Genomic DNA, 144,179 nt, shown 5'->3' with positions numbered 1-144,179 from the left:
GAACTTAAAACCTCCATATCCAACTTGATGAAGGGGGATGATTCTGATTCCTCTTCCTCCAGATGGATACAAGTTTCAGCTGTCAGAAACAGACGTGCTCCAAGAAGGCCATTCCAGAATAGGTCAAACCAAAACAGACAGCAGAGGCAATCACGTGGCAGTATCTGGATAACTCTGCGTGATCAGTTTGGTGAGAACATGAACGGATGGGATGGTCAACCAACTTCTGATCTTTTCAAGAGGTTACGGGAGCTGCAGAGGGGCAGATCCCGAGGTAGCAATACCAGGAGGGTAGCTGTCGCTTCCTCAGTTTCCCAGAACAACTCTGATAGCTCCAACAGTGATCCTAATTCTGATGCTGGACGTTGTGCCAGCTGTACATGTGGATGTAATCCCCACCATTAGGGGTGCCCTGCCTTCCGCCAGGGGGAGGTAAGGGATAATGGAGATAACAGAATCTATTGGGATGTGTACATCCAGTGGCCTGGCACTTCAAAATTTCAGAAGTACAGGGCCTTGGTTGACACAGGAGCTCAGTGCACCATAATACCATCAAATTATCAAGGGGGAGAATCTATAACTATTCAGGGAGTCACTGGTGGATCTCAAGAGTTGTTTAAGATAGAGGCTGATATAAGTTTAACTGGGAAGCAGTGGAAGAAACATACTATTGTAACAGGACCTAATGCACCTTGTATTTTGGGAATTGACTTTCTGAGAGAAGGGCGTTTTAAAGACCCTAAGGGTTACAAATGGGCTTTTGGAATAGCAACTGTAGAAATTGATGGAGGAAAATTGAAGTTGTCCATTAGACCTGAGCTTTCAGATGAATCTGCAGTTGTGGGACAACATGAGATAGAGGATGTAAAGCTGCCGGTTGCTTCTCAAACTGTGCATCACAGACAATACAGAACCAACCGTGACTCTTTGGTGCCCATTCAAAACTTGATTCGTCAGTTGGAGAGTCAGAAGGTCATCAGCAAAACTCATTCACCTTTCAACAGTCCAATCTGGCCTGTGCGAAAGCAGAATGGAGAGTGGCGTCTGACAGTTGATTTCCGTGCCTTGAATGAAGTAACTCCACCCATGAGTGCAGCTGTACCAGACATGATGGAACTCCAATATGAGCTGGAATCCAAGCAGGCCAAATGGTATGCTACCATAGACATTGCTAATGCTTTCTTCTCTTCCCATAGCAGAGGAATGCAGGCCTCAGTTTGCTTTCACCTGGAAAGGCATTCAGTACACATTCAATCGTTTGCCCCAGGGGTGGATTCACAGTTCAACCATCTGCCATGCAGTGATCCATGATGCTTTGGAGAAAGGTGGAGCTCCAGAACACATTCAGTTCATTGATGACATCATCGTCTGGGGTGAGACTGCTGAAGAAGTCTTCGAGAAAGGTAACAAAATCATTGACATTCTCTTGCAAGCTGGTTTCGCTATGAAGCGAGACAAGGTGAAAGGACCTGCCAGAGAAATCCAGTTTCTGGGAGTGCGGTGGCAAGATGGTCGCCGTCACATCCCAATGGATGTGATAAACAGAGTCTCCACCATGGCAAATCCCATCAACAAGAAAGAAACTCTGCGCTTCCTAGGCATAGTGGGATTTTGGAGACTGCACATTCCTGGATACAGTCAGATTGTGAAACCTCTATATGATGTGACTCGAAAGAGAAACAGTTTCCAATGGGGTCCTGAGCAACAAGCAGCCTTTGACCAGATCAAGCGAGAGGTAGTCCAAGCGATGGGTCTGGGACCTGTTCGAACTGGTCCAGACATTAAGAACATTCTGTACATGGCCGCGAGTGACAATGGTCCAACCTGGTGCTTATGGCAAAGAGCTCCAGGGGAGACACGAGGACGTCCTCTTGGTTTCTGGGGTCGTGGCTACAGAGGCTCAGAGGCAAACTACACTCCAACAGAGAAAGAGATTTTAGCTGCTTATGAAGGAGTGAAAGCTGCTTCTGAAGTGATCGGAACTGAGTCACAACTTCTTCTAGCTCCTAGATTGCCAGTTCTGAATTGGATGTTCAAAGGCAAAGGTTCTTCACCACATCATGCAACAGATGCTACCTGGTCTAAGTGGATGGCTCTGATAACACAGCGAGCTCGAATGGGAAATCTCGAAAGGCCTGGTTTGGTGGAGGTGATCACAAACTGGCCAGAAGGCACAAGCTGTGCTAAACCTCCAGAGGAGAGAGTAGCTCGTGCTGAGGAAGCTCCGCCTTACAGTGATCTGTCTGATGATGAAAAGAGATATGCTTTGTTCACAGACGATTCCTGTCGTCTTGTTGGGAACAAGCGGAGATGGAAATCTGCAGTGTGGAGTCCAACGCGCAGAGTTGCAGAAGCAAGAGATGGAGAAGGAGAATCCAGTCAATTTGCAGAGGTAAAAGCTGTCCAGCTAGCTCTTAACATAGCTGAACGTGAGAGATGGCCAAAGCTTTATCTCTACACCGACTCATGGATGGTAGCCAATGCCTTGTGGGGCTGGCTGAAAGACTGGAAGAAGAATGGCTGGCAGAGGAAAGGAAAGCCTATCTGGGCTGCAGATCTGTGGCAAGACATTGCTGCTCGCATTGAGAGAATCCCAGTGAAAGTGAGACACATCGATGCTCACATTCCTAAGAGCAAAGCTACTGAGGAACAACAACACAACCATCAGGCAGATCTAGCTGCAAGAGTTTCCCAGGTGGACACAAACTCTGATCCTGATCTTGCCTGGAAACACTGAGGTGAGCTGTTCTTAGCTCGGTGGGCCCATGACTCATCAGGACATCAAGGCAGAGATGCAACCTACCAATGGGCTCGTGACAGATCCATTGACATTTCCATGGATGCTATCACACAAGTCATCCATGACTGTGACATTTGTGCTGCTATTAAGCAGGCAAAGCGGATCAAGCCCTTGTGGTACGGTGACCGATGGTCCAAGTACAAGTATGGTGAAGCCTGGCAGATTGACTACATCACTCTACCTCGTTCTCCATCTGGTAAGCAGTATGTGCTGACTATGGTAGAGGCAAGTACTGGATGGCTGGAAACTTATCCAGTTCCTCATGCAACTGCACGTAACACCATTCTTGGTCTGGAGAGAGAAATCCTGTGGAGACACGGAACTCCAGAGAGGATTGAGTCGGACAATGGAACTCATTTCAAGAACAATCTTGTAAAAAACTGGGCCAAAGAGCACGGCATCAAGTGGATATTCCACATTCCCTACTATGCACCAGCTGCAGGGAAGATCGAACGCTACAACGGTTTGCTGAAAACCACTCTCAAAGCCATGGGGGGTGGATCTTTGAAAAACTGGGAGAAACATTTAGCACAAGCAACCTGGTTGGTGAATAGTAGAGGTTCAGTGAATCGAGCTGGACCTGCCCAATCAGATTTGTTGCGAAAGGAGGAAGGTGATAGAGTTCCTGTTATCAGAGAAAAGAATCTGTTAGGCAAAACTGTTTGGGTATTTTCTCCTTCAGGAGAGGCCAAACCTGTCCGAGGGGTGGTTTCTGCTGAAGGTCCTGGTCACACCTATTGGGTGATGCAAGAAAATGGTGAAATTCAGTGTATTCCACAAAGAAATCTAACTTTGGCTGAGAGAGGTTAAATTCAGAGTGTTGCGCAGATACAGCATCGCGCCCAAGAGGAGAGTCCATGAGATCTACGGTGCACGAACCCTGAGAGCCCTGAGTCACCTGAGAGTCCCTGTTCCTTCCTTCGCTCCATCTGCGAGGAAACAAGCTGTTTGCTGTTTTTCCTGTGATTTGACTCTTTTGAATCATCTACATCTGAAATAGCCGGAATGGACTATGGTCTTTATTCACCTATTGTTGTAGATATTATTTTGGATTAGATAGATGATAGTAGCAGCCAATGGAATTGTTTAGAAGGGGTGGACTGTGATGGTTTGAAACTGTCTTTTTAATTTTTCCTTGCAAAGTTCAGAACAGAGAAAGTGAAAGAATGTAAATAAGTCACTATTGGGTGTAAGAAAGCAAAATAATGATTGTTCTAAACACTTCCATTGGATAGATAGAAATGTTTAGGAACTATTACCCAAAACAAAGTAGGCATTCGGCACATTCTGCGTTCAGCAGTGGGGGCAGTTGCTGGGCTGTCTGGCTGCTTTTTTCTTCTTCTCTTCTGGCTGAAGATAACACACTGACCTTGGCAGCTAAGTTAACAACTTTCTGCTTAACTAACTCTGCTTCTCTGTCCAGGGGGGTGTGGGGGGAAGCTCCTGGGAGAGAGAGGCCCCTTTGGGAGGGTCCCCTTGGGGGGAAGCAAAGGGAGATCGATTGTGCTTTTTCTGTTGATTGTATATATTTGTGAATGTTGTGAATTTTGTATATTTGTACATATTCATTGCATTTCATTGTAGATTTTAGACTCTGCTTGTAAATACAGCTTTTCATTTGCTTCCAGACTGAGCTAGCCTGGTTATTGTTGGTGGGGGGGGAATTTCAGCTCACACCGACACAGAATCAAATCCAGAATCAAATTAATTACTGTATTCCAAACTTCATTTGTGTTATCAAATCAAAAAATAATGAGCCAGGTCAATTAAGGAATTGTATCTCCCCAGGGATTTTTGTCTTCATTTTCACATGTCATATTTTATTGTTATGCAACACCAATGCAACATATTTCTCTGAGAGAAGACAAGACTGCTCTAATCCTCTCATTGTATGCTGAAAAGGACTGAAATCCACATGTATCTGCATTTCAGGTGGATTCAAACCCTATAAAACGTTCACATGCTAGTCTAATACACACCAAATCAAATCTAGGCAAGTCAGTGGTAAGAGAAGTCATTTAGCATTTTATTGTTTTATCTTCTACAGCCAAGCATTCAGAGAGCTTTCAGCACTACATGGCACAGTCTCACAGAGAATTGGGACCAGCAACAGTATTAACCTTTAGATCATCATAAATGTGATTCTGATGATTTCACCCTACCTAGAGGCACTATTTATACCTTGACTCTCAGGAAATCAGCAGCTTTGAATTTCTAGAGTCCTGCATGTATACAAGATATGCAAATCATCTGATACATAGCTGGCAATCAGAACTGAAATATCCAGTGTAAAAAAACGGCAGAGTTATTTTCTATTTACTCTTTCACAGTAGTAGTATATTAAACTTCAGCCTTTGAAATGCGTGAAGGCAAGCATAGTCTATGGGATACTCAAAATGGGCTGTGCTTAAACATCAGGAATGAAAAAAACCCAAAGACACTAACCTCTATATCCGTTTGAAAGTTAAAGAGGTCTATTCTTTGCCAGTTGCTTCCATCCAGAGCTAAAACATTCCATGCCTGCAGAAAACAGTGTGTTTATTACCTCCAGTTCCTGTTCCCTTCATTTTCCTCTCAGTAAGTCAAATATAATACATTTAAATATAACAAAATATAAGATTTCAGATAGCATTTGTTTAAGAGAAATAGAATTGTAGGTATTAGCAGTTAGAAAATATCAACTAGTTCAAAACATAAAACTTGTGGAAATACATCTCAAACCTGCTAAATGGATCACACTTCAAAAGCAAATTTATGCTAGTAAAACATGCAGGAAAGCAAGAAATTAAATGTAAAGTACATACATGAGTACAGCAGGATTTCATCCTCCATTTATAAAAACACTTTTGCAAATTTGTCTAATAAGATACTTTGGCTGGTTCTATATGGGGAAAAGTCTCTGCAGACAAGATTTCTTCCAATAAAACCACTAATTACTAGTCTGAAAGAAACAGAAACCTTTCAGAAAACTAACTTTCCACTGTTAGGATCAGTCCTTTCCTTTACCCATGTGTTTGAGAATTTGTCCTTCACTGTTGAAGCAATATTTCTTCAAAGTATAAAAAAAGAAAGCAAGAGAAACACAAATGTATTTGGAAGAATGAAAAAAAGTAATACCACATCCAACTGACAAGTAGTTCTGAGAGAAAAACACAACTTATTTAATCACTTTAGTTTTCCTCCACTGTTTATTAGGCTTTAACAGAAGGTTTGACAAAACCTGATGTTGGCCAGCTTAGCAAAACCTAGTGAAGTTACAGGCCAGATCATATGGGTGTAGGAAGGGAATAGTTAGTTACATCATGATGCAATAAAACAGCCAAACAAGAAAACCCCAATTAACAAAAAACACACCAGAAAAAAAAAACAAACAAACAACAAAAAAACCCAACAAACCAGGAGAAAAGGTATGAACAAGGAGGAAAGGTATGGACAAGGAGGAATGGTATGAAATAAAAAAAGTTCATTCATGCTGTATAAGAATACACTTCATTATACACACTTGATGTAGGAATAGAACATTATTCGTTTTAATTCAAGAAAAAAATAACCAAGGTGAGCTAAACAAGAAAGCTTACTTAGCATGCTTTCTCTGCCTTCTGTATGGCTCTTTCCTCTACTAGTAGTCCATCTACTTACCACCTTTGATACTTGGCACACAACCAACATGGATGTACTTCTTAGACACATGGTGTACATTAACTGAACTACATGGAATTTTAAGCATCTCAAAAACAGTATTATACAGCTGTGTGCTTTATAAGAAGCAAATGCCATCATGCCAAACTGGGCTTAATCCTTTCTCCAGATACTCTGCATATTCAACTGGCTATCTTTTCTGCAGCCGTTAAAAAGAAGTCCAGTAGATAGCAACTAAGTCCACATCTGAATGCAAAACTGGATCCACTATTTATTTGTTTAATAAACAAAGAAACTGAGAGAAAGTTGGGGTTTTTTTTGACAGGGAGAAAATTGCCCTAAATCCTATCATTTGCACATAATTAAGTGAAGAACCTCCCATAGAACAACACAAGACTCCAACAGAAACATACACGTACCTTGGAAACTTGTGCACAGCGACACAAAGTAACTATGTCCAAGAAAGAAAATATTCTAGGAAGAAAGGAAAAAAACAACAATTAAAAGGTTTTGTTATGAAGTCAAACTAATACATGGATTCAGAGTTCTGTGGAAGGACATCAGTTATACAAGAAGCAAATTAAGTGCAACATGAGTGTTTTACCTAATCATTTTGGTTATTGAGATTTAAGGAATATCGTAGCTACCATGAAAAGCAGTACCAACATATTAGAACCAGCAGGTGCTGCTTCTGAAAAACCTCTTTACTGTTTCCCTCTCCTTACTACCTGAACATGTATGAATGATAATATTTTTTTTTTCTCTCCTTTAAATTCAGAGAGACTGGCTTATACACCTTTAATTATGCTACAGTCACAGGGAAGATTTTAGAAGCTGATGAAGAGAAAGAAATGGAAAACACCACATAAGTAAATCCAAGTTCAAAAATATTTAAGTACCAACACAAAGAAAGATGAACCAATCTTCTAAAGGGGTTACACAATGACTACCAAGCCAAATACAGTCAGCATCTTTTTTTTAGTTTACCAGAAACTGTAAATGTAGTGTTGCCATTATAACCACAGAACCAATTCCCCAAGGTTGACAACTTCTCATAATTTTCTGAAAGAAAATTTTCAGTGTCACAATTAATTTTGCTAAATACCAATTCCAAACAACAATGAAATTTGTTCAAAGGACGTTCTCAGCTAAAGCATAAAATATACATCCTACTCCAAAATATTTTTCTATTACAGAGGATGAAAGATATAAAATATACGAAAAGCTGTTACTGTAATTCACTTATAATTAACTTTTTCAGTCACCAAAACAATGAACAGTAATAATAAAGTTTAATCTTCTAGTGAGATGTTAACACAGAGGAGCAAACAACTGGTAGGAGATGCAGAATTTAATAATGTAAAACTCTGCTTACGATTTTCCAAGTGGAAATCTAAAGCTAGAGCTTGAAATGGATGCCTACATCTTAAGTGTTGTGATTTCAAAAGTCAAAAATTGTAATGGAAGTACTTCCTGAACATAATAGCCTTCTGAACGCTTATTATGATCACTTCAGATACTCATTTTCCAGCATTTCATTGACACATGAAAAGACTGTTTCTTCTCAGAAAACCTATTAGTCATGCAAAGAGCAGGACAGATATTCCCAGAAGCTATGAAACAATATATAAAACCCCATTGATAACATTTTTTTAAGTCACCTTGCCCCCCTGCTGTGAGGCAAAGGACAGATGATGAAGGTGTGATTATGCTAGAGAGCTGCAAAAGCTCCTTGGTTTGTAGAGATTTCTTCATAGTACCACTGGATGGGCGGAATCAGAGGATTATTGCAGATTTACCGAAGCTGCGACACAAAATAAGGATTTCTATGTAATTTGCAAATAAAAGGAAGGGTTGTGACAAATCGTTTCATGTCACAATACCCTTGCCTAAATGAAGAATGTGACATGCTTCAGAAGTGATGTATCAAGTTCTACTGAAATGAGAAACAAAAGAAGAAACTGTAAGATGCATTTTACACACCCCCACTACTCTGAGTTGGCTAGCAGTCTGTCTGTCTTCATGCTTGACTGTTTATTGCTGTTAAGAGATTAATGTTGAAATGTGGTTTCTGCTAAAAAAGTAAATTAAAAACAAAAGCAGAACAGATGTATTTATGTATGCTCCATTCTGTATGAAGTGACATTTTAAAAAGTCAGAGGCTAAAAGAGGTCACGCAATGCTAAAAGCAGAAATATTTTTGCAAGTGCAATGCTGCTGGCTTTTTAATTTTTGTTCTAAAGACCAAACATTTTGCAAGGTGGCCCAAGCTGCTCCCATCAAGATCAGTAAAAACATTAGGACACATTATAACACAGCAAAATCATATTATTGAGTAATACTGCAATAGGTTAAGACATACTAGAAAATTCTTTTGTAATTCCAAGAAGTCATTTTGTCAACTTGCTTGCAAACATTGTTTCCCCCATACTTTTCTATTTATTTACCCTCTGTAGTATAATCATACATATGAGCCACTAGCTTCTCTACTTGCAATCCCACAGAACTACTGTCAGATACTTACCTGTTAGGGAAACTAGCCAACATGACACAAGACAGAATGATTGCAAGCCTTTGAAAGTCTTTAAAAGACTTTAAAGTCTTTAAATGCAACAAAGAAACTGAGATGGAGTGCGCAACCCTGACGTTGTCAATCATCTGTGTCAGAAAGACATTGCCTTAGAGTGAAGGGTTGTGTCAGCAGGCATTTGCAATTTTAAAAAGTGGAAAAAACTAGCAACTAGGGCAGCTGATGGCTGTATAGCAATTCTGTCCTCCATAACCATAGCTGCAGAGATGGAAACTAACACAGGCAGCAGTAGGATTAATTTCCACTTAAGTATTTGGCACAGATTATTAGTAGAGGGAAACTGGAAGTTAATAGATCCACAGAAAAGTTTAGAATCATCTATTCCGGTATCACAGCCTATTAAATTCTTCATAGGTACCCTGTATCAAGCTCAAGAAAGAGAATCCACTCACCAACAACTGGAGCTTCTCAAAATCTTTCATCCCTAAGCAGATACCAACTATGGGCATGTCCCATGAAATGGGCCCTGGAGATCCTGCAGTGTTCACAGGAGCTGCAGCACACATGAGCTTCGTGCCAAAGGCACAAAAGGTTGTACAAGCTCACAGTTCCTCAACTCCTTTACGGTAAACTTGTATTTGGCAAAAGCATAACTTCCAGAAAAGGATCCATTCTTCATTTGAAAGCCTTCAAGAGACGGAAAATTATCACCTTCTTTGGTAGGTTGTTAAAATGTGTGCCTTATTTGCATGGTCCAATGTCTGACTTACAGCTTTATGCTTTTTTCCTACTTTTCTTCACCAAATTAGAGAGTGATCTAGCAGTCAGCTTTTTCTTCATTGAGTTTTAAAGGCACTTATCATGTCATATTTAATTCTTCTTAATAATCTTTTTACTTCAAGTCTTTAAATCTCGTTTTCTCTGCACATTATTTTTCCAGTATGTTTCTTCAAATGTAGACATCAGAAGCATGTGCAGAACTAAAGAATTTATTGACGATGTGGCACACAGACATGAAGTATGATTTCACTACCCCCCATTCTCAGCGCCATTTCAGGCCACTGTAACAGCCTTTTAGACAGCACCAGACAGGAGTCTTTCAGTGCTTTACCCCCTGCAAACATGCTCTTATGAAAGTCCTCCTTATGGGCTTTTAGAATGTAAATGTAACATGGAAGAGTAAAGCAAATACACATGAAAAAGTGAAGTCTACACACATGAAAAAGTATCACAGAGATACAAAGTACAACATTCAAAGATTTGATATTCCTCTTTTAGAATGTTTTCCCCAAAAATTTTCTGGAAGAATGCCCCAGCATGCTCTGTTAACAAGAAACAGGGCAAAAGAGCACCTAGTTGTGAACTACACATCACAACTCATCACGTTTCAACGCAGATGGTCACAAAGTCTCAGATCTCCCACAGAAGCTGTGCTGTTATTTCTCCTAAAAGGTTATATTCAGTAAATTAAAACTGTAATGATGTTTTGTATGTGGAAGGTTTCCCCCTTCATCCCCCACTTTACTAAACACCTTACTGAGGGTATGAGACATCTTACCCATAGCTGCAGTCCAGCACTAACCTACAAACACTACAGTAAAAATATGGAGGCTAGAAAATAGATAAGCTAAATAATTTATAGTCATAATCCATAAAAGTAGAATTTTGCATGCATAGATTTATAACTACATGATCAAATTACCAATGCTAGGTTTTGGCATACTTTCAAATTTCAGTAACTTGCTGGTAGGAACCTGCTCCATTGGTAAATTCCAGTAATCCCTTATTTAGTAAAACCACATAATACTTGCCTTGGCAATGTGACACATATTAAAATCTTAACGAGTCTGACTATTTTTAATAATAAAAAAGTGCCTTTCAGTTCATTTCTGTCAGGCCAGTTTTCAGCAGCATGTCACAAAAGGCTGACAAATACCTATTTCTCTATGCGAGACACATCCACTGACCTCCCAGGTCAATTATGAAAAGAAACTCCTTTTTACTAGGAATGTGCTGCTTTCAGTAAAGCACTTAAATTAGAAACTTTGAGACATTCCAAAACTTTCCAGTAACTTTTACTTCTGAAATTCCACTTGTAAAGCTCTCAAGCTAAGATGCCCTTCTCAGCAGATCTACATAGCAAGTCTTTCAATAACGAATGTGGTACCAAACCCCCACTTCTTTACAAGCCAAACCTGCTTTTACCAAGATGCTTATTGTTACACAATCCTGACACATGAAATGCACTAACAATTGCAAAAAGAACAGCCTGTCAACAGCATGCCTAGCATCTGTTTGCAGTTGAAACGTTAAGTCAGCTTTGTCAACAACTAATCAGCTCTGCTGAGACATTTTGTAATTACAGGACAGCATCTAACTTCTTATGGCCTATACATTACCCACAAGAAAAGTGGATCATATTACTTGCTCTCTAAAACAAAATAAAAAATTTACTTATTTGGAAACTATGGACATATGTAACACAACATTTTCAGTACCTAATTCTCTTAGTATCTGAAACTCCGATAATCAATGACAAACTAAGAAACCAATGATAAATTCAAGAAGGGCCAGTTCAGTTTAATTTACCATCAAACATACAGGACACAGCAACTACATTACACAGTAATTTCTTCTGCAAGGTCAGGTATGTAGCTCATAGATACAAGTACATCATGCAAACCACAGAGTACCTTTAGTCTGACACTGAAGTCCAGGAGATAGCACGTGAATGCATCCCTGTGGCACCTTTCATTTATATTTACTCAGGCATAATACAACTTAAAAGGTCACATTTTTGCAACCTTTTAGAGGTCACATTAAAGACCCAAATGCAACATTTATATATTCCAAGTGTCCAAGCAAAGTCCAACCCATGAAACAGATTTTATCTAATGCTTCACAAAGGGTCAGATGCATGCTAGAATCAGTTTCAACATCCTTGTTTAGATATGTTTCAAAGTAGCTGGTGACCTAACAATTTTATCAGTTGCTTCACTGCATTAGTTATCCTGAATCATATATGGCAAGACACAAGAATCTCAAGTAGAAAAATTGTAGCAACTGTTACTGGAAAAGAATCTTAATCTTTACCATCATTGTGCACAGGGGGGTAATGGGGAGGCAAGGAAGGGAGAAGCTGTTGCAGCTCCCCTGGTCTTTGACCAGAGGGGTCCTTGTGCTGTTCATTAATTGTAAATACTGTATATTTTGTACATATTCATTGCATTTCATTGCAGATTATAGTTTTGCCTGTAAATACAGGTTTGCTTGTAAATACTGCTTTGCTTCCAACTGAGCTGGTCTGGCAAACTTAATGGTGGGGGGGAATTCCCAACCCACTAAAAGGATGAGGCAAGTCACCTGCTTTACCTACAAATTAAGTGGTATCAAGCTGAGTTAAACACTTCCACGCTCATCCTTCATGTCTTCCCAAAATTGCAGTATTTGTGAAGGGGGATGATCTAGGTTTCAAACTTTAAAAGTCCCATGGATTGTCAGATTTAGTCACTTATAAGTGCTGCGTGAGCTGCAATGTTCTGTGATGTATAGAAGCCTGTTCATTGTAGCTCACATGAGCTTCATCAAAAGGCTTTTTACCAAAGTTTCAGCTAGAGCTGCTTTGATCTAGAGCACAGGCTTGCTTGCCTTTTTCTTTTCCCTTGGGGAGGGTAGGAGGAAGCAAACAGCAGACAGGGTCTGTAATGAAAAATGGGGCTCAGCTGATGATTTCTAATGTACAGAAAGGGACATGATAAACCAGAAATGTACTACTACTTATGGGCAGGCAGGGATCCATCAAAGGAGGCAGATCCTAGGGAGGACATCTCATGCATCCATACAGGCTGAGGATCACCTGACTCAAAAGTAGGTTTGCAGATAAGGACTTGGAGGTTCTGGTGAGTACCTCAAAAGACAAGGTTTAAGAGGAGATCTTACTGGTGTGTATAAATATCCGACAGGAGGGAGTAAAGATGACCCACTTCTCTCAGCAGTGTCCAGTGACAGAAAAGCAGCAATGGACATAAGCTAAAACACAAGAAATGCCACTTAAATGAAAGGAAACTTTACTTATTTTTTCTGGGCATGTTGCCAAACATCAGACCAGGCTGACTACAGGGTTTATGAAGTCTCTGTGCTTTGACATATTCAAAACCCAACTGGACAATGCCAGGAACAATCCTGTTCCAGCTGATGCTGTTTTCAGCAGAAAAGATGGACTAGATGATCTCCACAGTTCATTTCCAGCCTTAGCTATAATTTTTTAATATAAATGATAAGTGATTTTATGAAGTACAAATTTGGCAACTATAATACATCTTACTAAATAAAAGCATTTAGCTTAATGGCTAGCTCAGAGTGGTTCAACTTGCAGCTCCCAATCCCAATTCAACCTACCTGCCAATCCAACTACCCTATGGTCTGTTTTCCCTAGGAGCAAGGGGATTACATAGGATGGGCACCAAACAGCCCAAAATCACTATACCCACCCTGCACACTAGTGGCTAGATAAAGGTGTAGAAAAATAACATGAAACACTTGTGGTACAGCCTAGAGACGCTCCATAAACAGCCATAATGATTATAGAAAATGTGGTTAGCTGCTGGTCTAAGATTCAGTGGACTTATCCAACCTATATCTCTGCTACAGGTCCAGAGGATGACCTTCAACAAGAAACTTCACTTCCTGCTGCCCATCTGCAACAGGAAGACAGATAAGAAGGCTCACCATTTCTGTAAATATTTCAAGAGTTACAGAGCAAGAGAAGCACTGGAGTGTGTACAGAGAAGGGCCATGAGGATGATCAGAGGACTGGAGCACCTCTCCTATGAGGACCGGCTGGGAGAGTTGGGCTTGTTCAGTCTGGAGAAGAGAAAGCTCCAAGCCTTCCAGTATCTGAAGCTGGTGAGGGACTTTTTATGATGTTGGGTAGTGATAGGACTGGGGGGAATGGATCCAAGCTAGAGAAGGAGAGATTTAGAATAACCTTAGGAAGAAGTTCTTCACCATAAGGGTTGCCCAAGGATGTGGTAGAAGCCTCATCCCTGGATGTTTTTAAGGCCAGGCTGGATGTGGCTCTGGGCAACCTGACCCAGTGGAAAGTGTCCCTGCCCATGGCAGCGGGGGGTTGGAACTAGATGCTCCTTGTGGTCCCTTCCAACCCTGACAGTTCTAAGATTCTATGAAGTGTAAGGAGTCAGTACTGCTATTTCAACTGTCTATCAGCAACATTTAACAAAATGAAAAAAAATATTTTGGGGGGAAGTAAACACATATTTTTTAATTGGTTTTATGTTTTGATGGCACTAACATGGAAATGAGGAACAACATTTCCACCAGAGTTCTACATAAAAAGCATGACTTCTTTAGATCACTGATACTTCTGATCATTTGACTTTGATAATTTATTCATCAAGAGACTGAGATTAAATAAGGCTCTGGTTTCAAAGTAAATAAAGCTCTAAATGGAATTAAGTCTTCATCATTTAAAGAACAGATTCCAAGGATGCTTAATAGCAAATAAAACAAAATTAAAAAGAATAAATGGTAATGTATGAATCCAAGAGTTGTATAAGGCATTGCTATTTTCCCTTTAGCTGTTACTCCTGCTTCAAATGCTTGCATTTACTTTTAATTTTTCCAGTGTGACTAATCGTTTGTCACAGACATCTTCTTACTGTGAAGTAGTATCTGTACTTCAACCAGGTAACACTGTATACGTCCACTTATAAGTCCCAACTATTCAAGCAGAAACATTAAAGAAAGCATTTCCTTTTCAAAATTCACAAATCCTACTCTGCATCTTGACAAAAAAATTCTCTTCCATTTCCAAATCTCACAGTTTACAAGAGCATTGGCACGCAACTTTCTGCATGTTCTCGGAGCCTCTCACATTTTAAAAGGAATTCCATCTGAAATATCTCTGCCCAAAACATTTAGTTTTAAGCTTATTCATGTATTTATTTGTGAACAAACCCAAATCACTTAAACATGGCAAATAGAGAATGGCAGCCACCTACTCCAGTTTCAAAAGGTGAAACTTAATTGATCATATAGTCATTTGCAAGCGTTGAGTCTCATAGAAAGAAGCCAGAAAATGTGTACAAAGAGCCAACTGGTATGGCAAAGAACTGAAAAACAAATTTTCATCTGGAACAGATCTTGGTAAGAATTTTGTAAGCAAACGAACACTATGTATAGCAGTGTGAAAAAACGTCAGCATAAGACCTTTTTATTCAGCACAGCAGGGTATGCTGCCCACCAAGGTATCAAGTCATTAGCTGTCTCAGGAGCATAAGTTCTGTCCTGAATTTGAGGTAAATCACTGTAAAGTTTTAAAACCCATTTCCACTTCAGAATCATTGGAAAAATTTTCTAACCAATTTTCTAACTAATTTTCTGATTAAACAGAAAATTGCAAGTCACCGGCTCCTCTGTGTATATTTGAGGTTAGATGCACCACTTTGAAGGCCAAAGGTAGAAAGAAACTATCCATTTTGACATTGAGCAAATCATATGAAAACAAATACAAATAGTACTGGTAGTGTGATATTATTTATCAACTGCTGCCAACACAGGTAAGAATTCTGAAAACACAGAGCAAGTCTTAAATAGTCCTAAAAAATTACGATTTTGTCATTCCCTTGGCTAAGGATCAAAATACTCTTTCAAGAAGCTTTATCTTGTCTATGACTTATGCCTGTGGTTCATTCTGATCATTTGTTTGATTGGGTTTCTGATGCCTTTTTTTGGAGATAAAGACCATTGGAAATTACTTTATGACTTCATAGCAGCAAGTCTGGATTTGATTTGCTGTTCCTGTTTGCTTCCTGTCAACATTGGTCTCCACATTTCTATTAAATAACAATTCTCTACATTGTACAGTTAGTGAGATTGGAGTAATTCCTTGGACAGATGTTATTTCAGGCATGCTGTATCAAAAGACATACTTAAAAAGTTACTTCTACAAGGCATTATTTGATTTCCTTTTACAGAAATCATGATTTGTGCAAATAAACCAAAAGGAAGTATGTTTTACTTTCAGAAGGAACTCCTAAACAATCAGTTTGGTTCTTAATCTGTATGAATGCCTGTCATGTATCAATTTGGTAGCTCCCCATTCTAAATAGCTATATTGTAATTGCTTGGAAGACTACCACAGAAACCTTTCAGAGAGATGCAAAGCATGATCTAAAATGAAAATAAAATACTGCATATGCTTCATGGAAACTGGAATGTTTTCTTCAAGATTGTCAAACACTGAGCAGCAGCCTTTGCTAACTCAGGGTGAAATACTGCCCTGTGTAATTACACAAAACCTCAAAGTGGGGAAATGGATCATGTTTGAGATGACAGATTTTTTCCCCCCCTTCAAAATACACTCACCATTTGTCTGCTTGCAGAATTCTTGCCAACTAAGCACAGTTGCAAATACGAGTTTGTATTTTTCAGTTCTTTGACTCAACAGCCAGCACTCTGTACACTAAGATACAGCAGCCAAGCCTTACGATTGTTGGCCATTTAAGTACCTGCAGTACCTAGCTAAGAAATACCAATGACATGACCACACTTTCTTGTTGTAACCTTTGCAATATTTATTTTCTATTTCCTATTTCCTCCACAGTTCAACGCACTGCTTCAAAAATACCAAATACTATGTTTGCTTTCACTCATATTAAAGTTTTGGTATTTTTTTCCTTCTCTACAATAATGAATACAATAAAATACGAGCAAAAAGAAGCATGCAATAATAAAAACAAAGAATAGAACATGAAAATATACGTATCACAGTATATCAGAGGTTGGAAGGGACCTCGAGATCATCCGGTCCAACCCCCCTGCCAGAGCAGGATCTCTTAGGGTAGTCCACACAGGAATGCATCCAGGTGGATTTTGAAAGTCTCCAGAGAAGGAGACTCCACAACCCCCCTGGAGGGCCTGTTACAGTGCTCTGTCACCCTCACTGGAAAGAAGTTTTTCCTCATGTTGAGGTGAAATCTTCTATGTTCAAGTTTGAACCCACTGTTCCTTGTCTTATCACTGTGAACCACCGAAAATTTCCTGGCCCCCTCCACTTGACACCCACCCCTCAGATGTAATACTTCATTAGCCAACTCACATGCTGCATATTTTTGCATAAAAGAGAAGGTTCGGCTGGAACAACTCCTGGGTTTCTCTCCTAATTTGAGTCCAAAGCTTTGCCTATCCTCTTTTAAATCTAATTGAGCCCTCAAATTTTGGGTCTGATGACTAAGACCTATTATTCAACCACATGGACCCAGTGAGCACGGTTTACAGCAGCACTCACTCACAACAGCTTCTACATTAGTGGTACAATTTATGAAGCCGTTACTTTGTAGGCAGAAAGGAACTGAAAATGGTTCAAGTGGCCAGAAGAAATAAACAGCTGTTGGTATGCCTGAGCACACTGAGCAATGTGCTGATTCCAGACCTGCCGGTCTCAACACGGAGAGCTGAAATACAAACTGACAGCCCGGTTGTAAGGAGGTGACCACGGCTGACGGTGGGCCAAAGTGGCCCAGACCTGCAGAGCCAGTAGCTATTTATTGAGACGTATGCAAATGTTACAATTCTACTTTCCCACAGCTTGCCTTGTTAAGCACATAGATTTATCTTTATTTTAACAGGTGCCCTTCTGCCCAACTGCCTTTCCCATCCACTCCAAGAATGCAGCACTTGTTATTTTTTACTTCCATCCTTTCTCACATGATTCAGGGGTACAACATCTCGTATCACACTCCAGGGCCTCACAGACACGAAGGCCATCTAAACATTTCATTATCACTCCCTTTGTGGGTTCCCACAAACAGCTGTTTCTGAAGCTTGCCATTTTAATGCAAAATCTTAAATGGCTAAAATACAAACGAACAAAAGTTGTCTGTCCTACTCCATGCCCAAAGTACTGGCTATACCTCCATTTTCAAACATGTGTAATTACTTTTTAATCAAACAAAAATATTTTTGGAAGCTGATGCAAAGTCAGAACTTTCTAATATTACATTCAGTTATGGCTTTTTGTTCCCAATGCTTTTCAAACTATTTCCTGTAGCTTTAAAAATACATTTGTTTTTTGTCCAGCAATTTACAAGAGCAAAAGAAAAAGATGATCTTCAAGGCTGTGACATCTTACTGGAAGCTGACTTGATTTCTGATTCTTATGATGATAGATATGGGTTTATTAACTTTAGGCACTGAAGTAAATCCACACTAATTCCACAATCCGCTGATGCTTTTCCATAAACTTGCAGGCTGAGAACAAAAAAACCCTACAATAGTCTGAAAGGATTAAGTTACATGATTTAGAATATCTCCATAGGATTCTTACTCAAACATCACATAATTGAGCATTTATTCAGTCTTTCACTTTTAATATGTAAGAGCAGAGAGAAAAGAGTGTTCCTTGCCAAACAGCAAACTAATAGCACTGCAACATCTAACAGGCATGATCATTTTCCTTTTATTTTGAACAGTACTGCAAACCAGAGTTTTTAAAAGCAGTTTATTTCTTCCACAAGAAAAACAAACAAGCAAACCAGCCAACTAAAAAAAACACACAGAACACCAAACCAAACCACCCCCAGTATTACAAACAAAACTAAATGCAAGTAAATTAGGAAAAGTTACAAACTAAATGCCTCCCTCTCTCTGTGCATGCTATTTTGGTCCCTCCAAACCAAAGTCTTTTTCAAAACCATCACTGTTAATATTAACTTAGATATCTCTTCCTCCTCTGTCCAGTTACCTAGTTTCGTAGCCTTTTGAGTGGATCCTTTAGAGTGGCAGTACTTCGGTCTACCATCACAAAGAGTTTTCTGAACGTTGGAGTGAAAAACCTGGACAGCTTGCTGTAGTCAGATTACAGAAATGTAAATACTTGATGCAGATGAGAACAATTCTTGCAACAGAAGAAACTGGGTTTATATTTACTTTCCAGATCTTGTAACAAGATATTAACTACTTTTTCCACATGTCAAATTTTATGGGGTTTTGTTTGTTTAAAAGAGCTGTAGAGCTTTCTAATAGTTTTCATACGTATCTGATACAAGCCAGCATCAAAACAAGTGCATTCAATGACAATTTCAACAGTGTTGACTATTCAGTTCTGACACTGTGAGCAAAATGCAACTAGCTTACTCTCCTTTTAATTAAAAGGCAGAATGCATAGTTAATGTAGTAAAGAAAATAAGGATGCTAATTACACACAGTGCAGCAATATTTTAATCTCTCCTGTCATAACCATACGACAATATAGGAGCACTGGAACCGGCTGCTCAGAATGGCTGTAGAGTCTCCTTCTCTGGAGACTTTCAAAACCCACCTGGATGCATTCCTGTGTGGACTACCCTAAGTGATCCTGCATTGGCAGGGGGGATGGACCTGATGATCTCTGGATATCCGTTCCAACCTCTAATGTACTGCGATAAACAGTGAACATGTCGTAACACAAGCATAATTTATTTTAGGTGTTGAAAGACATTCAGGCTCAGTTTCACAAAAGCATTTATGTGCAGGAGCACAAGACATTCCTCCCCAATAATCCTTTAGATAACCAAGTTTGTGCCCCTAAACTTCCCTAGGTACCCACACTCTGCAGGGATGAGAAATCAGATTCATGTCCCATCATAACACACTCTGCCTCTGGCCTTAGGAACTTATCTCTGCAGCAGTACAATTTCAAGAAGGGGTTTGCAGAGCATCTCTCCCACCCAACCCTTTTCTCTCCATTTCAAAGCCCTGATGATCAGGACAATATTGTGGGTGCTATGAAATGTGGACTTCTTTATGGCTATGGGCCATCACCCAAGTCCCAGCATTCAGCATGAGATCACCATGAGATCATTACCAAAAAAGCTGACTGGCCCAATTCAATTTCTCAGACCATCAACTCTTCCAGCTACAGCTGCAATGCTACCTTGGTAGATAACTGTGCAATTGCAGAGAGGATGCACATGCACAAGAATGAGATGTTTGGAGAGTCCTATTGATAGAAAAGAAGTGCTTGCAGATTACGATTCTTTGCTAAGGAGGCAGCATATTACATTGACTTGTATCTTGTGCTTCATGTGTGGTATTGAGTGCAAAAAAGGAAAGCTATTAGAATTTCTGTTCAGGGCATCATTCAATAGAATTCAAAAGAATTCTAAAAGTCTCATTTACAACATTGGAGTATTTCACAACAAAAATTAAAATCTGTATAATTCCTTTAACAACAGAATGCTTCTTTAGTACCACCAAGAGTGCACTGTGATAGTATAGACACTAAAAGAAAGCATAATGTTTTAAGAGATATGATTATTTGAGGTGTCCTTCCACTTCAAATCAAATGAGTTAGTTTGTACAGAGATCATTGCTTCCTAAAAAGAAATCATCAGCTCAATATTAAAAACACCATTACTAAAAACTGTAATTGCACCATTACAAACAAACATGTTTGCTTGGTTTGTTTGGCTTTGGTTTTTTCAGATAGATAAAACATGGTGGAGTGTGGAAAAGCTAACTACTGTGTACACCAAAGCTTTACTGACATTTTATTTCACTTATTTTTTTTGTATGCAAGGAAAAGATACCATGGGAGATATTTAATAGTGATAATATAAGTTGAACACATGAAAGCAAATCAAGTCTAACTAAAAGACAAGCTCAAGAATTCAAAGAATTAAATCTGATATGTTGCTGTTTATTTCAAGACAGATTTAAGAAGGACTGAATAGCATTTGATAGCTTAAAAGCAACATGAGCAATGTATGATCCTCAGATGTTCACTTCTTTTGTAGAATTACCTTAACAGAAGTTCTTTAGGTAGTTTTTTGTTAATAAGGGCTTCATCGTTATTTGAGAAAACCTAGAAACAGAAAGAAAAAAAAAATCATTTAAGAAGACCAACAAGAAAACCAGTTTTTAGAAAGTCTTTCACCTTCTACTTAGGTGTTTAATTCTTTTCAATAACTGCTAATGTGAAGTTTTCAACATTATACTCAACAGTACAAAGTTATTTCAATATATGCAACAAAGCCACACCTATGCCTACACCTGCTCTTCCCTAGTGCTAACACTTAATTGCACAAAAATGATGGAGCAACTTAATAATCAAACAAGGAATCAGAAGACACACTTAACTCCATAAAGAACTGGTTTAGGTCGTACCAAACCTTGTAGCAACAGCAAGACAGATTCAAACTCACACTAGTTGTCCCATTACAGAAAACACAAACCAGACAGAAAATGCCCCAGGGAAAAAGCAGGCAATAGTAAGACTATATAGCAAAATGCTTCCACAAAAGGAGCAAAGGAGCAATCAACAGTTAAATGGCAAAACAAAAAAAAAGGGGATACTGGCCACAGTTACAGCTTATTGTAAATGCTAAAGTTTGAGAAATTTTGCCAGAGGAACACAGCAATAAACCAAACAGAAGGTTAATCATAATTTAAGGAACCATGGCATAGACTAGAGGAAGTAGGGGTCACAAGTGATCATTTCCCCTGTAAAAAAGCCTTTATGGCATCCATTTGCTGTCCACATCATTAGAAGCAAAATCCAGAAAGGGATCCAAAATATCTGAGACTTTTCTAAATGATGAAAGGTAAATACGGAAACACAAAACAGAAGCATTAAAAATGAAAGAAATATTTTAAGAATATGCTGCTCCTGACTCAAGCATCAGAGTATTACCTACCATGAACACACACCACATTCTTGGTAACTATTTGTTTTGCTTCTTGGTTAAAAAAAATAATAAAAAATTAAAAATAATTAAAAAAAAAATCAACTAGAGGTTGCTCTGGCAAAACAGCTCTGCTTACTAGTGTGCTAAAGCAAGTAACTATTGGTAAATGTACATTTAAGAAAGAGGGAAGATGAAATCTGGGAGATACGTAAAAACATCCATGAATAGAGAAGACAAATCTAGACTGAAAACAATGCTGAATTGTTTATCAAGTCAGGAATAAAACTCAGTATTGGGTCACTGTCACCAAAGGAAACAGTAGTTTGGAATTAAATCCATACATTTCCCTTCTCCTATGGCTGACAGTGCAAATGTCCTAGTTAAACTGTAAATACTGACATATCTAAACAGCATCAAGTCTTTCAGGTTTTCACTAGCAAGAATATTTTAGTGCTGTTTATGCAGTAATAGGCATCATAAAACCAAGATGTTTTAAAGGAAAAGCCTGACAAAATAGAAGTTTTATCCAGTTTTTGTTACTAAATACAAAACTGGCCAGCTTGCTGCACACCTCAGAGACATCTAATTGTTGCCTGTGCAATCTCCCCTTCATTGCACTACTGAAATTACCTCATGCTACAGTGGCAGTGAAGTCAGATCAGCTTTGCTACCCAGCGCAGTTCATGAACACACTAAAGTAATGAATGGCATCCTGAAAACCTAAGTACAGCAGTAAAATGAGGAAAAAGAAGAAACAAGAAAACAATCTTCCTTTACTATAAACCTTGGATTACCTCATATGTTACAACACAGAGTGCTCTCTAATGGTCAGAGAACTGCTGTGGGCTGGCACTTTCTCCAGAAATATATAATTAATGCATTAGACAGGCAGAATCATTTAACACCATGCAAGCAGCAAAATGTAACTGTATCCAGACAACAAAAGGAGTGTTAGACAGGCAAGGGATATGCATTGACAACTGAAGTAAGCCATGTCAAAGACACAACAGCTGAGGGTGTTAAATTAGAACCCATGGTAAAGCTTTCTGTATCACTGACAAAATGACAACACACCAAAGTCAACCTCAGAAGGAGGTACCACCACAAACTAAGCCCATCTGCAGCAGAGACAGACAGCAAAGTCTTTTATTCCAACACACTTACACAATGTGCCCTCCAGGCTCTGATTGCTATGCTCCAGCTGTTCACTGCACTCTGTCTCAAGGCTTTGCCTTTGTGCACTTTAAAATCCCAGTCATTCTGGTCTGTGGTGGTCCTTGGACTCCCTCTACCAAAGCCCAGGGCATTGTCTTCAGTAGGCTTAAAGCTTCCTCCTTATTAGATCTTTTGCACTGGTTATTCTTTGGGATCTTTTCCCTTTCAGCATGACAACAAACTGACTGATCAAAAGCAACTAACATCTCATAGGAAAGCCTTCTGTTCTTACTGTGTTGGTCCTCCTAAACAGTTAGAGTTCACCTTCACAGAACAAGATCAAATACACCTGGAAACATTTCTCTTTCCGTAATGCCTTCCACTGACCTAGAGCTGCCTATAACTGGTTATACTGCTTTTGAAGTTTCCCCACAGCAGGTGCTATCCAGCATAATAAACCCCATCAGCCAGAAGCAGTTGGCTGCATCACCCACTTGGCTGGTGTTCCTCCAGAAAAGTCATCATTCTTGTATCGTCAGCACTGGTATTCATTCCACATTATTTGCATTTTACTGGAGGGCATCAGTCTGACTCTGCAAGACCCTGTTCCTACTGGATGACAGACCAAGGTCATTTGTGAACTTCAGAGTTGACGTCCATAGCCACACATCTCCACCTCACAGCCATTGGTTGTTTCAACTCAATTGTCTCTTAGTACGGAGCAAGACGTGCTTGGAGGTTCCTTGCCTGATGTCTCAATCACACCAGCTCGTTAAGTAAATAGCTCACCTTACCCTTTCCTGCCTGCTGTCCAGAAAGCAGTCACCTACTACTAACAACATATTTGGAAGTGAAGTCACCAATCAAGCTTTTTCAAGAGCATGGCATAATTGCTCCAAGCAGGGAAGGCATTAAGACCTAACAGGTTAGCCTGACCTGTTAGCTGAGCTGCCCATTCTTTAATGCAAGACTTATCTCTTCTCCTTCAAAGCCACCAGAGACACAGCAGGCCCCACATATTAAGCATACTTTCACATACTGCTGTCTTACCAACACTGTTATTTAAGGTGCTGTGACACAGATTTATTAAAATATTTACTTCACCATAAATTTCAATACAAATCAAGCAGGCACAGAACAAACTCAAAAGTGACATAGAATTTTTAGTACCTTGTCAACACAACACAGACTGACTTGAGAGTGATGGTTCTTACTTTAAGCTGTTAAAAATTATGAAGGGGATATCAGGAAATCCAATGGTTTGCAGAATTAATAACTGACCCAATCACTCGTAGGCCTAAAATCCAACTGAAAGATAGCATTTTATCAATACTTGCTATCATGTAACTGATGTGTGGTAGCTTGCATGACAGAGAACATCAAGTTCAATACCTAACCCGAACAAACAGGCATCATACTATTATTTGCAAAAGAGATTCACAAGTTCTGCTTCCCCCCAGGTTATTCTGATATAGGAAATTCTTTGAAGAATAAATCTCTGCTCAGGTTATGATCACTTTGTCTTTTAAAGCATCTTGTTCTAACCACTACCAGAGATGGCAATACAAAACTGACCATATGGAAAATTAAACTACTCTTTACCTAACCTTTCACAACTAAGAGAACAAGAAACCACAAACAAACAAAGAAAAAACCCACCACAAAAAAAACCAAACCACCCAAAACAAACACTAAACCAAACAAGAACCAACTATTATTGTTTAAACACTAGGAAATTTGGAAAAAGCTGTTAATTGTATCCCTCTATATGGTGTAAATACACATAAAGAAACAGCTAAAAAAACAGGCTTGACAAAGTTTTATCCTCATCATGGTAGTTATAATTGGTAAACCTTTTTGTCATCCTAAAATATTTTCTTCAATTTGTTTTCTTCTAAAAAAAAAAAAATAAAAATTATTACTATTTCATTCCACAGGTATTTATCCATTATTCCTGTGGGGACAATCCATTCCAGGGTCTCACCACTCTCATGGTAAAGAACTTCTTCCTCACGTCCAGTCTGAATCTCCCCACTTCCAGCTTTATTCCATTCCCCCTAGTCCTGTCACTACCTGATATCCTAAAAAGTCCTTCCCCAGCTTTCTTGTAGGCCCCCTTCAGATACTGGAAAGCCACAATAAGGTCACCTCGGAGCCTTCTTTTCTCCAGACTGAACAGCCCCAACTCTTTCAGTTTGTCCTCACAGGAGGGGTGCTCCAGTCCTCTGTTCATCCTGGTGGCCCTTCTCTGGACATGTTCCAGCATGTCCATATCCCTCTAGTAATAGGGGCTCTAGAACTATGTCAGAACTGATGTTTCTCCTAGTACTCAGAGTGTGAAATCATTATTACAAAGAGCAAATCTTCTCTGCAAGGCAAGCTCCCTCGAGTATGAGCCAGGAAAAAGGATGAGACAAAAATCAGTGCTGCGGCTGCACATGCCACATATTTACTGTATAATTAATAAAAGCTTTCAGTTATAAGCAACAAAATTAGGTACCTCTTCATGATTACAAGCAGCACTTGTAAGTGACTTCAAAGTAAACTGCATCATAGTGAGATTTCCAAGAGATCTCTTCCAGACCGTTCCAAGAAAGGTAAGAAAGAGATTTAGAAGAAAATTGAGACTTAGAAGAGAAAATGGACACTCAATTGTTAGCGTTTGCCAAAATTTATGGTCCTTGAATTCCTACAGAAATAACCTTGTTACTTCAGAAGGAGATTAGAGACCATTTTCAGAACTACAAGCAATCAGACATTTTGCCCCTTAACTTAGATAACAACTATATGACATCAAGACATGATATGGAAATGCCTTTCCTCTGTGAAGCTCTAACCTCTGAAGACAGACAAGCTTGACATACTGGTAGAGTTCCACGTTTATGCAGATCTGATGATGTCTTGCCTCCTTAGTGAAGTTACAGAACATACTGGTTAACCTGTTGAACAGCACTCAAATCAAATGGAAACAGAGTTTACTATTTCCTTATGCCCAAAGCAGAACACAGGAAAACACTGGGATAGGAAAAGAGCATACAGCTAATATTTTAAGGGCAACAGCTTGACATCAAATTTTAAGTACTTTCTTGTGGGCTGCAGAGCAGCAGCTGGTGCTCCCAAGTAGTCATCAATGCACAAGCCCAGAAAAGGGCACATTTCTAGTTCGAGTCCTCCTCTAGCACAAGTTTCCACAAGGCAAAGATAACAGTCCAGAGGGAATCATTCAAGAGATGTGAATGTATGAGATGAGATGCTCTTGTATTTTAAACAATGCAACTACATGGACACCAAGTAAGGCATAGGAGGGAATTCATTGAGTCAGCAATAAGTATGCATCTAATAGATTATGTGCTTCATTTTTCTTGGCCACGTAAGTAACAAATCCCTCTCCTTAGGCCTCAGACAATCAAATGCAATTTGCAAAAGCCTCAGTTCAAGACACCTGAGAAAGGTACTTTCCTTTAGCATTCAACCAACTTTGAGTCTGAAATAGAATCGAAGGCAGCTTCCACTACCACAGCATTGACAAGGACTGCAGTCAAAGTGTAACTTGTCACAAAACAAGCACTTTGATTTCCCTCGCTCTTATAGAATGACACTACATACACAGATTGTTAGATACTTACAGCACAGTACATTTTGGGAAAACTAATCTGAGAGAAAAGCTTGCTCTTTACAAACTACTAGTAAAAAAAAATCTTCAATCTCAAGAACAAATAAACTTTGATAGAGACATGCAAATAATGTTTTGCTCCTGAAAAATAAACAGTATGCTGGGAATTTTAAATCCATCATCACACTTTTAATGTCTTATGTATACCTTTCTTCTGTTGGAACAATTGATAGAGACTTCCTGCCCTTTCAGTACCACAGGTTTGACTTACACTGTTTGAAAGTTAATGTGTTTACAATCTTCCTTCTCAGAAAATTTACAAACAACTAAAATATCCCACTTCATGTTAAAAGTTCAAGTGGGAAAGCTGTTTTGCAAAAGCTCAAGACAGCTGGACTCCAACCCTATTACATTCAAATCATGCCACCCGAAAGACATAGCTCAAGTATGATCAGAAATTGCAAGCATTTTGTATTGTCCTAAAAATATACAAAAGATATAAAAAGATATGAAAGAAACAAAAAGATACAAAAAAAAAAAAAAAAAGAGAAAAATAGCTCCTCTATGGAGTACACAGATCACCTTCCTTAAAAACTTATTAGAAAGCATGCAAGTGAATGCATTGTCTAAACTAGCTCAAGGCTACTGTCTGAACTGTGAGGGAGAACTCCTTGGTTTCACAATTTCATCTGGTTTGTCATAGAATGGTCTGGGTTGGAAGGGACCTCCAAAGGTCATCCAGTCCAACCCCCTCTGCAGTCAGCAGTGACATCCTCCACTAGATCAGACTACCCAGAGCCCTGTCCAGCCTCACCTTGAATATCTCCAGGGATGGGGCCTCAACCACCTCCCTGGGCAACCTGTTCTAGTGTTCTGCTCTTCTCTAGTTTGAAGCCATTGCCCCTTGTCCTGTCACTGCAGGTCTTCGTAAACAGTCTCTCTTCATCCTTCTTGTAGCCCCCTTCAAGTACTGGAAGGTACTTCTCCAGGCTGAAAACCCCCAGCTCCCTCAGCTTGTCTTTGAAGCAGAGGTGCTCCAACCCTCTGATCATTTTCATGGCCTTCCTACTCAGTACATCCCGTTTTGGGGTATTTCTGATTCAGTAGAAACACTACCAGAACTATTACAAAAGTTGATCATTTATATGAAATTAGTGCAGTTACTCTGATTTCTAACTGACAAAAGAACTAAGGCACTGTTAGTGTGTAGCCTTCTGCTGGCATTCAGATCAATACTGTCACAGTGCCAAGATTAGTACTACTTTTCTACACTAACCTATAAATAGTTGCCATGCTTTAGTGAAAATCTTTTATTTAAAACTTTCCACATTGGCTAGCCCCATACTATCCCTGATTTTAATTAAGATGACTGCCAGTCTACTGTCAAAATAAGCAAACAATAAACTAATGGTCCTTCTGATTTGTAGAAACCCTGATATTCCTCATTCTAAAAGGTCTGGTGTTAATTGGTCAAAACTAATTCCTACCTCATCTTTCCTAAAGTATACAGCTCAGAATAATAAAGAGGGAAAACACAACATAAACCTGACTAACCAAGATTAATACTGTAACGGAGAGAAATCCAAGTATAAGCACTCACACAGCATATCAGAAAAACATGAAAATAATAAAAAAAGAAATCAATTACACTATTTGATTCTTTTTTTATTGGCTCTCAAGTGGTACTTGGGAGATGCCCAGTAGAAGAACCTGCATAGCAGGCTGAGATTTCACCTGTGCAGTTACAGCAGCAGTTCAGTGCTTCTGTGCAGATTCTATGTCTGCAGCATTTTTACACTGCTAATGGCATCTCACCAGGGATGTCAAAATGGATGATGAAGAAAAGCACCATAGCTGGAGCATGGTAAATGCAAAATATTTCTTATATTGGGAAGCAGCTCATACATATTTGGTTCATTGGTTTGCAGTCTGCAATTTTTCTTAAGTTTAAACTATGAGATATATCCTTTCTATTCAACTGATACAGTTTCAAGATACTGTATCTTCTGTGAAGTGGAATAAGATGCATGATGGAATACTAATGTGAAGCAGGACACGACACAAAGTCACACCATAAACACCAATGCCACACCCTCCGCATCCTCATTCTACTCCTCCTGGTAGAAAGATACAAACCAAATCCAAGACGATTCTACATGGAAGTGTACTGTAATCGCACACTGTCTACCTGTATTTTTATCCCACCTCACATTTTAGTTTTCAGTGTTGATTTTCTAAAGTTCAAAACATATAGGCTAGAATCAGGAAGAGAAGACAAAGTATAGGAGAAAAAAGAACGAACATGAACAAGCCTTCCCGCAAAGGAAGGAAAGTTATACCACCACAGGGATATGCTCCTTCCTTTTGAGGCTGAGCACTCACTCCCTCACCCCAGAACTTGCTACAGGAAACCTACTATGATTACACATACATAAGCCACAAGGATGATTAGGGGACTTGAGCATCTCCCCTATGAAGAGAGACTGAAAGCCCTGGGGCTATTTAGTCTGGAGAAGAGACGACTGAGAGGGGATCAGATCAATGTCTACAAATACCTGAGGGGTGGGTGTCAAGAGGAGGGGGCCAGGAAATTTTCGGTGGTTCACAGTGATAAGACAAGGAACATGGGTTCAAACTTGAACATAGAAGATTTCACCTCAACATGAGGAGAAACTTCTTTACAGTGAGGGTGACAGAGCACTGGAACAGGCTGCCTAGGAGGGTTGTGGAGTCTCCTTCTCTGGAGACTTTCAAAACCCACCTGGATGCATTCCTGTGTGGACTACCCTAAGTGATCCTGCTCTGGCAGGGGGGTTGGACCTGATGATCTCTTGAGGTCCCTTCCAACCTCTGATATACTGTGATGCTGTGATACCATGATAAACATAAAGCGATTTTTTTTTGCCTTAAAGAAAATATTTCCTCATGTATGAAAGGCTAGTAACTGTGCCTTCCTCCTGTTTAAAGCTATCACTGTGAAGCAATAAGACATCAGACACTTACATTGTAATTGAAAACAGGGAAAATATTAACACCCTTTTGGAACACATTTTGCCTGTCCCTACTCACTCCTCTTAACATGCCTTGCAATCTTTGTTTCACAAACATCACCATGCACCTCTCCCCTGCTACTCACTGCGTACATATAGTGTATCACATGCTCTCACACATGCTCTCCCCACAGACCAAACCTCAACCACTCTTCTCCTCCTTTGCTGCTCCCTCCACACACTCCATGGCATGCATCTCTACATACAGATAGGACAAAGCTTGTGCTCACCACATGCATACCACAAGTCTATTATTAACACATCTATGTGTACACACTAAACCATCAAGACTAGGCATACTCACACACACAAGGAAATGCTCCTCTAGACACACAAAATACCATACCCTGTATCTGCCACATGCATAGAGAAGCACAGATAATCCTTGCCACACCCACAGCATACATACCTATAAAAATACCCACATTATGCCACACCCAGCACTCACTCTATACACAGACACAAGCCCACGTCAGAGCACTACACAGACACAACTACACGCACATGATGCACAGCGTCACATCTCTGCTACACCACATATCTGAAGCCCAAATCGTAGCAGATACACACACAGAGTGATGCAGAAGTGCAATATTATGCACATCTGGTATCGGGCACATCCCAGGCCACACCCTATCTCACCGCACATGCACAAGCATAGAGCACAGCACCCTATGCATCTATACCTTAACACCCCATGTTTGCTCCTTGCAACAGACACACACGTTGGCTTCCTCCCTACCTCATACAGGGGATGACACACCTCTGTCGCGCCCCAGCCGCTTCACACACACGTTCTCTCTCGTGTTTCACACCGAGGACAGCACGCCGCGACCCGCTCTACACACTGGCAGACTCCACCCATGGCTGCTCCGGGCTTGCACAGGGCGCCAGGGCACCCGCCACACCTCACCCACAGACACGCACATAGCCTCTCCCAGCGTGGGCTGCAGCGAGGGAGAATGCAGCCCCCGTTGCTCTGGGCAGGCGGGCGGGCAGACAGAGACACCCTCTCGCTTACCCACCGTCGCAACAGGGGCCGGCACAGCCCGACACGGTCCCCTGCAGACACATCCCCGCGCCGGGCCGCACAGCAAGAACCGCATCCGCCACGGCGCACACCGGCCAGCTCCATGCACACCCCTCGCCCGCCACACGCAGACGTTACGCCTGCCCCGGCCTCTCACACGGCCCGGCCAGCGCCGGAGGGCGAGGGGGCCCTCACCCGCCGCCCGGCCATTCACACGGCCCGGCCAGCGCCGTCCCCCACCCCGACACCTGCCCGCCCCGTCCTGGGCCTCGAGCTGCCGTGCACCCTAACGCCTGGGGGCGGCGGGCCGGGCCGGGCCGGGCCACAGGCTCACCATGGCAGAGGTGCGGGAGTGAAGCCGGTTGTCCTGGCGACGAGCGGCCCCGAAGAGGGCGCCAGGTGCACCGCCTGCGCGCGCCGCCGCCACTGCCGCCGGAGCTGGGCCGGGGCGGGACCGCCGGCGGCTCACGTGACCGGCACCGCCCCTGCGTCGCGAGCCTACCCCGCCCCCGCGGTCGCCGCTCTCTGCCCGCCTCAGGTGGCGGCGGCAGGGGTGGCGGCTACGTGGTGGCCGGGCGGGAGGCGCTGCTGTCGCCGGCGGAAGGGGTGCTGGCTTCGGCCATGCCGGCCTAGCCTGTCAGCTCGGCGAGGGAGGGTTGTCGGTCAGGCCCTGCCTCTTGCGCGGCTCTTGTGCAGCCGCCGACGGGAAGACGCCGGTAGCCGTCCGCAATCGGCCCGGTAACTCTGTGCTCACGGGCGAGGACGGGTCGGTGTAGCCGCCGGGCAGCAGCGCTCCCCGCTGCGTCCCCTCCTAAAGCACTCCTGGGTGTTGCTAGTGCAGGGGCAGCTGCTCCCTGCTCTCCTCCAGTTTGCAACTTGGTGTATTATGTTGCCATGTTCAGACCGAGAGAGGCTGCCTTGTAAAGGCATTGTAAATACTCCTTGTGAAGGAGGTTCTAGAGAGGTGAGGATTGGTCTCTTCTTCCCAGGTAATACAGGATAGGAGGAAATGGCCTCAAGTTTCATCAGGGTAGGTTTTGAGTGAACACTAGCAAAAATTCTTTCACCAAAACAATTGTCAAGCACTAGAACAGGCTGCCCGGGGAAGTGGTGGAGTCACCATCCCTGCAGGTACTTAAAACATGTAGATGTGGTGCTGAGGGGCTTGGTTTAGTGGTGATGTGACTGTGTTGGTTTAATGGCTGATGACTTTCCAAAGTCTTTTCCAACCAAAACAATTGTGATTCTAAGATGGAGGGTCTGCAACCAGAGCACACAGTGGCTCCTGTTGGAACCATGAGTGTAGATAAGTGGGGTTCATAGCACCCTAAACTGCTGCAGAAGAATGCACCAACACTTGTCTATAGATAAGTGGGGATGGTAACACCCAAAATTGCTTGCAGAAGAATTCACCAAAGCCTGTCTGTCAGAGAGCCAAATGCTTCAAAGCGATGTGTGCTGTCAGTAAGGGCACAGCTTGCTTCTGAGAACGCTCACTGCGTAAAACCACTGTCAAAGCCAAACACGGTACTGTTAATAGCACACTTACATCTGTTCAGTAGTCACAATAACACATGCAAACCCCAGGAGATGGGAAAAATTAGGGAGAAAAAATTATCCCAACAGGTCTTGTTTTCTGTTGATTCAGTCCTTCAGATTTGTAAGAAACTTCAGTGGCCATTGTAGAATAACAGAAGTTTGTTATTTAGAACAGGCTGCATTCATTCCTTTAAGGAACGAAACATTCTGGTTTGATTAACAATAAAAAAATAGTTTCTTATGAAAGTGTCCTTTCTCAGAACCTGCAAGGAAATAGTTGGCATATGCATGTACCATTTGCTGGCACATTCCTGAATCTACTGTCTTACACTCTCCATATTTTGAAGAATGACTTGGTTCACTGAGTTGATCCTGTTTGCATAGTAGGGAAGAAAGCCTCAGAAATGTGAAATATGTATAAACTATTTAAATATATTCAGCTGAATTGCAGAAGGCTCAGACTAGCAGTTTCTAAATTCTATTGGTTCACACACACACAAATATCACAATTGCCTTTTTTTTTTTTTTTTTTTTTTTTTTGCCAGTGCAAATTTCTGGACTCTGAAAGTGACAGCTTTTCCTATCATTGCAGTGAAAAGAAAGACATTTAAAGGAGCTACAATCAGTTCAAGTTGCAGCAACCTGGGAAAAAAATGGAAGAAGAAGGGACATTGCAAAATAATAATGGTTTGATGAAGAAGAGTTCAGCATAATTAGTCCAGTTGGGATCTCTTTGTGCAAGGGAAACAAGGCAGGAGACAAATGTTCAAGTTGACTCTCTGTGGCCTAGCATCAGCTCTCATTTGATTGAAATCTGTAAGGAGTAGAACATTACACAATAGATTCAAATCAATATTTTATGAGTGAAAAGACTACAGAAAGAAAGCCATTGCCCCTCATCCTGTCCCTGCAGGCCCCTTTGCAAACAGTCTCTCTCCATCCTTCCTGTAGCCCCTTCAGGTCCTGGAAGGCTGCTATTAGGTCTCCCTGGAGCCTCCTCTTCTCCAGACTGAACAACCCCAGCTCCCTCAGCCTGCCCTCATAGCAGAGGTGCTCCATTATATGTTATCCTATATAGAGAGATATATATATATATTGAGGGGTTCTGTACGATTTGGGATACTCTTTGTCACTATGCTTTGTAGCTTGTAGTTCTCTGTAGCTTCACCAATTGCTTTTCCATTTAAACTTTCTATCACTCTCCAATCCATTTGTGTGAGTCTCATTCTTTTGTCCCTTTCGGGGCAAGAGACGATCTGTCTGGCCCCAAACCAGCACAGATTTTTGGTAGCAGAGGATGGTTCCTGTGCTGAACTCTGCAAATTGGATTGGAGAAGAGCAGGGGTGGAAAAGTTAAAATGGTATCTGGGCGTTGTTGGTTTTTTGGTGGCTGGGCTCAAGGTTTTGTGCTGGGGCGACCGTGTGGGCGTTTTATGGGTTCTGAGGGGACACCCTGGTGCGTAGCCGTGGCGTGGAATCCCTCCTGCTGTTCCGAAGCGGCAGCGGCGATTCTATAGCTTCAGGCACTGGGGAAAAAGCTTAAGAATGCGGTGCCTGTCCCTTTCCCTTTTGTTCCCCGCGGCGCCAGCGGCAAGTAGAGCGGCGCGGAGCCGAGGAAGGGGGAGGGACAGTCGGAAGCAGACCAGGGTCGGCTTGTCCCGCGGCGGTGGGGGCTAGCCGCAGCGGGAGGTGAGCGGTGGCTCCCGCAACTCAAGAAGGCGGGCGGTGACTCCAGTTCAAAAGCTGCTTCCGAGGACCCAGGGAGCGAGTATAGCTTTGGCTGGAAAAGCCGCTCGTGTGGCCCGAGGGGTGGCGGCGGTTTGGATCTGTACCGCGGCTGCAGAGGTGACGGCGGCTCTCGCTGTTATCTCTCCCCTGATTCTCGGACGTGCTCCGAAAATGGCGCCTAGCACCTGGCTCCGCCTCTCTTCTCGGCGGGTTGCAGTGCAGCCACTCCCTCTCCGGGGGAGGGCTGTGTAGCCGGATGCCTCCATGCCTCGGCATGCGTACGCTCAGGGGGAGCGGTGTGCCTGTGCGTGGTGTGCATCCGTATTAGCCTCGGGCCGCGGCTGGAAGCGGTCAGCACTGGGCTTGGGAAAGGTCCGTGCAGCTTTGGAAAGTCTCAGCGTGCTGTTGCCTGCAAGGGGTGGAAGGAGTCGAGTTGAGGAGCCTGATTGCTCAGACTCGATTGCCCCGAGGGGTGGAAACATGCCACTTGAGTGGATGGAGAAATGTTTGATTGAGAAGTTATGAGGTTGTTTCCAGGTGGCCAGGATGCTCCATCGGATCCATGAAGAGTTCACCGTGCAGAAGAATGAACTCTGCGTCACTGGGAGGTTCCATAGGATGAGGGAGAAGAGCTGGACTGAACTGTTACCTGAGCCCGAGGGAGAGACCTTTTGGAAGGACGCCCAGATGGAGACTTGGACTTTGCCAGACATGTCATCTAAGAACTGTCTCTGATCTGATGATATGTTTTGGGTGCAGGAATTCTGGGTATGAAATAAGGGGTGGAATGTGGCAGTTTAGGCTGGGTGCCCCCTGCCACTGCTGCATGAGATACATCTCTGGTGTCCTGGGTGCCCACCCAATAGGGGTGGACACAGGAAAGGGCGTACAAATATTACATGTTGTATTATATGTCATAGTGCTGCATTACTTCCTGGAGTCCTTTTTATATGTGTTGTGGTATCACTTGATAAGGCAAGCTTGCTCAAAAAGCCCCTCTACATTGGTTTGAGTTTTGTCAAATAAGCAATTAGTTGTGGAAATGAGACTTCAGAAATGTGTGTACAAAAGCTATCAAATCCTCTTCTGTCTTCTCCATTTCTTGTCTGCAGAATGTCTCAGTGTATACATCCCAAGCGTTGACAGACCGTGTTCATGTTTAGTGTCCTGTTTTCAACAATACACAGCAGTATCATGTGGTGACATTTTTTCATCAAAAAATTGCCCTGCAGTACAGACTTGTGGTAGCAGTTTGACCATGTATGGCTTCCCCAGCAGCCTAGTGTGTTTCACTTAGCGATATGTTTAAAATCTGAAGTAAAAATTAGAAGAATCAAAACTCACTGTTGTAAGATTTGTGTGGCTGCAAATAAAAAATGTAACTTAGGTTCACAAGCAGAGTGGTATTTTATTGCCTGTCCTAATCTTCTGCCTGTGTCAAGGTATATTGCAGTAAAACTTACAGTTTAATGCTTCTTTGGATTAATTCCCGTTTGTTGCCTTCCTGTAAAACATGTTAGGATGACAAGCAGTGATAGAATAGGATACCCTTTACAAACTGCAATAAAATCCTTTGCTCTAGCTGCTGTTCTTTTTGCATGTTTTTTGCTTTTTCTTTTGTTTGATATGGTTTTCATAGACATTTGCAAGTCACTCACAAAAAGATACAAATGTGAACGCTTAAACACACTTTGCAAAATTTTTCCTTGAGCCTTGTGTTTTGGGGAGCATATGTGTGTATTTATTTTCATAAAAGTACCGGACAAATGTTTTTGCACTGTTGTACTCAAATTAGTGCTCAAGTTTAGAAGTCCTAATGTGAGTTTAAATGTGTGGTAGCACCCAACAGTTCTGCAATTTGAAAATGGTGTTTGATAAACTTGTTCTGTACTGTATGACAGACTACACTCTGTATCTTGACATTTTCTAATAATGTTATTTTGCAAATGTGAAATAAAAGCCTTTTAATGTAGTCTGTTATTGATCAGGTAAACTACAAATCATCACATCTGTGTTGTCTTAGCAGGTAAAACTCTGACTGGAGAGTTAGTGGCTTAGAAGCAGAAGGGAAGATAAATACTAGAACTTTAAATGGTGAGTAAAGATAATTGTGGTCAGATTCCTTGGCAGCATGTCTGCTTTCTCCAAACTTAGAATACACACTGTTGCTTCAACAGAACAGATATTTCATGCCTCTGCCATTTCCATTATCATCTATTTTTTAAATGTAAAAAATGTGCCTGATTGTTTGGAAAAGGAAACATTGTGGAGCACTGGACTTTGGATTAGATTTAAATGCAGACAGGTCCTTATCTGGCTCAGCAAAAAAATTGTTGCAGCAGAGTAGGGAACTTACATGAAGGGATAATATAGACACCTATTTTATACAGTCTTCTGGGTGGTTTAGTCTCATTACTCCTTTCAGTGATGATTCCTTCCCAAATTACTACTTTGAACTGGACAATTATGATTTGTTTAGATTCAGCTGTTTCAATGCACAATTTTGGACACAGCTGAGTTTTTGGTGTCTAGATTAGCTGCTTGAATTAGAACAAATTCCCTTTATAATAACCAGTGAGAAGTTAAGAATCCACCCGCTCCCTATTGACTACACAGCACACCTGAAATTAGATGCCTCAAGGTGTAAACACAGTTGCCTGGACAAAGGGAAGCATAAATATTAATGCTATCAGGATGTTCTTCTTTAGTGTTTAGTGTAATGGGCCCCTGAGTGGGACCACCAGATACTGCTGCTACAGAAACAGTACATGGGAGTTACAGATGTGATGCCCACATAGAAAGGAAGGTTAGGGTTAGATCTCCCTGAAAAATGTTGCTTTTCATGGACTCTTCAGAAGGGTACATTTCCACTGAAGATCTTAGTCTACTTTTGTCACTAGCACAGTTAGTCCTCAGCTTACTTAATGAAACATTTTGTTCCTAAAAGCCCAGAGACAGTTTTGTTTCTATTCTAAATCCAGGTAAACTGAAGCATGTAGACAGCATGGTCTATGCAATAAACAGCTGCTCAGAGGCAGTATTAGAACTGGAAAGCAGGAGTTGCAGAACACGGGGCACACATGTAGTGTGAAACATGACTGAATGTCCTCCCAAAATCAAATTAACATTTAACATCCAAGCTCCAATCCTCCAGGCTCCTATATACTAGGTAAAGTAATTGCTACTTAGATTTCACAGGGACTATTATTGGTGGCAAATACTGCTTTGGACAGCAAGTGTGTGCAGATGGATCCTTAAATTGCCTTCTATGGAATAAAAATGAGAACTAGAGTTTTGAGGGAGGTTGAAGCAACTGCTAAATCTATTACTGATGGCTGATTGGAAATACTGTAGCATATCCAAAAAAGTGTGCAATAACACAGAAAAACAAGGCCAAGGCCATATTTCTAAAGAATTTCCGTAATCTCTACATTTTTATATAGGAAATATATGTGACATGTTGAATACATGAGACCTAAAAATACCTTTTAGTTTGGTTTACATCAAATGGTGACAAAATCCTAATGGCAACCTTTCAACTAGCTGTTTTAATAAGAACATTGGGGAAGAGTAATGAATTATGAAGGGTCAGTCTTACTTGTTTCAGATTGGATATGTTGTTAACACGACATATGGATCAATACACAACATATTTTTCCATCCTTTCATTACCAGAAGAATAAAAGTGCACCAAAAAAAACCCTCAAAACTTGAACAGCTTCTTTCCTTGACAATCACAGACCTAACTTAATCTCCACTGTAATTCTAGCGACATCAATGGAATTAGCTCAAGAATGCATACTGAGAATTCAACTTCTATTTTTCTTTATTTCAATTATGCTTCATACAGAAAGTAGAAGCAGCCAAGGAATCCCCAGGGGATTCTAGAAGTTGTCAGTGTAGTGCTGTATGTTCTTATAGAGGTTTCCCATTGCAACACATACTTCTTTGGTCCATGTGTTATGATGCTGTTTTAATTTCCTGGAGGGCAAGCTTGTTGCAGGAATACAGATTTTCCAGGATTACAACAGATGCACACACGGTGCACCTCAAATACAGCAATCTTTCCAATTAATGAATATAGGAGTAATGTCTGTTTCATTAAGTCCCCTGAGAAAAATGACAGCGGTACAAAAGCAGTACCTTGTGCATGGAGAGGCCTTGACTTCTTGAACAGCTCTTGTTGGGCCCATCTGGTGTTGCAGTGATGGCCCACAACTGGGAGAAGGCAAACAGAAGTCCTCTAGGTTGTTTCCTCGAAGAGCCTGGATATTACCTGCCACTAAGGGAAACATATCTTTAAATGGCAGCCATGGACAAGGGACACTGGGTATCAGGTCTCACATTCTCCATTTGAGTGCAGTGTCTCCTTTCATACATCAGTGAATGCATTGTTTAAGGTCACTTGCTGGAGCATACCTTCCCTCCTGTGTCATTCATTGCCAAGCCTGAGCATTTCTTGCATGGGTTGCTTATGTTTTCTGCAGCAGGGTGACTGGCCTTGCATGTTTTGTCCTCGCAGTCTGGCTAACAGTGACAGCAGAAAGCAGTCAGAAAATGAGCAGGTGTGAAATGAAGTGAAACGATGGGGGGAAAAGTCAGTGTAGAATTCCTTGGGTTTCTTTGCTTGTCTTTTTGCCCTTTCCAGATGAAAATGACATTTGACATCAAGAATGACCGCTCCACTCTACAGAAATGAACTAGAAAGTGATACTGAGAAGCAAGGTGTTTGGGTGAGTGTATTTGTAAAGCATTAGGCTTTGGGTGGGTGGAATGTGCCTCTTGCAAATGTTCTGTGGTAAAATTTACTGCAGCATAACACTGAGGGTTTGGAAGACACTGATAAGCCAAACCACCATATGTGTTTGCACTGTTTAAAGTGGCATTTACAACACCGGGTAGTAAACTAACTTCATTTCAAAACAAACCAATTCTCCAGGCACTGTGCAGATCAGCAGGAAATCAAAGACTAGGCTCAGGAGAAAGCCAGAAGAGAAACTATTGCAGTTTGATGGACAATGCAGCACTACACTAGGTTCATGATAGGAGGTGATGAGGCAGGAAAAGGTAGAAGAAAGTCAATGTAATTAAAGATCAGAGAAAGAAGAGCAGTGCAATTACCTTCAGATCCTGTGTTAAAATTTTTCACCTACTAAACCTATTTCAATACTATTACATTGAAAATAGTAAATTTATTTCCTTTATGCAGGTTATTTCATGACAAAGATAAGGTGTTTTCTGCCACTTTTACAGTAACCAAAGAATAAGTCAGCTCTGGACTGGCACTTAACCCAGTCTGATGACAGGATGTGTCCCACTTCAGCTCCAACCAAGTGTGGGCAGAACCATGTGGCTGAGACATATTTAACGGGATTTCACCACTTGAGGTTGGCATAATTTGGAATAATACATTGGCATCACAGTAGCTCTTTAACTGCAACGTTATTAAAAATTTCTGTAATCATTCGTTATGCCACAGCTTTATACCACACATTTGTATTCTCAGAGATCCAATTAAATTTAATGGATTTGAATTTCCCTGTGGTTTGAAATAATACAGTCCAAACTTCTGATACAAATTGTACATTAAATTACCTAAACCTGTTATTCAAATACGTTTTTGAACATCTACAAACCAAACAACTCTGTCCACTCTGTGCCCAGTTGGAGGTATTGCTCATAAGACTCTGTGTTTAGCATCTGTGCATGGACATGTAGGCTAGAAGTTTCAAAACAGGTAACACTGCAAAGAAGATATTGAGATATCTGAAGCTAGGAAATGAGACTAGTAGGTAACTGGGTAAGTATTGACTTGTAAGTCCACCCTCTGACTCCTTCATGTTGTTAGAAGACAGTTTATTGCTGTTGTTTCAGTTGCCAAGACTTGTAGTTGATTCCAAACACACACACACACACACACACCACACACACACGCACAGAGGGTTTCTTTTGCAATGATAAGTACAGAGAACAGCTGCTTCATGTTGGTAATTATGCGGCACTGTCAGCCTGGGAAGATAAAATGTTGACTTCCTATTTTCTTTCAGAACCACTGTTTTCTTTCTTTCACTCTTTTTAGTCTATCAAGTGGTTTGTTTAATGACACAGCTTATGTGCATGCAATGCTTTTCGTGCAGAACAATGCCAAAGTGCCATACAGACTCTGTATTATCTTAGTGAAGCACCACAGCAAAAGCATTTTTCTATATCAGCACCCTCTAGAAGGAAAAAGGACCCTGTGTGCTACGTCAAGAAGATGAAACCATGTATATTCACATAGGATAGAAACTGTTAGATTGTGAAGATTAATGCAGAACCTCCAATACTGTCTGCATTCATTTTCCTTCTAACAGTCCAAGTATTTTAATGGCATATTCATTAAGGCTTCATGATTTGTAGGATTATCAGTAGGATTTTTGTAGGATAATTCCAGGCTTCTCTTAGTTATGAAAGAAAATGAAGTGGGAAACATAAAATGTACAATAAAACCCTGGAAAATGTCATTCTGAGTTTAATCTCACCACATAAAATGAGTTTTCATTTCCATTTGGCTTCTTTTAGGTTTTTTTTGACAAACAGACGTCTACCATTCTCCTTCTTTTTCTGTAACAGAGAAAAAAGCAGATTTTTTAATGATTGTTTTGTAAGTCTAACTATTATTGAATGCTTTTTGGTTTGTGTTTAACATCCCAAGCATTGTAGTGGCATGTATACTGTTGTATTTTAAAAGCATATGGCATTACATGTGGGTGAGGCTTGCATTTGAGTTGTTACCTACATTTTCTCATAATTGGTTATGAACCTTGCCCTTGAGAAGTCCTTTGGGATGTAAACCATCTGAACTTTGCAGCTATTTATTGTCTCTGTGAGGGTTTAAAGAAAAATTCTGCATAATAGTCTCTCAATTTGAGGGGATTTCAGTTCTAGCTTTGACTGTAGCATTTCAGCAAGGTCCAAGCCAGGATGATTATCAGTATCTGTGATTACAGCATTAAAAAAGCATTTCTTTTTCCTTCTGGTGATGTGAAATTCTTCCTTCTTTGCTTGAATGTTAAATAACAAACCCTTTCATAGAAACTCTGCTTTGGCTGGTACCCCTGAATAGGCCTGCCTGCGCCAAAACTGTGGGAACCTGAAAGTGCAGCCCCTCTGCAATTTCCATTCCAGCATACAACAATGAAAAAAAAGGTACCTCTGGTGTCTCAGTTTCCTCTCTGAAAGCTCTAATCCTGTTTGTCCATCATGTCTGATAGCTTTTGCATACACCTCCTTGCGCCATCATGTGCCCATGAGTATTGGTGGCTGTGTGAACAACAAATTTCCACATGCTACGTCAGGCACATCATAGCTTTAAACAGGATCTTAACAACAGCCCTGTCATGCTGAAATTAATTTTCTCAGCAATGCCTATTGCTGGGCAAAACTCTGAACTCCTCATCCATAGTGGTAGCCCTGTGGATACAAACGCCAGGTCAGGCATTCAGCATTGTTTCCTCCTCCTCCATGAACTCTTGGTGGTGTAAATTGAAATTCCTTGTCACAAATGTGACAAACGCAGACCTAGAGTACTGCTCTCTGTCTTGTGGCTTTGATTATTTGCTCAAAACTCTGGTGACCTTTACAAGAAGGTGCTCTACCATGACACAATGGCAGCCATCACCATCATCTTGCTTCATGGTTTGCCTGGAAATTGCTTGCAGTTTGGATAAAAACTTTACTTCTAATTTAGTGCATATGTGAAATAAATTATACTATGGAATGGTGCTGTCAAATATTTATTTAGTATCTCAGTACTTGAACTTGCTTGCCAATCAGATAAAATTAGTTTTGAATTCTTTTATACTGACATCATTGTCCTAACAGACACAGAAGTAATGAATGTTTGCATTGGCTTGTTGTGAATAGCAGTGATGTTTCGGAATTTTAATGTACAGTTTAGTGTTTTCATAATGTCGCTGTGAATCAGTGCTTAGTTTCAGCTAGAAACAACTTTGTCCTTAAACTACTTACTTGGTGTATTTTCCTATTTTCTAATTCAGCCTGAGTGTTAACCTTGGCTTCTTTCAGATGATTTGCATAGAGTTTCAAAGGCATAGGATTTCCCAAGACATTAACAGTGGCTGCAAAGCTGAGCATATATTGCTGGGTCAACAAGATTGGCTTGTAACAATTAACTAGAAAACATAATTGAGAATAATGAGTAGCATTTGGAGAATTGTTTAACTGTATGTGTTACTGTGCCAATGACTTTCCACAGAATCCTGATGATTATCTCTCATGAAAAGAGCATTTTAACTTCTGAAGTTTATGAAAATAAGGCCTACTCTAAACTGTGTTGAAGTCACTGCAACTAGTTTAAAAATAGCTTTTCTTCTCTGATATTTGCTTTTATAGGATGTTAAGTTGTTATGCTATGCTTTTGCTGAGTTAACCCTGCAGTATACAAGAAGTAGCATCTTATTTGGATTCATTTTGTCTATCTATAGGTTGGTCAAAGTCCCCAAACTAAATAGAGACAAAAAATGAAACTATATGATTTAGCTGAGTTTGCTTGTTGGCACGTAGTAAATGCTGGATACATCAGAGCTGTGAGAACATTGCATTTCCATGTTGTGTTTACTTTTTTTCTTCATGTTTTGCATGGTGGAGAACTTTATCACTGACAGTTTTCAGCCAGTTACATGACCAGTGTGGAAAAAAAAGAAAACTGAGTGTGAAATGTTCCCCAGAACAATTAATATAGAGTCTCTGGTTTGTCATGTTTCTGTTTGGATTTTGTTTCTTAGAGTCTGGTCTGTGTGGCTGCATTAATGATGCCTGTGTCACTGGAAAAGGGCTCACCAAAGCAGCCAGGTTCTTGGGAGTGCTGGTGGGAATGTTGCTGATGCTATTAGCAGAAAACAGTAGAAAGATAGGAAGATGAAAACAGCTCTGCCCCTTGTCTGCTGGGAAAGAGAATCTCTCTGTATATATGCTGACTACCAAAGGTAAAACTTTAAGAACGAGGTTAATTGGCAGCACAGAAGAAAAAAAAAAAAGGTAACTTCATAAATGTTGTCATTTTTTTAGGGAGGGGCATCACAAATATGAGCAAGCAGCGTGCCCAGGTGGTCAAGAAAGCCGATGGCATCCTGGCTTGGATTAAAAACACTCTGGCCAGCAGGGACAGGGAGGGGATCATCCCCCTGTGCTCAGCACTGCTGAGGCCACACCTTGAGTCCTGTATTCAGTTCTGGGCCCTTCACTTCAGGAAGGACATTGAGGGGCTGGAGCCTATGTAGAGAAGGAAAATGAGGCTGGGAAGGGTCTGAAGCACCTGGGCTACAAGGAGGGGCTGAGGGAGCTGGGGCTGTTCAGCCTGGAGAGGAGGCGGAGGAGAGACCTCATTGCTCTCTACAGCTCCCTGAAGGGAGGTTGGAGCGAGGATGGGGCAGCCTCTGCTCCTTGGTGTCAAGAGGCAGGAGCAGAGGAAATGGTTCCAAGCTGCACCAGGGGAGGTTCAGGCTGGACATGAGGGTTCTCGAATGTTGGAATGGTCTGCCTAGGGCAGTGCTGGAGTCACTGTCCCTGGAGGTGTTCAAGCAGCCTATGGACTGGCACTCAGGGACATGGTTTAGTGATCCTGCAGTGCTGGGTCTAAGGTTGGACTGGATGAGGTTGGTGGTCTCTTCCAGCTGGATGTTTTCTGTGATTCTGTGAAATCTGTAATTTTACTCTTTATACATTAAAAGCTCCAACTGTGCATTTGTAAGGATTGCTTCTGTTTAACTGAGCCATATCAGCTTTTCACTAGAAGTTACAATGGAAACAGCAATTAGATATAACCATACACAGTCTAACCAGGTAATAGACTCCAGCTTCTGTGGGGCCATTTACATGTAATCATACAGAACAGCCTGTTACAGTATTACCCAAGAAGAGAGGGAGTTCAGGCTAAAGAAATCCCAGAGTGCTTTAGTACTTAGAATTTTTCAGTTATAACCAAGTTTGCAGCATATTTTTTCATGTTGTGTTACACACAAGCACACTATAGAAAGTATCGCTTCCAACATGTAGAGTGAAGGCGGCCAACAAAAAAAAGGCTGAGGAATCTGAAACTGTGGTGTGTGGATGGACTGCAAAACATTTTCTTGTGGTTCATTGAAAAAAAAGCATTTTAGAACTATAACATGGTAGATTAAGCTACCAGTACTGAAAGGTAGATATTTTCCTTACAAAGTGGTCTGCTGACTGAAAATCTGGAGTACCATCAGAGTTCAACTAATTGAGCCAGACAGCTTTTCAGACTGTCTTTTAAAAGCTGGAGATCTGGCTACATAGTTTTTGGCAATTTGAAGAATAAAGAAGCAGATTTATGGACTGGACAAATGAGCCCTACAGTCAGGAATTTTTGTAACAGTTTGGGTGAATCGCCGAGACCTTTTGACTTTCACAAAGATGCTGCTTCAGAAGCCAGCTTCTGCCAGCTCCTAAACACACCATTCAGCCCCAGACACCACTGCTTATTTTAAGCACCTTATCTTCCCAGGCAGTTGACAAAAGAGCCAGGATAAGTTACAGTCTGGTTTATTCCCATTTACCCAGTTATGGGAAAGGTTTAGAATGGCAAGAAGGTTCAGGAAGGAGAAAGGTAGAGGAGGAACAGGATGCTGCTAATATACAGAAAGAGCTTGATGCCCTTCTGGAAAGGTGCACCTGAATCTATGTTCTCCTAGCATTTCTGAGGGTTTAGAAACGTTCAGCTTCCTCACAACATACCTCTGTTCATAGTGGGCAACGTCTCTGCGGTGCACCCATAAAACTCCTGTGCTAGGTTCACCTTGGACAGGAATTGCTGACTCCCTTCCATGGCTGTCTCTCAGCAACTAAGCCCTGACTCCCCATGTCCTGAACTACACTGCTGGTTAGTCTCTACATCCTTGCCACCAGCAAGCAGCCAGCAGCAGTGCTGCCAGGGTTCCTGCACTTGTTCCTGCCTCTGCTGTGCTGAATGTCATGCCAATTTAGCTCCATCAAAATATCCACCACAGAAACTGAAGCACCGTGGGAAGAGGAATACACAAAACCAGAATTTCTTGGAAAAACTCCAGTTGCTGTAATTGTAAATAGCTGTTTTTCTTCTTTGTATGCTGTTTTCTTTATGTGTCCCACCATTTCTGATTTCCAAGCTTTAGGTCAGCTGAAAGTGGAATAGATGGATTCATGCCTGCAAATGATTGAAAAATGCAGCAGTAGCTGCCCTGAGAGGAGCATGGCATATGGTATTTCCAATATGGCTTGTGTGAATCCAACCAGAAATACCAAAGTGCCTACCAAGCTGCCAGACACCTTAGCTACACAGACAGAAGTGAACAACTGAGAACAGGCAACATTGTCACACTTCTGCATTTTTTTGATAACAATGCTTCCTTTCCTAACAAGCCAATGAAAGTTAAACACTTTTCCATCCATCACAAAAATATGGTCAAGTTTGGAGAAGTTTCTTATTCAAGCTGAACTGCCGCTGAGACATCATTAAGGATGTTGAAGCAAATTGGAGGAAACTAACTACGCCTCAGAGAGGAAGATGGTGCTGTGGATTAGCATGTTCCTTCCTCATGCCTGGGAACCTAAGGACAAACAACGCTCAGTGCTTTCCTGTGTAGTCACACCACCAACATTTGCTGTCTGTGGTCCCAAGAGGACATAGGGCCTGGTGGACCAGCCCTAGAAACATGGCAGAAGAGTGCCTTGGTTTCAGAGCCTGACTCAAAGTCCATCCTCTTTCGAGAATCAAGAAAGGAGGGAGCACAGCAGTTATGAAATTCCTAAATTTCCCATTTGGATTGCTGCTTCTTTTCTCCAGATTTCAGGGTGCACACTGCAGTTTTGATGGTTTGCAGGTAACAGATTTTAACAGCCAGTCTTCAAAAATCTGTAGGAGTAGAAGAGGAAGCAAATATACGGAGGATTTTTGGCAAATCCTCCACTTGATCCATGTTGCAGTGTTGTCAGCATTAAGCGCTCCAAAATCACACATGATGAGACTGGCTCAAAAATAGTCAATATGGAGTTCCTTTTTATTTGCCTTCTGGCTTAAAAATAATCACTTTGTGGTTCATTTTATTTGCCTTTGGTTTCTTAGCCTTCAGACAATGTTTTCTCAAAAACCACGTGTGCTAGAAAGCTGCTTTCTCTTTACCAAATAAAAACTGCTATTTCTCGATTCAAGCTCCAGCCCTGTGTTAAGGCTTCATGTAGCATGAGATGTGCAGGAAGGTTACCAGAGTTGCAGCCCTTCAAATTGTTCCAGCCATGTTTTGTGGTGTTTGTTGTAGTACCACAAAGAAGAAAGTGGATAAGTCAGTATGAGTAAAAACACAAGAACAGAGAGTTAGGGAAGGAGGGACAGCAGCTTAGTAGATGAAGTAGAAAACAGAGAAAGGAAAGCAAAGATGAAAACAGAGATAAAGCAGGGGGAGGGCAGTACTCAGGATGGGGAAGATCTAAGAGGAGCAAGTAAAGCAAAGACAGGATATACCCATCCTTAGTGTGGCACCTGCTTTGGGGCTTGGGAAGCTATAAGGGCTCTAAGTAGCTCTGTATTTCTAATTAATTATTTGAAGCTCTGCCAGTATTTAACAAAAAATTAGCAAACGGGTAGCAGCATGTGAACCTTTGGAGGAGTCCAGGTGTTTTCAGGCTTTTAAGTGCTGCACACTCACCTTGTGTCTTCTGGAGGGCAAAGTTACCTTGAAATTCAGAGATTTTTAAGAGTGTAGGGTTGGAAAAACACTCCTAAAATTCTTGTGTCTGAAATTAAATCTGCAAAATTTGCTTTCTTTCGCAGGTATGTAATTCTGCTAAAGATTTCTGTCACAGTCTGCTTTTCCATAGCCTGTGTATTTGTGATGTGTGTGACTTTCAGCAGGAATAATTCAGCAGAACACCCCACAGTCTGGCTATTTCTTCAAAGTAGAAAGTTGTTCTCGTTTTTAGAATTTCTTCCCTTTTTGCCCCTCTGTATATTTTTTTGCTAGCATGTCTCCTGTAGTATCCTATCCCTTTCATTGTCTTTTCATTGCTTTTTTCTTTATTAGTCCTTTTTAGGTTTTTCTATCTGCCCCCCAGATCAGAGATGTCCTACTCAATGTACAGTGCACTTGCTCCCATCTCTTTTAAAATCTATCATTGAATTGGTGAGATTTCTGGCTTCAGCGTGCTCTCTTTGTATCCCTCTATTCTTTTTACCTCTCCTATGGAGAAGGGCTGGAAGAGTTGGAGTTGTTCAGCCTGGAGAAGAGAAGGCTACAGGGAGACCTTATTGTGGCCTGTCAGTACTTAAAGGTGGGGCATAAGAAAGATGGGGATGGTCTCTTTAGCAGGGCCTGTTGTGATAGGAGAAGGGATAATGGTTTTAAACTAAGAGAAAAGATTTAGATTAGATTAAAGGAAGAAATGTTTTACACTGAGGGTGGTGAAACACAGGCACAGGTTACCCGGGGAGCTGCTAGAAGCCCCTTCCCTGGAAATATTCCAGGTCAAGTTGGATGGGACTCAGAGCAGCCGGATCTAATTGAAGATGTCCCTACTCACTGCAAGGGGATTGGGATAGATGACCTTCAAAGGTCTTTTCCAACAAAACATTCTATGATTCTTACAGCATATGAAATAGATGTGTCATGGTTAACCCCATTTTTAGCTACTCCAAGTTTTCTATGTCCCTATGTAATGAAGAGCAGGTAATACACCCCGTAGTTCAGGAGGCTGGATTTCCCTTTGTTGTAGTTAGTGAGCCAGCTTTAAACTAGGGTCAACTTTGGGATTTTTTTTCTTTTCCTAGATGTCAGATGCAAAGCCCAATTGAAAAGAAGGTTCGTTGTACAATCTACCTGGATGGAAGTGTTTTCACTGAGGGCTGTATAAAAAAATGAAGTTGAAGGATAACCATAGAAACACTGATACTGTGATTCTGATGGGAAGCTAAGGTTGATTCTGTGGTACAACTCTGACCAGGAAAGAGGGTTGAAAAAATAAACTTATCTTTATTGCATTCAGAAGTGCAGAGTATTTGCTCTTGTATTCATGTGCAAAGCTCTCATGCAATCCTCTCTCCTCCCTTGAGGCACCTTGTCTTAGAAGTAAGTATTGGTTATGCTCCACAAGGAAAACAGACTGAAAAAACCCCACACCACCAAAAAAAGATTAGTCAGATAAAGAGGAAAGGTGGAATGATAAACATTCTCTGGCCACAGAACAAGCCAGAATAAGCAGATCTTATTGTAGGCACTATCTATTGCACAGTAATTCAATGCTGGTTTAAAATTGGCTTTCAGGAAAGTAATTTGGTCAGCGATGCCTCAGCTACTGAAACTAGACAATGTTTATTGTATAATTAAATGCTGCTTTATTTGTTCAAATAGTTCATTATATAGCTTAACAATTAACCTTCCTATTCCATAATATTTTTTGGCAAATGTTGAGCTTTAAATCTAGCTTCAAGTCACGCTTTGAAGTGTCCTTTCCATACACTTACTGAAATATAATCACATGCTCACGAGGAACACAGAAAAAGTATCGAAGTTCTCCAAGTGCGAAGCCTTAGCCACAAATCCAGTTTTCGAGGTACAGCATATGATGAGCTCTGCAGCATTAGAGCCATGTCTGGAAATCACATTTTGCCAGGTCCTGAGTAGCAAAAATAATGAAACAAGGAAAAGAATTCTTTTTTTCTCTGCCTCCCTCCCTGTTTCTTACCCACCCCGAGGAGCACACCCACCCACCCACGTGCGTGTGCCTGCATACATGCACGTACACACAAAAAGCTTCTGTCTGGATTCAGTTCTCCCAGCTTCTTTGTACAACTGCATATTGCAGATGTTCCAAACTTCAGGGCAGGGTTCAATTTTGTTTGCAAATAAAATATATGGTTTAGATATTTATCAGGGTTTAGGGGCTGGGCTCAAACTAGGACAATATTTAAAAAAAATTAAATTACTCACCTCCTCAACAGGAATACTCAACCTCTGGGGATCCAGAGTTAGTACAAATTTCCTTCTACTTACAGAGTTTAAGTGGTCAGTTCTTTGAGGATACACGGTGTTGATTTTTCTTTTACCAGATGTGGGAGAATACATCTTTTATTTTTTAAATAAATATTTTAATATTAAAAAAATCCTACCTATTTCCACTGCTAAGAGTGCATATTTTGATGTCAGTTTACATTTAATGTAATAGCATGTCTATTTTCAGTATTTTTTAAGCTAACAATAATCCACTGCTGTTTTTGAAGTAGAACTGATGGCTGCAGTGTTAGTAGCCTTGCATTTGTGGATGCACCCATTACAATTTCTCGCATTATTGGACTCAAACCACTTTGCAGGAGCTGACCTGTTTGCATGGCTGACCTTAACTCCTTGACTGTTAAGACAAGTTACTGATTTGGGTACACAAATTACGTTGTCACTTGTACTGGAACACACCCATCCTGGATGGGGCTGAGAAGAACCCAGCCCCAGGTGGACAAAAGAAATTTAATCTGGGGAGGGCTTGGCCCGTCCCCTGCTGGGAGAAGGTGGTCCCCTGACTCAGAGGTGGTCTATTCCACTTACCCTTCCTGTCCAGCAAGCCTATAAAAGGGGCGGATATCTTGCTGCTCTTCCCCTTTTTTCCTGCCTCCTCTGCTCGAGGGGACTTCCTGCTGCTGTCACTGTCTCCTGCACCGGACCACGTGGCTGGGGCCCTTTCTCTCTCTCTCTCAACTGAATCCACCGACATCCAGGGGAACACAAGGCCATCCAGGCTTGGTTTTGTATATTTTTTCCCACTTACCCTTATCCCTCACCTCTGTGAACCCCCCCCACGTTACTGATATATATATATATATGTAAAAAAATTATTTTTTTCTTTTCCCTTTTGTGAAAAAAGAAAAAAAAATTTACTCCTCCTACTTCCAAACCGACTTCAGAATATTTCTTTCACAATTTTTTTTTTCCTTTTCCCCTACCCCTTTTTTTTTTTTCCTTTCTTCTCTCCACCCTGCCGAGGAAAAAGGGAGAGGGGCAGGGGGAGGAATTTATATCTATTATCATTTGAGCTCCTAAACTCAAAGCTCAAACTACCACATCACTCAACCTGAGTTGTCATTATGGCTTCTTCTGTGTACTTTAACAGCTGTTTATGTGATAGTCAATGCCTGGCAGCTGGACTTACTGGAGGGAGTTGCACTTCAGTTGTTGTGTTTGGCATTTGGTGGGTAGCATGAGTATGGCTTGAATATTGTTTATGCACTTTTCCCTGGCACAAACAGAACTGTTGCAATAAAAGGGAGAAGGTGCAAGCTTGTGTTCCCACTGTAAAACTGACAGCAGGTAGGTCCACTGTTCTAAGTATTTGGTCTTTCTTTAAACAACATTCTCAGTATCATCATACAGCTCAACCCAGCTGCCCCCTGCCCACTCCCCTCTGAACCTCTGGAAATCATTGCCTTGCACAGGACCCTGACATTGGCTTTGAATCAACTTTATTTTTTGTGTCTGTCCAGCAAATCTGGCTCTGCTTCTTCAGCCTTCCCAACCTTTCTAGGAGAGCTAAGTGTCAATGTGAGACTCAGAAGCTGAAGAGTTGGAAAAAAGATGCAGAAGAGATTGAGAGAAACCTGATAAACACGTTTTCTGAAAAGATAGAAAGCCACACTATGGGCAGGGATGTAGGTGGGGGATCAAGAAAACAGAAATTAGGCTTCCCCAGCCTAACAGCCAGAGCCTTATCTTTTTCTTTCTCTCCTCCTTTTCTCCATGTTAAAGTGGCCCAGACTCCCACAGCAGCTTGGTACATCTGCATCTGCATTAGCTTTTCTGATCTACTATCTGTCATGCTAATTTCTCCAATGATCTTTGAATAAAACCCTACACATATCCCTCAGCAGCTTTACACTCGGAGGCTCAGTTCCACTCTCCTCAGGTTCTTGCATATCTTGGAGAGACTGTGAAAACTGGGTGTGTTAAATGGAGGAAGAGAAGATAGGGAATGTGGGAGGGTATTTCCTTCCCCAAAATCATAGAACAGTAGGGGTTGGAAGGGACCTCTGGAGATCATTGTGAGTGCAACCCCCTGCTAAAGCAGGGTCACCTAGGGCAGGACACTAGGAAAGCATCCAAATGGACCTTGAAAGTCTCTGGAGAAGGAGACACCACAACCTCTCTGGGTAACCTCTCAGTGCTCCATCACCCTCACAGTAAAAAGGTTTTCCTCATGCTGAGATGGAACTTCTTGTGTTCCAGCTTCCATTTATTGCCCCTTGTCTTATCACACGACACCGCTGAAAAGAGACTGACACCTTCTTGACACCCACCCTTCAGATATTTATAAACTTTAATAAGATCTTTTCTCAGTCTTCTCTTTTCCAAACTAAATACCCCCAGGTCTCTCAGCCTTTCCTCATAAGACAAATGTTCCAGTCCCTTAATGATCCTCATAGCCTTCTATTGGACACTCTCTAGTAGATCCCTGTCCCTCTTGGACTGGGGATCCCAGAACTGGACACAGTACTCCAGATGTGGTCTCAGCAGGGCAGAGGAGGAAGACAATCTCCCTCAACCTGCTGGACACACTCTTCTTAATGCACTCCAGGACAGCATTGGCCTTCTTGGCCAGAAGATCGTGTTGCTGTCCCATGGATAACTTATTGTCCACCAGGAAAACGAGTGAGCATCTATGATAAGAAAGACTCAAAGCTTCTTCAGCATTTATCTTCCCCATATATTCCCAACTGTCTTACCAAAAAGCTGTAGTGACCTTAGTAATGGCATCCTTGGCTTGTGCGAGGAGGGAAGGTGTTGATTGATATTAACACCCATGCATTCATCTCCTGGACTCCATTCTGCTGAGTTAGGAAACATGACAACACTGTCCTAATCATTTCAGTGTGTGAGCAAAGACATTTTCCCCCAGTGGAACTAGGAAAACACAGTGCTGTAGAGTTTGCACGAAACTACTCAGAATTGCTGCCACAAGGTGCAGAGTTCTTTATGTGCTTTGCAAATTGCAAAGTGTCTAGGGCAAAGCTCACTGACATTTCATGACTACACCACATAGAGTTACCGTGACAGCCTGCCACAGACACCTTGTGCTTCAGCAGAGCCATGTGCTCTTTTTAGCTCAGTCCCTCGTTCTACCTTGAGCTCAAACTCTCGGTGCTGGAGAGAGGAAATTTCTCAGTTGCACTTTGCTGAAAGCAGCACTTGGTCATGTTTCCCCTGGCTGCAATGCTGTGGGGTGGCATCAGAGCCAAAGGCTGAGCTGCATAAGCATGCAGTGTAGATTCCAGTTGAACTGGTTGCTATTATAAAATGCTGGAGTTCAGGTGGGCTGTATGTCAGAGATCTGCTGTTTAAAGGACTGCAAATAGACTGGTAACCCACTCCCAGAAGACACAAAACTACTGTGCTGGTTTGGGGCCAGACAGATCGTCTCTTGCCCCGAAAGGGACAAAAGAATGAGACTCACACAAACGGATTGGAGAGTGATGGAAAGTTTAAATGGAAAAGCAATTGGTGAAGCTACAAAAAAAAAAAAACAAAAAACAAACTACAAAGCATAGTGACAAAGAGTATCCCAAAAGCGTACAGAACCCCTCACAGAATTCCCAGAGGCTTCCCAATCCTTCCCTTCTTCCCACCTGAGGGTAAACCCAAACCCCCCAGGGCTCTTTCTTCCCCCTCCCGCTGCTAGGCAAGTCTCAGGCTGGCCAGGTCTGAGACTGCCCCCCCCTCCATTCTCCTCCTGGCATTAGGCCTAGACAGGCCTAAGAGGCCTTGAGGATACTCCCCCGGCATTACCCGATAAGAGAGGACATCTCCCGTGGGAGCAGAGAGGGAAGAAAGAGGAAGAGAATGACTTTGCAGATGGCCTTATAGGGTGCAGGATTTATGGGTAGAAATACGTTGTTTCCTGTGTCCACCCCTATGGGTGGGCACCCAGGACACCAGAGGTGCACCTCATGCAGCAGTGGCAGGGGGCACCCAGCCTAAACTGCCACATTCCACCCCTTATTTCATACCCAGAATTCCTGCACCCAAAACATATCATCAAATCAGAAACAACTTTCAGATGACATGTCTGGCAAAGTCCAAGTCTCCATCTGGGCGTCCTTCCGAAAGGTCTCTCCCTCGGGCTCAGGTAACAGTTCAGTCCAGCTCTTCTCCCTCATCCTATGGAACCTCCCAGCGACGCAGAGTTCATTCTTCTGCACGGTGAACTCTTCATGGATCCGATGGAGCATCCTGGCCACCTGGAAACAACCTCATAACTTCTCAACCAAACATTTCTCCATCCACTCAAGCGGCATGTTTCCACCCCTCGGGGCAATCGAGTCTGAGCAATCAGGCTCCTCAACTCGACTCCTTCCACCCCTTGCAGGCAACAGCACGCTGAGACTTTCCAAAGCTGCACGGACCTTTCCCAAGCCCAGTGCTGACCGCTTCCAGCCGCGGCCCGAGGCTAATACGGATGCACACCACGCACAGGCACACCGCTCCCCCTGAGTGTAAGCATGCTGAGGCGTGGAGGCATCCGGCTACACAGCCCTCCCCCGGAGAGGGAGTGGCTGCACTGCAACCCACCGAGAAGAGAGGCGGAGCCAGGTGCTAGGCGCCATTTTCGGAGCGCGTCCGAAAATCAGGGGAGAGATAACAGCGAGAGCCGCCGTCACCTCTGCAGCCGCGGTACAGATCAAAACCGCCGCCACCCCTCGGGCCACAAGAGCGGCTTTTCCAGCCAAAGCTATACTCGCTCCCTGGGTCCTCGGAAGCAGCTTTTGAACTGGAGCCACCGCCCGCCTTCTTGAGTTGCGGGAGCCACCGCTCACCGCCCCGCTGCGGCTAGCCCCCACCGCCGCGGGACAAGCCGACCCTGGTCTGCTTCCGACTGTCCCTCCCCCTTCCTCGGCTCCGCGCCGCTCTGCTCGCCCCTGGCGTCGCGGGGAACAAAAGGGAAAGGGACAGGCACCGCATTCTTAAGCTTTTTCCCCAGTGCCTGCAGCTATAGAATCGCCGCTGCCGCTTCGGAACAGCAGGAGGGATTCCACGCCACGGCTACGCACCAGGGTGTCCCTTCGGAACCCATAAAACGCCCACACGGTCGCCCCAGCACAAAACCTTGAGCCCAGCCACCAAAAAAACCAACAACGCCCAGATACCATTTTAACTTTTCCACCCCTGCTCTTCTCCAATCCAATTTGCAGAGTTCAGCACAGTAACCATCCTCTGCTACCAAAAATCTGTGCTGGTTTGGGGCCAGACAGATCGTCTCTTGCCCCGAAAGGGACAAAAGAATGAGACTCACACAAACGGATTGGAGAGTGATGGAAAGTTTAAATGGAAAAGCAATTGGTGAAGCTACAAAAAAAAAAAAAAAAAAAAAACAAACTACAAAGCATAGTGACAAAGAGTATCCCAAAAGCGTACAGAACCCCTCACAGAATTCCCAGAGGCTTCCCAATCCTTCCCTTCTTCCCACCTGAGGGTAAACCCAAACCCCCCAGGGCTCTTTCTTCCCCCTCCCGCTGCTAGGCAAGTCTCAGGCTGGCCAGGTCTGAGACTGCCCCCCCCTCCATTCTCCTCCTGGCATTAGGCCTAGACAGGCCTAAGAGGCCTTGAGGATACTCCCCCGGCATTACCCGGTAAGAGAGGACATCTCCCGTGGGAGCAGAGAGGGAAGAAAGAGGAAGAGAATGACTTTGCAGATGGCCTTATAGGGTGCAGGATTTATGGGTAGAAATACGTTGTTTCCTGTGTCCACCCCTATGGGTGGGCACCCAGGACACCAGAGGTGCACCTCATGCAGCAGTGGCAGGGGGCACCCAGCCTAAACTGCCACAACTACCAAGCCAGCTTAGTCCATATACAGATTGTTGACCCTTGAGCATTTGACCAGTTAGCTTCAAAACACCAGCAGGGCTTTATGGCAAAGGCACAGGTCTATAACCCAGTATCCTGTTCTGTGCTGCAGGCAGCACTGGAGGGCAGAGCTAACAGCTAATGACAAGTTAAGGGTGCCTTAAGGTCCAGGTAACATACATTACAGTGCAATTAAACAGCCTTCTAGGAAATAGGAGGCTGAGACACAAAAGCCAAAATGTTATGAGTGGTCAAATAAATGACAAATGAATTTCTATGCTGGAAGCATGACAAGCATTACAACCATGGCCTTGTGTATTGTGCACAACCCTGGTTGGGAGCATTCGTAGCTCTGAAAGATTCCATTTCCAGCTTTCTGCATGCCTCCTTCTCCCATATTTGCAACCATCTGTTTGCAAATGGAAGGACATGTCCCTTTGAAAACCAAAGCTGGGATGCAGCAGCACAGTTATGCTACAGGAAGACAGCTCCATGTCAAGTGCCACATTCCAGAGAGGTGGCACCTTATAAATTTGCTGGGGCCCAACTCTTCTTGCCACAGGTGCTTTGACTCTGCAATATTCCTGGTTCTCTGTGCAATGGGACTCACAGTCGGCTGGAGGGAGTCAGAGGAGGGAGTGGATGGAGAAGGTGTGGGGATCTGTGGTAAACACTGAAGTTCAGCTAATGCTCATTGGTCTGTGCTGACCTGGCAGTGTGGCACCCTCTTGATGCCAGGTATGGGTGCTGCTGTGGGCACCCGGGTTCAGAACAAACTCCTAGCATCAGTGAGACCTCCAGAAAGGGATTGTCCTCTCTGATTGCCTAGATGGGTCTTGTGCTTGCTCATTCAGCATGTTCACAGCGTGAGGCAGCCAGCAGCTGTCATCTAGGTAGATGCTCTCTGTCATCTCACTGAAGACCATGGCTGATGAAGGCTAGAGGGTGTGAGGAAAGAAGACTGAAGCTGTGGAACTGGAGTGGCTCATTTGCAGGGTGAAGAGGGAAATCCAGGCAAGGCTTTGGATTCTGTCTCTACCCAGACTTTTGCAGATGCCCACAGAGACCAAAGAGAAACCATTTAGATAAATTGGAATATTTTTTTCACACTGCTGCAGAGTTTTCACTCATTAACCTGAAACAGGTTTTACAAACAGAAGTTAAAAATTGCTGTCCTCTCCCCAAACTAAATAAGACCAACCAAAACCAGCCAGAAAAAAAAGTTATTTTGTATATCACTAATACTATGACCAGATATCTTCATTCTTTTCTTGAGACTGGTCAGTATTCAAGACATGAAGAGTGATTTTCACAGTTTACAGGGCAGTGATTTATGAGGGTTGTGGCCTGTCACATGACAGTGCCTGACCCCACACAACATAAGTGTAAGAATCACACTTTTTGTCAGGGTCAGCAGCACTGTGACACAGCTTTCTGTGTTTGACACACCACCCACAAAGTTAGACATATGCCTCTTCCCCATGCTTTGTTTGTTTGGGATTTTTTTTGTCAGCTCCCTGAATTACTTTCAGGTAACTCTGCACATTTCTACTTTTTCAGTTAATGAGGTGCAAACACTCTATATAAATAAAAAGTTCCCTGCAGCTAGTAGACTGTTGCAGTCTGCCAGACACTGAAAAATGTTTGTCTGTATTGCTGTTGCTTTAATAATTCACATTTTATAAACAAAGAAATCTTTCTCTCCCTCTTTTTTTTTTCTTTTCATTTTCCAGTTGGTTGTTGGAAGCTTGGATAGAGCTGCAGAATAAGTTTGGATCCAGTGTACAGTACGTGTACTATCCATGAGTACAATAAGTGTACAGTATTGCCAAGGTGTCCTGCCTGCACACACCCCATGTCCTGTAGGTGTCACTCACTGCAGCGCTACTGGGTGAGTGCTGAATCCTCTGCTAGGTGTTTGAGCTCCATTTACATGATGCCTGTCAAGCTGAGCCTTAGTTCTCGATGTTGTTTCTAGCAGCAGAACTTCATGACATCTCCCACAATAATGATATGGTACTACAAAGGTATCTATAGAGAAACTTCTCATTGCGAACGTTTGGCCTGTAGGAAATCAACTATTTAATGACATTTACTTATATCAACTGATATCTGAACATTTGGGTGTGATAACTCAGACCTGGTGTAGCTCACCACAAATGGTTATGGAGTTATCCAGTAGTGCCATCATTTCATGTAGGCTCTGCAGCTGAATGTATAGCATGTAGCAAGCTGCACACCTCAGTTATTTCTGTATTTATCTCCTTTCAGTTTCATCTGGAGACAGTACTTCAGAAGTACAATAAATTCTAATAATTGTGCTGGTTAGAACAATTCCGTCACCACCTTGCTCACACACTAAAAAAAAAATGGATTTAAAATTTAGGATAATGAGTAAACTTGAAGCCTGTCTTCCATTTACGTTCAATTCTTCAAGCTAAATTGTGAGGAGTATCTGAAGCTATTGCCTTGTACAGAATAAAACATTAAACCGACTCTCATGCTTTGGTGACAGAGAGGTGGTATCTTTTTCTGAATAGAAACTTTTTTTCCTATTGTGCTTTATTCTGATATGAAAAGTGACCTTTCCTATGACTTTCCAATATTCTTCAAAGAGCAGATTCTTTGCCAGCTGCAGAACTTTATCAAATCTGCCAGCTTCTGCCCAGCTTGCTTTGAGATAGCAAAAACTTCTGCAAGTGTTCATTTGCTCAAGGCCTTGGGATCCTTGGTCCTTATCTTGCAAAGGCTTAAGATCATGTGTTAGAATTTGCAGAACTGGAGCCTTTACATCTATGTTTACAGTATAGAAATGTTTAATAGCAGAAAGTACATATTCCTAGTAGTAGATATGAAGAGACCAAATACAATAACCTCTATTGTAAATAGGCATGTTCCTGTTTTCAGATGTCTTTGTTCACTTCTCTTAGGTGTTTTATTGAGCATTAAAAATCCATTCTAACTTGAATGACACATTCCACGTGTAAACGTATATAGAAGCCCTTCAGGTATGAGATGCCCAAACCATTTCAGTGTGCTTCACAGTGCATGAGTGCTTTGTGTGTATACATTCATATCTGTACACTTTTTATGGCCTAGTGCCTTCACATGTCTCACTCCCTACATGAAACTTTGTATATAGTGAAGCACAGTTTTATGCAGTTTCACCACTGGCACATTGACTGCTCCCAAGGAAAGCACAATTCAAGAGTTCTGTAGAGCTGCACATACAATTAATCTTTTGTGATGCACCGTAAGACATTGTACGTCATGCACTGAATAGTTTGACGAGTGTGTTGTTGTACTGCTGTGAATGCCAAAGGTTCTGAGCAAAAGGTTGTGTCTATTTCTAACCATCTGAACTTCCAGAATTCACTGTGAGATTTTTGTTGCAAGAAGCCCGAAATCTAAGGGCAGAGGTTTTTCCTGATTGATGTTGCTTCCAGTGCAAAATGAAGTGTACATCATTTCAGGAGCAAACTTAGTCTGTTTGGCTTTATGCAAATCTTCCAAAATACACTAGCAGCAGGGAATTTTGCTGATAAAAATATTAGATTGGAAGGAAAACTGGCAGTGACATAGTTACCTCCCAGAAGTTAATAACTTGTAAGTGTCATTAACTTTCCACACATAGAGACTTACTTTACAGTTGAGATGGGATGACAAGAAGAAGCCAGGTCATTCTAGGAACTGTTCCTGTGTTCAAAAAGGAACAGATTCTGTGGTCTGTCATAATTCTTTATGATCAGTAAGATGTTCTACTCAAGAACACAAGCTGAGATTTTCCAAGACAGGAGCCAGAGTTGCAACATGCCTCTACATATATCAACACAAGGAACTGATCCAATTATTGCAAAACTAATCCAACGGACCTTTGGAATTTTAGATGGAAATCCAGAAGATACTGTCCTTTCTTCCAGCTCCTTTGACCAAACTCATGGGGACAGCAAAGGGCCGGCAAAGTCATCATCCCAGTGACTAGTGTCAAGGACACCTGGAGCTACTGCTGTGGTCACATGAAGTTTCTGTGAATACCTGCGTGTGTTAGTTTCTGTTGTACAAACCAGGCGTTTTCCACTGAAATGAAATGTGGTTACATACTTCTGTTACACTAACTGTCCCACATTAAGGATGGAGTGAGCAAGAGACTGCCCATCCTTCTAGTTTGGAGGGGTTCCTTGCAAGTTAGGCTGGCAAGGCAACAAAAGAAACCTGCTACTATCCCTCTTCTCTGGATATATACAAAATTCAAAGCTACCTGTCTGAAAGCTTTCAGTGTGGACATTCACATGCCATGGGTTGGTACAAAGAAGGGGAAGGTGGCCATGGTTCTTTAAAAGTAACAGGGTCAGAGCATTATCTGCACGAGTTTGTCATACACAGGTATTTTTAAAGCTTTCAGTATTACGGTGTTACTTGCTGCCTTGAATATCACATACAGAAGCTCCTGAGCCTGGGTTATTTCAGTCAGACCAAACCAAACATTGGGATGGTTCAGCATTATTAGAAGATGCCTGCAAGCTGCCTACCAGGACCTTGCCATATAGGACACCGAGACCTTTGGTACTGAGGAGGGTCAGGTCCTTGCTTCTCTTGCTGGAGGCCAGAGTTTCTAGCAGACTGAGCATTCAGGTTTCTAAGGGAAAAAATTTTAAGAAGCTGAAATAAAAGCAAAATAGGATGAGAATATGAAAACAACATTTCTGAGCCCTGCTCAGTTCCATCAGCAACACAAATCTATTCCACTTATATATTTAGCAAAATAAATCCTGGCATAATCACCAGTATGTTGCCTCTTCTTGTAGGAGTTTCTTTTGTGGTGTGTTGTGACAAACATAGGACAAATGAGAATAAGGGGACAGATGTCACTGCGGTGAGTGCTGGTGGGAGCTGGAAACTCCCTTCTTCAGTTGCTTTCAGAGTGTTCAAGTCTGACCAGCACCATTCATCTGGACCAGGAGCACTGGTGGAGACTAGCTGACCCTCCTCGACCTTCAGTTCCTCACACCCATCCTGAACCTGGGATCTAAAATAAGAGCATTAATCCATCTCAATCCCAGTCTTCAGGAAGGCTTGGCCACCAGGATCCCAAGGCATTTGTCACCTTTCCTCAGCCCCTACCTGAAAACCGTCCCTCTTGCGGCCACTGCCCTGCGAGCCTCAGCAGTGTACTCCTGCCTGCCTTCATGTGGCGGAGGGAAAGCCCTCCCCACGTCTGACCCCATACCTCCGGAGATGCACAGCTGAACAGACTCACCACATCCCAGCGCCAGCTATCTAGCTGTCCTCCTCTCAGCCAGGTATTTGTTCTCCTCGTCTCTTGACCTTTTCCTCTCTTTTCTCTCCCTCCCGGCTTTTACATTTCTTCCGCCGTGATCCATTGGGTGTTTACTGACAGGGTAATGTGACTTTTCACACCGTCTGTCTGCGTACACTGCCCTAGGACTGGGCTAGAGAAAGCCTCTCCCCAACCTCAGCTGGCTGGACATCTGCTCCCGCCTCCCTCCTTCCCCCCCTCCCCCCTCCCCTTCACGGTAGCCAAGCGAAGGATTCCTCTCTCCCTCCCTCTTTCTTTTTCCACCCCTCCCGCCTTCAGTGCAAGCCCAAGACGCAGGATCCTGCCGAGGGAAAGTGATCCTTGAAACCATCACCGCAGACCCCGCTGCGAAAGTGCAAGAGGAGGAGAGACAAAAAGCCTCAGCAGCCAACCTCCTGTGGCTGAGGGCTTTGCAAGCAGGGAGATGGCTTCAGGCTCTCAGCGATTCTCTCTCACCTTTCTCCAGGGCATGGGATGTGTCTTCTTCATCATTCAGATCGTCTCTGTTCAGGCTGATGGTGAGTCCCCCATTCAGTTTGGGCTGGGTTGCTACAGCTGTAATGAGAGCTGTATGTGGAAATGTTATTGAAAAAAAAATAAAAAAACAACCACCACCTTTTTTTTTTTTTTTATAATAAGAAACTTAAATACACAACCCAGTTTGGGTTAAGGAACATCTGATTCAGAGGTTTTTGAGACTCTACAAATATTCTGGGGGTAAGGATAGAAAGGAAACAATATCTCAGAAGGCTAAGATTATTGTATTACAACAAAACTACAGGATAGTGAACTTTTCCAGAGAAAGCAAGAATAATAAACCAAAGCCAGAACACAGATAAGAAGACTGAGCTGTCTTTCAAGAGAGCTCTCCTTATAATTAAAAGTACTTTTTCTCCCAAGATTTCCCCCATCTGCCCACTTGAAATGCCTCTCAGCATCAATTTATACAGACAGATACTTGAATGGAAGAGAAACAGCCAAAGGCTTTTATGACTTTTCTGTCCAGTACCTCACAGGCTGAGGATGACTGCTCACCTTCCTGCATGTGAACTCCAGCTCCACTCCACTACTAATGGATGGGATCATGACATGAATTTGGCTGGAGTACCAGCTACCAGTTACTCTGAAATGGGACTTCTTACTCTCTGATTATAATCCCAAACACCTGCATCCCTTGAAAGTTCCCAGTAGCCTATTGCCATTTCATTGACAAAGTCTGTGTGTAGTAATGATGACCAACCTGCCTTAGGGAAAATGTGGTTTGTTTTTGAAACAGCCGTGTCTTTTCCTGGGAGAGAAACACTGAGTGGCCACGTTTTTTCACTTTCACAGCTGCAATAGATTTATGCCTGTTCTCAAGATTTTTTATTTTTATTTCAGTACTCTAATCCCATACCACTAATATTTACAACATTATTGCAGAGAACACAGCTTAAACATTATAGGGCAATAAAACCCTCTTCTTTTTGTTCTCAGAGTATTTTTCCTTTTTAAACTAATTCTTTCAGCTGATGACAAAATATAGCAAAGGAAAGGGAGAGAATTTATCTTGCCTATATGTTTCTGCCACTTTTTGTGAAATGTCACTTACACAACAGAACTGAGGCTTGTAAATTGGAAGAAAATACTTTTCATTAAGAACAAAAAGGAAAAGAAATATATCAGGCAATGCACTGCGTTGTAGCAGGCAAACCTGTGATTCTGGTTTCAATAAATACTCCTTCCCTTGCAAAATTCCTCTGAAACAAGGGGGAAAAATGCATACCCTTGAAAAGGGGTTCTCCACAGAACTTAGGAAAAGGGGACAGGACAGGAATAATTAATTTCCCTTGCTAAGAAACTTTCATCTGAAGGGTTCCCTTATCTTTTCAAGACCGCCTCCCAGTCTGTATTATTTCTATAGAATTAGTGGTATCTTCTTGGTTCCTAAACTGATGTCCTCTAAAATAGAAAGGAGAAAAAATGTTGGAGACCACTTTAAGGCAGAGTTCATGACAGGTTTTAATTGTCATTCAACAGTTTGTCAAATTTACTTCACACATGGTAAAACAATTATAAGAATTAAAGGGTGGAATATCTGGAGTACATTACAGTTGTAGAACATGACTATAATACTTTAGTTTCCATTTTTATTTAACTTATAAAGATCATCATGAAGAACATGCAAGTCCTCTATTAACATGCTCCTCAACCTATCCTCCTAACATTAGTATTCAATTAAACAACTACAACAGTGCCCTGTAAACCATCTGAGCACTCTATGTTGATACAGAAGAAAACACTTTAGGTGAACTTTAAAATTCACCACCGCATGTAGGTTTATGTATTTAGGAAGATCTGAGAGTACAGGAGAAACCACCTTTTCATTTGTGTAAGCTGAGGGTGAAAATACAACTGTGCTGCTCTCTGATACATGCAAATGTCACTGAAGAGCCAAAGGACAAGTCTGGTGACAACACGTATCAGTACATTTGTTATTTTAAACTCAGAGTAACTGCCTGCCTTGAAACCGCTGAAGGGGTTTGGAATTCACCTTGTAAAAACCCAGCGAGACTCAGGCTGGCCCCTATCGGGCAAACCTCCGAAACTGATTGCATTGCATTGCCCTGAGGAAGACTTCCCTTTTATTGTCTCACACGCTGATAATGACAGAGAGGAGAGCATTGAGGTCTGGTGAAGGTGTACAGCCTCGAAGCTTAGTTGATCTCTTCTGACTAGTTCTTACCACAGCACATACTGCTGTGCTGTCCTTAGTTTCCAGAAAGACCTAGGTAAATGCTGAAATAAAAGATAGCTTTGTTTCGCTTTGCAGGTTTGTGACGGTTGAAATCTGCTTGCTCACAGCTGTTGAGGCTGGGGTAGGGCAGGCAGAAGGCTCCTCAAGGGCTTGCTCCTGCTCTGACGGACCGTGCTGTGCACTGCTGTTGGGGCGATTGCTGCAGAACGATGGAGGTTGCGTGAGCAGTCTGCCTTACACCAGTGTGCATCCAGACTGTTTAAAATGTCTTTGCATTTACACTGGAGCAGGAGAATAAGGACATGGCTTCATGCAGAGGAGTTGACTCTGCTCTTTTTGACTTTTTTTTTTTTTTTTCCTTTCACAGCTGCTAAAAAATCCATACATTCTCTCTCTGCAGAGCATTTGCAGTGATACAGAGCATGTCAGGAGAGAACGGTGGGGGTTCATCTCTCTTGCTAGGACACTCCTGAGTTGAAAGAAATATGCTAGTTGCAAAAACTGCATTAATTGCTCCAGAGTGGAGTTGGTCTGTTGGCTAAATTCGGGATCTGGGTTGCATCAAACCCTTCATCTAGTAGTGACCATGCATAGTGACTGCAATGACTGCAAGTAGAAGAATCGTGAATCTGGAAAGCTAGGCACAGTTAGGTGGGGATCTGAGATTATAAAATCATAGAATCGTTTTAGTTGAAAAAGGCCTTTAAGTTCATTGAGTCCAATCACACACCTGACCTAGAACCGGTATGTCTCATGTGAAAGATAAGGGAGAAAAATTACTCTGCTCTCTCCTGTGTCTTTTCACTTTTTTTCCCCCTTTTTTTTAAAGAAAAGGTAAAAGGTCATTCTTTTTCTTCTGCTCTGTCTAGACATGTACATTTGTGTAGCAGGTGTTTTAAGTGTTTCCAGGCTCCCAGTTGCAAACCAGCACATATTCTTGCATGTTGCAAAAAGAAATGCATAAACAATTTTAACTACTTGACCCTAAAGTGCGTAGTAAAATTAAAATTTAAGCTCAGAGTGAACTCAAAGTTGGCTTCCTGGTTTTGCTGTTTTTCTGGTGATGTAATATTTTAAACAATTTAAATTAAACAAGATATCATTCATTTTGGTTTCTTGGAGAAATACTCTACATTCATGAACACTAAGCAGAACTGGTAATTACCCAAATCTCTGACTGTAATTGTACAGTTTTACTGAATCCTCTATCCTTACTATTACAATGAAGGCTATTGTTACACACAGCCATAGAAACGGAAATTAAATTGCTTTTAAAGTACAGAAATGACCTTCTCTTCCCCTGCTCTCTTTCACCTCAATTCAAAGTTTTTGACATTTTAGTAAAAATAAATTGGACTTCATATTTGCACATCTTTCACCACATTTATTTTGGTGGAGCTGCTTTGAACTAGTAAGTATCACAGCATGACATCAGCACACTGGGCTTGCCTTTTAAAGTGCTTTCATTTTATATTATTTGTGAGAGACATTTTTATTTCAAAGTATATTTGGCTATGCAGTTTTATGCTTCTTCTTCAAGCATGATGCAAATACTGCTGAAGATATGGAGGACTTTGAACTCATTTCAGTGGGCTTTGGACCATGTCTATATGCCTCAGAAGAACTTGTTATATCTGTTACCCTATTGGAATAAATTAGCCAAGTTCTGTCTTCTTAGCAGCCAAGAGAATTCTGCTAATTCCACTGAGATTCCTAAGAGTATGAAGAACCTGGGTTTGGATTGATTTTATTTTTGAAGAGTCCCCTTCTCTGTTTCCATACACATCATGGTAGATGGCTCTTCAGTCTTGAAAGCATAATAAGGTCCAGTTGCTGGAAGCTGAGTTTAGCAAAATTTGAAACTGGAAATAAGGTGGAGTGAGAGTAATGAACAGTTGGCACAGTTTACTGTAAAGTGTGCTGTAAAGTCTCCATTACTTAGAGTCATTGACTCATGACTGGATGCCTTTTGAAAAGACATGGTCTCGTTCAGCCATAAATTTTTGGACTCAATGGTGGAATTACTGGGGGGGGAAATTTACAGTCCAGTTATGCAGGAATTAAACAAGGTGGTAAAAATGAATCCTAGAAGCCCTGACATCTATGCTTCTATGGGTATATTTAAAAAAAAAATATGGGAGTTCTCTTCAGTAAAGCCTGTGTTCAGCTGTTGCTTGTTTACAATTTTTTCATGCCAAACAATAGTTAAAGCGATATTTTATAAATATATCAAAATATAATCAATATTCTGTGATAATGGTGATCAACTGACAGCAGAGGCTAGCAATACAATGTAAGCCAGTTATCAGAGACAGACTTTCTTTAGTTTCAAGTGTGATTTTTTTCTTCAGAGCTATAAATCCAACTGTTAACAGTTGAAAGAGTTGTGTATTATCATTTGTCTTACCATTGAACTTAAAACTTTTTCAATGGTTTCAAAGGGAAATCTGGAGAAACTTACTGTGATGAGGCTGTTTTTCATTCTGAACATGCTAAAGACATCCGTTAAGCTTCCTGGTAAAGACTGCTTTGCATGGATTTTTAGCTAAACCAGAGGGACTGGTTCTCTGGCTTTCTTTATCCATTTCTGGCTAACCAGAATTTCCTCTAAAGCAGTTTACTGTAATGTTCCCAACCAGTAAGTCCTTCCTAGCTTACCCGAAAAGCTATTTTTCTACATAATTTGTGCATCCTAGGTACATTTTTTGGAGGGTAAGACTGTTTTGAATCAGTGCCTTCACAATTTCTATTAAAAAGTTTATATATTTTAGCAAACACAAAACAGTAGCTAAAGAAAGCTGTTACAGCCTCAGTCTTGGCTACCTAAGTTCCTCTAAAAACGTCCTTATTACTTGCTAGTAAAAAGGCTAAATGATGAACCTGGGTTCTTCTAACCGTATCTAGATAGAACTTGATCCTTAATGATTTTAATCTCTTCTAACTGAAATGCTACTAGCTGGAAAATTAGAATTACAATCATGTCAAACTAACAGATGCTATGCAGACTTTCCCTGTCTCTTGATGCTGTGCCTCAACCCTGACAGTCAAATGGTGAAATGTAGAATGAGGATGAAGCTTTATACTTAATCCCTTTACGAACAGAAGTTGTTCTGCAGCTTAAGAATCGGGTGATTTATTTTGGGGGTAGTTCTCCAAATTGGGGGGGGTGGTAATTTCAACCCAGCATATCGTATTATCACCATGCTTACTTCACTATGTCTATTCCTGGCTTTGGAAGCAGCAGCCTATGTTGGTCTTGTGCTTTATTTGGGACATTTTGAAAAGGTAGAGGCTCTGTGTAAACTCCCCTGTTATAATTGCAGTTCATGGTCTTGATTACAGTATCAAGAGACAATGTAGTCTAGTGTTTAGGACTCTGATCTGTCCTCCTGGGTAGCATTTCTTGGCCCACCACTGTTAATTTCCTGAGAACATCACTCGGTACTCTGAATCCCCATCCCTTCTCATCCTTGCTTAATCCTTGGGCTGTCTGCCCAAGTCTGGATGACTTCTTACTGTGTGCATGTAGAATTCCCACCCTTGTAGATATCTTTCTCAGGACCCATCTGCATTTGCTAGCTAACGTAAACACAAATGACATACTCGCTTGAAAGAAACTTTGTATGTTTTACTGTAAGGACAGGGATACGTCCAGCAGGTTAAACACAGGTGAGAACAGGAAGCTGCCAGGTACAGACTTGCCCTCTTTTGGTTCCCTTTATTTAAGATTAGATTTAGATGTACCAATTTGTTGAAATAATATGCAATGGGGGTGGCACCTGGTACAGAATAAGGCTGAGCCAGTCTGAAGATTCCTGATGCTAGTCAATATATCCTGTGAGTGTGAAGCTAGCTATGTCGTGAACACCCAGGATGTGCTGGCATTTATGCCTTCATACAAGCACTACCACTAATCTACTTTTGAAATAAGACATAATAAGAGTTCCCAGGCATTTACTGAGTAAACAATGCTTACAAATTGTCTTCCTGCACCTGGAAGCAACCTCAATCTGTCCCTTTGAAACTTAGAAGGTATTCTTAGGGATGTTATCTTCAGAAAGAAGATCCTTATGGCGGTTTAAATGTGAACACTATAAATCGTATCATTATTTATTTATTGTTTCTGGGAATACCCAGCTAATGTGTTTATTCCATAAGCCAATAACTTCTCAAGCTTCATTGCCAAAACCTCAACTGCCCTGTTCCCAGTTGCCAAACCCTCTAATTTTCAGCCTTACAGTTTTCACAGTGTTAGATAAATTAAAGAAAACAAACTGAAATGAAAATACAGGTAACACTAGAAATTGTTACACCAGATATGCCCTCATGCTCGTTGAAAAAGCCATCTGTTAAGACAAACATTCTCTCTGTCTTTCTGGAAAGGTACAGAAGCACAGTGGCTTTGCAGCAGTGTTTGGACACAAGTTGCTGTAGAATTGTATCGTTTTGATTTTAGAGAACAAGTATAAATCTATTTCTGACATGGAAAACTGGGTTGCAATACTGTCTTTTAGATTTGTGCTTGGTTGTAGTTGTTAAAAATGTAGCTATAAAATGCTGAGTAGTGAATTCCAGTGTTGTAGCCCACAGGAGATGTTCTGACTTTGGCTATATGTGTGCACGTGAGAGTTGTGCTTTCTCTTTCCAAATCTAAAGCACAGACCTGTAGAAGCAAGACAAACTTCTCATATGGACTAGGAATGATCAGGGTTTAACCATGCTTGCTTTTCTGTTGATGAGCAAAGCTGAAAGAAAAGCTAGGACAAAGGTACTTACAGTGTTGATAAGATTACTCATTCTAAGAAGTAGATTGCTCATCAGAATGAAAAAAATAAAAGCAAGAAGACTTTATTTGGTGATAATTTGCAGTATTTTTTGTTGAGTATGTGTTGAGTACAATACTGTGATGAGTGATGTGTCCTTTCTTGGTGCTGCAGGGAAAGTTTTTGCACTAGAGCCCAAGAACAACTCTCAGAGTCTGGATTTAGCCGAAGCTGAGAAAGCTTGTGTTGACCTGAGCGCTCACTTAGCAACTGCAGAAGAACTGAAAAGAGCTGTTCTGGACTGCTCTTTTGCTGGCTGCACCACAGGATGGCTTGCTGGTGGCTCCACCGGGTAAGGACAACAGCATAACTCCTCCTGAGAGCTGTGAATGACAGCGATTGAGCAGGTTTTCCTCATGGCATATAGCACATAACCAGGTATATGCTGCTGGCACAAAGCTCAGTGTGCCACTCTCCCCAAAACATTGATTTTGTGCAGCTCATATTGCAAGAAGTCATCATTCTTAGATCACATACTTCACAGATCTGAAGCAATTTGCCCTTCCTCTTTTCTTCTGAATTATGTAATCATGGCTCCTTTTCACCTGGCTTGTAGTAGGGTGCTGAGCCCTAGAGGAGCTTGCAGGCTGAGGGCACCATGTTTGAGTTAGTGTTGATGCTCCCTCTGACTCTGTCATTCTCTACTCCAAAAAACCTGAGCTTTACGTAGAAGCCACGTGTCTGTCTCAGGTATTCACATTTGTCTGAACAGAATCATGGAGGCATTTAGATTGGAAAAGGCCTCCAAGATCATTGAGTTCATGTAGCTGTGACTTACATGTACTTAGCTATGAGAACACATGTGGTAGTTGGTTGAGAAATCTTACCAGGAGATAATATCAACACTCTTGCTGAATTGTTCAAGGTAGCTCAAGTGACTCAGCACAGCACTAGGCTAAGCTTTGTCCTGCACTATAGATAGTGTTGAGAGATGTCCTGGCCTGCCACAGTCTCATCAGGAAGCATTGTTCCCCCTACAGGGACCAGTTCAAAGCAGGAATGTAAAAGTGTCCTGTGGTGGAAACTGCTTCTCTCTGTTGATCACAGTGTCAGGAAGCTAAAGTTTGCCTTCAGGAGTTCTCCAGAAGTCCCAGTGACTCTCACTGAAATTTAAGATTTGGAGGACATAAGTTGGCAGAGGTGCTAGCTCTATGCCAGAAGCTGCGTGGCCCTGCCACCTGCTGCTCTTCTGTGGCTGATGAAATCTTCGGAAACTCAGGCTTAGTGCAGTCTTGCACAGATTCAGTTATGTGGCACTGCACTTGGCCAAGAACCTTGGTCACAACTGCCCACTGTCTTCCAAAATCAAAGTCTTTACAGCATTCCTCAGGGACAGGTAGAGAGGTTTCTTATCTGGCAGAGGCCAAATCACAGAATTTTAAAAAACAGAGGGCAAACAAAATGGAGGAGCTGAGGATCAATGTGACTGTCTTGTGTCACTGAAGCTGGGACCCTGCAAGAACTGCACAGAAGGAGCATGTGTAAATCCGAAGCCCCTCTGTCTTGGATCTCTCCTTTGGGCGGCTTATCAGCCCCAGCCCCAGAATAATACGGGTACTCATTCCCTGAGGTGCTTTACAAAGTTCTCATGAGTTAGGAGGTAATATCTAAAGTACTGCCAATGCTCAGTGGTGATAAAGTTTTGATTTATCTAGATACTGTTTCCAAGTTCCCAAACATCAGTATATTGTGGAATTTTGTGACAATTATCTGTGATGGTTTTAAGTATCAATTAAGTAAGCATGGAGGTTTGTGTATTTTTGGTGATAAAGTTTCCAAAGGGCAGTAAAATTGGTGCAAATAATGAAAGTTTATATTTAAACAACTTCAAGGAGAAGCAACTCCTTCCAGTTCAGTAATCCAGAAATCTCTCAGGCTATAAGACAAGCAATCCTAATTTTGTTGTTGGTTTGGTTTTTTTTTCCCCTAAGCCAGTTGCTGAAGTGTCAGGCAGGCTGAGAAGCCAGGAAAACTTTCCACCTCTAAGAAATGAATGGCAGATTTGTTGTACGGGTTCTTTTATGCAGTATTCATGTTATGGATGATGGATAGGAGAAGAAACCATCCCTTCTTTATCTAAGCAATAGCACTAGTTAGTCCTGACAGACCTCAGTTAATTGATATAGGCACTGGAGCTACAGCTACTAAGAGACCAGTCATGAACCTGTCTCTGAATATCTTCAATATCAGACTTGGCCAGAGTGATAGAATTTGATGATGGATGTAGACATCATCATACTGTTAGGAAGGAAAGGAAGATTTTTCATCCCTTCTGACTTTCTATTCCTCCAGTAAACCTGTCCTTAGTATGGAAGTCTCTAAACTGTTTATCAGAAAGGACATTGTGGGGTCACATCAGCATACCATTGCTGTGCAGTCACCACTTCTGATCTCAACTGGAGAGCTCCACCAGAGAAAATAGCTCTCACAGCTGGAATCTGATACTCCCTTCTCTGGGATTGTTTTACCCATGGCTGGGCAAGCACCAGAATGTGTGTCACTTGGTACACTGAACTGGATGTTTTTGACTCTGGGGAAAACCCAGGAAAAGTATAATGCCTAAAAGGACTATACTGGTTTCACTGTTACTGGGTGCCACTCTGGAGAAGGAAATTAGTAGCTGAGCACAAAGTATACAAATGAGACAAAATTATTGGTCAAGCTCAAGAAGAATAGAAAGATCGCCAGATGGATTTATATGAACAGTCAAAATGGTGACAAATGGAGTTCAGTGATAATACATGCAGGAGGAAATGCATTCTACTTAAAGAGATCTACCAGGGTTCTGATTTACCTCTGTCAGCCCAGGAAAGATATGCAGATATCACTGTAGACAGCACACAAGAATCTCTGTCAAACTGCAGCTGTAGTAAAAACAAACAAGCAAACCAAGAAGTTCCTAGAGTGCTTATGGAATGGGATGGAGAATAAGACAAAAATAAACACGTGTCTACACAGAGAGGTCAGTGAAACAGCCTCCGTCGCAATATTATACGTATTATTGCTACCTCATGTTAAGGAAGGTCCTGAACGAGGCTCAAAAAAGACTCAAGCATTATTACAGGAATGGAAAAGCTATCAAGAAGGGACTCAAAATATTTTACTAAATTAGTTACTTAATTTTAAAAATACATCTACAGTCACCCATTCACTTGGTAAATGGAAACATAACAGCAAGGGTAAAGGACAGTTGCTAAATAGACAATATTCAATCTACACTCAGCTGATTTAACACAGAGTGGGGCAAACAGGCTTCACAGCATGCCCAGAGCATTCCAGAAGTAGGGAAAATTATTTTCAAAAGAAAGAACTCCTCACTGGGCACACCTTGTGTTATTTATCTTTATGAACCTCCATATCTTTGAATGTGATGGCATGGCCCAAGGACAAAAATGGCCTCCCCATATTTGCCAGATTCAAAACCACTCAGAACTTTTTAGGTTGGACCTAAAACTTTGGACTGGTGTCCAATGCAGATCACAGAGCTTTAGTCCAATGTTCTCCCCTATCCTCTTGGACTGTGTATATGGGAAAGGAGACGAATAGGAGGGAACATGATAAAAGAAGTTCCTAATTTCAGGAAGAATACAGTTTGGTTTATTTATTTGGTGCCTGGAAAGTATCCCAAATCTTCCCCCTGAGGGAAAATGGATTAGGCGTTGGCAGTAGAAGTAAACAGAAACAAATCATGTGACCAAAGTCATTACAGCGTTGCAGATTTCGTGACATGCTTCAGTCCTCCTTCCACCACATAGACTTAAAACTGAACAGGAGCTGTAGCAGAGATACAAAGACCTTTTCACCTTTAGATCAATTTTCCAGGTTTTGCAAAATCAGTGATTTGCCTACTTTATGCTCTTACTGAATAATCACAATCCCACTTCCAGTTAGTATATCCATTACTGTTGGCTGCTGTGTCCTTATTGTTTTTACAGCCAACAGAGGCACATCACTGGGGTCAGCATGAGCACCTTTATAGTGCCTGCTCACTGGGCGAAGAGAAGTCAGTTTGTGTGACTGTCAAAGTTTTGATGTCTCATATGTAAATATTGATCCCTGTGTAAGTATGTAAATGTTTTGAGACTATAATGGGATATCCTCTGCTGGATCCGATGAGTTTGTGGCCACCCAGCTCACTCCAACCTACTTCTTATTGAGCCACTACAGTGACTGTTGCCTCCTCAGCTGTGCTGGTAGAGGTGCTTGTCTCTTGTCTCTTTTAACTCACAAGTTACCAGAGCGGGCCAGCAGCTCCCTGTTAGGGTGTTAAACCCCATTGCTCTGCAGAGTGATGCTGGTGGAAGAAGACACCGGTCTGCTGGTAAAGATGCTCATCTTGCACTCCATAACCCGCTTCAGTCCCTCCAAACTGGGCTAGCGCAAGCAGCTTGACGAATATAAAGCTGTAGAATGGTTTGTGTTGGAAAGGACTTTTAAAGGTCATCTAGTCCAACCCCTGCTGCAGTGAGCAAGGATGTCTTCAACTAGATCAGGTTGTTCACAGCCCTGTCCATCCTGATCTTAAATGTTTCCAGGGATGGGGTTTCTACCACCTCTCTGAGAAACCTGTGCCAGTATTTAACCACCCTCAGTGCAAACAAATGTCTTCCTTGTACCTAGTCGAAACACACTCTCTCTCAATTTAAATTCTTCATCCCTTCTGCTATCACAAGGCCACGCTTAAAAAGACTGTCCCCTTTAAGTACTGAAAGGTCACAATAAGATCTTCCTGGAGCCTTCTCTTCTCCAGGCTGAAGAACCCCAATTCTCTCAGCCTGTCTTAATATGATTCAATTCAACTGTAGGATGGAAATTTCTTAAACAAATAAATCCCTGCAAGCAAACCCAAAGAGACAATAAACTTGATGGTTTTGTGGTTTGAGCAGCCTGGGACAGAACCTCTCTCACAGGCATAATGGGATGGTTTTGTCTTCCACTTCCAGTTGTTCAGTCCGATCCAATTCAGAGTTCAGGGCTCTTTGCCCAGGCAACCATTTACCTGACATGTAGCTCAGAAAGCATCACACACACGTTTCCACTTCAGGAAATGAAATGTCACTAGGCAGGTCTCGTTTGTCAGCTGAGCCCTATTGCACACCCTCTTATGCCTTACTTGCACTTCAGAGAGGTGGATCAGTTGAACCAGAAAGCAATGACAAAAGCTAGTAGCGTTCTCTGAAGGGCTCTCACTGCTACCTTTTGAGTTCAGATGTTGGTCTGGAAAACTTTGTGTTGAGTCCTCCAGCTCTAGATACCATGTCCTGTAGGGTCTTATGTTCATTTCTGATGATTTTTAAATTTGGAAAGTGAACATGACACAGATTTTCTTATGGCCATCTCTGTGTACAGAATATTATAAACCCTTCCATAAGAGCTTTGAAGCTCTGCATCAACTTTCTGTTACATGATAGACCTTCTGCAGGGTTGTCAACCTGTTCCTTTGCATTAGATTGTCCTGGGCTGGTTCCTGCCTAGTTCCCACAGGATTTATTTCGGAGGGGATAACTCTGGAGCAAGCAAGCAGAATCAGCTAGAATAAGTCATGCTGTGGGAGTCAGAAGACTGGGGTTCTTTTCTTGGCTGACCACAGACCACATGTTTGCTGCTAGGAAAATTACTTCATCTCTATTTTTTCCTTCATTTTGTTAGCTTCTTGAGTTTTGCTCTGACTCCTATTGAATGCTTCTACAGTGTCAAACACAACAGAGCCCTCACTTCAGATGACACCAGTAGGAAATGTAATAATAAGAATGAGAAATGACATTTCACAAGCCTACCTACTTCTTTTTCTGCAGAGTATGGGAGACCTGGCAGCAGGGGAACAACAGCACATTTCTCAGGAAAAAAAAAAACAATATCCAAGGAATGAAAGCAAGCTCAGTGGCTAACCGTTACCATGAAAGCATCTGTGTGTGCAACCCTTAGGCTTGTGGGCCCCATGAAGTCTCTCCAGGTGTACAAGCTGCACAGGCCACTTGCTTCTTTGCAGAGAAGCAGTCCTGTATGATAGGTCAGCTTGGCAAGTTCTGTGTTTTATTTCAAGGCTGTGCTCTGCTGCCTGATAATAATGTGTATGAATTTGCTTCCAGACATATGTATGAGTTAGGTCAATTAATTCTCTTCAGAAGAAAAATTCAGACATACCTGACAAGATGTGGTGCTGAAATTGCTTATGAAACTGTCTGAGGAGATCTTGCACTTTGAAAGGCCTTCTAGCCCCAGAAAAAACAAAGTACTTACGTTTCAGGAATAGGAATTGCTACAGGAAGCTGGGTCAGGAGACTTAAATGTAATGTATGGACATGGCCAGTTCACTCCAAGGAATGACGTCACTGAGAAATGTGGACATGAGCCAATTACCTTCAGCTTCGGGGGGATGAAAATCTTTCCTTGGCACAGCTGGGGAAGATGACATGGCCAAGGTATGGCAGCCATGGCTCTTATAAAACAGACAGCCCAATACCCAAAATATTTCTTATAAAGTGTACTTTTTCAGGAGAAGCATTATATAAAAGAAGATACATTTTTTTGATGTATTTTCTAGGACAAGCATTCCAAACACCATCTGCCAAACTGTAACACCAGAGACTTCAGAGAAGCCATTTCCTTGGCTGGGACCCCACCCTTTGAAATTGTATTTTTACCGGGATGATTTTTTAACAAACATTGAGGGCTTTAGCAAAGCTTTATCAAACTTTGGCAAAAGAGATAGGGGTGTTCTAGCAAAATTAGATATTGCCAGAAATTGTTAAGACCAAAGAAAATCACAATACTGAACAAGAAGGTAAGACTGACATCAAAGAGGGAGTAATCAAAAGGTGCAGTGTAGCAGTATTACTTGAAGACAAGTAGGGGTTCCTGCCTTAAGCAGGCAGTTGAGCTGGAGAAGGCAGAGCAGGAGAGAATGCTGGGTGCAGTCACAGAACACAGGGTGACAGTGAGCCTCTCATAGAATAAATGAGCTCACATAAAGTCTGCGAGAAAAAGAAATGCAAAGAGTGATCCTCCTAAAAGATGCCAGCAGCTCTGGCTGGCAGGAGAGGAGAGGGCTTGAGCTGGTGAGACTCCACCTGCAATAGTGCAATGTGGGTCTGGGCATCTGAGCTCAGAAGGGGTGAGTTCAGGCCAGGCTTAGTTGGAGAAAGCACCTTTCCGATCAGAAATGACTGAAGGTGAGCAGTTTGCTTAGCCTGGCAAAATGAAGGCAGAGGGAAATATGCTAACTCATAGCAAATGCAAACAAGAGACCAATACTAGGATTTAACCTTCCCAGTTAGCTCTAATGAGCCTAATTTTCTTGTTTTAAAAAGAACTTCACATATTTTGCCCTTTTAAAGAATCTCTCTCTGTAATGTTTCATCCTATCTGAAAGCTTCTTGTGTGAGAATTTAGCTTCTTTGTGAATCAACAGCATTCAGCATTTTTTTCCCCTTTGGTAGCTAATCAATACCATCTGTTGTGAAAGCTATAGATTAAACTGCAGCAGATAAGATGAAATTGGGTAAAACCAAATTTCTAGTATCAGCTGATGTTTTCTACCTGCACTAAAAATGCTCAAATTACTTGTACATAGTGACATTGTAGTAAAATGGGTATATAAAATCATTCGTACTCAGCCGCAGTATGAAAATCTGCATGAATGGAATATATTTATTTAATGAACAGAGGCCTTACTATGTCAGTAGTGTTATGCACAATTTTAAGCACAAAAGCCTGCATTTTGGTGTATGTTTTTAAGAATCTAAAGGATATGGGTTCTACCTTGGTAAGACCTCCTTTTGACATTTCCAGTGGCAGTATTGCTGTTGGAATGTCTTCATGTCGCACTTAACAGCTGCTTTCTTTGGGTCACATCCAGCCAAAATTAGCCTCTATAGTTCCCAGTCAACAGACTTTCCACAGCCGACCTGTGCTCCCCTTCATGACTTTTCAGGGAGATTTTCTTCCCTTTGGTAACCATGAACATGTCATTTATATTTTATTTCTCATCAGAGCCAGCTTTATAATTCGCAGCTTCCCAAACTACAGAAGGGAAAGACTAAGAATAAAAATCCTCTAACTTGGCTTCCCAACTAGATTTTTTCCCCCCTCTCACCTAGTTACTGAAACACAAGTGGTAAAGCTGACCCAGGAAAAAATTAGCACAGGATGTTAAAGATTTATCTTGACTAAGAAAAGTGATGAAGTTTTTAGCTTTCTAATTAAGGGAAGGTTTGTTATATTAGGTTATGAATCAGGTTTTCACAGTGCCTCAGCTAACACACTGCTGCTGATGTTCTTCTGAGTTGAATATATTCATATGCAAGTTCACACTACTATGAATAAATGTCATAAGACCATTCTGACTCAGTTCAGTGAATTTATTGACTAAGACTACAAAACTTACAATCAACTGACAGATAAGGTAGTGACAAAACATCCCAGTCTCACCTACCTGGTGGTGGTTCACACTGTGTCATATAAACTCAGCTGTTAACTCCATATGTCTTAATTTGGGTTTACTGAAAAGTTTTCAATGATTACAAAATTAGAAATTATATTAGAAGAGAAATTCAGAAATTCAGAATTTATAAAGTCTTAGAAAACAAAACAAAATTTATAATGCATATGAAAATCTCATGTGTTTATGATATATATCTTTATTATGCATGCATATTTGCACTATATACAATTAGGTACAGTTAGTATGGCTTGAATATATCAGTTCTGGGCTCCCCATTTCAGGAGGGAAAGGGATCTACTTGAGAGAGTCCAATGGAGGGCTACGAGGATGATGAAAGGACTGGAGCACTGCCTGATGAGGAGAGGCTGAGAGACCTGGGGCTGGTTAGTCTGGAGAGGAGAACACTGAGAGGGGATCTGATCACTGTCTATCAATATCTAAGGGCTGGGGGTCAGGAAGGAAAGGACAGGCTCTGCTCACTTGTGCCTGTGATAGGAAAAAGAGTGAGGGATGTAAACACCTCAACATGTGGAAGAACTTCTTCACTGTAAGGATCGCAAAGCACTGGAACAGAGAGGCTGTGGAGTCTTCCTTCTCTGGAGACTTTTAAGCCCTGTCTGGATGTGTTCCTGTGTGACCTGTGCTGGATTTTATGGTCCTGTTCTGGCAGGGCCTGATCTCTTGAGGTCCCTTCCAACTCCTAACATCCTCTGATCCTATGAGTATGACATATCTAATAGTATATATTACATAATGGCATATTGTGGGGTTGATGTCTTCTCCCAGGCAATCAGTGGCAGAACAGGAGGACACAGTCTCAAGCTGTGCCAGGGGAAGTTTAGGCTAGATGTGAGGAGAAAGTTCTTCACAGAAAGAGTAATTGGCCATGGAATGTGCTGCCCAGGTAGGTGGCTGTTGCGAAGGGAATTATTAACTACCCTTACAACAATAATAAATGATATGGCAAATGGGTATTAGTAAAATATTAGTAACCCTTTATTAATGAAAATTGCCAAAACTCGTTAAATAGGATCAATGTACAGTTGAAATATATGTTTACAATGGGAATATACCAGTCTTGGTGCAAAACACAAACAATGCTATGTAAATTAGGAGGCAATAACTTGGAAAGAGAAGGTCCCCGAGAGCAGATAGCGCTTGATTACAGCAGGGGAAGACTGGGTAAGGACCGTTAAGCCCAAAGGGCAATGAATTAATTACTCACAGCTGGTTTTACCCACATGGGGGATGCTGTTGTGTTAGCTTTGGGGCACTCTCATACAGCGCTGGCACGGCAGATTGCCAGCAAGGAGAGTTTGCTGCCTGGTCCCAGGCTGATCTGGCTTCAGCAGATGGCGGGCAGTTAACGACACTTCTCACAATGGGTGCTTGTTTGGTTCCTGGGTAAACTGAGGCACGGCACGATTCTAATGGCAAGCGGAAGCAGGCTAGATGGATGTGGCTTCTAGGCTTGCGGCTTCTCTGGCTTGCTGTGTATGGCTCATGACTATATCCCAGGCTCTGGACCAGGCACTTGAGGCAAGGCAGGGCAACTCGAGGCAGCTTCTATAAGACAGGTCCAAGTAGGCTTGAAAGCAAGGCAAGGCTTAAAACAAGGCTTGAAGCAAGGCTTGAGCAAGGTTTGAAGCAAGGCTTGAAGCAAGGCTTGAGCAAGGTTTAAAGGAAGGCAAAGGCGACTACCCAGTCAGCCTGCATATATACAACTTGCCAGAGATCGAGTGGTCCAATGGGACAACTGAAGCTAACGTGTAGCTGCCCAATGGAAAGGCATTCTGCCAGGCTATAACCATAAAAGGCAGAAACAAAAGCATTGTTTCTGGGGGAGCAGTGGTCAGCTTATGTGCACTTATCCCAGGTAAACAACTTGTTTACCAGACAGGCAGGGGTCTTCTCCCCTTTGTTCTTTTTCCCACATTGCCCTGTCTTTCTACAGGAAAGAGGGAAGAGAAAGGGACCTTGTCTAGACATCTTAAGGTCTGTCTGAGTTTGTACTGGGCCATGTCATGGCCGTACCACAACAGTGGCAGAGGCACCGTCCCTGGAGGTGTTAAAAAAAAAGATTGGATGTGACACTTGGAGCCATGGTTTAGTTGTCAGGAGGTGTTAGAGATAATCAAGTCCAACCTATTACCTAACACCTGAGGTCTTTTCCAACCTGGCTGATTGAGTGAAATAAATACTATCCACACCAGTTTTCCTGCTATTCCCTTCTTGGAACAGAGGAATTAGAAGAAATGCAAAGTACACCAATTACTATTGATTACGTAATACACTAGAAACAATGTAACTGGTGCAAGAGTAAGTGAAAGGTTTCTAGGAAGTCTGGTTCATACCTTATTATGCTACATATTAAATCTCCTCCTTGTGTGTGCACATGACAAATGCAAGATCTGTGTCATGGCACAGCAAAACAGTTATCAGCTTGGCTGTTTTTGGGGGGTAGGTACAGAGGAGGGATTGTCAACTGTTTTCAGCTGGATGAATTGTACAGTGGGAATTAAACTGAGGTTCAACATGTCTGAAGCTTCTTGATTTCTCTCTTGAGAGAAGATGCACCACGAAGCAGGCTGCTGTTCTGGGTAACAGTGCACTGAAAAGATTCTCTTTAGCTTGGGGCTTGTCAAGGAACAAAAGGAGGCACCATTAGGCAACCTCCCACTCTCCATCAGAGAAGGAACTGTTGTGAACACTGCTAAAATCCCTTCTCCCCAACTGCATTTTTACCTTGCTGGTAGTATACGGCATCTACACAATCCATAGCAATAGTATGTGTGGTTAATTTTTTAGGCTGTGCTTGTGAGTTCATGGCCATGTAAGAGTAATTTCCAAAGAGGCACGGATGTTTCAAGCAGATGTGCATATTTTTTATGGGTGATCTGCCACATCCAAACTCAGTATGTTTCTTCTGCTTTCATAAGAGATCTCCATATGAGGAGTAATAAAATTGCAGTTTTTTTCAATGATTACATGAAAATAGTGAACAGAATTAAGTTCCCTGCATGACTACATTCTTCTAAAGGACTGGGCAAGTGGACGTATCGCTAAAAAAAATGTATAGAGTTTGTGGCATTCTCCCCATTATGATGCAACAATTCCAGATGGTAAAGAAACAAACTAGGTGACACATTTCCACAACCTCTCAGTGGGGTGCTGGAAAGAGTAGGGAAAATGTGTAATTTTTTTGTTTCTTCTTTCAGTGTGGTGATGCTGTTACCTAAGAGATTTTGAAACCTGCTGAACTCTGAACAGATAGTCATTTTTCAGTCCTCGAATGAAAAATATAACAAAGTTAAAAGCATCAAAACCTACCTTTTTGAACTGAGACAAAGGAGTACTTAGGTATTTATAATTATAGATGATGACCTAGGATTTTAGGATTTAGGGACACATAGACCCACCCTCAGGAACTCAGAGAAAAGACTGTTGTGTATTTTTTGCCATACCTGGAGTCTTACGGCCTGCAAAGAGACTACATTATGCCAAAGGCATTGCAGATCTGATCATTAGACCCCCTTCTGAGACATGCTGAGGATCTTGAAGCTCCTTCCAGCAGCAGTAATAACAATTTACCAAAGAAGTTTAAAGCTTTCTGGATTGAGTGCATGGTAGGAAGCTGCTGACAGAGAAGGAGGAACAAAGGAGAAGAAATAGATGGCATTTAGCTCTATTTTTTGTGTGTGTACAAGACATAATTTTTTTCATCTCAGAAGAATTACTTTAGAATATTTGTGGTTTTAATCAGATCGATTTTAATATGACAAAAGTCCGCATTAATGTCCTGAGTAGAAGATTAGCCACAGTATAGTCTGTTGTAGGAAAAACAAGGAGAAATAGAGAGGAATAGCAGTTTTTAAGTTTCATGTAGAAAACAGTTTAGTGAGAAACACATTTTAAAAATCTTAATATCATTTAAAGCCTTTCTTTATGTATAATGGAGACCTATCTGCAAGATACACCTCTGTAAGTTTAGTCTCATTGGATAGCACCTAAGAAATGCTCTTAAAATTCATTAACCAATGAATATACTCATTCAACTATACATTTGTAATTCATTGTACAATACTTGGGAAAAAAAAAAAGGTAAGAAAAACTTGCTTTTCAAATACACAATCTTCTTGGTGAGCCAGGTGTCCTGGTTTGGAGATGACCTGAATATACCAAGGATGTGCCACCCAGAGGTGACTTTCTAGGCTACTGAAGAAATGATAAAGAAATTGCAATACTTTGGGCAGGAGCAAAATGTGTTGGCTAGAGATTGGAATTAGAAAAGAGAACGTTCAAGATGAGATTTTAAAAAGTGGCTTCCAAGTACCAGGAATTTTATTCTTTGATTGAGCATGGAAAAGAACATGGCCTGATTCTCAGAGACCAGAATTCTATGATGACAACAACCTGCAGACTGGTTTTGTGGTCAGTTGGTTGGTTTTGGCTGTTTATTTGGTGGGGTTGGTTTGTTTGGGTTTTTTGTGGGCTTTGCTTGGTTTTGCTTTTGGTCTAATTGTGTCTGAAAACAGAATTAGAGACAAAAGGCACAAATTTTGAAAGCTGGGTCGGTCTCTCTCTACTCAGTGCTGCAAGGCTTAACTGATCATGGTACCTGAGTAAGTGATTATTGGAAAGATTAAGGTTGCTAAGTCACTTTTTGAAAGGAGGCATAGCAGTTCAATTCACTCAGGCCTTGTTAGACCTAGCGGAACAACATGTGAGCACACACAAACATTTCCTAATTGATGGCTTGATTCTCCCAGTCAGCTTAGCTCTCTTTGCTAGATCAGGTCACTTTTCTCTAGTTGCCTGATTACTGACCTAGAGGAATCAGACTTTACATGCATTAAATTCAAAGAGAAATTGATTTTAAAGTTGTATGGACAAAACTGTCCTGCAGGTGACCCCCAAAAAATCAAGGAGTGTTTTCCTAACGAAAAAACCATATTTGATTTGAAATTGTAAAGTGGCTCTCTGTAGGGACTCTCATCATGTGTGGTAGGAATGCATGACCCCCACCATGTGGCTTGCTTCATGTCATTTTCATTTGTTTACATTGAAAGAACAATAAAGTTGCCTGTTTGCTGCCTAAAAGCTAACACTTGCCAGAATGAATGTACATTGTACAATAATAACTCAGCCCACGTCTATAAATCAATTGTTAGGTAGTATTTAAGTGCTGGGTTGAAAGCTGGGTTTCCACTGGATCTTTTCTGTGCTCAGTGAATGGACAGTTACTTTATTCCTCAAATCGAGTGTGGGACTGATGGCAGAATTAGTTCAACCTTCGCACAATACAACATGATCAATTTCCTCTCCTGGAAGGATTCCTCTGTGGAAAGCATTTTTCTCTTGCTTTCACTGGAAGAGCTGACCGTACAACACTTTTACAAATCTGCTGTCCACAAAAAGTAAACCCCACACCACTAATATCCAGCTGCAAAAATTCGGGCTGAATTCGTGTTCCCAGCCTTTGTGGCCTTCACTGTGACAGTACAAGCAGTGTTTTCTACAACAAACTGTCTTCTATTTGTCAGTTTGAAGGAGCCAGTACAGCTGAGAGAAGAGGTAATTAGTAATCTCTTCCTTCATGTTCACTGCTCTGGAGTTGTGAATGTAAATACAGATTTATTACCTTTGTTCAAGCCTGTGAAGTGCCACTGGATGGATTAGGCACTGCTGGGTATCAAACCAGGAAAAGGCAGTTTACACAAGAGGGTGGAATTACTGTTAAAAAAAAAAAAAAGTAGCTGTTTTTCTTCCAAGAACTGAAGATGAATTTTCTGAGCTTACCTGTGCTAGTTTTTGGGCAGTTAACTATGTGACCTTCACAGTCTTTTAATGTAAAATGCCAATGATTTATAATCTTTCGGACCAAATCTTGAGTTTTCTGTTCGTTCTTATCCAGGTGCCATTGCTGGGAATCTGTATTGCTGGAATGTGAGAGCTGAATATGGCCTCAGATACTCTGGGACTTGGTCTGATGTTTGGAAGTATTACAGATTATAACAGATAATTGAATTGTGCTTCAGCAATCAACTTTTTAATTACTGCTAATTCTCCCTTGGCTTTTTCCATGGATCTTTATGTGCCAACTCAAACCAGTTAAGCCGAGGCTAAAGCCTGATGACTGTGATAAAAGATCTCGGAATTTCACCTGCATGTACAACTTCAGAAGATTTCTGACTATTTTTTTCTTCTTCTTCTCTATTTTAGGACAATTATATGCAGAAAGACGGGCAGCAAACAGCAGAGCGTGAAAGCCGTTGATGTTAAAATTGAAACCCATCGCTTTGTGAATGACCAATATGATGCTTTTTGTGTAAAGGATGAAGGTCAGCACTGATATACTATTGAAGTAATGCACAGTCATCTCTCTCTTGCAATACCAAAAGTTTTGCCTTCAATTTTTCTATGCTGAGAGGCAAAGAGAGAATGTTAAGGAGTCAGTCTTTACAGTAACTGCTCACAAAGTGAGCCAACTGCTGCAAAGACATCGGTGGCAGGAGATAAATTGCAATAACTTTTTGTCTTTGCTGCAGATTTTGCAAGATCAAACAACACTACTGATCTGGAAGAACCCATTTTGGTGTTCACAGGACAAACTTTATAGAAAAGGCTCTGTATGACACCAGTATAACTGAGATGCCTGAAGCATTTCCCATACTCAGCACCATGGTTAAATATAATCCAGGAAGCTGGCTTCCAACTGCAAAACACCACACTGTTGCATATGTATCAGTATACAACATTTCATGGGATCATTTTGCATGCAAACTTCATTGCCTCAATTTTATTTTTGTTTTGGGTTGTTGGGTTTTTTTGTTAAACAAGTGTAGACCAGCCTGCTAGGGACCTTGCTATATCATGTATTATTCTGAAAATCTGCTTATTTCCAGTTTATGTTGATGCTTAAACTTTTAGATAGTCAAATGCTGTAACCCACAAGCAAAGATGGATTCTGAAGTCAAAAACTAAATTGTGCTGATAGGATTGTGTAAAGAAGTCTGGGAGCCCCTGAAACAGATTGATGATGTCCACAGTGAAGTTTCACATCTCATTTCCAAGAAAAGCAGGGACAATCAGATGGATTTACTGAGAAACAGAAGTTTACAGCACAGGAAGGCATTTTGATAAACAGCAGTGGGAATGAAAATATGGCTGCAGTGAAACATGGCAGAGGTGATGCATATTTGATGTGCATCCAGTCATTAAAAAAATCACAGAGATTGGCTGACCATCCTCTCAAAGTCACCCTCATGATAGCAACTCCAGGCTTTGTGCCTCTATGAGCGATGCCAGCTCTGTCGCCCGGTTGCTAATGTGGTCACAGAAGCACCTTTGTGCTTTCTTCCATGCTGCTCCTCACATAGGAGCAGCTCCCAGTAAACATCTACAAAACTCTCTCATTGTCTTCTTTCAAATCTCTCTTTTGTCATTCTCCCCGCCCCCCCCCCCCCTCCACTGAGAAAAAACTTGCAGTGGGTTGGACAGCTGTGGGATGCTGAAATCATTGCTCTTGCCACTATTGTTCCATTGTGCCCTTGTGCTCTCCTGTGTGTCTCCACCTTCTGCATCTGAGCTTACACGTAGATGCTGAACTTTGCCCTTTGCATCTGGTTACGTCTCACAGTAAAAGGGCTAAAGTCAAGATGCAAACACAGTGTGACAGTGCTTGTTGGGAAGGAGTGCTGCACTGGACTTGGAAACTGAGAGTTAAACTCAGGGGCAAATTCAGATCTTTGCAAAGACGAGATGATTGATGAACTTTGTACAAGTCAGGGAGTTTCCTGATGGCAGAATGGGATGATCATGCAATGTCCTTTCACACAGAAACATTTCTGGATGACAGTAAGGTCCCCTCTTCTTTGAACATACCAAAAAATCTGGATGCCGAGTCAGTGTTCAAATAGCAATGCTTAGGTGAGGTAGAGTGGCAGAGCCTAGTCTATAGTTGGTATGAAAAGAGCAGAGTTCAGAAAGGCAAGAGCCTTAACATGCAAGTGTAACACACTAACACACAAACCTTCTGGGTGATGAAAGCACAACTTGCACCTCAGCAATACTGCTTTCAGTTTTGGGAAGTAAATCACAGAATCATAGAATGATGTTGATCGGAAAAGGCATTTAAGATCGAGTCCAACCATATCCAGTAAGAAGCAGCAAGAGTAAATCCTGCACTACTGCCTCAACCATAGCATATCTGTTCTGTTTTGTACATGTGCCTAATTGCTACATCTGTACGTTATGATTAATGCAATGGTTCTTACCTGAAACCTCCCAAGTATTTTTTTTTAATTTTTAGAAAAGGGGAGATTGATAAAATTTCAATTATAAGTCAGCAATACCTTAGTGTTAAGACCTATGTATTGAAATCAAGAAGAAAAGGCAAATTGTTTTGCCCTGATAGATGTGATAAATCCCAGGTTACTTACACTGAGACCTCTGCCCCACAACTGCATCCCCCACAACAAACAACTGCATCCCCCACAATAACTGCAAGCCTTTTCATTTCCTCTTTACCCATCCAACCAATAATCTGCACTCCCATAGGAAATTTATCTGGTTCTTTCTCCACTGTTCCTTACCCTCTCCCTCTCCGCGTCACCTCCCTGCCTTGCCATGTCTTGGCAAGGCTGGCTGGGCTGTGGCTGCCTTACAAGTAGGAATATGCTGGTTTGCCCACCAGTATGCAATGCCAGCTGGCTGGCCAGCACTGCTCGTGGGAATGGGCCAGAGCTGGGCCCTACCCAGGCCTGTCCCGATGGAAAAGACACTTGGCTTTGGATCTTTCCTCTTTTGAACTCATCTTACCAAAATGCTTCACTTTCCTTTTGTCAGGCTTGGCTGAGATCAGCCAAAGGCTCAGAGGGACTGGCAGGTTTAGGACAGACAGATGGAACCGTCACATCAGCCTTTTCTTCAGAGGATAAATTGATAACTCTTCACAACCCTGTTTTGAGTTCTTAAGGTTGTGCAAAGGATATATTGCACCACCATGAAAGTTTCCATTTCAAAGTTCCCTTCTTAAGCCTTGATTTCTAATTAGTCTTTACTCAATTAACATTTAGCATGTGAACAGGTTCAGGCGAATTGCTTCAGCATACACCTCAGCACGCCTCAACAGTGGCCAGAGGCTAGCAAGAGCTCTGAGTACGTGAGGAGGATTAGCTCTTTGCAAATAAAAATCCTGAAGAGTGAGACATTTTTTCTTTCTATGCTTCTGAAACAGACTTTGTTCTGCATACACAGAGGAATCACAGCAATATTTGATACTAAGAGTTGTGTCTTGCAGGGAACCAGTACTAATAGTTATGCCTGACAGGGAAAGATGTAACTGTGATGTTTTATGAATGTTGTGGAGTATAGCTGCAGGTTTTGCAGTAGGGAGAAACGTGTCTTCTCAGTTCCTTGTAAACAAATGTTTTATGCAGCCATTAGAGCCAGGAAGACAACTCTGTACCACCAGCTTTGGAACTGCCGAGATCAGAGTTTCTTTCTTAGCCCTGAGTGCCAAAAATTACCTAAAAATAGATTAGATTCTGCCTATTCTGAAAATAGAGTATCACACATGAAATCAGATGTGGCCCACAGAGTGTGTATTTATTCTATATCAGAGCTCATAAGAGAATGCCTCAAAGTCCAAAAGAGATAAAGCAAGGAAAACAGAAAGCCAGAGTTTTTCCTATCAGTCTTCTCTTTTTTTTTTTTTTTTTTTTGTGTGTGTGTGTAGGACCACACCCCATTTGATTTCTTATACGTGTCTAATCCTCTCTGTCCCCTTTCCTGGTTTTTTTCCCTTTTCTTTTTTTCTTTTTTTCTTTTTAAAGCAACAAAGGAAAGATCTCTTTCTTGATAGCTCTTATCTTTTTTGGTTCTTTCTTTTGGTGACCCACTGATATTTACAGGCAACAAGATCAATCTCTATTCTATAAGGCTTTGATTTGCTGCCACTATAGAAAAACTAAACAGGCAGCAACTTACACTAGCATACAGTGTAAATGCTAATAAAACTTTGTTAAACACAACTGCTGGCTCCAGATACCCATTAAGGATTGATGGTTTATATATATATTTCAGTCTGCCTTTCAAAACAGAAAAAAAAAGAAATTGGTGTGTTCTGTACAGGGAATATATTAAAAGCAGCCTCCAAGAGCAATTGAACTGCTGTTCACTTTATGTGATATTTGAAGTGTTTCTTAGTCTTTATCATCCTTTGCTGTGGAGATGAAGCATTTAAATTTTTCATTGCTGCACCTTTTCTTTTCCAGATAGTGTACTGTGAATTTCCAGCTATCTGATGATGTCATTTTTAACAATACATTCTTACAAGCCTTGTTGAAAGAGGTATTGGCATCCTAACATTGGTGGCTTACAAGCAGCACTTATATTGGCTAGGCTGACTGAGTTTTGGTTCTTTGTACTCTATTTGTGCTCAGTGTTTTTATCCAAAAAGCAAAATTCCATAGGTTTTAGTGTCTCTGCACTCAAGAAGAAAAACAAACAAGCATGCTACTCTTTCACGGGCCTGAGAATTAGGAGTTGCATTTTCCAATTTCTTAATGATGAGATGACATCCTATAAATTCTAGTGGTCTCTCTGGAAAAACTCTGCTAAATGAGGCAGTTGTAGCAGGGCATGTTTTACGTCAAAGGGGATGTTTCATGTCAGATTTCTGAGCTTGGTGCACAGTTAAAGGCAGCAGTTGTAGACAATCAGATTTCAGTGGATTCCCAGTTCTGCCAGGTGGTGTAGAAGCTGAAGTTTACTTTTTTTCCATGTTGATAGGGGTTTTGCACTGATCTGAGGCTCTCCTTTCTGTAGGCAGTGTTTTATCAATACATTTCAAAAAAGCCTTTACAAACTGATGTTATGCTTGTGGTTAGAAGCAAGATGCTTTGAACCTGGACTGGGGAGGAGGGGTGCTGTGTTCTTAAAGTGACTTGCGTCAATTCTGCCAGAAATCACTTGTCACAAATCTGCACCAAGGGCTGGGCTGTAGAAAGGCTCTTGCTTATACTTGCTCCTAAGGAGACCAAAGTCACTGCTAAACTTTGTGTGCTGTGTTGGGGATGCAGTAAGTGAGAGGCCAAATCCTTGGGGAGGAGTGGACAGGACAGGAGTCCCTAAACTGACCAGCAAAGGATTCCATTCCATGTGTGCCATACTCAATGTAAAGCTGAGGGATCACAAGGGTCAAATCTCTTCTTCAGTGGCTGGTCTGAAGTTAGTTACCCTTTAAACAGGCCAACCAATGCTGAATGTACTAACTCAATTAGCAAGAGGAATCTTCAGTCCCTTGTAAGAAAATACTTGCTGAGTCTCTCAGAGGCCTGTAACCAAAGTCATCCCTTGCCCTAACACGTCTGTGCTCAAGTTGTACATCTTTGCTGTGCCGCTTATTCCCATCCTGTTGTCAGATGTTGAGTCTATCCTGATTTTGACCCTTTTATATTGAGTGGTGGGGGTAATTTTCACTCCAGGAGACTTTCTGTACCAAATTACTGCTGACATGAAGGCCTTCTGTGTATTTCAACATTGCTTTATATCTGTACCATGCTGTCTTGCTGTGTAGAGCCCAATCCCCTCTTGCTTGCTTGAGGTCACCTTTAGGTGTTTGAATTCACTGTCAATATGTGGCGACGTAAAGAGTCACAACGACCAGAAACTTATTCCAAGTTTCCAGGTTTGAGATGTGATCTTGCAAACAAGCAGCAGAGCATGGGATCTGCTGGACGGGGCCTAAATACTGAGCCCATCAGGCTGGTGTACTGGGAAGCATGCATTGGGTGCATTTTTAGCAAGTGCTAGGAAACTGTGCTGGTTTGTGGGAGGTTATTTGAGGAGCAAAGCAGTGCTCCAGAAAGAGTTCAGCAATGGAGGATACCAGTCCTCATCTGTGAGCATCACCAATCTAGGCAATCCCTGTGGCTGCCTTAACAAAGAGCACCACTAGTCCTCTACATGACAAGCTGCTGCCAGCACACCTTCTGTCACGCTTCATGGCCCAGAGCTGCCTCCTCTCTTCCAGCAAGAAAATGGCTTGAATGCAGCACTGAGGCCAAGCTGTTGTTCCAAACAGCCCATGCTTTGCCAGCTCCTGGTACAAAAGCCACAGACAAAAAAATCTGAAGCCTGTCCCCAGGAGTGCTCAATTTGCTGAGCTGCTGTGCCAGTGTCACTTCTGTACACGTACCAGAAAGAATAGGTTTGGCAAAGGGCTGAGCAGGAATTGTCATAGCAACTGAGACTGCAGCAGGACGAGAAGCTGTCAGATGCTGCAACCTGGAAAATTCCTGTACATCTGACACAGGAGAAGACAAGCAGCAAAATGGATATAGGAACTCGAGTATGCCTTTGCAGGGTACAGGGTTCACTTGTGCTTGCCCAGCTGTCACTTAGTGTGCTCTGCAGCGGAGACATGACCTTACCAAGTCTCCTATGAGAGCATCAAAAGTTCCCCAGATGTTCATCCATGAACATCTTCAAAATCCCCGCTTTTCTTTTTATCCACACATCAGCCAGATCTCCTTCAGGATCTCATAATTCTCTGGTAACACATCCATTGCCCAGTTTTACAGTAAAGCTCCCTTCAACTTTCTTCTTTCCTGGAAAGTTATAATGTGCTTTTTGAATGTTTGCTGTATTTAACTAATGTGTGTTGATTTTCCTGCTTCCTCTGGCCACAGGATTAAGAAGCAAGGCTTTGTAGATGAGAATACCCTCTGAGATATAGTTGTCCTGTACCTCCTTGGGATTAACACTTTCCTTGGAGCAGATACACAGCTCCCATTTGTACTGATGGAAGTGGCTAGATAAATAAAGCACATGAAATGCAGGGGTCTGTATCCTTGCTACAAGGCAATCAAATATTTTCTTTATTCCTTTCATCCACATCAATCTCTATTCATCCAACCAGTTCACAGGAAAGGCATTAGCTGCTAACTGCTCCTCACTTGCTCAGATGCCAGGCCTCCACGAGACTGTACATAAACTGAGCTTTGTGTAGCCTTAAGAGCTTGTTTTTCCTGTCACTGTATGTGTGCATAATTCCCACTAACTTCTGAAGGTGTTAGACAGTATATATGTAGGTGTACGGTATGGAGAATAGACTTCAAAGCTTTGACTTCAGTAGCATGTCCCCTAAATTAGTGGCAGGTGTTTTTCAGCATACTTGGTTGAGAAGTGGTTAGCAAGGTCTGCTGGAGCATTTCGAACAGACTCATCTAAAAGAACTTTCACAGAGCATGGATGCTTATCATAGGATTTTCATTTCACTTCAAGGTAAGAAACTGGCACCTTAAATACATCACAGCTCCAAATAAACAAGTATCTACCTATGCTGAGACAGAACTGGGTAGATGATGGGAAAAACTGAAGCTGGGACTCACAAAGGTCTTGCAGGATGTCCCTGGGGCACAAGCAGGAAAGTCTGAGCTTTTGCAGAAAGTAGCCTGGAAGAAGCTTTTCTGTCAAAACTATTGCCCGGAAACCCCTGAATGTGAACTGGAGTCAGTGGGAATGCTGGTTGCAAGACTTCATGCTGATGCTGTCTCAAAAGCAGACTCTAACAAACAGCAAGGATGCTCTCTGAAGAGGCTTCTCCTTTTGCATGTTGTGGAGCATAGTCTTGGAGGTCACTTTTTCAGCTTTCAAACAAAAGCCTTTCCAAGGAACATAAGCCTCGTTGAGCCAACTAAGTAATTAGGTTTTTGTACCGAGACAAACTGTTTCAATAGGAGAGATCAATACTAGAGTACAGACTTGGCCCTAAGCTCCCCTTATCTCATGTAATTACCAGAACTCCTGAGCTATTACCTATTAGCCTTTTCATTTTTGGTTGTTCTGTATCAGGACAAAATCAGATTTTGATTCTTCAGTTACATCTGCAAGTAGAAAAGTTGTTTTCCTTCCACAGTCAATAAGGACTCTAGAGCCACTGGGGAAAAAAGTCCCAGATTTGAGAAAGAATATAGAAATGTTTATCTGCACCGACACTGCACGCTTTGTCCTTGTGGTTTCCTGGTTAAATCATATTCATGCATTACAGGGCTTTTGGTTTGGTTGTTTTATTTTTCTGTAACCATCGGATGTCTATTCCAAAAGGGATTGTAAAATATCCGGAAAAAAAGGAGACAGGGCAAACCCCTCTTGAAGAGCACTTCTGGGAGACCTTTGAGAGAAGAAAAACTGCAATGCCTAGGTGTTCCCTAGAAGATCTGGACTCACTTTGTTAACAATAGCCAAGGTTCTTCAAACCTGAAAAAGAGTTAAAATTCAGTTTATACTGTGTTGGCAGTTGTCTGTCTGCCTCCTCTCAGCACTTCTTTTGTGCAACAGAAAATTTTGTTATTGTTTATAGCAGTTTTGGTTTCTTGGCTTTTAGTGCTGTCAGCAGAAATAACATTTTGTTAGATTTTACATCCTGATGCATTTAGCTCCTTAGATTCTCACAGAGAGCAGAACTATGCTACCCCTGGGAGGTGTTAGGTTGAGGAGCATAAGTCACCAGTTATTTTAGGGTCTTTAACCTAAAATGAGGAGATAGTGATGTTCAGTGGTAAGACAAGGGGCAACAGGCAAAAACTAGAAAACAGAAAATTCCTCCTAACCCCCACCATTCTGTATGATTCTCTGTGATTTGGTGTGAAATTTCAGTGTCTGGGAAGAACATTGTGATTTTGAGAAAGACTAGGCATAGTCTGAAAAATTGCCAATGTCCACCTGAAACTTTTCTTTCCGTGAACATGAACTGGATCACTGCTCAGCCTCTACTTTCTTGCTCCAGTACAGCAGACATTAAAGTGCCAGTCTTAAACAATTTCACAAACTTTTCTGCAGTTAAGAAAAATTACTGCATCCATGCTTTTGTTTTCCAGTCCCAACCTACCAAGCCTTTGCTAGCCTTTGCAGAAGCAGGCAGAGAAGGTAACTGTAGCTTCATGTCTGGGGCTGACTTGGTGGAAACTGAGCTTCTCTTGATTCATCTTCGTTATACATCAATAGCATCACTCTTATCACATCACAGCCCAATATATACCTTCCCAATTACAGCTGAAAATAGTTATTAAGAAGGGTAAGGGCATGAATCAAGTGAGATGTACGAGTTCTGTGGAAGTTTGGCCTCAGGGCGATGCTTTTAGCAATGCATTTAAAGACCTTTGCAAAGTCTCTACAATCTGATTTGCTTTTCCCTTTCAGACAAGCCCTGCGGGGACCCACCGTCCTTCCCCCATACCATCCTGCATGGCCACACTGGCTTTGAGATGGGGGATGAGCTGCTCTACGTCTGCGCCCAGGGCTACATCATGGGCAACAAGGAGACAGCATTCACACTGCTCTGCGACTCCTGTGGGGAGTGGTATGGGCAGGTTCAGGCCTGTGTCAAAGGTAAGCTAAGCCAGGACGCAGGGCACCCCTTGGGGCAGTCACAGCCTCCTATCAGCCCAGCTGAGATGGTTTCAGGCTTCCAGGCCATGTGCAGTCACAGTGAAGTGCTTGGTGACTAGAATATCTTAGCTGGCCCAACAGGGCTTTTACAATCCTACTGGTAGACATTTCCAGTGAACCACAGGAGAGGATAATTTATTCATACTCACACATACATAAAGTTTCTTTCTGGGTAGAAAAAGCTATTCAAAATTTTTTAAATTAATTTTTTTATGCCATACTTACTTTTTCTGTAACCGGTAACCCCATTTCAGGGATTTATTGAGTCTTATCCAGGATTATCATTCAACTCCTGACTTCCAGTCCATGATCATTTTTCTTTTTCCTCCATTGTTCCTTTTCTTTAGTAGAATTGTAGATTTGAAGAATGCTTTGGGTTAGAAGGGACCTTTAAATTGAGCATAGATTCCAATCAGTGGAAAATAACCCTTGAGAAGATTCTTCGTCTGCATATTTAATGACAGAATCAGCCTCTTTATGGAAATCAGCTGTTTACAATCTTGTATGTGCTCATTCTGTGACCAGATGAGGTTTGTAGCTTCTCGATGTACTCACTTTGTGTGCTCAAGGAAAGGGATTACTAGGGACGTTACAAGAAACACCAGAGGTAGCTCAAAAGCCATGCCCAGGCAGCCTTGGTGAGCCAAAGACATTGTTTACCAGATGGAGTGTACAATGTGGGTTTTGTACATCTTCTGCTGTGTTTATTTTCATATGAAGCCACAGAGTTGCTACACAGCAGGATACTGAAATGAAAACTTGGTCTTTGTTCTTGCCTTTGGGAATTTAGAGCAAGCACGGAGGAAAGCTGGTATCTTTTTGTAGGCATGCACTAAGCATGGCCTGCATGCAAAGAGCATCTCTCCTTATCATAGATGTGCTGAGCTGGCTATGGCTTAACCACCAGGTCCCCAGCCTTACATCTTCATGTGGTGCTACATGCTGAGGCCCCTGAGAGAACATCCTTCTTAGAGAGAGGAAAAGATGCCGGGGTGGTACTGTGGCCACGTGGAGACAGGGGTCAGTACCTCTCAAGGGCACAGAAGACACATATGCAACTCCCTCCACTTCATTTGATTTTCTAGATTGAATTGAGCTGACAATCCTTTGGGTGGTCTTGCAGTTCTGAGGGGGGGAATGAAAAATGGGTAATACAATAGCAGTCCATCTTATAAGCCTCAGACTTTGTCCACTGGCTTGTACACAGTTTCGCTGATCTGAGCTTTTATTAAGCCTTTCCTACTAATTGTTTTAGCATTTTTTAACTTCTGGCCACGATAAATGCTGCTTCTGTTCATTAGCTTAGGAAAGTTAAAGACCTATGTAAATTAGGAGAGGTCCCTGTGCCACAAAAGAAGTCTATGACAGAGTGGAAGAAATACATTTTGGGTTAGAGTTAAGCAGTAAGATGGAAACGTTTGGGGAAAAAAAGGTATTCTTTTTAATTTGCCCCAATAAAAAGGTATCTTTATCTTGCACTATGCTTTCAGAATTCTTGTCTACAAACATGACAGTAGCTACCCAGATATTTACTCCATTAAAATGAATGAAAGTGGATTTTCTTACCAAATAACTTGACTCAAGAAGTCAGGCATTTTTTTTTATAAAATGAAAAAGTTAAAAGCTCTGATAAATTAGAAACATTTCCTGAATTTAAATCTTCAAGAAAATCCACCTTTTTGTGTTAAACTCTGCAACACAGTTTTACTTCTCCCCTTGTTAACCAAATAAGTATCATGGGTTCAGGTGTAGATGCAATAAAAATTCTGCTCTGTCATGCTCTTTCTCATGTTCATTGCATAAATCTCAGAATTTTTCTAATATTTAAGCACAATCAGAGTATCTTACTATTTCTTTTTTAGAGATATATCAAAATTTCAGGATTTTATTTCTGGCAAAACAGAGAAATTTTAAGCAAAGGAATGGTCAGCAGTTGGGTAGCTGAGCTGCCTACAGGGGCTAGAGTTAGGATATCCATTTCAGAACTGATACATACCCCACTGCCCAGGGGCTTGCAAGGAGTTATTTTTACTCCTGAGCATATACCAGCAGGCAGTGGATAATCTTGAGAAAAGGTCAAACTTGGTCAGACTTGTTCTTAGTAGAAACAGGTCCTGTCTGTGCATCAGGGAACCAGATACACAAGATCGTCCAACTGATGGAGACATGAAAGGAAAAAGGGAATGAAAAAAAAAGAGAGAAAAGAGAGAAGAGAAGAGAAGAGAAGAGAAGAGAAGAGAAGAGAAGAGAAGAGAAGAGAAGAGAAGAGAAGAGAAGAGAAGAGAAGAGAAGAGAAGAGAAGAGAAGAGAAGAGAAGAGAAGAGAAGAGAAAAGAAAAGAGAAGAGAAGAGCAAAAAAAGAAGAAAAGAAAAAGAAAAGGAAAAGAAAAGGAAAAGAAAAGGAAAAGAAAAGAAAAGAAAAAAGAAAAGAAAAGAAAAGAGAAAAGAAAAGAAAAGAAAAGAAAAGAAAAGAAAAGAAAAGAAAAGAAAAGAGAAAAGAAAAGAAAAGAAAAGAAAAGAAAAGAAAAGAAAAGAAAAGAAAAGAAAAGAAAAGAAAAGAAAAGAAAAGAAAAGAAAAAAGAAAAGAAAAGAAAAGAAAAGAAAAGAAAAGAAAAGAAAAGAAAAGAAAAAGAAAAGAAAAGAAAAGAAAAGAAAAGAAAAGAAAAGAAAAGAAAAGAAAAGAAAAGAAAAGAAAAGAAAAGAAAAGAAAAGAAAAGAAAAGAAAAGAAAAAAAGAAAAGAAAAGAAAAGAGAAAAGAAAAAAAGAAAAGAAAAGAAAAGAAAAGAAAAGAAAAGAAAAGAAAGAAAAGAAAAGAAAAGAAAAGAAAAGAAAAGAAAAGAAAAGAAAAGAAAAGAAAAGAAAAGAAAAGAAAAGAAAAGAAAAGAAAAGAGAACAGGAAAAGAGAAAACTCCAACATCTTTCAGAACTGTTTCAGCAGTTCAGATGATTAAGTCAGATATTGTAGGGAGTGGAGGAGAAACATGGAGAGAGAAGGAAAAACGCGTATCTACATCTAATAAACCAGTGGGTCTGAATCTCCTATAACCCATACGAAACTGATACTTCATTTTCTTTCTCTGAGGTTAGTGAAAATGCTAACCTTGCCACATGTAGAAATGAAACTGTGTTACATCAGTGTAGGGAAGAAAAAGAATCAGAGAGTTTGTTGTGTGTGTTTCACTGTTTTCCCTAGATAAATAGTCAATTTCGCCTGTTTTGCCTGAGCCTTTCATACAGCAGTGGGGGAGAGAAAAATATTTTTGCAAGAAACAGGAAAGTGTGGCTGTAAAATCACAAACATCAACACTAGAACTTGGGAGCAGATGTAATATTGTAGATAAGGATTTTTTTAAGTGATTCACATGTAGACTTCATGCTGAGAGGCTTCCTTTGATTAATGTTTTTCACATACTTTGAGGACCTGGGATAGAAACTACAATACGTCTTCAGTTAGTGATTAAATATTCAGTCCTCCTGATCACAATTCTTTAAGAAAGGAAGCTTTATAGGAAGACTGAAATGTGCAATAGTGAGGTTCATTATTTTTTTAAAAGTAAGATTTCAGAAAAAAATAACCAAAAAAAGAGGGAATGTAATTAAAAGAAACCTGATTTACAGTTGACAGATACTTGGGAGCCATAGGAGAAAGGACAATAACTATCAATTAAGGACTCCATAACTCAGCACACAAACTGCTTTTTAAATGCTTTGAGGCAAGAGAGTAGCTTCCCTATTACAAAGGTTAATCACAGAATAGAACTCTCAGGGTTGGAAGGGACCTCAAGGCTCATCCAGTTCTATCCACTCTGCCATGGGCAGGGACACCTCACTCTAGATCAGGTTGCTCAGAGCCACATACAGCCTGGCCTTAAAAACCTCCAGGGATGAGGCTTCCACCACCTGCCTGGGCAACCTGTGAATGATGGACTCTGTTAACAGAGTATTGGTATTCCTCTTGGCAGAGGATGTACTGGCTGATATGCGAGGAAAGATGGTTGTGAAGCCACTTCAGTGGAAGTGCTATGTTTAGAGGCTGGTAAGATAACATGGTTCCCTTGTCCTGCATCTGTGCTGGGGGAGCAACTGGAAATGTGAAGTGGTCCAAATGCCTTTAAACCACTACTGGACCATGGAGAGAACACTTGGATCAGAGCATTGGAAGGTAAAAGGCCTGTTTCAACATCTTGTACTGTCTACAGGACAAGGGGCAAGTCACTGTACTACTCTCTGCTACTTACTCCATCCCATCCATGAAAGACAGATAAACATTTATGCAGCTTCCTAAAGTTCTCTGAGATCTGTGGTTCTAATTGTGGATGTTACAGCTCTGCATCACTGTGCTCCTTGGTAGCCACCATGTTCTGATGCCCACCTGTCCAAGCAGGGTGGTAAACCAGACAGCAATAATTGCTTTTTTCATTTGTGTAAAAGCATTGAGACTGCTTTACATTCCCAGTTGCTCACCCATAGCAAATATGGAGTCAAAGAACTATCATTGTAGCAATATCTAAATATAGCTCTTAAATGTTCTTTGAAGTAGCTTTATGATCATCATCCCTCTTCATTTTGAGCCTGCCAGAAGAGAAACAGTCCATTCTGGCCCTCAGGATGTGAGTGTACAACCATGCAGCTGGCAAATTCATCAATTACATGAAAAATGTGTTATGTGTCTATAGACATGTAATCCAAAATACATGGCAAAATTTGACTGTGGGCATAACTGACCAAAATCATTCCAGGGTTATATTAAGTGGATCCTGGATACAGCAAACAATGTTGGAAATTAAGGAAGTAGTACACTACAGATGGCTCTAACATACATTGCACACACCAGGTAATGGACTGTAATTTTTTTAATCAAGATGCTTTGTAAGAAAAATGTGGCTCTGTATGGTTAGTGTTTCCTGCAGTTTCTCATCATGAAAAGACTCTGTGTTCTAGCTGAAAACACAGAGATATTCAACCCGAAGCAGAGAAGAGGGAAATACATGGGTTTTGCAGTTTATTATTTTTTCTATTACAGTGGAGACAACTCATTTGTTTCACAAAATATATTTGTGGTAAGGTCTGGAAGAACATGTGTATGTGCCATGCTGTGGCTGTCCTGCAGGCACAGAGACTACAGTGACTGTTGCTAAATGACATTTCTAGGGTTTTCCCCAAAGGGGCCATAGGTTCAATAGCAGAAGCATTAATATTAACATTTCAGTGGGGGCTCAGGGCTGCCTGGCATTAGGCTGCATCCTTGAGAGTTAGCTTCCACAAAGAGAAGGTAGATGAGATGGTTGGAAAATCATGTCACATCTGTGCTCTAAAACTAGCTAGAAAGAATGCAATCTATTTATCCTTTTCCCTTGACTGCTTTGTTTTTTTCCAACTATAAGCTTGTGGCAGGAGAGTCCTATCTTCAGCATATCTAAAGAGTCTCTGCAGTGTCAGCACTTGGGTACCTATCTAGTGTCTTCAGAGTTAGTCTTTTTCTGCACTGGGGACCATACTTCTGATTTCAGGGTAAGGAGGATCTGGATAATTTTGGCCACCTCTGAAAGCTTCAGCTGCAGTTCTTGGTCTCTTTTGCCTGGTTTAGCTATTCTTGTTACTTCAAACTTTGCTTTCTGAGTTGTCAAAAATAGTACTGATTCACATTCATGTGGTCTGTAAGGATGAGCAGCCAGAAACATTCAATTCTTTTTCTTTCATTTTTTTAATTGGCAGAGTAAAAGAGAATATCTCTGGCTTTTGATCTTACTTGGGAATGTTTTGTTTTTTTTTCTTCTGAGAGTGCAGTGGGAGAGTTGTGGCAAACACATAAAATCAGCAACAAAATATGTCCATGGCCTGTCAAAACAATTGTTATGACAGACTCTGGTTCTCTTTTCAGGCCTGTCACTGAGCAGTTGTATTAGATGAGTATAAAGTATTGATCTGGCATGAACTGATTCTGCCAAAGTGAATTAGTTTAAAAAACTGTGATGGGTTATATTTATATTAGCAAGCTTTCTGATACGACAAAAATCCTCCTCCTCCTTGCAGCTGTGGCAAAAGGCAACACAACTTCTGCCTGGCTGATTTGAGATACATGTGTTTAGTGCCTGATCCAAATCAAACAGATAATTCTACCTGGTGCTGTAGTTCACAGATCTGGCTGAGCTTAAGCAGATGCTACAAATGGTCTGCATGCTCTTTTCCATCCAACTCTCTAAGACAGATGCTGTATTGTTAATGTTTCCTGCAACTGCTTTAAGATTCTTTGAATAAAGATGTTTGTGTACAGTAGAAATATTTATGATGATGGTCTACATAGAATCAAGTTTCAATTTCCTGTGCTCCCAAAATGTGTCCACAAAATATGCACTGCACTTTATGGCTGTCCAGAATAGCAACACTAAAAATAGAGCTCAGATGCCAATATGCTATCTAGAAGAAAAATTAAACTGATCTTATATTGTGGAAAACTAGGTTCTTTGGGTTTGCTTCTCTCTAGGCTTGGTCACTGTTTTCATGTTAGGATCAGAAGTTGGGGAAGATGAAAGCTCTTTAGGAGTGGACACTTCACAGAAAAGACAAGGCTAAATTAGAAGCATTTTCCCTTTTAATTGAGCTTCACATCTTTGGTAGTATGCTATTTCAGCATCTGTTGCTGTAGAATGTTCATTACAGCCTCAGTAATACCTTAGACAGGGAATCAAAGCTTGAGGCTGCTGAAAGAGGGTGGATGTAAGATGTAACAATGACCAAATACAGAAAGATTTTGGTCTTGGACTAACTAATTTCACTTCTGGCTCTTCTTAAAACCAGACCTGCCTGAACAGGAAGGAAGATGCAACCACTTTTAAATCAGTTGCTAGCTGTTTTAAAAATGTGCATTAATAAAGGTTACAACTATTTAGACAAGAGGTGGAGCTGAATCTACTTTGGTTGTTGTTCTTCAGTACTGAGACTAAAATTCAGGGGGCTGGAAAGCTCAGGAAAGTGCTGAGGAGGTGAGCACAAAGGAGTACAAAAGTTGTGCAATCTGTTTCTGGAAAAATGGAGCTCTTGACTGACTTAAAAGATTGTCATGGCAACACAAACTCACTGAGCCCCAGTCTTATTGGAAGGTCTGAGGCCCAGAAGAATAGAATATTATTGCTGTGTAAGTCAATTCAGGATCATATAAATCAAAGCTTTGAAATAAGGGGGGGGGGTTGTATTTCCTTTGATGCTTAGAGAGATCAATAGTTGCTTTCATTCTGCACCCCGTAAGCTAACATTAGTTATGTTGATAGCCTTTGCTGTAAACTATGCACATATGGGAGGCTGCATATGAAAATATGTTATAGCAGCTTTACAGCTTGGGCCACAATCTGATTGTCAGAAGGAACAAGACTCCCTTATGTGGTGACAAGCAGTGTATAATGAGCTCCATGCTCAGGCTCTCTTCAGACTACAATGGGCTTTTTCTTCCCTCAGCTGAGCATTAAGAAAGAAATGATTCATTTCTGTACATGCAGGATCAGGCCCAAAGACAGCAGGTTTGATGGAGACTTGATTGATGGTTCAACAAACCCTTACTATGTTCTGACAGACTGAGGACACATATTTTCCTAGGAGCTTGTGCTCATTGTTGATGTGCCTCCATAGGACTTTCTTTTAAAGGGCTGAAAGTATGTGACAGGAGAGGTACTGCAGGGGAAGAGCTTCAAATTCCATAACAAGCATACTGGTACAGTTAAGCATTCCCCAATGATCCATACTGGTCAATAAGAAGAATACCAGCTGCCCATTCATATTCCTTACTAAGAAGAGGCCTGGAGGAAACAACACAAACATATGAATGTAATTTTTGTTTGTGGATATGCATGCAGGCACTAGAACACTGTAATGTAAAAATAAAATGTTTCATCCTCAGATGGATTACTGTAACCTGAAAAGTAAATGAGTGGCAAAAATGGAGGTGCAGGAGACATATAGGTAAAGGGACTGGTGTGATGATTCATCTCATAAAAGAAAACAATGACCAGCACAGATGGTAAATGGTGAGTTCTCTCATTATGGTGCAGGAAAATCTCAGATTCTGCCAGGGGAGGCCTAGGTTGGATATCAGGAAAAATTTCTTTACTGAAGGAGTGATCAGGGAATTGGAACAGGCTGCCGAGGGAGGTGGTGGAGCCACTGTCCCTGGAGGTGTTAAAAAAAATGTGTAGACATGGCAGTTCAGGACATGGTTTAATGTCCATGGTGGTAGGAGGTTGGTGGTAGGACTCAATTTCCAACAGAAATAATTCTATGGTGTTTGAGTTTGTGTATACATAACAGACACCTACAAGCTGTCCTGAGAGACACTGGGCTTTGGAGAAAGAGACATTGAAGATAACAGCTTTTAGCAGGGTGGTAAGAGGGCCAAATGGCTTGAAGCACCATTTCTGTGCAAAGAGGTAGAAAAAAATCTTTAGTGGAAGTGAGACAAGGGACAAAGGGATGCTAGCATTTGATGGCTATTGTAAATGTTACAGAGTGGTGGCCAGTGTCATGCACAGCTTCATAAATATGTTGGTAAAATGCTTTGGTATTCAGTGGTACCCCCTAGTCATGAACAAAATCTGACATACTGATGATAAAGATTTTAAGTTAGAAAAGTGAGAGTCTTCCAGGGAAGCTTTCCACTCCAAGACCTAGATTTCCCTGTCTGTTGGGTTGGCTTTGCAGCAGATGGAATTTTATTCCAGCTTTGGAGAGGATGGAGAGGATCTAGAGAATTGCACAAGCAGATGAGGACACCTGGGATCAGGAGGGAGAGAAGTCTGTGGTAGGCACTGTTGTTATCATGTATTCCTTTGCTATGAAATGGGAACACCTGCTGAGAACATCCAGTTCTCCAGCTTGATAGCTCTCAGAGGTTATGTGACACATTTTTGTTTCCTCAGCATAACTGCTTTGGTTTCTGGTAGACCCGGATGCTATTCCAAGAAAAATACCTGTCGCTAATAACCATTCTGTTCTGGCACCTGGCTTAAGCTGTTCTGGCAAAAAGTAAGCTGGTGTGAGCTGTATCACCACTAAGTGTTTTTTGTCAGGCTGGTTTGACAATATTTCTAATCTTTCTTAAGAGCAGACCAAATACGGGTCTGCCAGAAGTTTGGGAAGCAGTCTCCAAGGAGAATGTGACTTATTCAGAAACTGAGGTGGGCCCCAGATGAAAATGTGATTCAAAGTTGGTTGAGTCTAAAAAAGGCTAAAAAAGATAAGGCTTTATGGATACATTGATTTGTACTACAGCTTCTCCTATTAATCTTTGTTTCCCATGTCATGCCAGGTCTGTCACTTCACTGTCTTCATGAAAGACTGAACACTCTCTTAAAAAGAAAAATTCTCACCATGATTCAGTTTGTTTTATTTTCCATATCCCAAGGCACTATTTTCTAGGACTTTTAATGCCAGCATAAATCTCAGCAATTGCATCAACTTTCTATGGAGTAGAACTTGTGTGAGCTGAAAATCAACCACCCTGTCTAGTTTGGAAAATTCTTCATTGAGCTAAAGCTTTAGAAGAGTGGAATAAATATAAATGTTCCAACATTTAGTTTTATGCTTTGAGTCAAGCCTGTTTTGCTATGACTGGTAAGTCTGTTGAGGCAGGGGGAGTATTTCTAAATCAAACTCGCACTTTTTGATGAATCTGCCCCTCTGTGGCTCTCAGTTATTCTTTTGTTGGGTTGGTTTGGGTTGGGTTTTCTTCCCCTTTTCTTTTCTTTTTGGCATTATTTAGAGTCTTGAAAATGGAAGCCTGTGAGTTGATTACAGACTATTATCTTGACACTTAGGTGTTAGGCTTTAAGTGTTGGAGTTGTCTATCACTGTAGTCATGGGAGCATCTTTCTTTTTCTTTTCTTCTTTTTGGTTTGCTTTGCTTTATGTTCCTAGATGAGACTGAGGCACATATTGACTACGAAGATAACTTTCCTGATGACAGATCAATGCCTATTGTTGAAAATGAACATATCAATGGCAAAGAGGAAAACGAGCAGGAACAAGAACAGCTTTCCTTCAGTAAAAGTTCAGAGGAAAGAACTGGAATCGCCAGAGGTGTCACTCTGAACACAGATACTTCTCAAAAAGGAAGCAGGGCTCCAACTGAGTCCCCCATGTCACTTCTAAGCCAAAAAAACTTGTTTTGGTTCCCATCAGAGGCCTTCAGTGCACCTGAATCAGCAAAAGAGACGGATGATTCCACTGAATCACAGTTTGCTGAAGGTGATAACCACATTGGAGGGAAGACAGCCTATGATGAACCTGGTGCCAAAACGTTCTACGACAGCGAGGATTTTCCCATCGGACCCATTCTCACAAGTAACAATTCAAAGGCAGAAGTAGATGCAGGTGCCATTACTGATGAGTCGTGGTTAGATGGCTACCCAGTAACACAAGAAGTGGTAGAGGATGATGAAGAGGAGGGGGATAAAGTTGATGGTTCAATGGGAGTAGAAGATGATATCATCCTCACAACTGACCAGCCCAATCACGTTGAAGTAAGAAAATCAGGCAATGGTAGTCCAGCCCCAGAGGAAGGTTTAACACAGATTGTGGCAGCGACAACAGGGTCAGATGATGAAGGGGACAAAGAGACACTGGTATCCCTCATGTCAGCGAGTGGTTTGGAGAACTTAAGTGTGAGCAGAAGTTATGATGATGCTGTATGGGACCACTCAACTACATCCCTGGAAACTGTGACTCAGGAGCCCAGTACAACAATGCTGTTTGAGATAACCAGCTTACAAACGTCCATGTCAGAAACCTCTGTGATGGTCAGCCCCTTCGATCACGCTCCGTTTGCAGAGCCAAAGGAAACAACTGCCTACCCAGCACAGGCAGCAACCACGGCACCAGCTCCAGCTATCCTTACTGACACGTCAGCCCAGGAATTAGATGAGCGAGAAAATCACACCCAGGGCCCTGGCGAAGAGCCCGTCCCCACTTCTGAGCCTTGTGAAGGAGAGGATTGTTCCAAGTCCAGTAAAGGTGCTATCATAGCAGTAATTGTGCTTTTTCTCTGCTTGTTACTGGTTTCAGCTGTACTGGCTGTCTGGTTTTTCAAAAAATGGCAGCAGAAAAATTCTGTATATAAACTAAATGGAAGGAGTCAGCCCAGACATCATTGCTACCACCACTACCACCACCAGCACATTGAAATGCAGAAAGTCTAACCAGGGGTCTTCTGGCAGAGATGCTAGAAATCAGAGGTAAACCATACTGATGCTAGAGGGATCATATGACTCACAGATGCTAAAATCCATCAGTGCAGAAAGCACAAGAAAAACCAGAATGCTAAAAGGACATAGAAGACCGGAAAGATTTCATCCATTTGAAACTGCAGTTCAGCATATTCAGCCTTTCAGAGCTAAGGAATCTGGTTTTATCACAAAGGGTCTTTTGGAGACGTCAGCAGGACACACTGCTTGGTAGGACATCAATAATTTTGTCCTGCTTTTACATTTTGCTCCTATTAATAATAAATTAATTGATTAATTTCTGTGTTACCTGGTTGTAATGGCAGGACTGGTCAGGCCTTCTTGGTCTGTTCTCAATGGAAGAGGGAAAGAAAGAAGGAAGGAAGGGAGAAGGACGTTTCTGGATCAACCACACGTTTGGTGTTTGTTCCTTTTTTTTGAACCTGCCCAAGCTGGCCAGGATGAACCACCGTAACCAATGATTACCTGACATACCTAAAAAGAAAAGCTCTTTGCAACCATATTTTACTGGACAGTATTGCTGTGGTTACTAAGGTACTTCAACATGTTGAGTTGAACAAGCCACAGATGTTGGAACATTATGCTGTGTGTCTGGGAGGTGTTCTTTTAGCCTTAGTGAAGAAGTGCCACTTCTATTAATCCTTTCAAGGAAATCGTGATGTCTCCCTGGAATTCAGAGAATAAGTAAGTGCTGTTCTTCCCTGAGTATCAGCAGGAGAGGAGTCATAGCACCTTTGATTTCAAGTGTTACGATGAACAGTCATTCATTACAGAGCAAAACAGTAATGAAGCACTTTCCAGGGGAACCCTATATAAAGTTGGCTGCTTTTCTGAAAACGATACCAACTGACCAAGATATTGAATAGTAATTCACAGCCAGTAGTACCTCTGGCAGCTAAGGCCATGTATATAATACTTCCTCTGTATGAACTCTATGAAAAGACTGATTTTCACCATTCTGCTCTTTCATTGTCTGGAGGGTGTCTGGTGTAAATATTGGCTGTGGGAGATGGGTATCCATTCTGAATGCTGCTTATTGAGTTTTTAAAGATAAAGCAAACCTGGGAAGGAGACACATTCATTGCATCCAGTTGATAAAATGCAAACACTTGGCTTTTAGACTGGGTATTTTTTGTGAAAACACAGAGGCTTTTCCAACATCGTGTTCCATTTCCAGTGGTTCTGAAAAGAAACAGGGAGAAAGGTGAGGTGTTTTCTAGAGTCATCTAACATGGTTCTGATGAGTTTAGTATGATGTGCTCTTCCTTATTTTTCTGAAGGAATAGGAGAAAGACTGGCAACTGTGAATAACTTGCAGGTCAGAAATAAATTCCTCTGCCACTCTATTGTACAGCCTTAGCCAATATACACCAGCAGTTCAACACATCAGAATATTGGAGTAAGAAAAGGTGACAGGGTGGAGTTCACTCAGTCTTGTTCTGCATTGAGACATAGTAGTACCCATCTCTAACTCCATGGAAGGCAGGCTTTATGAAATGGAGTGCAGAAGGGGGCCCATCACACATACAGCCATCAATTTGGGTGCTGGTAGGGAAAACAAAGCCCTCTCAGATGATGTTATCTCGGAGAATTTGACCTCAGAGTGGTAAGAGTTCAATGTAAGTGCCTGGCAAGAGCCACAGTAAATAGAAAAGGATAGTAACTGTACAGATGTGTAAATATTGTGTTCTCTGACATATGCATGACCTTATGCTTTTAATGCATTCTAGACTATGGAATAACCTACAATTTCTCTTGTGAACTATTTTTTTAACGGAGTAACCTTTATAAGAAAAAAACAACCAGTGGATTTCATACTAAGCAACTTTATGGAGACTGTTAACTAAAACATGCTGTCTGTAATCTCATGGAAACATGCTGAAAAATAAACACCGCAACATCCATCAAAAATAGTGCTTAACTGAAAGGTACAAGGATGTGTTACAGTTCTGTGTGGCATCATTCACAATGAAAAATCAGTGGTATTTGGCTCAGGAGCTGGACGTGTGAACAAGAGACTCATAACATAATTGCAAATACAATTTGGACAGGGGTCTTATTTGAGACTTAGAAATACTTTGTTATTCATGAACCAGAATATACATTAATATAATGCTTTGAAGGTATTTAAATAAAAATCAAGTTATCAAAAAACCAAACCAAAAACCAAACCAAACCAAAAAACAAAACAAACAAAAATAAAGAGAAAGGAAGCACTTGTCTTGTGTCTGTTCTTGTTCAAATCATCCAAGTTTGCCCACGTTTATGGAGACAAGATAGATCTGTCACTTGGATAATTCTTGTAGAAGACACTTTGATATTAAAAAAAAATAGCTGAAAAGTGTTCAGCTTAGGCTGCCAACCCAGTTCTGCTTCAGAAGATCATCTACCCCCTTTTGCAGCAGCATCTGCTTGCACTCATGTTTTTCACTTTACCAGAATGATTCAGGGAATTTGGGAAAACTAATAAACAGATGGGGATAAATGATACTTTTGACTTAGACCTCATTTTGTGTGTGAAACTTGGCTACTCAAAGACAGCAGGGATCACAGACAACAAATAGAGTGGAGTAAATACAAAATATGAAGATGATAACGTCAAAATACAGTAGAGGATGGGTTACTTCTTACAGGAATTAAGAGCTGAAAGTGCCAGCTGTGGGTTGAAATTAAGAAGGGAGAAAAGGAAAGGGGGAAATACGGGGAGTGATTTTGTGATGATGATATGCAGTCATTAAGAGACTGATCTGTTGCTCTTTGAATAGATGTATTGCCCTCTCCTAGAGAAGCCAGATGTTAAAACAGGATGGCCAGAATCAGCTCACTGGTGTTAAGACTGGGATCTGATCTCCTTTTCCTCTACTTTCCTTTATTAACAACTACATATTAACCGCCTCCCCATTTCCTACAGATCATGTGCTGCTGAGTCTGGGCAGAGCCCTGTATGAACAGGCTGTCAGGCAGGCTGGAAGTGATGCTGTGGGGTGTAACATCAAAGCTACTTGCAAACCATCAAGTCCTTGCAACCAAAAGGCGTTTGCTCCCCTTCGTACAGAAAGACTAGGATCATGGATTTGAGGTCTTCAGTAAGTTCTCAGGCTGAAATTCCCTTAATTTCTGTGCTTGTCGTTACATCTACCAGCTAGATGACATTATATGTTCTATTTTGCTGTACCTCAAAAACTATTGTGTTGGGAATTTGTTGCCACAGGTGCTGAACTCAGCATAGATTCACTTTTTTTCCTTCAACTTTTCTATTCAATTTCAAAAAGATACAACACAATATATAGCTGTGACAGATCAGAATATGTAGCTATGAATGACCATTTAAAAAATCAGTCATAGCAAGAAATTATTAGATACTTGAAAGACCTTCTGACACTGGTTCAGAGTAGTACATAAAGTGCTTAATCCCTTTTCAGATAGCAAGAATGGGGCAAATGCAGAAAGCTGAATTTTTGTTTTGCTTTGTTTTAAAGTTAGTAGCTGCATAAAATTACACCTCTAACCCCCATATTTCCACTTAAAAGTAAGCAAGTTCCGTTACTTTGCAAAAGAATTCATCAGGAAAAGAGCATGTTTCTTACTTCATGCTGCATAAAACGCCTACCCACGAGATGCAGCAAAGGGAAAAAAAGTTCAAAATAACCACAGAAAACTCAGAAAGTTATTCTGCAGAGAAGGTTAGCACGTATAGACTTAAAAATTCAGAAGTCTCTACAGAATTTAGTTTCCATTTATCATTGGTACTCTAAGGAGAGAGAAGAGGGGAGGGAGGAGAGATGGGTGTCTAAACCACTGAATATTTCCTTGCCAAAATAAAATAAATAAATGAAATGGTATCTATTTAATATTTTTTCCTAGGCACTGAAGAGGACTTAAGATACAAACCTCTGATTTGCTGGGGTGTGAAACCCAAGTAACTTTGGCAGTTTCTTACTTAACATCCTTTTTGTATATAGGTTAAACTCTCCACACTAGGTCATTCAAGTCTTGAGTCACCAGAAAAAAGAAGTCGCTGTTTAAAGTATGGCAGACGACCAAAAGTTCAGACAGCTGCAATGAAGGATTAGTTGTGGGTTTTTCTCACTGCCTTGCTACAAACTGCATCACAGCTTATGTTCAAACATTATTAAATAGGAATGTTTTCTCTGGCATAGACTACTTCTCCCCACAGTTTAAGTATTGAATTTTTTTAACTGAAGTAGCTTTGGTTTACAGCTCACATTAGAACTTAAAACGTATTTCCATAGTAGCTGGTATATGTAGGCAACTGTTTATTCTCAGCACCAGCTGTAATATACACTTGTACTTTCATAATCCAACAAATATTTGTCTAATCACAACTTGGTTTTCAGAACTGTAAAATTTGTGATATTTAAATCATTCCTCACGAAGACTCTCAAGAACTTGATAAATTTTCTGCCTTCATTATTGATATAGACAATAAGGCACTGTAAATGATGTGAAGATACATGGTGGATATCATAGCAAGTCAACTTGCTATGAGAAAAGCAGGACACACTATGGGATTTTCAGGGGAATAGTCTGTCTTGAGGAGATTTACCTTCCATTCTACCTCAAACTTACTCTAGCAATTAAGAAATGGCATCTCCTTGGTCAGACAGGCTTTCCAGGTGAATTGAGAAGACCATCTGACTCACTTTGGGGTTTGTATTTTAGCATTCCAAAGCAGTAAAGCTCTGGAAAACAGAGCAATTTGAGTTTGCTTTTGGTTTATGCTTTGACAACAGAAATTGTGAAGGTCTGTTTGCAGAATCTCTGCAATAACTGGAAGGGCCCAGCAAGACATTTGACTTCTTGTTGAATTTGCCAAAACTGATCATTCCAAAAGTATTTTTTTTCTTAGCTGACTTTATTGGCTATTGGAATCACTGAGACACAAGTATGGAGCTTGTGATGCTGTTCTACAGGAATTGAAGAACTTCAAGAAGAAAAATCACTATGACCCTCCTTCCTAACTATTGCTATTTATGAGGCCGAGTTATCAGGGAGCCAGTCATAGGTGAATTACTATCAGTTAGAGCAGGTATTGATTTGACAGAGATGACATACTTGGCACAGCCTGCCAGATACACTGATTTCCAACCTGTGAGTCTCTTCCCTTGCCCAAGCTTTGGTGCTTACATATGGAAGACTGTCCTGATAACCAGCAGTCATGTTTTTCACATAACAAAATATCCACTTCAATGCACAGGCATTTGCAACTCAAGTTTAATCTTCGGCTTTCAGGTAGTTCCCCATTATGCAGGACTTCATGCAACAAGAGATCAAGAGCAGGACTTATGTCGTTTGCAGACCCTTGTGCACACATCAGCCCATCTGCCAGAAGATGGACTTCACCACCACAACCAGTGGTGACAGAAGAAAACATTCAGAGCTATTACAGCACCAGCAGATCAGTGGCTCACAGCAGCCACCCAAATAGCAGCTTTGTTACTAGAAATGTGGGCAGTTATTAAAAACTGTAACTGAAAAGCTCTACAAGCAATGCTACCACCAAGGTCAATATGAATTTCACCTTCCAGGCAAGGCCAGGCTCAGCAAACACAAGGAAGAAATCATTAATGCTGAAGGTGGTGAAACACTGGCACAGGTTACCCAGAGAAGTGGTAGATGCCCAATCCCTGGAAACACTACAGGTCAAGCTGGACAGGACTCTGAGCAACATGACCTACTTGAGGATGACCCTGCTCCCTGCAGGGGAGTTGGACTAGATGACCTTTAAAGGTCCATTCCAACACAAAACATTCTCTGACAAAACAGTACCAACGCAGCACGAATTCAGCAGCTTCAACAAAACACTTCCCTGAGCATCACACTGTAAGCCTTGTGAAAGAAAGAAGTGGAGACAACATTTAAAAATCCCCCGGTTAGGTGAAAGCTGCTAACTTTGGAGGCAGACAACTCATAAGTGCAAGAATTTTGGGTGGTAGAAAGGAGGCAAAAACCATATTCCTGTAGCCTCCCAAGAAGAGCTGGCAGGATCAGAGAAGTGGAAGAAAAGACAGTAATTTATTGCAGTCACATGTAAATGTTGGCATTTAACAATAGCAGCAGCAAAAGAAAAATCAGTTTAAAGAACCTGAGAATGCTAGAAAAAGCCACAATAAATACTGAAGAACTGGAAGAGGAGCTATTTCTCATTAGGAAACAATAAAGGTTTGAGAACTATTTGTACTTACTAAGATTGAACTGGCTTGGGACCTTATGTAGTGGAAATTAAGAAAGCCAGAGAAAATTCAGACACTTGAACAAAATGGAAAAGGGATCACAGTGCCATTCTGGGAGGCTACAAGAGTATCAGTTGCCTCCTTAAGTTAAATGGAACAGCAACAGATGTCAGACTTAGTGTAGGCTTAAGAAAAATAAACCATTGGGCAACAGACATCTTAGTAAATCACGAAATCCCCACCTGAGCAGACACAACGGCAGGGGACTTTAGCTGTAAGGTTGAGAGCTGAAGAAATGACCAAACATGAAAAGAGATCAGCTAAGAAAGCCTTAAAGACAGAATCACATCTTTACCAGAAAATTGGTAATACCCAAGAGACTTGCAGTGGTTGAATAACTGTCAGATGAAAATGTACTAAATGTATCCCCAGTGTAACCTACTGAAGTAGGTTCAACAACAACAATCACAGGACAGGTTAACTCTGGTGCTCAGTGTTTTACAATATTTTACCACATCCATTGCTCTTTCAAAGAGATTACAGCTATTTCCAACAATTAGTGCTGCAGAAGGAAGAGAGTCCCTTAACTGGAAAGAAATAATTCGGGGTGGTAAACCCAAAAGATCCTGAAATTAACTTTCTGTTGTCTTGTACCTACCCTAATGTACACCGCTTGCTTCACCTACAGGCAAAAATCTGATTAGAAGCTTTATGCACACGTTATTTCCACACTAGACCTGCAATTATGGAAAACCTCAGGCCCAGGAACTTAAATTAAAGGCATCTCTCTTGGAAGTGTTTAAGGTTTTGCAGTGCCCACAGGGAGCTCTCAAAAGCTAGGGCACAACAGAAACAAATAGCCAGACAATAGTTGGCACTTGGCAGAACTCCTAAGTCAGCTTGGTAAATGGTGATAAGAAAAAAGTAAACTAAAAATGTTGTGAAATAAAAGAAATACAGATTGGTATCTCCAACCAGATTCATGCCCTTTACTGACGAGATTGCTGGACTCAAAAGCTAGAGTGCCAAAGATGAAGTTATCTGGGCATATGATTTTAACATCAATGGTTAGATTCCTGAGGAGGAAATCTGGAGTTGTCCTGTGCAGGTTGGAAAGCATAAAGAGGCCTCCAGAGCAGTAGCCTCTCTAGAGTATGCACACACCTCTAGTAAACTAGGGACAAACTGGAGAAACTACCCCAATACGTGCATTTCATGGGGAAGAAAGTGATGGTTCACAGTCAACTGCTTCCAAGTTTTAAAAGCAAGGTTGAACGCTTACATCAAATTACAACAAATGGAGTGCTAATATGGTGTGGAACAAAACGTAGGGCAACCTGATACACCCTCTGTATGCTCAAGGCATACAGCAAGCCAAATACTGGCCTTGTTACCACAAGTGGAGCTGAGTAATCTCCTAAAGTTAAAAGGCTCTTTGTAGACTTTAATTTGGAGAATAAAACAGTCTGCCCATTGACTGCAGCAGATTGGTTGTGATTTTGTATTAAAGAAGCTAAAATCCCCAATCTAATCCTCCAAACCTCTTTCACACACAACTTTGACATTTGAAGATGTTTCATTTCTGTCACAGGCAGGAGGACACTTAAACCTGACCCCATGGCTTCCCTTTTCTCTGCAGACACTCAATAATGTAGATGCTGTACTTCTACAGCATGCCAAAGCTATAGCAGCAGTAACTCAGCAAAACGAGTGTAGATCATGTTTTGCCTTTTTAGAAACCTAAAGCAGATTTTGGTTTTGCAGTTCAGTTCCATTCAGATGAAGTAGGCTTCACCCATAAAAGCACTGAATGCCCATTTCCCCTTGATGTAAATAGGATGAAATCACTTATAGGGCTTGATCCTTGGGAAAGCAAAGGATGAAATACTAGATCCTCCTCTGAGATCAATGGGATTTCCACTCTTCATCAGAGTTGTGCACTAATTCTTCTCTCTCTAACACAATATTCTAGGGGCCTTCAAAGTACTTCTGTATGGGATTCTGTCATCTAGTTAATAAAAATATCAGGAATTCATATGCAAATATTTTTCAGGATTCCACTTAAAATTGTCTCAGTCTGCACCAGTACCTACTTTTGGATGAAAAATATGCAAATAGTCTCAACAGCCTGAAAAAACCCATGCAAACAGTTTCCTATAGAACAGAATACTAAACACACAGTAACCACAAGTTGTTTCAGCAGAGTTATGAATTGGTAAGAAGAAGGAAGTATTTATTATTCAGTTCTAAGTGACCTCAGTTTCACATCGTGGAATTTAATTTACCTTTTAAGACACATCCACGCTGCTTACAAAATTCCTCAAACAACTTTTACATTGTGCTTTGTTAATCATCTTAATTCATACATCTCCAGAAGTCCCTTCCAACACCTACCATCTTATTTCAGCCATTTAAATGTATCCTAACATCTTTCAGCTGCACTGGGATTCAGTATCACTTTATTCATCATCACAGAAAAAGATATGTATAAATAATAAAATAGAGAGCTCAGAAAGTTTAAAGGCATTGTTGTATCTCCTGTGGTTCATCATCTGACAAAAGCTCATTGGAATCTAGCAATACTGTTGTAACTTAGTAGAACAGCACTGAAATGAGGAGCTGTGGTGTTAGCCTAAACAGTCTGCTTTGTTGTGTTTGTGTAAAGGCAAGGAAGCAATGCACCAATTCTATAAATGCACAGTGAAAACCATGCTCACAGTAGAGACGATGCAGCATGGAAGTCATCCATCAGGGCTGGATTTTGCGACATAAGGTGGAGCTTAAAGGAGCAGCTTTGAGGTATATCTAACTGGAACTACGGGTGACCCAAAAACAACAGTAAGGAGCTATGGGAAGTCTTCACTTTTGTGAAATACTTTGTGGTGATTTCATTCATGAGGATTCCTTCTTTTCCTTCACTTCCAATATGTCATCAAGGAATTCCACAACTTCATCCTAGAAAGGATTAAATTTAACAGAAACAAGTTAATCTGTACTGCAAAATCAGTGGGAAATTTAAGCTGTATTAATAAGAACACAAACTGTAACATTAGGTGTCTAACCACTTTTAACAGCCTTCATACAGAAGCCAGCACAACAAGCCTATCCAATGCAAGTTAATGGCCTTCACAGGAGCAGCACAAGGATTTGCAGTGACATCAGAGCTTAAAAATGAAATGTTACACTTCACAGCAAATCTTCTTACACTTTTTCAGGTATTTAATCAGACAATAAAATCCTCAAACTTAGACAGCAGAGGCATAAATTTTTAAAGCACCTGTTGAATTAGGGAATTGTTAAGGTACCATAAAAATTTAAAGAATTTTAGAAAGCTTCAAAATTCAAAGCAGAAGTGCCTTGTAGAACTGTAACTTTGATTTTGCATCTGTTTGCTCTCACTGTTTGTCGTCTGTTACATTCTTCAACACAACTCCATTTTCAACCACAGATCTTCACATGTCATGCTTCAATGCAGCAAAAATGTAAAAAAAACAGATATCAGAATGTTTTCCATATTGGAAACGAATACATTTGGTTTAGATTCAGACCAGAAAATACTGTATTTACAAGCTCTACTTCGCTAATACTAGGTACCAACACAACATAACAATCCACCTCTCTTTATTTAAACCACTCCTAAGACAATGTATGTCATACACCATAGTCAAATGTCTTCCTGCAGTCAAGGCTGCAAGTCCATTCTACATTTCCAATCTAATAACTAAAATATTCTCTTAAACCATTTAAAATTTTCCCATCCTTCCTTTCTGGACATTTGCCTATGCTCTCAAAAGGTCTTAAAATGTCATTTGGGTTTTTTTCCCAAAAAACGATCACTTTCTGACAGAAAAAATATTGTACTAGAAATTTTGATCAGCTCATACTGCCTCTCATGCTTAAAATAATGAGAATTTATAACAGTTAAGTTGAAAGCAAACAATCTTTGCTTGGGTGCTAATTCACTCTCTTCCCTTCACCACCCATTCCAAGTCTTTGTGAACTGTACTAGGCTTCTGAATCTGCTCCATGAAGACTGCAAAAAGTATTTTACAATCCTAATTAAATTTTAAGCACATATTTGTCTACAAAAGGTATTCCTCAGGAAGACGATACCTTCTCAATCATGCAGTCTGATTCTCATTACAGTTTTCTATTCCAGTGAGGGAAGGGCATTAAAGGCTCTGTCAGTGAAAAGAGCAAGAGGAAATAGGGAGTTGTTGTCTATTTTGATTACAGCAAGTGTATTATAGATATGGTGATTAAAAATATTAACATTTTTCAGAAGTGTGGCTAGCAAGGAGAGAAATAATGAGAATCAAGCAAACAAAACAATATTCAGGAGGAGAACTGGCTGGAGTTAACAGCTGGTCTTGTTTCCTGCTTCACAGTTCCATCTCAAAAGACTGTTAAGTTTTTGCAGCTATGAAGTGGCTTTAGTAAGTCTTGAAAGAGTTTATTTTGCTTTGAATTTGTTCAAAACATCTAAGTATCCAATTCAATAAAGAACACAAGAAAAAAAAGTCATATTCCCTACTTGTCTTCCTGGTTGCAGGCAATCTGACACTTGGAAAACAGGACTTCAACATTTCTGCACGATTTCCTTTGTTACAAGTACTTTGATTGCCTGAGGAGCCCAGTCATGGAAGGAACTCAATACCGCTTCACAACTGTACATGAAGAAAACAGCCACTAGGTCCAACGGTAACTATGCAAGCAGTTGAAAGATATAGAAAGAGAGGTGCAGAGGACTTCATGTCAAGTTTTATAGCACAGCTTCTAAAACTGTGGGCGCAAGCATTTGGGTGCCTCTTGAAGGACTACAGACAGGTCACATTAATTCTGAACAGTCACAGACTGGGAATACAGGTGTCCACTACAGGAGTCCCAGATTTAATTCAGATCAATTCTTTTACATGTCAGGATCATATTTAATGAAAGAAATACAGATATTAGAAGGGATTTCTCTCCTCTTGGTCTACCTGCGAAGGCAACCCTCAAAAGGCAGGAGTCTGAGAGGCAGGGTGAAAGGTATCAACATCTAAGTGGATGGCCCAGAGTTAAGTATAAGGAAGATGTGGGGATTTCAATATTGTACCTTTCAAAACTCAAATGTATGGGCACTGATTTCAGTTGGTACTATTGTCATGCTCCCCAGTAAAATAGGATATTTCAGAAGATGCAGAAGATCAGAATTCAGGGTTGTTCTTTCCCTCTGGGCTATTTTCAAATTGAGAAACATGTAAGAAGCCCAAGTTTTAAATGGAAAAGGATATTTAAAAGCAAGGGTATTTGAAATAAAAAAAGGATTGAAAGTTGAAATCTCCAGCTCCTGAAACTGATCTTAAAGGAAGGTATGATGGAAGCTGCTGTGGTCTAATGGGGAGTACTAAGGATCAAGAGAGGTTGAAGTATGGCAAAAATTATAAAAATACTTGTCAAAACAATGTACATATGGAAAATATGATGTAACACAAGTGAATGGCTGCCTGAGTGTTGGTTGTTTTTGAAGAGGCAAAAACTCCAGATTATAGCTAATGACAAACAAAACCTGTAGTTAAACTTTTGCCTGGGCATTCAGAGGCAGAATGTAAAATACTTACAACTGGTCCATGGTGTGGTTGGCAGCCTAATGAAAAGGTGGTAATGCTGCTTCAGAAGAGCTGATCACATTGTCACACTAGCAGCTATGACCAGACTGATCACTGTCCTCACCGCATTAGCACTCACTTGATACCACATCAGGTATTTTGCATGACTGAGGTCAGCAAACAGTTCACAGGTGTTCATTCCAGGGAAAAAGCCTCCTGCCTGCCCCTAAGAACTTCATGCTGGCTTGCAGATCTGGAGTCTAAAATGATTCTGACAGGATTTAACCATGCAGTGACATGCTTTCTCTTGTTACCTGGTAATAATCTTTGGCTCCTACTTACATTAATAGCAAGGACATCAAATTTTATATGCAAAGTCAACTGCAAACTCCTAACTTTTTCTGCTGTCAGCTACTAGAGGAGACAACAGCCACCCAGCTCTCATGCAGGCTACATAAACATGCTGCTTAGTGCTGATGTAATTCAGAGTTGAGCAATATATGGCCCAAAGCATGATCCAGGTGCCTGGCTAGTAGTAAATTAGTATATGAGGTCAGATTAAGCTCAGGGAAGAGAGGGATTTGCCACCAGACCAGTCCATGCCTGATAGCAAACTGGACAGTACAAACATGTGGACTGCTTGGTCAGCTGCAGTGAAACATATCCTCATTGGCAAGCTGGCCCTTGGTTCACAGTCATTGCGCCCTGGTTTGCACTGAAGGCCATGTACACACTGCAGGTACAAAAGCTCTGCTGGCACCCCATAGAATCACGGAATTGTCAGGGTTCGAAGGGACCTCATAGATCATCCAGTTCCAATCCCCCTGCCATGGACAGGGACACCTCACTCTAGATCAGGTTGCTCAGAGCCACATCCAGCCTGGCCTTAAAAACCTCCAGGGATGAGGCTTCCACTACCTGCCCGGGCAACCTGTGCCAGTGTCTCACCACCCCCATGGGGAAGAACTTTTTCTTAACATCCAAACTGAATCTACCCGTTTCCAGTTTTGTTCCATTTTTCCCAGCCCTATCACTCCCTGACACCCTAAAAAGTCCCTCCCCAGCTTTCTTGTATCCCCCTTCAGATACTGGAAGGCCACAGTAAGGTCTCCTCAGAGTCTTCTCTCCAGACTGAACAACCCCAACCCTCTCAGTCCATCTCCATAGGAGAGGAGCTCCAGCCCTCTGGTGATCCTCATGGCCCTTCTCTGGACACCTTCCAGCACATCCAGATCCTTCTTGTAATAGGGGTCCCATGACCTCCCTCCCTGTTCTACTGACCTCTTTCGTCCCCCAGTTCAGGTACAATCAGTGGAAAAAGTGGGAGCGACAGAGAAAGAATGCATGGGAAAAGATGGGACAGGTATAACCTGAAATATGGGAGGCACAATACTGAACAGGAGCAGAGCAATGCTCCCAGACTAATGTGAGCAGTAAGAAGAATCAGAGAAGCTGATCTGATCAACTGGAGCCTCTGTCAGATATGCAAACTGAGCACCCTTGGTTTAGATTAACAGCTGAGCAGAGGAACGAACAGGAAGAACACACTTTGTATCATGGCAAATAATTCAAGACAGTTTTACAGAGGATGAGTAGGTGGATTATAATAAACAATTTCTTTAAAACAGAATTCATGGTCAGGTTTTATTTTTTCAGTCCTAAAAGAGCTTAGTTGTTCTTTACATGCATGTTAACTACTTTCTCAAGTATTTCTCCTTTTCTTTTTTTAATGACATATTCTGAACCTGTAACTGTTCTCTTCCCATATACTACAGGAGACTCCAGTGTACTGCAGTTATTACAATAAATATACAGTGAATGTAACATTTTTATAATGCCTATAAAACGCACGTCAACCCAGTTCCAGAGCAACTTCAATGTTGCTCCCACTCTACTGAAAACAGAAGCCTTCTAATGGCTTCGTTTCTGAGCTCTTCTCCTGCTCTCTTTCTTGTCTGCTTTCTGCTGTATGCAGAAGCTTAAGAAAATATGGGCAAGTGAGCATTTCAGGTAATGTCAGCACCTGCAGCTTTGTGACATTTTGCCATTTAAGCCCAGCCATGTTTGAGCTTCCTATGGTAGGTGGTTTAAATGGAAGTAGACACAGCTTTGACTAAATCACACATCCAATGGTAAAGAAGCAAGTTGGGAAAGCAGAAAGCTTCTGGAAGGCCAGCCACAGGGTCAGTATGTCCACTAAGAAAGGATGATGAAAAAAAAAACCGTTTTCTTTTCTTTTTTTTAAGAAATATATGTTGAAAAGGGACTATAATGCCAATTAGCAGCTGACTCTGTGAAAGAGCTGCCACCAGCTTTTCTCCATGTAGTGGACATCTTGGGCTGAGGTCACAGGCAGGGCAGGATTTACAGGTCTGCAGTTACAACTTGCCATTATGAGAGCACTTGAACGTATGCAAAAAGTGAGTTAATAAAGCTGAAAGTATGTTAGCAATTCCTGAACAGAAAAATAGGCTGAATTCAGATTAGTATTTGCTACAAGTAGTCCATTGGGCCTTCGTGCTTTGATGCTATTCCATATGTTCTCTTACCACCAGTCACATTAGTTCAACAGTTACTCTCCTTTGCATCACACTGAGGGATGGAGCTCTTGAATTTCAGCTACTACACAAACGGGCACACACGTTATATACAAATAAAAAGATCAAAATGCCAAAAAAGGGAGTGAAAACTGCCAACCGTTTTTCACCTACTGATTAAATGCTGAAAGAAAAAACACATTGTAGGATCATCCCAGCCAAATACTTGTGGGTTTTATGTAATAAGAACTTACAACAGCTAAGTGGCTATCCCCGAAAAAAGTATTCCATAAGAACATGGATTTTATAGGCCAGAAACACATCTCACACAATTAGTGTAGTGCTGAAGTCGTATCTACACTAGCTGAGTATCTGTCTCTTAATGGCATTTCAATTTGCTATTAAACCTCTGCCATATTAGCAGCTGTATTGATTGCAGCCTTTATGCAGAAATCAAAAAGCTTGACTATCCATGGCTAACTAAGATGACAGCACTGTGTAATGCTCTTTTAACTGCACTGTGGAAAACTGTAAGGTTATTTAATAATAATTACTTTTAAGAGAAAGTAATTTGTAGCTAATTTTCACATCTACTGAAGTTACCTCTACTGTGCTAAATGTTTGAACTAGAGTTTTTCATTTCCTTGTGGAAAAACATGAATAAAATAACAGGACAGTATTTCTTGAAGTGACATATGCAAAAATCATTACTGCATGCTCCAGCTTCTGCAATTACTGCAGTGTATTATTGGAAGAAGTCACACATGCTCACTGACTTTGCTAATGGGATTTAAAAAGAGACACAGATAATCTGGGAAGTGGGAGCACAGAGAAGTCTTAATGAAATGAGATTCTTCACTTGGGAATAATGACATCTTTGCATAGGAAGAGATCCTTTTGCCATATCAATCTTTTTGCTTCTCTCAAGGGAAGAGAATGACTTTTCTCCTGCGGATTTTATGAGGTTGTTGGTCCACAAGCAACTTCACAGACAGCAAATAGGGACCACAGAAACTCACAAAAGGTGTTGCCTATGGCCCAAGAAGCACATAGTTTAAATAAACAGAGTACACTAAAAAGATAGGTTGCCTCCATTCTTAACGTTTTTAAATAGTTTTTACTGTAACATCTTATCTGGGCTTTTCAGCGGTTTTCAGCATTCCTATGGAATAAACTTTTTTGTCTGTTGCCAGAAGAAATAGTAAAAAAAAAAAATTTCACTTACACTACTGCCCATGTAGCGAAAACCACAAAGTTGCTATTTCACCTTTGTGCTATTCTTGCTCTGTCCGACTCCCTGGAAGGCTCCTGCAGCCAAAGACAAGTTCTGGTAGCCAAGGGATTTATGAGTTCACTACCAAAAGCCAGAGCCAAACCAGAAGCATGGACAGCCTCCATCCTTCCTAGGTTCTTCATCTCCAGTAAGGGAGGGCACAGAAGCCCTTCAGCTTTCCCCTGAAAATGGTAACTTTCCTTGCATGATGAGACTACAGGGTAGGGGTATCTGTAGCATGACCAGGCCCAGAAGCTTTGATTGTTTACCCCAAACATACAACCCATGTAATGAGACTTCCTTGTCACTTCCCCAAAAGTTTAATGGATGTTTCCTCTGTACTTCCCTCCCGTATCAGTGAAACGGGCTACAGGAATGAGTGCCAGAAAATGCTTGTTTACTCTCCACACAGTGCTTGAGGCTGGAGATTGTACCTATAATCCCTTCTTGTAACAACATATGGTGAGAGCCTCACAATGGACAGCTTCTCCCCTTCTTCACTCACCCCTGTGTTTGGAAGCAGCAGATATGAAAGAAGGAAAAAATTACAAATGAAGTTTATGTCTAACATAAGAAAACATTATGGGCAAAGCCCAAACCACCAAGGGAATATGAAGAAATGCTCAGGTATTTCACGATCTGATGAAAATCCATACAGGCTAGTCCTCCCCTAAGCTTAACCTTATAATAAGCTTATTAAACTGTCTTTCACAGAATTTTATCATAATGAAAGGTCTTCCAAAAGTTTGGTAATCTTGCAACAGAATTTTATGTATAGAGTTGTTTTCAGGTCTCTAGCACCCTGAATGCAGCACAGGCACAGCTCTCCACTATGAAGTATTACCTCTTCCAACGTGCTGAAAAACATAAAAATTGCAGAGGTTGTTTTCATTTTTTATCATAAACTATCTTTCCCTTCTCTGACTACAAAAGACTTCAGCAGCACTCATTGCAAGTACTGTGCCCCACAATGTAACTGAGCATAGCTTCTTTGATAATGCCAGTAATGAACTGTTCCATCATTTGAAGATTTTTTGACACCTGTAACTGAAACGTTCTGAAAACAAAGCAAAACAAAAGGCAATCGAAAACCTCCGTGATTTATTCCTCAATATCAGCTGTGGGAGACGAAGAAATGCCCTTTCAACAACTGAACTATTTTTCTTGCAGAAAAAATCTACTTTACATATTTCCAGTCCAGTAGTAGTCATTATATGTTATTTGGCCATGAATTCGAACCATTTAAGAAGCAAGACTGGGTGACCAGAATGTTACTGCGCAGAAAAATGTAACAGATAAAAAGACTTCCTTTTGACAAAAACCGTGATTTAGGTGGTTACCTCTGAAAAAACTGTAGGGACCTTTGAATCTAATTTAAGCAACATTTGAGGGGGGGGGGCAAAAAAAAAAAAAATCAATCACCAAACTAGAAAAAATTGGGTTTAAATATATATGTATATAAGTATGTATTTATACATGTATCATATATAAATATATACCTATATACGTATAAAGGCGTGTGTGTAGATACATATAAAAACCACACATGCTACTTCTCTGCCCCCTGGTGTTATAGCTTGCAAAGTGGATTTTCTGGTTTTGTGGCCTCACTTCACTGTATTTATAACCCTTGTGTTAATCCTGACCATATCCTTTTAGATGGTATGTGATGTACTTTGGGTTTGTTTCTTCTATTCTATTTACAGAAGAAAAATTTATCATAAATTACACAAAGATTTGGTTACAACATTTTTCCATATTAGCTAAATGCTGGAATTCCATCTATGTATCATCTACACTTTAATGAGACAGCTACTTTTTTTAATGATGATTTTCTTTCTCAAAAACTCACCTCATCATCATCCATCAGATGTTCCTTTGCAAATTCATACATTTCCAACTGGAGTGTGGTTATGTTGTGGTATCGAACTGCCTCCTATAAAAAAACCACAATTTCTATGTTACTTTAGGGTAGCAGGACAGGGGAATGTCATCACATGTCACCTGAAATCATTCCAGTGAAGTCAGATGCAGACCTAGTAGAAGGTAGATCCCAGGGTGGGTTATAACGTTTGAGAAAGGAAACAGCAGAGCAGCAAGCAGCACATCCAACGTCTTCTGTGGATCTTTCTCAGCACAGGCTCCACCTGCGTGAGAAGAACAAAGCACTGGAGAGCCTGAGCCCAGGGAAGGAGCCTCCCGGAGCTGAGCCTGTGCCTGCATTCCAGTGGGGTTGGACGGAAGAAGGGCTGTCTCCCTGCACTGCCTGTGGCAGCAGGCAGCTCTTTGACTGAGAGTGACTTCACCACCCCACCCTGAGGCTGGGCCAGGGTGACCCACCTGTCCCTCTTCAGTTCCCTCCCGTTTGTGAATACCAACACTAATCAGTTTTGATTACTCCGTTTAACTCCTTTGTTGAGGAAAACTGGAGGCTCTCTCTTTCACAAGAGCATCTAAAGTTAGTGCCAGAGCCAAACGCTGCTGTCACCCCCTTACAATTTTTGGGAATATAAACCAGAAGCATTAATGCTTTTGTGACAAGTGGTTAGGACAGCAAGAATCTTCAGATCATAGATACATGGGATCCAAGTACAAGAAAATACATTTGAGTGCATTTAATGTTTTATATTTAAAAATTAAATTATCTGTAGTCCCCACCTCCTGACAAATTAGAATCATAGCATCAGTCAGGGTTGGAAGGGACCACAAGGATCATCTAGTTCTAACCTGTCACACTAGATCAGGCTGTTTAGAGCCTCATCCAGCCTGGCATTGAACACCTCCAGGGATGGGGCCTCAACCACCTCCCTGGACAACCCATTCCAGGCTCTCACCACTCTCATGGTAAAGAACTTCTTCCTTATGTCCAGTCTGAATCTCCCCACTTCCAGCTTTGTTCCATTCCCCCTAGTCCTATCACTACCTGATAGCCTAAAAAGTCCCTCCCCAGCTTTCTTGTAGCCCCCTTCAGATACTGGAAAGCCACAATAAGGTCACCTCGGAGCCTTCTTTTCTCCAGACTGAACAGCCCCAACTCTTTCAGTCTGTCCTCATAGGAGAGGTGCTCCAGCCCTCTGATTATCCTGGTGGCCCTCCTCTGGACACCTTCCAGCACCTCCAGATCCCTCTTGTAATAGGGGCTCCAGAACTGGATACAGTACTCCAGGTGGGGTCTCACCAGAGCTGAATAGAGGAGAATCACCTCCCTGGCCATGCTGGCCACACTTCTCTTGGTGCAGCCCAGGATCTGGTTGGCTTTCTGGGCTGCAAGTGCACATTGACAGCTCATGTTGAGCTTCTCGTCCACCAGCACCCCCAAGTCCCTCTCCTCAGGGCTGCTTTCTAGCCAGTCACTGCCCAGCCTGGATTTGTGCTTGGGATTGCCTCAACCCAGATACAGGACCTTGCACTTGGTCTTGTTGAACCTCATGAGGCTGGCTTGTACCCACCTCTCCAGCCTGTCCAGGTCCCTCTGGATGGCATCCCTTCCCTCCAGCGTGTCTGCTGCACCACACAGCTTGGTGTCATCAGCAAACTTGCTGAGAGTGCACTCAATGCCTCTGTCCATAGCACCGACAAAGATGTTGAACAAGGCTGGTCCCAGGACTGAGCCCTGAGGGACTCCACTTGTCACTGGCCTCCACTGGGACATGGAGCCATTGACAGCCACTCTTTGGGTGCAGCCATCAAGCCAGTTCTTCATCCTTCTAGTAGTCCACCCATCAAACCCACGTTTCACCAGTTTGGAGACCAGGATGTCATGCAGGACAGTGTCAAAGGTTTTGCTCAGGTCCAGGTAAATGACATCGCTTGCTCACCCCTCATCTATCAATGTTGCAACCGGTTCATAGAAGGCCACCAGGTTTGTCAGGCAGGATTTGCCCTTGGTGAAGCCATGCTGACTGTACCCAATCACGTCTTCACTATTCTTCTGTCTCAGGAGTGCCTCCAGGAGGATCTGCTCCATGATCTTATTGGGCACAGAGGTGAGACTGCCTGGCCTGTAGTTCCCTGGTTCTTCCTTTTTGAAAATGGGAGTAATGTTTCCCCTTTTCCAGTCAGTGGAGACTTGACCAGATTGCTATGACTTTTGGAATATAATAGAGAGGGGTCAAAGAAACATTCAGAGTTAACGCATAGGGCTCTTGTTCTGACCCCCTGACACTCAATGTGCCAAACCTGCATGCGATTTGCAGTTTTATACTGTTGCTACCCCTCACTCCTCATATTGTCTCCGATACAGCTATAAGGCACAGTTCTGTTCCCAAAAGCAGAGACAAAAGAGCAGTCCCTTTCCCCTATGAGCTCAGACTTGCTGCTGCCTGAATGAACCAAATGCATTTTTGCTCCCTCTTGTCTCAGTTGGACTTGTTGCGTAAAACTCAACAGCTGTCCACAAATCAAAAACACTTAATTCAAATGGAGTGGTACTTTTGACTTGAGGTGGCTGGCCTGAGAGGAAGGAAAACTGTAATTCTCAAGTCAGTGCAACCTATAAGATGCATACATGAACTGCTCTGCAGTGATGCTACAGGTAATGTCAGTCACCTAAGCACTCCACAAATATATTCAGTTTAGCATAGCATTAAGAATCATAGAATTGTCTAGGTTGGAAAGGACCTTTAAGACCGAGTTCCACAGTTAACCCAGCACTGCCAGGTCCACCACTGAACCATGTCCCTCAGCACCACATCTACACAGCTTTTATGTGCCTCCAGGAATAATGACTCCACCACTTCCTGGGAAGCCTGTTCCAGTGCTTGGCAACCTTTTTGGTGAATAAGTTTTTCCTGTTGTCCAACTTAAACCTCCCCTAGTACAATTTGAGGCCATTTCCTCTTGTTCTACTGCTTGTTATTTGGGAGGAGAGACTAACTCCCCCACCTCTCTACAACTTCCTTTCAGGTAGTTGTATAGAGTTATAAAGTCTACCCTGAGACTCCTTTTGTCCAGGCTAAACAACCCCAGTTCCCTCAGCTGTTATTTTAGGTCAAGGGCCTTTGGGTCAGTACCGATCTCTGTGACTGAGATGTCTGAGGAGCAACATGAATAGGTCAACTGCTGTTGCTTGATCTACATTAACTTAAATGACTCTTCCACAGGTTAAGTCATACCTTAAGACAAAGAGAAGGTACTAAACCTAATTTATCATAGAATCATAGAATGTCTTAGGTTGGAAGAGATGTTAATCTAGTCCATCCTCCCTGCCATAGGCAGGGATGCCTCTCCACTAGACTTAGCTGATCAAAGCCTCATCCAACATGGCCTTGAACGTGCTCAGGAAGAAAGCATCCACAATCTCCCTGGGCAGCCTATTCCAGAGTCTCACCACGAGGTGGGGTCTCATAAGAGCAGAGTCAAGGGGCAGAATCACCTCTCTTGCTCTGCTGGCCACAATCTTCTTGATGCAGCCCAGCATACAATTTGTATTCTGGGCTGCACAAGCACACTGCCAGCTCAGGGTGAGCTCATCAATCAATGCACCCAAGGCTCTTTCTTCAGAGCTACTCTCAACCCACTCTGCACCCAGCCTGTGTTTGTGCCTGGGATTGGCATGACCCAGATGCAGGACCTTGCACCTTGTGGAAAGCGTATTGCTGAAGGCTAACTACTTGTACAGCATGTGCCACTGATGCCTAAGAAATCACTCAGGTGTCACAATTGCAGGACATAAATTCTGATAACAAGAAATGACAGAAATCTAATCTGATTTTCAGAGTCCAGGCTGCAGAGTCCAGAGACACAGCAAAGATGCTTTTGTATGCAAAACTTCCTTGGACATGAAAATTTAAGAACAGCATAAAAGCCACTTTTAGAGTAGTTTTTCAAAGCCAAAGGGCAATCGTTGCTGGATGGAGTGATGTTCTCTGCAGGTTCTTTGTAGCAAGTATTCTAACCAAGATAAGATGCAGTATGGTCCTGAGCCTTATTCCATCCTCATCTACCCAACTACATTCTAAATGGAGCAAGTGGAAAGTGAGTTTAGCTGGGGTTATCATATTCTGACATATTCCAGTGCCTGCAGAACCTGAAATAACAAGCAGGTGGTCGATTACATGCTGGCAAACAATAAGTAAATAACAACAGTCTGTCATTGGAGTGATTTTTTCCATCAGGAGACTTTAGGGGCCAGCTGCTTTATTTATCAAGGCAGATAAAGATATAAATATCTGCTTAAATGGCAGACAAGTACCAGCATGAACTTGCTGGTCATCGTATCATGTTATACCTTTTGTTGTATATTTCAGCAGGAAAGGACAATACAATGACATTCACTGTCTACATTACAACTCTGAGGACAACTTTCTATATGCTTTTAATAAAACACTGTGTTTAACTCCAGAACCAACAGATAATCTGCATTTTACTTACCTCTGACCCACAGAGTTTCATGTTAATACCTGAATGTGTCTAGAAGGCATTTCATTGATCCACCTACCGATCTGGGCTGAAAATCCTCTTCTGTAAGTCCCCATTTGTCCTTGTGGTACTGATAGTAGACCATGTTCTGTTTCATTATTTTGTCTTTCTGGTCAAACAGAAGGTAACTAGCAGCACAAGAAGCTGCATTCTTCATGTCATTCACTAATGAATAAACAGAAATACACAAAAAGCCCACATAAGGTAAATTAACAAACTCCTACTAGTATCCAAGCTCTGAAAAACTCAGATGGAAACAAAACCCATTTTCTACTGCCCTATCAGCTGCAGAGAGAGAGAAAAAAAAAATTGCATCCCGGACAGAATATGTTGGGGTTTTGTTCTGAAACAGGTAAGGCCACGATTCAAAATGGGAACTTTTCTCTGATGGTTTTCTATGCAAATCCTAAGCTAATCTTCCTCCCAGGAATCCCAGTGTGAATGAGGTATCAGCCCACACCTTGTTAATGCTCTCTGGGGCATTTATTTAAGGAAAAAAAAAATCTTCACTTTTTGGTACTACAATTAACAAAGAGGGAAGAGTCAGTGTGCAAAACATAGTCAAACAACATAAGCTAAAGACATTAATGGCTTGATGTGTCTTCCCTTTGACATAGGAGCCTACAGGAACAGTTGTAAGGGCTGTGTTCTTCACAATTCTCCAAGAAACCACAAAAATTACTGACTGATTTGCCTACAAAACATGTAATCACAGAGCACCAGAACGCTACCATTTCTGTTAAGTGGTCCGTCCTTTCTTCAAAACCCATTTAGCCCCATGGGCCCATTCTCACAGAATTATAAGAATCCATTAGGAAAAAGCAAATGGTATGAAATACTCTGTAGGTTTGTCTATGGAAGGAGTTCTGAACAGTAAACTGAAAATTGAATATTTATTAAAAAGACTTAAGTGGTGTTATGTTAGATTTACTGCCTTGAAGCCACAATCTTTCTTCTGAGTTAGAAACTTAAGAATAAATTGTTAGAGCTATGCATTCAGCTGCTTACCAACCACATGGGCCTGACAGTTTGACCATCATGGCTTTTTGGCACAAACCATCATTTTTTTGTACACAAAGTATCTGTGTCACTGTACATGTGCCAATATTTAGGGAGTGGCTCATACTGTTTACCCTACTATGCCATATTATGAGTTATTTCAAAAAGGCAGATGAATTGGTGCATCATTCGAACACCTAAAATACATATGATGAACATTTATCGTTCATATGAACACTTGTATGAAACTCTAGAAAGTCACAACAATGAATAAACTAGAACAGAAGGGCCTGCCCTGGACATAATCCAGCCCTTACAGGGCTCAGCAATTTGCTTTGTCCTGGGCTCTCTACATTATGTTTATCTTCCACATCTGTTAAGGACAATTATACAGAGAGAAAAAGATGCCAGGCAGCTCACACGGTCTGTCCCAGAACAGGTTAAAATGTTCTGGAGGCCACAATTTACATTCCAAAGCATTATAACTAGATGGAAAATATTATGAATGGAAACTTTCCCACATCATCCCACTGGTATTTAAGCAGATTAAATATCTACTTACGTTTATAATAAGCAAATTGCAAGTAATGGTACATGGTGGCCACGAATTTCTCAACAACAAAGCCTCCTATAATAGGTGTCAGATTACTCTCACACTGCACTTTGCATGCAAGGACTTCAATATAGTGATCTAGAAGGAAGAAAACAACAACACAGGATATGGATAATGTACAGTGAATTCTTATAACCCCTTCAATTAGCTGTTCATTAAAATCTGGCTTTATAAAGCTCTCCTGGGTCCTCTGGATCCGGATCTTGCTGCCTGGAAGTATGGAGTATCTACAACTCCATCTGAAATTCCTATCAAGTACGGGTACTCAGCCTTTCTGCGAGGCCCCACATCTGGGTCTAGCCAATCCCAGGCACAAATGCAGGGTTGAGAGTAGCTCTGAATAAAGAGCCTTGGGTGTACTGATCAGTAAGAAGCTCACCATGAGCTGGCAGTGCGCTCATGCAGCCCAGAAGGCAAATCATATCCTGGGCTGCACTAAGAGCTTGAGTGTGGTCAGCAGGGTAAGAGATGTGATTCAGCCTCTTTACTCTGCTCTTATTCTGTGTGACTACTGCGTCCAGGTCTGGTGTCTCCGTCATAAGGACGCAGAGCTGCTGAAGCAAGTCCAGAGGAGGCCACAAAGATGATCCAAGGGCTGGAGCACCTCTGCTACGAGGATAGGCTGAAGGATCTGGGGGTCTTCAGCCTGGAGAAGACTCCAGGGGGACCTTAGAGCTGCCTTTCAGTACCTGAAGGGATCCTGCAGGAAGGCTGCACAGGTACCTTTCATAAGGGTGTCTAGAGACAGGACAAGAGGAAATGGTTTGAAGCTGAGGGAGAGTAGGTTTACACTGGATCTTAGGAAGAAGCTATGAGTATGTGGGTGGTGAGACTCTGGAATAGACTGCCCAGGGAGGTTGTGGCTGCCTCTTCCCTGGGGGTGTTCAAAGCCAGGCAGGATGAGGCCTTGAGCAGCTCAGTCCAGTTGAGAGGTGTCCCTGCCCAGGGTGGGGAGGTTGAAGTAGATGAGCTCTGAGGTCCCTTCCAACCTGAGCCATTCTGTGATTCTATGAATCAGCACAGTCTGGACTTGAAATGTATCAAAGCTGCAATTCCAGAGAAATAAGCAGTGAGATTTCACTGACACCTACAGGCAGCCTGTAGTGGTAGGTTTTATACAGAGTGTGTTATTTCCTAACTGTGAACTGTTTTTTTTTCATTTTGAGAACCTTTTCAATTTCATTAAAGTATTGCATGAATAAGGTCCACATGCTGCTGACTACAACTGTGTCACAGAAAAATGGCAGGTGACTGCAAAAGAAACCTTCAAAGATGCCTGCATTTTGTTTCTGCAGTTTAGAGGTTCTGAACACGAAGACAGACAAGAATGTGCTTCTCACTACAGAACAATTTTCAGCCAGAAATGTTCACAAGCTTACTTGGCCTATGAAAGCCAGGGGATAGGACTAGCGGCAGGTTACTGAACCTCAAAGGCAGAAAAATTGATATTGAAATGATGTGTCTGGATGGATTCACTACCTGGATGGAGTAGTTGTCATTACTACACATCTATGTTATTCTGACACACACTCAAATATCCATGTTAACACAACTCTCTGTTCTGATATTCTGAGAGTCCTCGTTTATGTAACTGGGATTTTTAAAAAAGAAAAGAAAAAAAAAGGATTAAAATTCAAGCACTTTTTAGTGAATCTAATAAACTGTCTTGGCCCAAACTTAGCAGGGAGCACCACCTGCATATCACATTGCAAACTGAGAAATGGAACTTTGGTAGCCAAACCCATGGATAAACTGAAAAGTGGTTTTGGGACATCTTTCCTTACAATTTTCTAACCACTCACCTGCAATGGAGAGATAGAAGTCTTTAAAATCTTTGATCTCTCGGGAGCCTTCACAGGCTGCTGTACAGTCATCATAGGCTTTGAAGAAATCAGGAAGAGCCAGTTCCATGTCTGAGATGGATGTTCTCCAATTGTCACCATTGTATGCTCTCACAGCCCTGACAAAGAGATTCTGAAAAAATGCTGGAAATGAAAACCAGCAGTAGCTGATCTGTGGAAAGCTGTGTGCAAACTCAAATACAGTAAATTATGTCTCTGAATACCAGCTGTCATCCAATTAATGTGAAAGCACAAATACAGATGACTAATGGATCACACCAGGTATTTCCTAGAGAGCCAAGATTCCACTTCAGATCAATAGAATAGCAAGCTGGACAGAGTGAGTCTAAAGCACGTTTTGAGATTTCAATGGGGTCTTAACACCAAACGTGCAAGTTATTTTAAGATGTGCTACTACAGCACTCCTGCATTTGAGTAACGCTGTGCACCTGCTTAGCTCCATTAGTGACCTGCATGTAGTAGCTTTCAGGTGTGCCACTGTCTGATTTACTGTGACTCATTTATGGAACAAGTGAAAAGTATGAGAGGTGAGAATTACTGAAGGCATCAAGAAGGCAGAACAAAGATGACAGCAAGAAAGAAACTAAAAACCAAGATCACAAAAGCAAATGAGATCATGGAATCCCAGACAATAAGAGGAGTAATACAATACTAGGAATAATAAAAAAAAAAAAGCATACCTCATAAGGCTTTGTCTCCAAGTCTTTAATATGCTCCTCAGCATCAGGTATACTCCTATAGTAGGCCATATTTCTTTGCATCATTTCATCATCTGGATGCTTCAGAAGAAATGTGTGAGCTGCTGCAACAGCTTTTGGAAGATTATTAGCCTAAACAGAGATAGAAAAAGGAGGAAGGGAGAGGAAAAAAGGTTAATTGGAAGAAAAAGCAGTTCAAAGTTTCCCTGCTTTTGTCAATGAATTTTCCTGCAGCCACTATATCCCCAAATTTATTTCTACTGAAACCACAGCCACAGCAGATACAACAGTACAGTAAACCTGATATAATTCTTAGTTTTACTGCATCACTATGAGAATTCTTTTTAACATATTTTGAAAGTCCATTATTCTTGCAGATAGCAAATTGAAAAGATGACTCTTTTCCCCTGTTCATAAAGCTGGTAAGGCACAAGATTATGCTGTTGCTCCTGTGTGGGATTAATCTCACTGAAATTAGTGATGCTAATCTATGGCTACTGGGCAGAAGTCATCACTTACCATCTTTACATGGTGCTTATGTCACTTTTTTTGCCTTGTGTTCCTGATGGTGCTACCAAGATAGAGCAAACAGCAGAGGCTTGCTCAGTTAATTGTGTCCTAATATACTGTGTGATTTTCTGTACCCATTTTTAAACTAGCTTTAAACCTCACTAGAGGTACTTTGAAACTTATGCATTCCTCATTTACAACTGCATGTGCCAAATAGATATGTACTTCTGTGTGCATGCACTTCTAGTTTGTATTTCATAAAGATACATTTTTTAACAAACTATACAGTACATAGACACATACCTAGGAAAAGAGAGAAATGAAGTCTTCGGTATTTGTGAAAACATAGAATGGCTTAGGTTGGAAGCAACCTCAGAAATAACCTATTTCAAGCCCATGCCATAGGCAGGGATGCCTCTCAACTAGACTTGGGTGCCCAAGGCCTTATCCAACCTGGCCTTAAATACCATCAGGGAGTGGGCATCCATAACCGCTCTGGGCAACCTGTTCCACTCTCATACTGAACTTTTCCAAGATACAGTCTACCCTGCTCTCCCCCAGCTTAAAACCATTCTCCCTAGTCCTGTCTCTAGACACCCTCAAGAAAAGTCCCTCTGCAGCCTTCCTGTAGGCTCCCTTCAGGTTATTGGAAGGCAGCTCTAAGGTCCCCCCAGTCCTCTCTTCTCCAGGCTGAACGACCCCTGTTCTGCACATTGATGTGCAGGTGGTCCAGAGCTCCACCTCACATCTGAAACAGCTTATGGAAGCGTACAGACAGAGCTCTGAGCATGAATCACAAGCATGTATGCACGCGCACTCTTCTGTTTGCATCCATAAATGGTGCCCTCTCATTTCAAAACAAAATCTGAGAGCTAAACCAAAGATACACTTCAATCTTAACATGAGTTCTTGCTGCTCTGCCACTTTCAAGTGTCCCAGCAGTGGGACTCTGCCAGCAGCCTTTCCTGGCTGTCCCAAAACTATGCACTTCCAGCCAGTCCCCCTCCAGTGCTAAATGCAAAAGGAAATCTCAGCTGCACTTTCATCAAATGCCTGGCTGCTTTTGTGCTTTATGCTTTCACTCTTTCTTTGGTAGGCTGACGAGTCTCTTGTGTTTTGCTTAGTCTATAATTCATTCTTGGTTTCAATTTTCACCACCTTCACAACAACAAAAAACCCCAAACAAAACCAAAAAACACGGTTTTGTGGAAACGCATTCCTGAGCGAACTCAGTGGCTAGGAGAAAGCTCCCTCCCAAGGAGGAAGCACAGCAGAGAAACATCTACTCCCAGCAGCTACAACGTGGCAACATTACACTGCAATGGTCACACTAAAAAATTACATAAAGTATTTTCCTCTGTCTTCTTCCTACATTCTGAACACTGTTGAGGGCAGTGGAATAAGTGGGTATTGGGAGGGCTGAGGGTGGAAGTGACATTTCTTTCTTCAGAAACCCAGCAGCTAGGAAAAAGTCCTTTGTTTGTAGCACTTTGTAGCTCTAGAAGGTCCATTCAAAATTCCTCAAGTGAATGGTAAGAGCTCAGAGCTGGACTATAGTAAGAAAGAAAATATAAACAACTGACTCTAAAGATGTCACTTCTGTGTTTGCAAAGGCTTTAATGTATAAAATTAAGTTCTTCTGTAGTCTTCGGAATGGTTTTAAATCCACAGAATTTTGCTGATGTGACTGTGTGCATGTGGATACTGTTGCTCTAAGAACACATTTCCCTGAATCTGTTGGTGTAATTTGTGAAAACCATTGAATATTTTCATAGAAGACAGCACCCCTACAAATAAGACACAGCACCACTTAAGAAGATCTGTGTTTTCACACAGCAAGCTCAAAAACAATGCACAAACACACAACCCTATATAATGTACACTGGAATATTTTGGGAGTGAATCCCTGGAAGAGGAAACAATCTAAGCAATGAGTTCAGCTTGTTTCCTCCCCTCGCAGATGTCCCATTTACTTGAAATGCAAGCAACTGCTGTACCTGAAGGGATAGCATGAGTGATGAATCTTGATTTAAGAGAACAGTGGATGAAGATGAGAAGGAGAAAAATCATCAATTAGATCCTGTACAGAAGAATGAAAGTAAGTTAGAAACCCAGGATGAAATCTGTTAGAAGAGGTATGTGTTCCCAGTTTTGGCTGGCCCAAGAGTAAAAAGCAAATAGCATTACTGGGCCAGCATAAAGTGTTGCACTTCAGCTGCTAATTTTCACTTTATTCCTTCCTGCCACTGTAAGAAAACTAGGGCTTTGCAGGCATCAGGCTACCTGTGAGTCACAGGTCAGACTGGGAGCTGCTGCACTTGGAAGGAACTGGACCAGAAGAGAGCAAACAAGCAAGATGGACACATTGAGGGAGAGGATGCAGCAAACAGCACTTGCAATAGCAGAGCAGGGACAAGAAGGGTCTGAAAAAGATTTCAGAGAAGTTTAAAAGAAAGTAAGGTATATGGAAACATGAGATAGGCAGGATTAGGAATGACAACTACAGGACAAGGAGGCAAGGTTCAGTGGTGGGGGTCTGGGAGGAACTGCAGGAGTTAATCCACGGGATGTGCCTGATGATGTATGTGAAAAGTGCTGAAGAGCAAGTAGAAGTGAACTAGGTGGGCAAGCAGTGGGAAGAAAAGACACACTGCCTGGAGAAAGGAGGTGGGGCAGACACCAACTGGTGGCTGTAATAGTGTGGAGGAGGTGATGGGAAATGAAGCTACATCCCAGAGCTCCCTGCTAAGAGCCAGGCAAGCGGTCAGCACAACAGGAGGCTTTTCCAGCAATGGGTCCCTCCATTCATTGAAGCTGTGCAAGGGACACACCACACTGACCCCCTCCACCAGGACACTGACAGGGATGCTTGGCTTGGCTGGAGGATGACCCAGCACCGGGTAAGGGGAGACGAGGATGGCCAGGCGGGGAGCCGAGGGGCCAAGGATGGCGGGACAGGAGGGGCCGGGAAATGAAGGGGAGTAGGGAGGATGGGTCAGTAAGACAAAAGGGACGGATGGGCCAAGAAACAAGAGGGAGGAGGGGTCGGGCCGCACCTTGAAGTAGGCGAACTGCAGGTACTTGTAGGGCTCGCGCCGCTGGAACTCCTGGAGCAAGTCTCGGCCGGGCTGGGCCTGGCGGAAGGCAGGCAGCCCCTGCTTGCAGCGCCGCAGGCACTGCGCCCGCCGCAGAACCCCGGCCAGGAGGCGCAGCTCGGCCAGCTCGCCGCCGCCGGCGGGGGAGGGGGGCTGCCCGGCAGCGCTGCAGTTGCGGTGACAGAAGGCCTCGCTGTCCTGCAGCAGGCGGTAGAGCCGCATGCTGACCTCCAGGTAGCTGACGCTCTCGGGCCAGTTCTCGCTGCTGTACTGGTCCAGGCCGTAGCGGTACGCGGACTCGAGCGGCATCAGCTCGTCCCGCGGGAAGCTGCGGAAGCTGTACCGTTCGTATTGTGCCCCCGCCGCCGCCAGCGCCGCCGCCAACAACAGCCACATGCCACAGGCCTCAGCCGCCCAGCACCACGTCGCCACCGCCGAAAGACGGAGTCGGGGCGGGGGTGGGCTCGGGGGCGGGGTCAGACCGAGGGGCGGGAGGAGGCGGTCTGGTTCCGCCCCGGGGAGACGGTGCGGGGCCAGCGGGGCTGAAGGCGGCATTGAAGGGTCCGTCGGTAGGAGCCGTTGCGAAGGAGTCTGTTCTACCTAGGCAGAGAAAACTCAGCTGACTTTCTGCTCTTCACAAAATCCAGAAAGTAGCTTTCGGGGTAAATTGCAGAGCGCTGGAGCACCACTGTAGCTTGCATCGCTTCAGGAGGATCAAAGGGTGCACGTGTCTGAGACGCAAATTGCTGCCCAGTTTTTCGCACTTCTCCCAGTCATACTCAATGTCCTCCCAGTCTCTCCCAGTGCTGCCAGTAACTACAAAATCTCCCCCAAGTGTTCCCAGTACCACTATGTGTCCTCCCAGTCCCTCCTAGTGCTCCCAGTATGGTCCCAATGTCCTCCCAGTCCCTCCTAGTGCTCCCAATATGGTCCCAGTGTCCTCCCAGTCCTTCCCAGGGGAGAAGTTCGTGCTTGTTCCTGACAAGAAAGAAGTGCTGGGTGTGTTGTGTCACATCTTCCATTCAACTGTAGTCTAAAATCTCTCTGGGAATGTGTATTGGCTTTGTAGATTGCACCTGTGGGGTGTGTGTTTGGGCACTGGGAGTCTCATGCTCCTAGACAGAAAACTCAGTTGTCTTTCTGCTCTTTCAAAGTCCATAAAGTAGCTTTCAGGGTAAACTGTAGGGCACTGGAGCACCACAGTAAGCTGCAGTGCTTCAGGAGGATCAAAGGGTGCATGGCTCTGAGATGCAAAGACAGCATCATGGAACCTGCCTGCGGCGTGCGATGGGGGTCTCGGGGTGAGTGTCCAACCAAACCCGGGTGTGAGAGACGTGGCACCGACCTCTGGCCCGTTCTCCACCATGGGGCAGCCACCGGCCTGCGGCACAGGGGCTGGGGTAGGTGCAGCCTCCTCCCCCCTTTATTTCTCTGGCAGAGCTCCCCTTTTCGGGGAGTGGGGGTGTGTACACATCGAACTATTACAGTAATGAGCTGCTGGCTGGGCAGTTTCCTTTGTTTTGTGCCTTTTTTGGGGGTGAATCCAAAGGAGTGGGGGCATTCTGGGTGGAGTGCTTATGTCAGGTGGTGCAGGGGCATGATGCAGCAGAGGAGCAGGTGCGTGAGGCATGGGAGCACCCCCACCAAAATGCTGAATGCTGAAAATTCTCGGAGGGGATCACAAACCATTTAAAAATGTAAGTATGAGTGTATTGTGATGCCGAGAGAAACCTCTCGTTTTGATCTAGATATTGAAGAATTGTATTGATTTATATGTAATAAAGGTTTTGAAATGACCACCCTGTATCTCCTCTATTCTCCCAAGGCTTTTAGAATTAAAGAAAAGACAATGACATAAGGGATTGATATATAACTAGAACTTGTGTATGTACAAATTAAAAATCGTGGCTTTTCCTTTGTGCGTGTGTTGTGTTTTTTAATTGAAATAGAAAAAAGCCTGAACAGGACGAGGGGGATCTGCTTCCCACGGTTAGGGAAGTGCTCAGTGCTGCCCCCGCGTGTGTAATTGTCGATACTGCAGCCGTGCAGCGGCGTTTGCTGCCCTGTCGATGCTCTGTCCTGCCCCCGCCTGTGTACTTGTTGGCACTGCAGCTGTGCAGCAGCGTGTGCGGCCCCATCAGTCCTCCGTGCTGCTGTCTCGATCCCCAATGCGCTGAAGACTTGAAATGCCCTTAAAATTCTTAGGGGAGAGAGAGTACGATGCGATCGTTGCTATGGATTCAGCGCATGCGTTGTAGCATGGGTCTGGCAGTGCGCATGCGCTAGAGTCGCGATCGTTGCTATGGATTCAGCGCATGCGTCGTAGCATGGGTCTGGCAGTGCGCATGCGCCGGAATCGCGGTCGTTGCTATGGATTCAGCGCGTGCGCTGTGGCATGGTCTGTCAGTGCTTATGCGCCACGGGCTCGAGCGGCGCTATGGGTTTGTTGCAGGCGCTATGGAGTGCAGTGCTGTGCTCCGCGCCAGGAGTTCTCACGGATTGCCTTCGATTCGGCGTCTGATAGGATGCTGAGCGGTCACGGTGCCTGTGAGGCTCCATCCTTTCGAGGGGGAAGGGGTCCTGCAGAATTCGGCGAGGCTTCGTTCTGTCTGTCGGTGTCGCTGCAGCCGCGGGACCCCCAGCTGTGTTCCCTCCGGCATCTAAAGGTGATCTGGCGCCTCTAAACGGATTTTTGGGGGTGACATAAAAGGTCTGGGGAAACCTAAAAAGTTCTGGGGTCATCTACATTGGATTTGGGGTATCAAAACATCCCTGTGGGTCCTTCTAAAAGGGTCTGAGGGCGTATAGAGGCGTCTGGGGAGCTCGGGAGGATCCCCGGGAGCTCTCGGAGCCTCTCTGCAGGGTCCCGGAGGAGCTGGGGAGTGTCTCAGTGTGGGATTGGGGTGTCTGTGGGGTCCGCACAGTGTCTGGGTTCTTTCATGGTCTTGCTGGAGACTCGGCGCCAAAGTGCCGCCGGCTCTGGCGTTCACTGTGTGCCTGCGGCAGGGTGCAGCTTGCTGCCACGTGCTGCTAGGGGGTCTGAGTGGCCTCTAAAGGGGGTTTGGAGGCATGTGAAGGATTTTTGGAGGCCACTTCTCCTCCTAGCACTCGCTGCTAGGGAGAAGGGACCAACGCGCAACCTTGTCCCTGTTTTTTTCTGGGGGGAGCTACTTTCTTTCATAGTATTTGGTATGGGACTAAGTTTTGGCTTTGTGCAGGAAACACAAATGATAATGCAGGGATATTTTGATTACTGCTGAGCAGTGCTTGCAAAATGCCAAGGCCTTTTCTGCTCCTCATAGATAGCTCCCCATCAATGAGAGAGCTGAGGTGCACAAGAAGCTGGGAGGAGACACAGCTGGGACGGCAGATGCCAGCTGAGCAAAGGTAGTTCCGTACTGACCAAGGGTATTTCATACTTAGCAAGGATATTCCACATGCTCAGCAAGAAAACTAGAGGGCAGGTTGGCCGGTGGGCTGCTGCTTCAGGACTGGATTAACATCAGTCAGCTGATGGTGAGTAATAGTGTTCATTTGCATTTCTTACCCTTCTTAAGATTATTGTTGTTACTATTATTATTCTCTTCCCCAAATCCTGCTGGGTGCAGGGAGCAGCTGTGTGATCCTCAGTTGCTAGCTGGCAAGTACCCTCAGGGCTGTGATGAACATGGAGCCTGCTCGTATGATTTTCCTAGGCACACTTATTGGAATACAGCATTCAGACAGATGCTGTCTGTTTGAAATATAAAGTTGGGCTGATTTAGTCCTATAAATGTGATTTCTGCAGTGTAGCAGCCATTTGGCACATTTTCCTGAGCTCAGAGTGATACAGCAGTAAGATTCCTCTAGGTTCAGAAAGACACATGCTAGGACCGATCTGTGGTAAAAGCCACGAACAGTTTAAATTACATATAATTAGGATTTGTAAGGGACTTAGCAGTGTGTCATTCTACAGCTGCACATAAGAATTATAATGTTGAAACAAAATGATTTCCCTAGCTTATCTGAATCCCAAATCTCATGAAATTCAGGTCTATCTTGTTACAGTTTTTGATCTGTCAAGGAAAAAAGGGAAGACAATGCGAATTCTTTAGCTTTCTCTCCCTTTTTTTTTTTTTTTTTTTTTTGGATACACTTTATCTTGCTGGGCTTTGAGTTACAACTGTGACATTCAATTAGGTGGTGAAAATGTACTTCTTTGTATGGCACTAAAAAAAAAAAAAAGAATAGTTTGTCATAAAAATACAGTTCCTGTAGGATTTCAAGCTCCTTCTTAATAACATAAAGCAGTTTGCTGTTTGGTTTTGGTTTTTTTTCTTTTCTTGTCCTGCAACGATTTTGATGGGAATTTCCAGGTGTTAAATACAGGCAGGGCAAGCCTCTAATTGCCCTATGAATGCAGTGAAAACCTTTTGGGAAGTAGAACAAAGTGAGAAACTTTTCAGTTAAAGAAAAAAGCAAGGAACTAGTGGCCTTTGTTGATTCCTGTAGCTTTTATTGCAAAAGCCTCCATCTAAGCACACTTATTGTCGTATCTTTTTTCAGTGACTCAGTCCAATTTCTCTGTGGAACCCAGCTGGCAGTGCAAGTGCTGCCCAAGCTGCCAAAAGCACCTTCCTGCCTTCAAAACCAGTCTTCTCTCCTTCTCTCATCACCGCTGAGCAGTGCTGCTCCTTCTTAGCTTACCTTTGTCCCCCTTTTTCCCCTCATTTGTCTTCATTTCTTGTCCTTTTCCTTCTTCAGGGTTTATCTTGATCACAACCACTGTGGCCTCCTTTCTATGGCAGGAGGTCTGGATAGAGAGCCTGGCAAAATGTGCTGCTTGAGAGAGAGAGGAGGGATGAAGGGAATGACTGTCTGAGCCCAGATAAGCATCTAAGGAAGCAGTCCCTGGGAGAGGTTGTGGTCATCTAAGTCAGGACACTCAGCTTTGAAGAGTGCAGACACAGCATTCTTTTCACGTCCTGAAAATGATCTAATCTGTAGCTGTTGATTTCTCTTTGAGGCTTTAACCACTTTCCCTGCTTGCAGCTAGGTATAAGATTTGAGCAAATTTTGACTTCCAGTGACAGACTTCAGAGTAAGTCAGAGTTTGTGTCTTTTCTGACTGGTGCAGCATTCTGAATCTTCACCTGTACAATCTTATTATGTGCTCATCGTGTTCCTTTCTCCCTTCTACCCAGCTCCCCGAGTCTGGGTAGAAAAACTCACAAGAGGATATAGACTCAAAAGTTTTAAAAGTCTGGAACCAGGTCATTTATACAATTGAAACTGTTGTGTATGGGGGGTGTCCCTGCTCACTGGGGGGGTTTGGACTAGATGACCTTTGGAGGTCCCTTCCGACCCGACCCAATCTGTGATTCCAGTGATTCCTGTGTCATCCTAGCCTCTCCCAGTGTGGCCCCGGTGTCTTCACAGTCTGTTTCACTGCCCCAAAAGAGGTTTTAGTGCTGACAGTAATACCCAGTGACTCCCTGTCCCAGTGCTCCCAGTATGGCCCTAGCATCCTCCCAGTGCCCTCCCAGAAGCCCAGCGCTCCCAGGAACTAGACTTTGGAGGTCCAAATGGCCTACAGAGGGGGTTTGGAGACAGGGAAAGGGTTTCTTTTGGTGTTTAAAGGGGTTTTGCAGTCACCCAGAAGTGGTTTGGGGCCCCCTAAAAGAGTGTGGGGCAGTGTTAGGGTGTTCTGGGGTCATCTGCAGTGGATCTGGGTGCATTAAAAGCATGTGGGGGTACCTGAAATGGACCTGGGTGTATCAAATGGGGTTTTGTGGGCATCTGAACTGGGGAATCCCTGGGGGGCCCTGAAGGAGTTGGGGGGGTTCTCCATGAGGTTTTGGGGTCTCCCTGGGATGCCTATTATGTCTTGAGTCTGCTCTGGGATTGGTAGTGACTTGGTGCTCTGGTTTTGGTGGCTAGAAGGCAGCAGGTACCTGCAGGCTGGTGCCTTGCTTCATGTTCCACAGCTCTTGGGCAGCCAGCAGCCACAGAGGAAGGGAATCTCAGCATTGGATGGGTTAATGGGGGAGGCTTCCAGAAAATGGCTTTGGGGTTTTGTTTTGTTTTGGTTTTGAAGATTGTCTCACTCTTTTTTTTTTTTTTTTTTCCTTTCCTGTTTTTAGGGAGCTTAACTGCTTTGCCTGACAAGGAGTTGCAGATTTGTATTGGACCTCAGCCACAAACCCTGACACAGAGTGGGATGCTTTGGTACCAAAATGTGGAGCTGCTGGAAAGCAAGGTCCTCATTGCAAGTGGTTCAGAAAGGAATTCCCTTTGGCATATGGGGGCAGAAATGTTACTGTGGCAAGCTGCAGCGATTGCCAGCCTCGGGGACTGACCTCTAACCACCTTTCCCTTCTCACTTAGAGCTTGCAAGGAGGAAATAAACTTCTCCCTAGGCTCAGTGTCTGCTGCTCTGTGACTCTTGGCCCCATTTGATATTCCAGGCTTCTCAAGGTTTCCACTAAACCCTGTAGTTCTTACTTTAATCTGTCAGATTGCATCATTGTAGTTTCTTTCAGAGCTCTAAGGCAGGAAGTGTGGCAGTGCTGCAATGCGTGGAGAGTCACTGTACTATTTGGTTACCTCAGGGCACGTTTAAACTAGTTCAGGAGAAGTCAGTCTTGCCTGGCTTCCCCAAGTCACATTCCTGCTGTAATAAACCTGTTAGAATTGCTTTCTGAGTTTTTGATTAAAAAACATAAAAATAGATAACTGAAAGTAACTGCTGTTGAGCATAACATCTAATGAGATGGCATTTAATTATTTTTCAGATGTTTGAGGAGATAATACACAGCTAGACCCTGGTGCTTACAGAATATGAAAGACACAGAGATGGGCAAAGAGTACATTGTAGTGAGTCCTGGGTGGAGAAGTGTGAGAGGGAGAGCCAGCTGGTTGCAGCGTGAATAGCAGGAGGGTCACGCTTTCAGCGTGCCAGACACAAAGTCTGTTTCGTTTCCCGTTGTCTCTTTTGCAGTCTATGGTTGTTAAATTATGGAGCAGCCTTTTGGCTGTGCTGGCTCTCTAGAGCTTCACTGTGTTGAAGGCCGATAAGGAATGCTCCCTTCTGTGTGGCAGAGGACCATCCAAGGGGTATTGTAACTGTCTTAGTCACAAGACTGAGAACTTATTAAGCATTTTCACTTGTAAGTCTGACTTTTTATTACCACTTGAAGGACTCTACATTGTGTCTGGCACAGCAATTTTCCCTGGAGAGTGTTTATCTGCTGTCATTTTATTCCCTGGTTTGCTCAGTGGAGAGCAACATGGAACATAAATACAGGAAAAGTAAGGCTTTTTTCTTAGCTGATTGGGTTTTTTCTGAAGCCTGATGGCACTGGGAAATATCCTAGCTGTTTTTAAGCAAGGTTTTAATATTCTAAATAATAGCTACATTGAAGAGTAGAAAGAAGTATTTTCTAACAAGAACAGATAGAGCCAGGGGTGGACTTTGTAGAGCAAGGATCTCCTTTGGACTTGATGATGCCAGGGGTCTTTTCCAACCTGAGTGTGATTCTGTAATTAAATCAGAATGCCTGATGCAGAGAGCAGACCCGTGGCCCTGTGCTAAAGGTGCTCCTGGCCAGCAGAACAGGAGAAGAAATGGACTCTGCTTGTAGGGAATAATCCTTAAACCAAGAATAGCCACAGATATTTTTTTTTCTCCAGAATTTGCTTTCTGGTACATGAACAATTGAAGTCTTACAGCTTTCAAGAAATACTTTTCCATGCATGTCTTTCATTTTCCACTAGTGAAACACATTCAGTTTGGGTCTGAGCTTGCAGTAGGGACACAGAGCTCTGTGATTGTCAGCTCTGTACATTTTGCCTTTCTGTTTTTCCACAAGCTTTGTTAGTTCTTCCCAAAACAGGCTTCAGCTTACCAAGCTATGCTTTGTGTTTATAGAGCTGTGCCTCTGTAAAATTGTGAGTGGTTGTTTTCAACCTTGAGTTGACTTCTCTGGATTTTGAGTGGCTATTTTGGGAGGCTTCTGTAGAATTTAGTAAAACATTCTAGAGTCATAGAATCTTCTGGGTTGAAAAAGACCTTTAAGATTGAGTCCAACCATTGTCTAGTTCTGCCAAGCCTAGTGCTAAACCACGTCCCTCAGCACCACATCTCTGCTTCTTTTAAACATCTCCAGGGATGGGGATTCAACCACCTCCCTGGGAACCTGTTTTAGTGTTTGAGAATCAGTGAAGATGATTCTTCCAATGGCCAACATAAATCTCCCCTGGTGCAATCTGAGGTCGTTTCTTCTCCTCTCAGCGCTTGCTCCTAGGGAGAAGAGACTAACTCCCTGTCGTGGAGAGGGTGAATAGGGATGGAGGATGGTGATTATTAATTATGAATTATGAAAATATGGGTTATGAAATTGTTTATTATTATTATTCGATTAATTACTTTATATATATTGATTCGGATGCACGGCTGTAATAATATAGACCATAACTGATTTAGTATTTACAATTATACCCAATCATAATATTTACAGTCAATTTCTAATTAAGGGAACTAAAGGGTGCAGTTCCGCCACTTGTCCACTAGATGGAGACTCGACAAGGCGCTCGCGGCGGCTAGTTATGTAAGAGATGTTTATAACGTTATCATGAGGCAAGTTCAGCTGGAAATATCACACAGCTATGCGCAGGCGCTTTGAATAGAACGTTACTAAATGTTACACACATGAAAGATACATGCAGCGAGACAGATTGCCGGATCACGCGGGCTCGCTGGGTATCTGCTTCTGCCCGAGGTTGGCCCCGTTCGGGCGGCGCTTTCTTTCTCCCTCCCGGATCTCTGGGGGGGCGGGGAGGGGGGCAAGGTTGGCTTTCTCTTTCCCGCGGTCTGCGGGAAGGGCAGTTCGCTGCTTTGTCCTCCGGCGGTCTGCAGGGGGGGGTGCGGCTCCCTGACCGGAGGATGGCTCAGGAGGGCCAGGTCTTTTCAGTGTTTTGGAGGGAAAACTGAGAGATATAGGAACAGAAAAGTGACATTTTGGAGGAAAAAGCTGAGCAGATCTCTGGGGAAGAAACAAAACTGCAGGAAAGCCTGACATAAATAAGAGGACACAAAGGTGATATTTTGGAGGGAAGTTTTTTTTGTTTTTACAAGGGATAAACCAGAAGATTTTGGAGGGAAAAGCTGAGGTAATTAGGCAGGGGCAGAGCTGATACAGAGGGGAAAACTGAGGTAATCTATAGGGGAGAAGGTGAAAATTTTAGTTGGAAAACCTGAGGTAAACAAGAGGACATAAAAGAGACATATGGGAGGAAAGACCTAAGGTAAATATGAGACAAGATGCTGAAGTGAAAGGCAAAGGTAATGTGTAGGGGACCAAAATGAAGATTTTAGAGAGAAAATCAGAGCTTATTTAGGATGGAGAGTGATGACATGGGAAGGAAGAGCTCAGGAAAGATGGAGGGGATAAAGGTTATGTTTTGGATGGGAAAAAATAAGGTGGCTTGGGAACATTATGCCTGGAATTGCAAAGAAAACCTGTGGAGCAGAGGATGAAAATGTTGAAAATAAAAGCTGAGGTAATACAAGGAGAGAAATTATATTTTGAACAGAAAAGATAAATTAATAAATTAGGGGGAATGCTCCCTCTTTCCCTAGGGCAGGGAGGAATTGGCACTACTGAGGGCTAACTTTGTCCGTCTTCCTTGGCAGCAGCTGGCACAGAAGGAAGAGGAGGCCTGCTGTGGAACTGCGAGGCAAGAGATGGCAGGAAGAGGAGCAGCGTTGGGCTGGAGAACAGGACACAGGAAAGGCGCCCTGGGCAAAGAGACCTCCCTCTCAATTTGGCTGTGGTAACACAAGGTGTTTGCCAGCACTGTTAGGGTGCCCTGGCTGGGTTTGTGCTGGGCAACCTCCCTGTAAGCAGGGCTTGGTCTTTGCTTTTGGTGTTGTTGGCCTTTTGCCATGTTGCTCCTGTGGCTGCCTGGAGACTGCCGACCCTGTAAGGAGGGTGCCAGGTGGCGTCTACACACCCGTGGCGGGAGAATGGAGCAGCCTGGACCCCATCCTCCCCTGTAAGCAGGGGAGAGCCCTTTAAACAGCCCCGGCAGTTTCTTGGCTGCTGGTGGCCTGGCCAGTGTGACCCCCTGTACTCGGGGTGTGTCACAATCTTTGCCCCTGTGAAGGCCCCTCTGCTTCCATGCATCCCCAGCGGGGCCATTTCTGACACTCTGCTCTCCTGCTCCAGGGTAAGGATGGCTGCCCCACCAGTGGCTGCCCAGAGCTTGCTCCCTCTCCTGGGAAGGGCTGTGTGTGTGGACCCTCTTGTCTCTGTGTGCCTGAGCCCTCTGTCCCCTTCTGTCCCTCTCTGTCCCCAGCAGCAGCCCAAGATCCCTGTAAGCAGGGCTGGGGAGACTGCTTTAGGCAGCTAACAGGAACAAACCTTCCCTGGCCCTTAGAGGCTTGAGGTCAGTCCCTGGGCTCCTGAAGAGGTGTGGTGTGCTGCAGCCAGGAGGGCCGGCCTGTAAGTTGGGCGCAGGCCAGAGCCTGTGGCTCTCCGTGGGGTTTTTTGGGAGTGCCGGGCCGAGTGCCACTGCCCTGTAGGCAGGGCCGTGTGTGGCAGTGTCCGGTGGGAGGTTCAAGGAGGGACCCCCCCACACAGGGGTGGGAGAAGCCCTGTAACTAGTCAGTGTTGCTGCCCCTCTTCAAGGGGACGGTCGGCATGTAAGGTGGGTCTGGGGGTATCAAGGGGAATTGGGAGGCCTATAGAGGCATCTGGGGGCCTCTGCAGGATATTCTGGGGAATTTTTAGTTGGATTTTTTAGGGATAGGGTTAGGTAGTGTAGGTGTTGTTGGACCGTTGGAGGAGGAGGAAGAGGAGTTGTTGTTGCTGTTGGACCATTGGAGGAGGAATTGTTGTTGGACCGTGGCAGAAGTTGTTGTTGGACCGTTGGAGGAGGAGTTGTGGGAGCGTTGGAGGAGGAGGTTAGGGGTTAGGGGTTAGGGTTAAAGTTTAGGGTTAGGGGATAGGGTTAGGGGCTAAGGTGAGGGGTATAGGGCTGGGGTTAGCGGTAGCGTTAGGGTTAGGGGTTAGGGCTATGATTCGGGGGTTAGGGATAGGGCTAAGAGTTAGGGTTAGGGGTAAGGGTTAGGGTGTAAGGTGAGGGTTAAGGTTAGGGGTTAGGGTTGGGGTTACGATTAGGGTTTAGGGTTAGGGTTAGGGGGTTAGGGTTAGGTGTTAGGGATAGGGCTGGTTAGGCTTAGGGTTGAGTTAGGGTTAGGGTAGGGGTTAGGGTTAGGGGTTCGGGGTAGGGTTAGGGAATAGGGTTAGAGTTAAGAATAGGAATAGGGTTAGGGTTAGTGGTTAGAGTTAGGGTTACGGTTAGGGTTAGGGTTAGGATTAGGTTTAGGGTTAGGGATTAGGGTTAGGGTTAGGGTTCGGGGTTAGGGTTAGGGTTAGGGTTAGGGTTAGGGTTTAGGGTTAGGGTTTAGGCTTAGGGTTAGGGTTAGGGGTTAGGGTTAGGGTTACGGTTAGGGTTAGGGTTCGGGTTCGGGTTAGGGTTAGGGTTCGGGTTAGGGTTATTGTTATGGTTAGGGTTTTGTTAAGGTTCGGGTTAGGGTTAGGGTTCGGGTTAGTGTTAGCGTTCGGGTTAGGGTTTAGGGTTAGGGTTAGGGTTTAGGGTTAGGGTTTAGGGTTAGGGTTAACGGTTAGGGTTAGGGTTAGGGGTTAGGGTTGGGTTAGGGTTAGGGTTAGGGGTTAGGGTTAGGGTTAGGGTTAGGG

General features: G+C 42.2%; 2 protein-coding genes across 2 annotated transcripts; one reads left to right on the top strand and one right to left on the bottom strand.

Moving 5' to 3' along the window:
- The first annotated feature begins 60,387 nt into the window (after positions 1 to 60,387).
- SUSD5 (sushi domain containing 5) lies at positions 60,388 to 102,604 on the top strand. The gene is made up of 5 exons (XM_054385106.1): positions 60,388 to 60,481; positions 67,638 to 67,815; positions 82,189 to 82,307; positions 91,174 to 91,362; positions 101,325 to 102,604. Exons 1-5 carry the CDS (start codon positions 60,388 to 60,390, stop codon positions 102,602 to 102,604), a joined length of 1,860 nt encoding a protein of 619 aa, XP_054241081.1.
- An 8,542-nt stretch (positions 102,605 to 111,146) lies between these two features.
- On the bottom strand, positions 111,147 to 132,834 carry CRTAP (cartilage associated protein). The gene is made up of 7 exons (XM_054384920.1): positions 132,400 to 132,834; positions 128,816 to 128,965; positions 128,076 to 128,247; positions 126,223 to 126,351; positions 124,681 to 124,826; positions 120,094 to 120,177; positions 111,147 to 111,798 (listed from the first exon to the last, which is right to left on the bottom strand). The coding sequence occupies exons 1-7, from the start codon at positions 132,832 to 132,834 to the stop codon at positions 111,736 to 111,738; spliced, it is 1,179 nt and encodes a 392-aa protein (XP_054240895.1). The 3' UTR covers positions 111,147 to 111,735.
- Between the last annotated feature and the right edge of the window lie 11,345 nt (positions 132,835 to 144,179).

This window comes from Indicator indicator, chromosome 11 (assembly GCF_027791375.1).
Source record: "Indicator indicator isolate 239-I01 chromosome 11, UM_Iind_1.1, whole genome shotgun sequence".
NCBI classification, from domain to species: domain Eukaryota; kingdom Metazoa; phylum Chordata; class Aves; order Piciformes; family Indicatoridae; genus Indicator; species Indicator indicator.
The sequence above is the reverse complement of the archived record's forward strand: the minus strand, read 5'-3'. Positions and strand labels throughout refer to the sequence as shown.

What these genes read in the sequence shown, in the direction of transcription:
- SUSD5 (XM_054385106.1), top strand. Translation starts at nt 60,388, where the DNA reads ATGGCTTCAGGCTCTCAGCGATTCTCTCTCACCTTTCTCCAGGGCATG. An exon ending in CTTGCTGGTGGCTCCACCGG is followed by an intron (nt 67,816 to 82,188) that starts GTAAGGACAACA and finishes TCTCTATTTTAG; the next exon opens with GACAATTATATGCAGAAAGA. An exon ending in GGTTCAGGCCTGTGTCAAAG is followed by an intron (nt 91,363 to 101,324) that starts GTAAGCTAAGCC and finishes TTATGTTCCTAG; the next exon opens with ATGAGACTGAGGCACATATT.
- CRTAP (XM_054384920.1), bottom strand. Translation starts at nt 132,834, where the DNA reads ATGTGGCTGTTGTTGGCGGCGGCGCTGGCGGCGGCGGGGGCACAATAC. An exon ending in CTTCTATCTCTCCATTGCAG is followed by an intron (nt 126,352 to 128,075) that starts GTGAGTGGTTAG and finishes TCTTCCTTCTAG; the next exon opens with ATCACTATATTGAAGTCCTT. An exon ending in AGGATTTTCAGCCCAGATCG is followed by an intron (nt 120,178 to 124,680) that starts GTAGGTGGATCA and finishes GTTTTTTTATAG; the next exon opens with GAGGCAGTTCGATACCACAA.